The 121,636-nt window shown below is 41.9% G+C and overlaps 3 protein-coding genes, 13 non-coding genes and 1 pseudogene across 16 annotated transcripts; 2 read left to right on the top strand and 15 right to left on the bottom strand.

The window, feature by feature from the left end:
* The first annotated feature begins 904 nt into the window (after positions 1–904).
* Positions 905–9,027, top strand: LOC120020722 (ras-related protein Rab-18-B). The gene is made up of 7 exons (XM_038964449.1): positions 905–1,060; positions 1,587–1,642; positions 1,846–1,907; positions 5,504–5,576; positions 5,937–6,058; positions 6,304–6,370; positions 7,311–9,027. Exons 1-7 carry the CDS (start codon positions 993–995, stop codon positions 7,481–7,483), a joined length of 621 nt encoding a protein of 206 aa, XP_038820377.1. The 5' UTR covers positions 905–992; the 3' UTR covers positions 7,484–9,027.
* A 4,573-nt stretch (positions 9,028–13,600) lies between these two features.
* Positions 13,601–28,029, bottom strand: LOC120019941 (homeobox protein Mohawk-like). Its single transcript, XM_038963351.1, has 7 exons — positions 27,863–28,029; positions 26,906–27,065; positions 25,428–25,581; positions 23,168–23,485; positions 19,373–19,412; positions 13,752–13,847; positions 13,601–13,667 (listed from the first exon to the last, which is right to left on the bottom strand). The coding sequence occupies exons 1-7, from the start codon at positions 28,027–28,029 to the stop codon at positions 13,601–13,603; spliced, it is 1,002 nt and encodes a 333-aa protein (XP_038819279.1).
* Positions 28,030–54,519: 26,490 nt separating this feature from the next.
* Positions 54,520–54,592, bottom strand: trnak-uuu. Its single transcript has one exon. It is a non-coding gene; the product is annotated as a tRNA-Lys (tRNA).
* A 1,650-nt stretch (positions 54,593–56,242) lies between these two features.
* trnak-uuu lies at positions 56,243–56,315 on the bottom strand. Its single transcript has one exon. It is a non-coding gene; the product is annotated as a tRNA-Lys (tRNA).
* A 1,650-nt stretch (positions 56,316–57,965) lies between these two features.
* trnak-uuu lies at positions 57,966–58,038 on the bottom strand. The gene has a single exon. It is a non-coding gene; the product is annotated as a tRNA-Lys (tRNA).
* A 1,651-nt stretch (positions 58,039–59,689) lies between these two features.
* Positions 59,690–59,762, bottom strand: trnak-uuu. Its single transcript has one exon. It is a non-coding gene; the product is annotated as a tRNA-Lys (tRNA).
* A 1,650-nt stretch (positions 59,763–61,412) lies between these two features.
* On the bottom strand, positions 61,413–61,485 carry trnak-uuu. The gene has a single exon. It is a non-coding gene; the product is annotated as a tRNA-Lys (tRNA).
* A 1,650-nt stretch (positions 61,486–63,135) lies between these two features.
* On the bottom strand, positions 63,136–63,208 carry trnak-uuu. The gene has a single exon. It is a non-coding gene; the product is annotated as a tRNA-Lys (tRNA).
* A 1,650-nt stretch (positions 63,209–64,858) lies between these two features.
* On the bottom strand, positions 64,859–64,931 carry trnak-uuu. Its single transcript has one exon. It is a non-coding gene; the product is annotated as a tRNA-Lys (tRNA).
* A 1,650-nt stretch (positions 64,932–66,581) lies between these two features.
* On the bottom strand, positions 66,582–66,654 carry trnak-uuu. The gene has a single exon. It is a non-coding gene; the product is annotated as a tRNA-Lys (tRNA).
* Positions 66,655–68,304: 1,650 nt separating this feature from the next.
* trnak-uuu lies at positions 68,305–68,377 on the bottom strand. Its single transcript has one exon. It is a non-coding gene; the product is annotated as a tRNA-Lys (tRNA).
* Positions 68,378–70,027: 1,650 nt separating this feature from the next.
* Positions 70,028–70,100, bottom strand: trnak-uuu. The gene has a single exon. It is a non-coding gene; the product is annotated as a tRNA-Lys (tRNA).
* Positions 70,101–71,750: 1,650 nt separating this feature from the next.
* trnak-uuu lies at positions 71,751–71,823 on the bottom strand. The gene has a single exon. It is a non-coding gene; the product is annotated as a tRNA-Lys (tRNA).
* Positions 71,824–73,406: 1,583 nt separating this feature from the next.
* On the bottom strand, positions 73,407–73,479 carry trnak-uuu. The gene has a single exon. It is a non-coding gene; the product is annotated as a tRNA-Lys (tRNA).
* A 1,650-nt stretch (positions 73,480–75,129) lies between these two features.
* Positions 75,130–75,202, bottom strand: trnak-uuu. The gene has a single exon. It is a non-coding gene; the product is annotated as a tRNA-Lys (tRNA).
* A 5,837-nt stretch (positions 75,203–81,039) lies between these two features.
* On the top strand, positions 81,040–96,650 carry LOC120020720 (WW domain-containing adapter protein with coiled-coil-like). Its single transcript, XM_038964448.1, has 13 exons — positions 81,040–81,291; positions 81,542–81,575; positions 82,317–82,503; positions 83,271–83,350; positions 85,024–85,139; positions 85,453–85,547; positions 85,927–86,187; positions 89,093–89,215; positions 90,233–90,384; positions 90,602–90,687; positions 91,346–91,514; positions 94,743–94,870; positions 94,957–96,650. The coding sequence occupies exons 1-13, from the start codon at positions 81,251–81,253 to the stop codon at positions 95,024–95,026; spliced, it is 1,542 nt and encodes a 513-aa protein (XP_038820376.1). The 5' UTR covers positions 81,040–81,250; the 3' UTR covers positions 95,027–96,650.
* A 5,634-nt stretch (positions 96,651–102,284) lies between these two features.
* LOC120019818 lies at positions 102,285–103,290 on the bottom strand (annotated as a pseudogene).
* Positions 103,291–121,636: the final 18,346 nt, after the last annotated feature.

Here is a 121,636-nt window from a genome sequence, read left to right as displayed (position 1 = left end):
CCCTAGACAGGACGCTAGTCTATCTCCTGTTTCTGTGGTGTGAGGCAGCTTGATGTACAAGTACACCCCCTAGACAGGACGCTAGTCTATCTCCTGTTTCTGTGGTGTGAGGCAGCTTGATGTACAAGTACACCCCCTAGACAGGACGCTAGTCTATCTCTTGTTTCCGTAGTGTGAGGCAGCTTGATGTACAAGTACACCCCCTAGACAGGACGCTAGTCTATCTCTTGTTTCCGTAGTGTGAGGCAGCTTGATGTACAAGTACACCCCCTAGACAGGACGCTAGTCTATCTCTTATTTCTGTAGTGTGAGGCAGCTTGATGTACACCCCTTAGACAGAAGTTAGTCTATCACAGGGCCATAACCCCCCCCCCCCCTTCTATCTCCTAAATGCTGAGTACCAAGCAACAGCAAGAGGAGTTTAGACTAAACTATAGACTTGTATATGGGCATTTATAATGATAATAGGGTTAAATATTAGGGTCTGCTGCCTAAACAGCTGCCCAGTTTTCTGAATTTACTCTGAGAATGTTTCATATGCATATCAGTGAGACTTTGACTGATAAGCACATGTGATTTAGCTTCACCCTTTTACTGGCAATACTGAACATATTCATCAGACTGGTTAAACAGGTGGGTCCCCTGGTAAATATGGACCTAAACTATGGTTCCTACACTGTTATAGCAATATGTATTTTCCATAAGAAAAATCCAGGGGCGTATTCACTAGGAACCAAGGTGTGAGACAAGTTAATATACTATAACATATGTTGAAACTTTTCCATATTTTCGATCATGTTTGCCTTCACAATTAATGAACAGTGTTCATTTTACAGGATAGTACTCTTATTTTGAAGGAAGAAAAAAACACGAGCCGGAAGTGCTTCCTTACTGTTGTAGCGGTCATAGCACCAAGCCGAAAATCGCACTGTCAACGTCAGACAAACACCCCAAAAACGGATTAAAAAACAGTTCAGAAAAACGTAAGAAATATGGACGACGACGTGTTGACAACTTTGAAAATATTGATAATTGGGGAGAGTGGTGTCGGAAAGTCAAGGTAAGATAGTCTTTGTTTTGAAGTTTTGTTCATTACAGGAAGGCTATTTTGCCTTTTCGTTAGCTACAGTATGTAACTTTTCTTAGCTAACACACTAGCTAACGTTAGCTGTATAACCAGCTGCATTCGTTTGTCCTTTGAATTGGGAATAAAAATCACATTCCTACACTTGCTTTTTATCATCTTACTTGATGATTATTTAAATATTTCCTGGTAAATTGCTAGCTACGTGTTAGTTATTTATCATTGTCTAGCAGAACCAGTATCTGGGCAAACGAGATGACGAGTAACGTTAGCTTTCTGGGCACAGGGGAGATCTTGTCACATCCGTCTCGTTTGCCCAGATACTGGTTGATCTACTAGCTAGCTATGTGGAACTGGTGGTGTGTGGCAAACCCACTCCAGCCCTTGTTAGTTAGCTAACTAAATAGTTTTCCTAGGTTGTGGGCTAGGTAGGCTATATCTGGTGTGTCAGTGTTAAAATGCCTGCTCTCAGACATGGTGTTGCCCTTCTGTCCCCAAACAGTCTTCTCCTGAGGTTCACAGACGATACTTTTGACCCAGAGCTAGCAGCAACCATAGGTAAGTCATAAAGGAGCTCCACCATCAAAGGAGTGTGCCCCAGTGCACTGTTAATGGGAAGGGGGAAACACAGAATTCCCACTCTAACAGCAGCTTTGACACCGTTGCTAGGCCTATGTGTCAATGGAATATTGTTATGTCACACATTAGGCTATTCATATTTATGGGTTGAGTCTGCTCCTGCCTCCCTCTTTTTGATGCAGGTGTGGATTTCAAAGTAAAAACAATTGCAGTGGATGGGAATAGTGCCAAGCTTGCTATTTGGGTAAGTGTATGAAAATGTCATGTATTATCATTCAAATCTAAGCTCTTTCACTGTAATTAGGTTGATTTTCTAAGGTGTGGCCAACGTACTCTGTGAAGTGAACATCAGGAAATTCACATTCTTAAAAGGACAATCTGCAGTGCAAACAAAAACAAAGTTGCCACTGTTTTGGTAAATAACTGATGGTGAGCCAGTATGAACCAGTATCTGTGTGTTTTAGACCTCTAATGCCCAGAAAGCTGACTCAAACTCTTATTCACTGGCTCTGCAAGCATTATAATGTAAAAATAAGTTTCACTGAGCAGTGAGGAGTTTCACTGAGCAGCGATTTTCATTTACGCCGTTACAGCTGGTATGTACTTCCAACAAAGGTCAAAATAAAAATGTACAAGCAACTGAAAAATGCCTGTTGTAGACTTCCGACCTGTGTGTGGCAGTAATGAGTGATTTACATTGGAGGTGCTAAAGAGGCTTATTTATTTATTTGTCCGGGTGCAAGTATGTTTTTTATATAGACCTTTTGTTGGAAGTACATACCAGTCGTAACGGGAGTAAATGTAGATAGTTGCTCAACGAAACTCCATATTTGGTGATAAACAAACATATATTTTGAAGTTTGTTGAATCAGAGCTTTCTGGGTGTTTTATAACGCACAGATACTTGTTCAGGCATGGAGAAATGTAACCACTCTCAACATCATAGACATAGCTATGGACTGACCATCTATGATATCAAAATTAGTTTTGAGGCTAAACAGTGTTTTTAGTTTACAATTACATTGTTTAACAACATCCACTTTGTACAGGTGTTTTAAAAGACACTGAAAAACATATGTTTGTTTGGCTCCAACATTAGGGTTGTTTTCAGCAGGCACAAAAAACGTTTTGGAAATGAGTCGATACGCGCATTTTGATTTAGTCTGTCCAAACCAGACGCAAACAGTACATGCTGGTTAAAATATGATACTGAACCGATTCTTTTGGGTGCAGGTTCGAAATACATATGAAACATTAATGGACATTTGGCTAACTACATGTTGCTAGCTAGTTTGACCTGGGGGTTGGACATTGGGTTGTTATTTTACCTGAAATGCAAATGGTCATTTTCAGATTATTTTATGCAAACGCGACTGTCCTTGGGTCCATGTTATTGTGCATTCAGATAGGTTACCTCCTAGGTTTCAGAACGTTTGTTCCTTTCCTGCCTCCTGAACACATCCCAAGATGTTCTATTTCAGAAGAACTACATACAGGGCCTTCAGAAAGTATTCACACCCCTTGACTTTTTACACATTTTGTGTTACAGCCTGAGTTTTAAATTGAGACTTTGTGTCACTGGCCTACAAAAAATTACCCAATAATGTCAAAGTGGAATTATGTGAGTCATTAAGTATTCAACCCATTTGTTAATGCAAGCCTAAATAAGCTCAGGAATAAACATTTGCTTAACAAGTCCCATAATAAGTTGCATGGACTCACTCTGTGTGAAATAATAGTGTTTAAAATGATTTTTGAGTGAATCCCTCATCTCTGTACCCCACACATACAATTATTTGTAAGGTCCTTCATTCGAGCAGTGAATTTCACAGATTCAACCCCAAAGTCCAGGGAGGTTTTCCGATGCCTCGCAAAGAAGGGCACCTATTGGTAAAAAATAAATAAAAAGCAGACATTGAATATCCTATTGAACATGGTGAAGTTATTAATTACTCTTTGGATGGTGTATCAATACACCCAGTCACTTCAAGGATACAGGTGTCCTCCTTAACTCAGTTGCCGGAGAGGAAAGAAACAGCTCAGGGTTCATTACCATGAGGCCAATGGTGATTTTTAAAACTGTTAGAGTTTAATGGCTGTGATAGGAGAGAACTGAGGATGGATCAACAACATTGTAGTTATTCCACAATTCTTACCTAATTGACAGGGTGAAAAGAAAGCCTGTACAGAATACAAATATTCCAAAACATGCATCCTGTTTGCAACAAGGCAATAAAGAAATCTACTTTATGTCCTGAATAGAAAGTCTTATGTTTGGTACTCAGTGATGTATTTGCCCCAATCTTCATATTTCAAGAATGGTGGTGGCTGCATCATGTTATGGGTATGCTTGTCATCGCAAAGACTATGGAGTTTTAAAATTATTTTTATTAAAGGAAACGGAATCGAGCGACGCACAAAGCAAAATCCTAGAGGAAAACCTGGTTGTCTGCTTTCCAGCAGACACTGGAAAACATTCACCTTTCAGCAGGACAATAACCTAAAATCAAAGGTCAAAGATACACTGGAGTTGCTCCCGAGTGGCGCAGAGGTCTAAGGCACTGCATCTCGGTGCAAGAGGCGTCACCACAGTCCCTGGTTCGAATCCAGGCTGTGTCACATCCGGCCGTGATTGGGAGTCCCATAGGGCGGCGCACAATTGGCAAAGCGTCGTCTGGGTTTGGCCGGAGTAGGCCGTCATTTGTTCTTAACCTTTATTTAACTAGGCAAGTCAGTTAACTTTTTATTTTATTTTTTACATTTTTTAAAACCAAGACGACATTGAATGTTGCCGAGTGGCCTAGTTACACTTTTTGGCTTAAATCTATGGCAAGACTTGAAAATTGCTGTCTAGCAATCATCAACAAACTTGACAGAGCAAAGAAGTCTAATTTTTTTAAATAATGTGCAAATATTGTACAATCCAGGTGTGGAAAGCTCTTAGAGATTTACCCAGAAAGACTCACAGCAGTAATCACAGCCAAAGGTGATTCTAACATGTATTTACATTTACATTTTAGTCATTTAGCAGACGCTCTTATCCAGAGCGACTTACAGTAGAGTGCATACATTTTATTACATTTTTTACATACTGAGACAAGGATATCCCTACCGGCCAAACCCTCCCTAACCCGGACGACGCTATGCCAATTGTGCGTCGCCCCACGGACCTCCCGGTTGCGGCCGGCTGCGACAGAGCCTGGGCGCGAACCCAGCCCAGCCTGTTCGCGAACCCAGAGACTCTGGTGGCGCAGCTAGCACTGCGATGCAGTGCCCTAGACCACTGCGCCACCCGGGAGTATTGACTCAGGGGGTTGAATACTTATCTCACCAAAATAGTGTATGTGTAGATATTTGACCACACCATTTCTCACCTTGTAACACAACAAAATGTGGAAGAAGTCAAAGGGTGTGACTCCTCCTTTCTGAAGGCACTGTAGAACAGCTTGTTCAAGGATAGAGTTGCACGCACCATGGGATTGCACCATGTGATGGCGCTATTGTGTAATGTGTCGCATAGAGAAGCTATGACAGTGGAAGGTTGGCCTCCCAAAGTGAAATCCACGACTCTAGCAGGACCTGGGAAGATTGACTTGTTTTAGTATTTACTAAATGTGAAGCTCTTCAAAGTCTCATCAAAATGTGATAATTGTGAGTCATCCAAAAAATAAATGGTTGTGGTTATAACTCCTATCCATAATGCAGCGTGTTGATACTTTCTACCAAGTGAATTCCTCTCGACGCTGGCATGGCACGGGTAACAGTTTCTGTGTTCAGTGCTGAAGAATGACACACTGCTTTCTCTCATTGACGCCTGGTTGTTGTTGTTGGGCCTGTTAGGACACAGCAGGACAGGAGAGGTTCCGGACCCTGACGCCCAGCTACTACCGTGGTGCACAGGGAGTCATACTGGGTGAGTGTTTGTCTCATGACCCAACAGTGGTGAACATATATTATCACGTCTGGAACCATATGTACCAAGTATGCTGATCTAGGATCAGGTTCCTTCTGTCCATACGATCTTATACATGATGAGGTAAAATGACAAAAGCAGTCATACTCTGAGAAGTCCCTGGTCTCCCAAATTTGAGGTGCCTATTTCAAATACTCCATTCAACCCACATTCTCAATTCTGAACCTCTAGTCCTATGGACCTCCACAGAATGATTTCAGTACCCCCCCCCCCCCCCCCCCCCTGCGCTTGTATAACACATTTTAATTGTAGATATTGATGAGGTACAGACACTGTTAATCTCCTCTCTTTTGCTGTTAGTGTACGATGTCACTAAACGGGACACGTTCACGAGGCTGGAGAACTGGCTGAACGAACTGGAGACGTACTGCACACGGAACGACCTCGTCAAAATGCTGGTTGGGAACAAGATTGATAAGGAGGTGGGTGTCCCAGTGCATCGTGGGTCACTACCTGTCTGGCATGAATCTGTCTTTTCAGCTGTGCTTCTATTATATTGTCACCTAGCTGCCATTGTCTCCAGTGTTGGATGCAACAAATAAAGTCGTATCACTTAGCAATGTTTTGTGTCGCTGGTATTGTACCTGATGCTGTTACACATTCCACAGGCGAACACCTGTTATGTGAACCCATTGTTGAATTTGACAGTTCAGTTTTTTTGTTTCAGGAAAACCGTGTAGTTGACCGAAACGAAGGCCTTAAGTTCGCAAGGAAACACTCCATGCTTTTTATTGGTAAGTTCTTTGGTCTTTGTAAAATAGCTGGGCGTCTGAGTAAAATAACCCGGATACTCAAGTTAATGGGGTCTACTACATAAAGATCTCTTTTACCGTTTGGTGAGTAAATATCCAGTTGGAGACTAGCTTTTACAACAGTGTGCAGACTCTTGAATTCGAGCACAGATGTCATCCTGTAACTCTCCTTTTGACATTCCTAATCTCCACTGTCAGCACAACACTGAAGGATGCAGCCCCTTCCAGGAGAATTGCATTACGATCGCAAATCTGCAGTCAATCATCTATCAAAACCTCATGTCTACACATGTTTCTATTTCCCAGCTCCAATCGCCTCCTGAAATTAGGTTATAGCATTTCTGAAGACTTTCCATTTTAGAATGACTAAATTAAAGGTTTTGAAAAAGGTTTATGGAAAAGGGTAATGTTTTTGTTTCTATGTGCCGTGTAGGCTACACAGTGCCCAGTGTGTGTGTGTGTGTGTGTGTGTGTGTGTGTGTGTGTGTGTATGTATGTATATATATATATATATATATATATATATATATATACTTCTTGATACGAACATTCATATTTTATGAACGCTGAATGTGTATGTCTACACATGATGATCTTGATTTGGGTAATTTAGATTGACATCATATGTCAGAAAATCAACAGAGTAAAGATATCTCCTTAGAAAATGACCTTAATGTATGGACTAGGTGAATCAGACATCACTCTGGGGGTGAAGAAATCCAGCCCAGTCTGGCACTTGTCATGCACATATTTTGTCGCGTTAAAAATCAGCTACTGGGACTTAAACTGAAATAGTCTGAAAACCCGCTGTCACTTTTCCTCCCATTTTATTCGAAACGGACCTAAAATAGTTTTGAAGTGAGTTTGTTGTTGCATCCCTCTAACACTAATATCTCACTAATGTGCCCTTCCATTTTGGCAGAGGCCAGTGCTAAAACGCGGGATGGTGTCCAGTGTGCCTTCGAGGAGCTGGTGGAGAAGATTCTCCAGACTCCAGGGCTTTGGGAAAGCAACGCCCAGCCCCGGGGCGTCCAGCTGGGGGACCAGGAGCAGCGCGGGGCTGGAGGCTGTGGAGGATATTGCTCCGTACTGTAAACCTGGAACCAACCCAAACGGCATACTGGAAACCAGAACCTGAGAAGGATATTAAGAGTCCGTTAATATACTGTGTGTGTTATATACTGAGTCACGGCAAGGGTTCATCTGCACCTTCCGAGGTCTCGGTACAAAGGGACTTTGCGGTTTGCACTCTTCCTGTACCGCCAGTCAGTTGTAACAGTGCATTACATCGTGTTGAAAACACAGTTGATATTCATCATGTATAAAATATCACGCTAAAGGAGGTACATTTGTTTTATCAAGTTTGTTGTTAACTACACCAAGTCACATATACGTCTTGTCGAACACGTCATGGTGAAACGGGGAATGTCTTCTGTACAAAATAATATTTAATACCTTCTGCTACACGTTTATGCAATACATTATGAATATGATCATTACATCATGTCAAATACCTACCAAGTTATACCGCAAATACCTTCGCTATTTATGTCAAATTTTCTACTTGAAGAGTAGATCTGCATGCCTTAACTATGGTTACCGTAGGACCAATAGAAGAAGGGTGAGTCCTTTGACGCGCCTTCACTTTGTCCTAGCTAGTGTTTGTAGGCCTATAACCCCCCCCCCATAAGCACTTTGTAACAGCTGACATAGGCATTCATCACCACACATTGTGCACCTAGTCATAGACAGACATCCATTTAACATGGAAGTAGTGTGTATGCTTCACAGTTGGTTTTACCAACGTATCCCACTGGTTGACAACAATTATATATATATATATATATATTTTTTATCCCCTTCCATTTTATTTACTTGGTAATTTCTCTATTCCAAGCTGTTAAATATTTATATTTTCTTCCACTTTATATTTCCTGATGTGGGAACATCCATGCAATGTTTTACGTCTTGGCAAGCACAGTCCATGTGGCGTTGATATAGCCTAGTGATGTGCCTATCCATAGCTGTTACTGGCTCAAATGTTGAAAGGAAAGAAAAGGTGCATGTTTATTATTAATGCTATTGCAAAATAAAGATTTTTTTTTTCTCTCAAAAAAAAATCAAGGCTTGGTTTCATTCTGACCTAGCTGGCCCTTCAATCAAGCAAGCCTTCTTATTACATAATGGTCGTTAGTTCAAGCATGCTTATGGATGTTCAGTGGATCCTGTGGTCTGGAAAAGGGATGAATTTACATGGATCAGCCCAACAGGTTTCTCATGCCTGTCTAGTTAAATGGTCCACTCCATAACATATTACACACAGTCATGTCACACCACACGTACATGCAAAAACTCATTGTCAAGACAGATATGAGTCTGTATATCTGTAGCAAGATATACAGTATGTTGGTTGCATGTTTTGCTATTTGAATTTTAAATAATTATCCTGTTTATTTGTTGTATCTTCAGTTTTTGTCTGACCTTTTTTAAAGTGGGCTTGTTTTCCATCCATGAATCACCTTATGAATATCTATACCATAACATTCAAATGACACTTGTAAGTGGTGTTGTGCTCGGTCATGACAAGGACATTTTGTATTATTTCAAACTGAAATAAAAGACAATGGGAAGAAGAGGAATGTTCTGGTTTTGAGTTTGTTGTTCGAGTAGCCTCGAGAGCACTATTTCTTTACTGCAATAGGCTATTTTTACGAGCTGAATGTTTGTTGTGGGGAATGCGCATACCGGTATTCTTTAACTATTTGTTTTCTTATGGCAATCATATCTTTAATACAGTTCAAAGGTCCTTATTTGTTGAACTGTATTGAATGTCAATGTTAGCTATACCTAACCAAACTATCTACAGTATCTATATTGAGTACAATAAAATTAAGAACACCTTCCTGATATTGAGTTGCAACCCCCCCCCCCCCTTTTACCCTCAGAACAGCCTGAATTCATCAGGGCATGGACTCTACAAGGTGTCAAAAGTGTTCCACAGGGATGCTGGCCCATGTTGACTCCAATACTTCCCACAGTTGTGTCAAGTTGGCTGGATGTCCTTTGGGTGGTGGACCATTCTTGATACACACAGGAAAATTAAGAATGTTATTTGATTTGAAACTGTTGAGCAAGAAACCCAGCAGCATTGCAGTTCTTGGCACAAACCGGTGCACCTGGCACCTACTTCCATACCCTGTTCAAAGGCACTTAAATATTTTGTCTTGCCCATTCACACCCTGAATGGCACACATACACAATCCATGTCTCCAGGCTTAAAAATCCTTCTTTAACATGTCTCATCTTCATCTACACGGATTTAACAAGTGACACCAATAAGGGATCATAGCTTTCACCTGGTCAGTCTATGTCATGGAAAGAGCAGTGTTCATAATGTTTTGTCCACTCATTGGATAGATGTGAGAACCTTTCCTGATAAACTTCTACTGATCTAGCTCAACATGCAAGACTTTGAACACACTACTCACGATGTCACCAAAGCATGAGAAAGGGACCAGTGGAAAATGCTACTAAGCTATGTTTTAGGGTATTGTCTCAGAGCCCAATGTATGATTATGTGCGTATGTTCAGTGTCAGGAGAATGTCCCCAAAATGCATCATGATAAGTCCACTCTGTCAGATGGCCAATACAGTGATTTTTTAAACCAGTTTGACTAGCAGATGTATGGTTGTGCAGCCTTAAAACTCATTCTATAAGACCAAGGCACAAGTGGTTTCTGAGCAAAAAAACAAAATGCATCAGTTTTAGTAAGGTATAGCCTAGTGGGATAGGATTAGCAAGAGAAGTTGAACATGTTTCACATTTATTTATTCAAAAGTATTTCCACTGCTATGTTGTGATAATATTTGTACCTAGGCTCCAAATCCAGTCTGTTAATGTCATTGAGAATTTTTCTTAAATAGTCATAGTCAAAAACACAGTTCTCATGTAATCAAATATATCTCACGGTTCCAATAAAAAAATACACACATTGACCCCCCCCCCAATTTTATTTTTTATCGCTCAAACATTACAATCCGATAGAAATACTATAAGGCAGGAAGTGGTGAATGAATGAGACTTGTTAACCATGTAGTGTACAGCTCCCTCAGAAAGGATTCATACCCCTTTGACTTATTCCACATGTTGTCGTGTTACAGCCTGAATTCAAAATATATTAAATAAAAAAAAATCTCTCTCACCCATCTACACACAATAGCCAATAATGACAAAGTGAAAACATGTTTTTAGAAATGTTTGAAAATGTAAATAAAGATATTACATTTACATAAGTATTCACACCCCTGAGTCAATACTTTTTAGAAGCACCTTTGGCTATGATTACTGCTTTGAGTCATCTGGGGTATGTCTGTATCAACTTTGAGTCGTCTGGGGTATGTCTGTATCAACTTTGCACATCTGAATTTGGGGATTTTCTCCCATTCTTCCTTGGAGATTTTTCTCAAGCTCTGTTAAGTTAGATGGGAAGTGTCAGTGAACAGTAATCTTAAAATCTTTCCACAGATTTTCAATGGGATTGAAGTCTGGGCTTTGGCTGGGTCACTCAAGGACTTTCACATTCTTGTTCTGAAGCCATTCCAGCATTGCTTCATTGCTTTGGCTGTATGTTTGATGTCATTGTCCTGTTGGAACGTACATTTTCACCCCAGTCTAAGGTCATTTGCAGTCTGAAGCAGGTTCTCATCAAGGATTTGCCTGTATTTGGCACTATTCATTTATATATATTTTTATTCTTACCAGTCTCCCAAGTCCCTGCCACTGAAAAGCATCCCCATAGCATAATGCTACCACCACCATGCTTCACAGTAGGGATGGGGTTAGACGGGGTGATGAGCTGTGCCTCTTCTTTTCCAGACACAGCACTTTGCTTTCAGGCCAGAGAATCTTTTGTCTTATGATCTCAGTCTTTCACATGCCTTTTTTGCAAACTCCAGGCGTGCTGTCATGTGCCTTTTTCTCAATAATGGCTTCCATCTGGCCACTCTCCCATAAAGCCTAGATTGTTGAAGTGTTGTAGAGAGACTGGTGTCCTTCTGGCAGGTTCTCCCATCTCAGGCAAGGAACTCTGTAGTTCTGTCAGAGTGGTCATTGGGTTCTTGGTCACCTCCCTGACCAAGGTCCTTCTTGCTTGGTTGTTCAGCCAGCTCTAAGCAGATTCTGGGTTGTTTCATATTTTTTAAATTTCCCAATGATAGACACCACTGTGCTCTTGGAAACTTTCGACATTCTAGAAATTGTTTTATACCCTTCCCCAGATACAGTATATGCCTCATCACAATTCTATCTTGGAGATTTATGGACAGTTCCTTGGACTTCATGATATAGTTTCTGCTTTGACATGCACTGTCAACTGTGAGACCTTATATATACAGGTGTGTTTCTTTCTAAATCATGTCTAACCAGTTAAATTGGCCACAGGTAGACTCCCAAGTTGTAATGAGATCTCAAGGATGATCAAAGGAAATTGGATGCACCTGAGCTCAATTTGAAGTGTCATAGCAAAGGGTGTGAATACTTATGTAAATTAGATTTCTGTGTTTCATTTGTAGACATTTCAAAACAATTATTTTATCTTTGTCATTATGGGGTATTGTGTGTAGATGGGTGAGAGAGAAAAAAATATTTAATCCGTTTTGAATTCAGGCTGTAACACAACAAAATGTAGAATAAGTCAATGGGTATGAATACTTTCTGAAGGAACTGTAGGTTATCTGGTAGGTGGAACTGTCCGTCTTGGAAGAAGAAGCCAGCAGCATTCCAAAGAAGCAAGAATCAGGATGGCACAACATTGTCTCTGCTCCACGTTTAAGCATATTTAAAGTAATGTGGTTACTTGGACATGTTTCAGTTCGACTGGCGGCTAGCCAAAGTCGGTTAGGCTGACCAAACAAGTGTGCTCGTAAACTCACTTAAGACCTTCGCTTGAAAAATTAGAAAAAGGCGACAATAGTACTGTTTGGCCATTTTGAGAAGCTGTAGCCAATATACACTTCCTAAAAAGAGTCAGAATGAATCTAAGATACAGTAACTCAAGAAATCTGTCATTGATTTTGCCGTTTTTGCCGTGGAGATCGTAGTCACGCAATTACTAAGATGTTTGGTGCGGTATTTCTCAATGAAAACAAGTCGTCTCTCTCGTTGAATGACAACAAAGACTTTATTAAAGAATCCCTACAGTTGACCAATCATGGAAGAAGGTGTGAAAACTTTGGGTCCCAAACTTCGGTTGGCCTCTATAATAAAAAATGTGCCCGAAAATCTGAAAAAACCCTTACTGGAGGCCAACACAAACAAAAACGTCACAAAATGGCGTATAATATATGCATAAACTCTTTCGAAATGTTTAGTCTGGGAAGCATGCGGACGCCTTTACTCCATACCCAGATCATGAGGTGAGATTACCAAAGGGGGGGTTCACCTCATGGTGAAAACTGATGAAAACTGGTCTTTAGTATTGTAAAATCCTCAGTTCTATTTTTGCTCTGAAATGTGCTGCTATATTCTATCATGACTTCGATGCCACATTATTTTACAATACTGCTACGACGCTATTTATCTAATATTTGGGGCGTCAGGTAGCCTAGTGGTTAAAACGTTTGGGCCAGGAACCAAAAGGTTGCTAGATTGGATCTCCGAGTTGAAAAGGTAAAAGAAATCTGTCATTCGACCCTTGAACAAGGCAGTTTACCCACTGTTTCCTGGTAGGCCGTCATTGTTCTTAACTGACATGCCAAGTAAAATAAAGGTTAAATAAAAAATATTTACATTTACATCAAGGAAGCAATTTGTCCTTTCAGATTTCTCTCACATCAAAATCAAAAATGTTAAAATACTTTGACAGAGTATGTAACTTTGCAAAGTTGGTCAACACTGTTTTTTACTGCATTCCCTCTACACTTGTGTTGAAGTCTTGAAAATCGCATTTAAAAAAAATTGTACCACAATTTAACATTGTAGGTTGTAAAAACGTATACTATAAATTACAGGTTGCCTTTTGTAATTCAAATTGATTCAAGTGACCAGTTTGGCCCTGGTCCAGACGGTGTAGGTTGAAGTTACCTCTAGACGCTGATCTTGGTTCAGTTTTGCATTTTCCCCGCTAATTATTAAGGATAGGATTGGAGGAGGGGAAGCTGATCCTAGATCTGCACCTAGAGGGAAATAGTGTCTAGACATTGAGTGATCAGTGTCTAGACCACGTTGACAGTCTTTATCTCGGAGATGTGGGAAGACTTCTGGATGATGCAACTGGTGGTGGGCCCTGTGGCGCAGCTGGTGGTGGAGGGCCCTGTGGCGCAGCTGGTGGTGGTGGGCCCTGTGGCGCAGCTGGTGGTGGTGGGCCCTGTGGCGCAGCTCTGTCCCTGGGCCAAGTTAGACAGAGCCATGGCAGCGTGGATCTCCCTCCACTCTGTCACCTCCCTCCGCTGGCCTCTTTCACTCTTCCCATCACTGCAAACGACATAAAGGAGAGCCCAGGCGGAGATTTAAAGACTGTATGGTACAGTCCCCAAAATGAAATCGTCATACACAACAGGGAGACTTTCAACCTACAGACAACAGAAATGCATCTGCCTAGACTGCCATTTTTTGCTCCTCCCAATGTGTGTGTGCCAGAAGAGAAAGCCACATTATTACATGTTAATGAATGATATGAAAAGTGAATATGTCCGCCCCCCCTTGGGTTGTGCCGTGGCGGAGATCTTTGTGGGCTATACTCGGCCTTGTCTCAGGATGGTAAGTTGGTGGTTGAAGATATCCCTCTAGTGGTGTGGGGGCTGTGCTTTGGCAAAGTGGGTGGGGTTATATCCTGCCTGTTTGGCCCTGTCCGGGGGTATCATCGGATGGGGCCACAGTGTCTCCTGACCCCTCCTGTCTCAGCCTCCAGTATTTATGCTGCAGTAGTTTATGTGTCGGGGGGCTAGGATCAGTTTGTTATATCTGGAGTACTTCTCCTGTTTTATCCGGTGTCCTGTGTGAATTTAAGTATGCTCTCTCTAATTCTCTCTTTCTCTCTTTCTTTCTCTCTCTCGGAGGACCTGAGCCCTAGGACCATGCCTCAGGACTACCTGGCATGATGACTCCTTGCTGTCCCCAGTCCACCTGGCCGTGCTGCTGCTCCAGTTTCAACTGTTCTGCCTGCGGCTATGGAACCCTGACCTGTTCACCGGATGTGCTACCTGTCCCAGACCTGCTGTTTTCAACTCTCTAGAGACAGCAGGAGCGGTAGAGATACTCTTAATGATCGGCTATGAAAAGCCAACTGATATTTACTCCTGAGGTGCTGACTTGCTGCACCCTCGACAACTACTGTGATTATTATTATTTGACCATGCTGGTCATTTATGAACATTTGAACATCTTGGCAATGTTCTGTTATAATCTCCACCCGGCACAGCCAGAAGAGGACTGGCCACCCCTCATAGCCTGGTTCCTCTCTAGGTTTCTTCCTAGGTTTTGGCCTTTCTAGGGAGTGTTTACTAGCCACCGTGCTTCTAACCCCGCATTGCTTGCTGTTTGGGGTTTTAGGCTGGGTTTCTGTACAGCACTTTGAGATATCAGCTGATGTAAGAAGGGCTATATAAATACATTTGATTTGAATTTGATTTGATTCTTGTGCAGCTAGAAGTCTTTTACTCACTTTAAAGACATGCAGAAGTAGAAGGGTTCCATAAACAAACAAACATACCTGTCACATGTAGTTGATGCATAGTCCATCATGTCTGAAAAACATAGAGAGACAAAAAAATACAAAATTAAATGTATTGTGCAGAAAAGTATGGAAACTGGAGATGGGACTTTTCCATAACCTGTACTTCACATATATGTATTTTCATATCTGTGTGACTGTTTACGTTATGTTTTCCAATATTTACGTGTGTGTGTTTTTTGTATGCATTAGAGTATTTGCGTGTGTGCGTGCGTGTGTGTGCTTGTGTGTGCATTACATTATTTGCATGTGTGTGTGTGTGTGTGTGTGTGTGTGTGTGTGTGTGTGTGTGTGTGTGTGTGTGTGTGTGTGTGTGTGTGTGTTTGCTTTACAGTATTTGCATGTGTGTGTGTGTGTGTGTGTGTGTGTGTGTGTGTGTGTGTGTGTGTGTGTGTGTGTGTGTGTGTGTGTGTGTGTGTGTGTGTGTGTGTGTGTGTGTGTTTGCTTTACAGTATTTGCATGTGTGTGTGTGTGTGTGTGTATGTGTGTGTGTGTGTGTGTGTGTGTGTGTGTGTGTGTGTGTGTGTGTGTGTGTGTGTGTGTGTGTGTGTTTGCTTTACAGTATTTGCATGTGTGTGTGTTTGTGCACTTTAACTGCCCCAGAGGGCCTTAACTCACTGAAGTACTCTAGTCTAGCTGCTCTTAGGCACTCCGGCCAAAACAAATGCAATTATGTTTCTCCTGTGCCTTTGAGACGGAAAAATACGATATCTGTGCGGTGTGATGAACACAGACGCTCTGTTTCCAGGTCTCCAGAGTTCGTTTGACTGTTATTTGGCTGTTTTTTTTATTCCTTCCTCTGCCTTTATGTTTGAGCTGCAGTACATCCAAGATCATAGAAATGTGCATTAGAGTATTGTGTGAATAAGTGACATGTACTGTAATACTCCCTCTAGGCTCTTTAGTGGCAGTATATCTCCTTCTGGGTGTGTTTGGTTCCTGTCATGCCCAAAACTGATTGAATCACTTTAAGTCAGTATATTGATGGCTATCTCACCTTGGGTTCTTTGGATTTTAAGTGCTTTTGGAACGGTGTCGTTGAACAGATAGAACGGTGTCGTTGAACACATAGAACGGTGTCGTTGCCAGCGGTGTATTCATTACAAAACTTTAAGATTACAGTTTAAGAACCAAACGGAAGCAAACAGAGCAAAACAAGAGTTTCTATTGGACAAATTCAGGTACATAGATCACTCCCCGTTCCATTTGTTTCCGTTTTGCAACAGAATTGGTGTAATGAATACGTCCCAGGTTGAAACTTAAATCTTATGGAAAATATGAGCTCAAATGTTGGATTTCCAATCTACCAAACACACTTTGTGTACTGTTTGGGTGTTATCATACATTTTGATGATTTAGTTTATAAATGCGTACGAAATAGTGTGTAATTTGCATGTTTGCCCACACATTTTTCATGTGAACACAGCAGAACGGGCTCTCTGTTATGTTGAGTCGAGTCAGGCGGGTCAAGAGCTATGTTTCTTCAGTGAGCTATGAGCAAGAAAATTAGAGGCCAATTGCGAACACACAAAATGCCGCTTTCAAAATTCACTGCCTGAAACATCTCAGACTCCGATTTCTATAGCAAGGTCCGGGCCAAGAGCAACTACAGCTAGACAATAAATCGTTTGGCCTCTTGATGACATTTTGCTACTGAATGTCTCTAATCTTTTTTGGTGGTTCTGACATTTTCATTTTACCAAGGAAAATAGTAATTATTCTGGAAAACTCAGCACTAAATCAAAATGTACATGTACAGTTGAAGTCGGAAATTTACATACACATAGGTTGGAGTCATTAAAACTAGTTTTTCAACCACTCCACAAATGTCTTGTTAACAAACTATAGTTTTGGCAAGTCGGTTAGGACATCTACTTTGTGCATGACACAAGTAATTTATCCAACAATTGTTTACAGACAGATTATTTCACTTATAATTCACTGTATCACAATTCCAGTGGGTCAGAAGTTTACATACACTAAGTTGACTGTGCCTTTAAACAGCTTGGAAAATTCCAGAAAATGATGTCATGGCTTTAGAAGCTTCTGATAGGCTAATTGACATAATTTGAGTCAATTGGAGGTGTACCTGTGGATGTATTTCAAGTCCTACCTTAAAACTCAGTGCCTCTTTTCTTGACATCAAGGGAAAATCAAAAGAAATCAGCCAAGACCTCAGAAAAAAATTGTGGACCTCCACAAGTCTGGTTCATCCTTGGGAGCAATTTCCAAATGCCTGAAGGTACCACGTTCATCTGTACAAACAATAGTACGCAAGTATAAACACCATGGGACCACGCAGCCATCATACCGTTCAGGAAGGAGACGTGTTCTGTCTCCTAGAGATGAACGTACTTCGGTGCAAAAAGTGCAAATCAATCCCAGAACAACAGCAAAGGACCTTGTGAAGATGCTGGAGGAAACAGGTACAAAAGTATCTATATCTACAGTAAAACGAGTCCTATATCGACATAACCTGAAAGGCCGCTCAGCAAGGAAGAAGCCACTGCTCCAAAACCGCCATAAAAAAGCCAGACTACGGTTTGTAACTGCACATGGGGACAAAGATCGTACTTTTTGGAGAAATGCCCTCTGGTCTGATGAAACATAAATAGAACTGTTTGGCCAAAATGACCATTGTAATGTTTGGAGGAAAAAGGGGGAGGCTTGCAAGCCGAAGAACACCATCCCAACAGTGGCAGCATCATGTTGTGGGGGTGCTTTGGTGCTTTGCTGCAGTTGGGACTGGTGCACTTCACAAAATAGATTGCATCATGAGGGTGGAAAATTATGTGGATATATTGAAGCAACATCTCAAGACATCAGTCAGGAAGTTAAAGCTTGGTCGCAAACGGGTCTTCCAAATGGACAATGACCCCAAGCATACTTCCAAAATGGTGGCAAAATGGCTTAAGGACAACAAAAGTCAAGGTATTGGAGTGGCCATCACAAAGCCCTCAATCCTATAGAAAATTTGTGGGCAGAACTGAAAAGGCATGTGCGAGCAAGAAGGCCTACAAACCTGACTCAGTTACACCGGCTCTGTCAGGAGGAATGGGCCAAAATTCCCCCAACTTATTGTGGGAAGCTTGTGGAATGCTACCCGAAACGTTTGACCGAAGTTAAACAATTTAAAGGCAATGCTACCAAATACTAATTGAGTGTATATAAACTTCTGACCCACTCGGTATGTGATGAAATAAATAAAAGCTGAAATAAATCATTCTCTCTACTATTATTCTGACATTTAACATTCTTAAAATAAAGTGGTGATCCTAACTGACCTAAGCCAGGGAATTTTTACTGGGATTAAATGTCAGGAATTGTGAAAAACTGAGTTTAAATGTATTTGGCTAAGGTGTATGTTAACTTCCGACTTCAACTGTAAATCATTATGGGCAAATTGAACTGTGCTTTGTTTGTCTCTGCGTCCTTTATATTTTACAATAATTCTTGATTTGTTTTCCTGAAATTGTGTGTTTAAAAAAAAAGACCTGTAAAAAGCATGTTAGCGTCTCACAGACCAATTCTGATCTGGGAAACTGACTACAACAAATACAAAATACCTTGGCTGACTGAAAATAAAATGTCACTTCTGATCATGGAAGTCCACTTAGTTCATGAACTCGTAAAGTCGTTTTGCACAATCCTGGGCTTCAAGGGGATGCAGGAGCTGCTAGTTTTCACATCCCCTCAAAAGTTAGTCAGACAGTGATTGGCACTGGAGATAGAAAAATCACCTGGTTCTAAAAATCTAAATCAGTGGCTGATTGAGAGACAGATGGAAACCAAGCCACCAAGATTTAGAACTTTTTGAACAAAAGTTACTTTCCTGCAATTCTGCCTATTTTGACATGGAGCGTAGAGAAAATGTTTATCTTTTAAAGAAAGTTTGCTGCAATTCTACTCATTTTGCCATGTGGCAGAGAGAAAGATTTGCAGTTTTACAGCTAATTTCCTACAACTCTACACATTTTGCCATAGAGTGGACGCAACTGTTTGCAGTTTTTAATATGATAACTGACGATCAATGGGCCCCACCCTGGTCGGTAATTCGACCATGTTTACTACAAGTTTAGATAACTTGCTCATCTAAAATGTTTTTGCTGACATGGGCTAATTGAGTGACTGCTGATGCACAACCACATTTCTAAATTGCACCTTATGTATTCTATTATTCTAACACCTCAACAGTAAGTTGAGACGCCGACAATATTGTATTTACAGTACCAGTCAAAAGTTTGGACACACCTACTCATTCCAGGATTTTCCTTTATTTTGACTATTTTGTAGTGCAAATAAAGCGTGTTTGATGACCTGATGTCATATTGGACAACCCAGAAACAGCACTAATTAGCATAGGCATATTGACTAGTTTACTCGTTCCACTCCCACGCCAAGCAGCCCCTAAATACTCCAGGGACACAAACAGTTACAGTGTGCCTGTGACATCTGAAATCTTTCTTGTTATCTGTATTTTATATTTTCTGTTGGAAGCCTAACCTAAAACTAAAGTATTTTGTGACTTAATTAAGTAAAAACTTCCTGTGATATTGTTACGTCCGTCGTTAGATAAATGAGACCAAAGCGCAGCGTGGAAAGTGTTCATGATTTTTAATACTGAACTCCGACAAAACAACAAAATACAAAACCGAACGTAACGTTCTGCAGGGCTAGACAGCAACTATGCAAAAACAAGATCCCACAAACTAAGGTGGGAAAAACAGGCTGCCCAAGTATGATCCCCAATCAGAGACAACGATAGACAGCTGCCTCTGATTGGGAACCATACCCGGCCAACATAGAAATAGAACACATAGATTTCCCACCCAAATCACACCCAGACCTAACCAAATAGAGAAATAAAAAGTCTCTCTAAGGTCAGGGCGTGACAGATATAAACTGTTATGTTTTTATTGAACAATTTAAAGTGACAATTCTGAGATAAGCAATTAGAAACTATACTGTCAACTCTGAGTGTGAATACAGTGGTTCCAACTTCCATGGAGAAGTCTGTGGTGATTTAGTGACAGGGACCTCTGAAACGGCATCTGTACCAGAAACTTATGCAAAGGTCCTCACGTCTCACCTTGGGGACAATAAAATCTCAGACATTCTGTAATTGACCGTGAGACTTGACATTTCCACCATGGCAAGGAAACTACGCATTCTAGAATATGGATAATGGAATTCACTGACAAAATAGTCTACTACTCTGTCTTTTGCAAAACAAGTCCGGGATTTTTTAAGTAAGGGATTTAAATGTCAGCATAAGTTCCTATTAGCTGTTGCTTTGGCTACAGGACCTTTTGTGGAGTTTAGAGTTGTCAACCTGATTAAGGACAGTTCTCATAACTTCAGGTCAACCTGATTAAGGGCAGTTCTCATAACTTCAGGTCAACCTGATTAAGGACAGTTCTCTTAACTTCAGGTCAACCTGATTAAAGGCAGTTCTCTTAACTTCAGGTCAACCTGATTAAGGGCAGTTCTCATAACTTCAGGTCAACCTGATTAAGGACAGTTCTCATAACTTCAGGTCAACCTGATTAAAGGCAGTTCTCTTAACTTCAGGTCAACCTGATTAAGGGCAGTTCTCATAACTTCAGGTCAACCTGATTAAGGACAGTTCTCATAACTTCAGGTCAACCTGATTAAGGACAGTTCTCATAACTTCAGGTCAACCTGATTAAGGGCAGTTCTCATAACTTCAGGTCAACCTGATTAAGGGCAGTTCTCATAACTTCAGGTCAACCTGATTAAGGACAGTTCTCTTAACTTCAGGTCAACCTGATTAAGGACAGTTCTCTTAACTTCAGGTCAACCTGATTAAGGGCAGTTCTCATAACTTCAGGTCAACCTGATTAAGGACAGTTCTCATAACTTCAGGTCAACCTGATTAAGGGCAGTTCTCATAACTTCAGGTCAACCTGATTAAGGGCAGTTCTCATAACTTCAGGTCAACCTGATTAAGGGCAGTTCTCATAACTTCAGGTCAACCTGATTAAGGACAGTTCTCATAACTTCAGGTCAACCTGATTAAGGGCAGTTCTCATAACTTCAGGTCAACCTGATTAAAGGCAGTTCTCTTAACTTCAGGTCAACCTGATTAAGGACAGTTCTCATAACTTCAGGTCAACCTGATTAAGGACAGTTCTCATAACTTCAGGTCAACCTGATTAAGGACAGTTCTCATAACTTCAGGTCAACCTGATTAAGGGCAGTTCTCATAACTTCAGGTCAACCTGATTAAGGACAGTTCTCTTAACTTCAGGTCAACCTGATTAAGGACAGTTCTCTTAACTTCAGGTCAACCTGATTAAGGACAGTTCTCATAACTTCAGGTCAACCTGATTAAGGACAGTTCTCATAACTTCAGGTCAACCTGATTAAGGGCAGTTCTCTTAACTTCAGGTCAACCTGATTAAGGACAGTTCTCTTAACTTCAGGTCAACCTGATTAAGGGCAGTGCTCATAACTTCAGGTCAACCTGATTAAGGACAGTTCTCATAACTTCAGGTCAACCTGATTAAGGACAGTTCTCATAACTTCAGGTCAACCTGATTAAGGACAGTTCTCATAACTTCAGGTCAACCTGATTAAGGGCAGTTCTCATAACTTCAGGTCAACCTGATTAAGGACAGTTCTCTTAACTTCAGGTCAACCTGATTAAAGGCAGTTCTCTTAACTTCAGGTCAACCTGATTAAAGGCAGTTCTCATAACTTCAGGTCAACCTGATTAAGGGCAGTTCTCATAACTTCAGGTCAACCTGATTAAGGACAGTTCTCATAACTTCAGGTCAACCTGATTAAAGGCAGTTCTCATAACTTCAGGTCAACCTGATTAAGGACAGTTCTCATAACTTCAGGTCAACCTGATTAAGGACAGTTCTCATAACTTCAGGTCAACCTGATTAAGGACAGTTCTCATAACTTCAGGTCAACCTGATTAAGGGCAGTTCTCATAACTTCAGGTCAACCTGATTAAGGGCAGTTCTCATAACTTCAGGTCAACCTGATTAAGGACAGTTCTCATAACTTCAGGTCAACCTGATTAAGGGCAGTTCTCATAACTTCAGGTCAACCTGATTAAGGGCAGTTCTCATAACTTCAGGTCAACCTGATTAAGGACAGTTCTCTTAACTTCAGGTCAACCTGATTAAGGGCAGTTCTCATAACTTCAGGTCAACCTGATTAAGGGCAGTTCTCATAACTTCAGGTCAACCTGATTAAGGACAGTTCTCATAACTTCAGGTCAACCTGATTAAGGGCAGTTCTCTTAACTTCAGGTCCTGAAGGGCAAACAGGTGTTAAAACAGGTGCCTATTTGTGTCGTGTTAAAGCTTTCGACATTGACAGATAAGACCAACTCAAGGAACAGAAGTTTGGCCAACCTAAATTGGCAAACGCTAACCCGACAAGCATTTTCGCTCTGCAAATCTGTGCACCCAACCAATAAACTTTGACTAGAAATAAACTAGTTGGTTAGCGTTATGCCAAGCAAGTGAACTCACGACCGTGTCCAGTCGATATAAACATACCAGTGGCAAGAAAATATATGTGAACCCTTTGGAATTACCTGGATTTCTGCATAAATTGGTCATACAATTTGATCTGATCTTAATCTAAGTCACAACAATAGACAAACACAGTGTGCTTAAACTAATAACATACAAATGATTGTATTTTTCTTGTCTATACTGAATACGTAATTTAAACATTAACAGTGTAGGTTGGAAAAAGTATGTGAACCCCTATGCTAATGACTTCTCCAAAAGCTAATTGGAGTCAGGAGTCAGCTAACCTGGAGTCCAATCAATGAGACGAGATTGGAGATGCTGGTTAGAGTTGCCCTGCCCTCAAATTTTATGACCAATTTATGCAGAAATCCAGGTATTTCCAAAGGGTTCACATGCTTTTTCTTGCCACTGTACATTAGCTGGTATGTCTGCATATGCCATGTCTTAGGTCGTGCTTATGGCAGTATTTTGTAGACTTTATGGTCAGAGTTTCAAGTAAAGTGTCACAATATAATGAGGAATGTTTGATCTCTTACACATAGGGTAGACAAAGCGCGTCTCTGCCTCGGAGGAAGAGGGCGAGACAAGGTCATCGTCACACTCGTTGGAGCTGAACGACCCTGAGTGGTTCCTGCGGCGGGACTTTGTGACGTCATCAGTTGTCGCCATTACGTGTCGTAGGGTGTCGTTAAGGTACCGTTTCAGCAAGCTGCTCTTGTACTTGGGCGGTGGAGAGATGTAGTCGTCACTGTAGGCGGGATCAGTCCTTTTCTCCAGTTTGATGACACTCTTGAGGGAGGGCCTGGAGAGCTCTGATTGACTTGCTGGAGTTTGTAAGGGACATTCGTCATCTGCAACATGGGGGTAAACAAAAAAAACATTGGCCTCCATCAACTGGTCTCCAAAAGAGCCTGAATATCTTTTTCTTTTTGGGGGGGTAAATCAGGTTTAATATTGTAGATAGATTGTAGATTCCATCAATGTAATTGTCTGCATAATTTCCAATTCTCTCATCAATTTTTTTGTAAATATATACACACATACACATATATATATACACGCACGTCAATTTCCTCGGCGTACACATCACTGACAAACTGAAATATTCCACCCACACAGACAGTGTGGTGAAGATGGCACATTTTGACTTGGCACCTAAAACCCTCACAAGCTTTTACAGATGCACAATTGAGAGCATCCTGACGGGCTGTATCACTGCCTGGTACGACAACTGCAGCGCCCAGAACCGCAGGGCTCTCCAGAGGGTGGTGTGGTCTGCCCAACGCATCACCGGGTGCAATCTACCTGCCCTCCAGGACACCTACAGCACCCGAAAAGATCATCAAGGACAACAACCACCAGAGCCGCTGCCTGTTCACCCTGCTATCATCCAGAAGGCGAGGTCAGTACAGGTACATCAAAGCTGGGACCGAGAGACTGAAAAGCAGCTTCTATCTCAAGGCCATCAGACTGCACATTCGAGGCTGCTGCCCTATATACATAGACTTGAAATCACTGGCCACTTTAATAATGGAACACTAGTCACTTTAATAATGTTTACATATCTTGCATTCCTCATCTCATATGTATATACTGTATTCTATCCTATTCAACTGTATCTTAGTCTATGCTGCTCTGACTGCTTGCCCAATATTTATATATTCTTAATTCCATTCCTTTAGATTTGTGTGTATTGTTGTAAAATTGTTAGATATTACTGCACTGTTAGAGCTAGAAACACAAGCATTTCACTACACCTGCAATAACATCTGCTAAACACGTGTATGTGACAAATACGATTTGATTTGATCTTTTGTTTCTTCATATTTTCCTTTATTATTTCACCTAATCCTACCTATATACATTTTACGGACACAGCGTATTTTACATGAGTTATCTTGTTGTATTTAATCCCACGCTTCAGCTCAACTCAGCCCCTCCCATCCCCCAACAACATCCATGTTTATTTCTATTTGCCATATATTTTTCAACTGTGCTGTGAAAGTTCTGAACCTTTCTATTCTCATAGTTTCTACAGATTGTAAATTACAGATAATTATTTTTATTAAAAGTATTATTATATGATTAAACGACTGACTATGACTTTTCAATCGGTACATTGAAAAATCTCTTCCCAACTGTTTTGCAATCTATATGGTACAGCTGTCAATTTTTTGGTCCTTAAATTAACCTGGTATACTTTTTTATTTATCACAATTTTCTTTAACCAATTTCGGGCTTTAAAACCAGGGCCAATAAGCAGGTTCCTTACTTTTTCCCCCTTCCACTTGCCTCTTCCATTTTTGCAGTCTCACATAACTTTTTAAGTTTACTCTCTGCAGACACAAAGAAACTGGTCTTTATTTATTTTAGTTTGTATATTTTCTCTAACTCTGCATTGTTGGAAAAGGACCCGTACGTAAGCATTTCACTGTTAGCCTACAGCTGTTGTCTACGAAGCATGTGACAAATAACATTTGATTTGTTAAAAGGTAATCAACTCTATTACTTAAAAAAATTACTCAGAGACAGTTGTTTTTGTATAACAGTATTGGCCAGTGTTAATTTTCAACTTTTTACAGAGTTACAGAAACTCTTTAAAAGTGTCAAAACCCTAACACTTTCTAAAGTAAAACATTAACTCTGTGTGGTACGGGACATTTGTTTATGAGTATTACAACGAACACTTTTAGAGTTGATTTCACACTTGCAGTGTTGATATGTGTAATGCATATTTGTTGGAATTACATCCCCAGCTCTAATTTCGCTTAGTCTACCCGCAGCCCCTCTTACCCTCAGAGTTGGTGTCATCACTGCTGATACTAAGTCTCTCAGCGTTGCCCTGAATGTATTTGTTGTAGAGTTTGATACGTAGAGCCCAACTCAGGTCTGGCTGCCTCACTGTGTTCTTCAGCCTCCGCCGGGCATTGGCAAACCAGTTTGAGACCTGCAACATAAAGAGAAAAAGGAATTCATGAATTCAGGATCTTCAACTTGTCAGCAAATGTTTTTTCACGGACTGGTTTCTACTTCTACTTCCATGGTTCATCCACATGATCCATGAATGACTAACATACCTCAGTTCCGCTGTACTAAAGTCCTGTCTCAGTTCCCCTGTACTAAAGTCACGTCTCAGTTCCACTGTACTAAAGTCCCATCTCAGTTCCCCTGTACTAAAGTCCCATCTCAGTTCCCCTGTACTAAAGTCCCGTCTCAGCTCCCCTGTACTAAAGTCACGTCTCAGTTCCCCTGTACTAAAGTCACGTCTCAGCTCCCCTGTACTAAAGTCACGTCTCAGTTCCCCTGTACTAAAGTCACGTCTCAGTTCCCCTGTACTAAAGTCACGTCTCAGTTCCCCTGTACTAAAGTCACGTCTCAGTTCCCCTGTCCTAAAGTCACGTCTCAGTTCCCCTGTACTAAAGTCACGTCTCAGTTCCCCTGTACTAAAGTCACGTCTCAGTTCCCCTGTACTAAAGTCACGTCTCAGTTCCCCTGTCCTAAAGTCACGTCTCAGTTCCCCTGTACTAAAGTCCCATCTCAGTTCCCCTATACTAAAGTCCCATCTCAGTTCCCCTGTACTAAAGTCCCGTCTCAGCTCCCCTGTCCTAAAGTCACGTCTCAGTTCCTGTACTAAAGTCCCGTCTCAGTTCCCCTGTACTAAAATCACGTCTCAGTTCCCCTGTACTAAAGTCACGTCTCAGTTCCCCTGTACTAAAGTCACGTCTCAGTTCCCCTGTACTAAAGTCCCGTCTCAGTTCCCCTGTACTAAAGTCCCGTCTCAGTTCCCCTGTACTAAAGTCCCGTTTCAGTTCCCCTGTACTAAAGTCACGTCTCAGTTCCCCTGTACTAAAGTCCCATCTCAGTTCCCCTGTACTAAAGTCCCGTCTCAGTTCCCCTGTACTAAAGTCCCGTCTCAGTTCCCCTGTACTAAAGTCACGTCTCAGTTCCCCTGTACTAAAGTCCCATCTCAGTTCCCCTGTACTAAAGTCCCATCTCAGTTCCCCTGTACTAAAGTCCCGTCTCAGCTCCCCTGTACTAAAGTCACGTCTCAGTTCCTGTACTAAAGTCCCGTCTCAGTTCCCCTGTACTAAAATCACGTCTCAGTTCCCCTGTACTAAAGTCACGTCTCAGTTCCCCTGTACTAAAGTCCCGTCTCAGTTCCCCTGTACTAAAGTCCCGTCTCAGTTCCCCTGTACTAAAGTCCCGTCTCAGTTCCCCTGTACTAAAGTCACGTCTCAGTTCCCCTGTACTAAAGTCACGTCTCTGCTCACCTGTACTAAAGTCATCTGGGACCCCAGGGCGAGCAGGGCCTTCTCTGTCTTGGTGGGGTAGGGGTTGTCCCTGTGTTGGTACAGCCACTGCTTCAGCGGCCTCGCCATGTCCTGAAGTGCCTGCCGCTTGTAGCGAACTTTGACCCCACCCAGACTAGACCTGTTTTGAGGTGATATATGATATAAAAATGTATAATTCTCTGATGGGAGATGAGTTGTCATATTGCAAGGATAGGGTTGCTATACCTGATAGTTCAGGAACGGACTAGGACCAGAATACAACCTGGGCATTTTTAACACAGGCAACAAACCAAAAAATCTCCATACAGGTCTCCACACCGGCCGTTTCTTTTCTTGAGGTCCACATTATTAGCCAAATAATGAACCCCAATGTTCTGTAGACAGGCAAACTGGGCAAAACATTGACCAGCCCATCTGGCATCAAAATGATAGAAATCCTAATTAGTCTTTTATACCAATAAAACCATGAGCAACTTTTACTGTAATACAGTCATCGTTAATGTTTTCACTTTCAGTAATAAATCATGCACGAGTATGTATAGTTGGTAACATGATCCGTAGGTGTCACTGTTGGGCTGTGGAAGCTACCGAAAGTTGGCTCTCAGTGATGGGAATATGTGGGTCAGGTTTATTAATAATTAAAGAAGTGTTCTTGTCCTGCAGATATAACCTGGTTCTCCCAATCAATTCAATCGTTTGATCATGATATCTATTTCCCCTCCATCTGAATAAGTCATGTTATTACATATCTTAGTTCGTTTTTACATATGACTATTTTTGCAGCATTACATATTTAATAAAATATCAACACTGTCTTTTGTATAAAAAAAAATACATTTATAGAACCGCATTGAAGATGTTTGAAAATGCATCTCATCAATGTGGGTTTTACTTTTACCTTTAGTATTTGACAACAATAAGAGAAAAGGTGCTTACCCGTAGCTCCTGTCTACAACAGCGTCGTCTTCTATTGCATCTTGGCACAGTAAGTCTGTATGCTGTTCATCTGTTACCAGACAGTCCACACTGCATCTCTCCTCCTCACTCCTGTGTTCCTCCAGAATCTTGTATTGATTTGACCTCTTGACAACAATCTTGTTCATCTTTCGAATTGCTCGTTTTATCCAAACAACATCAGGCGCAACTGCAGAAGTTCAAATGCGAATAGATGCAGTAACTTCCCATCCACACTGTGATGTATATGAGCAGAGGAAGTAACCCAAAGTCTCGGTGCGCTCAGAACTTAAGCCATCGAGCCAAACGACAGCCCATCTGGAGGAGCCCATTGGAACCAGCCCTTTAGGAACCAGTCACTGATGCCAGTCTTGACTTTACCAATGAGAGGGTGTTGTCTGTAGAGTGGAGGATGGATGAACATGTGAAGCTGCTTAGGCTTCTTTGAGGAGTTCAAGTAACCTGCTTTCTTGCGTCTAACTGGCTGTCTCTCGCTCTTTTCAGCATCCAGTTACAAGTCAAGAGATCTCGGTGGAGGGAGCTGTTCATTTTATTCCAGTAGTACCAAGACTAGTGATGAATACCATGTAACAAGAGCTGTATTCCAGTAGTACCAAGACTAGTGATGAATACCATGTAACAAGAGCTGTATTCCAGTAGTACCAAGACTAGTGATGAATACCATGTAACAAGAGCTGTATTCCAGTAGTACCAAGACTAGTGATGAATACCATGTAACAAGAGCTGTATTCCAGTAGTACCAAGACTAGAGATAATAATATAATAATACCATGTAACAAGAGCTGTATTCCAGTAGTACCAAGACTAGAGATAATAATATAATAATACCATGTAACAAGAGCTGTATTGTGATGGGGACCGTGACGGGGATCAGCACATTTTAGGCACTTTACTCTTGAGCTTTTTCTTTACGTTTGTAAGAGTTAATGTAGGCTATTCGATATCCCAATGTTCTGATGCTTTAGTTGTGACACATGCACCCAATATATATTTATATATATTTATATATATTTATATATTCATGTATTGATATATATTTATATATATATTTTGCTGCATTCAAATATGGCCGTACTGTACCTATAGATGCACGTTAGAGCTAATGCTAAAAATACATTCTCATGAACCATAAGTCCGATTGACTCCGGATTTGGTATATGGAGTTAATGAATTAGCTTCTAATGAATTAGCCTCTAATGAATTAGCCTCTAATGAATTTAAGAATGCCTCTGGTTGTCTGACACATGCACCCGATATTTACTTCGTGAGGACCATGAAACCGTGTGGTTTCCACAACTGCCATGTCAGCAGATAATATAGGGGTGTTTTACGAAGGGATTCTGGAAATGTATAGGTTTAATGACATGGTTTCTAACGCCCGCTGAAACCGCTGTGTTTTATATGACCTCTTACTGGGTCTGTAACTAGAGGTCAACGTAGATCATTCTAAGAGTGAGTTAGTTAGGTTAGGGATTCAAAAGGAAGACAGTAGAAAACAAACAAAAATTGCACTCGAAACAACTTAACAGTAACATGTAACATGTGACATAGTCCCACAGTAATTACATAGCAACAGAGATGAGCGGTTGTTGTAAGACTAATAGGCAATTGTTCCTAATTCCAACTTGTAACTAAAGTACTATTTAACAGTGGTGCTACTACACAGGAAAGAGTAACTTCAAATGTAAAGTGTTACCAGACATTTGAAAAATAATATTTACTTTTACAATATCAGTGCACCCCAACCTCTCTCTCTCTCCCCAAGAGAGAGAGAGAGAGAGAGAGAGAGAGAGAGAGAGAGAGAGAGAGAGAGAGAGAGAGAGAGAGAGAGAGAGAGAGAGAGAGAGAGAGAGAGAGAGAGAGAGAGAGAGAGAGATATATATATATATACACTTCACTCCCCTATCTGATTCATTGTAAAATGATCTTGTCTGTTCTGGAAAATTATAGCACCAAGAATTTACTTTGGAAGAGAGAGTGAGAGAAAAGAGTGTGCGTGTGTGTCTGTATCCGCTAATAAATATCTTGAGTCTATATTGCAGACAGTGCATACCTTCCACTGCAGTTTTACTTCGATAATATACACTGAAAAAAATATAAACGCAACATGTAAAGTGTTGATCCCATGTTCGGTTGTGGCATATCAAGAAGCTGATTAAACAGCATGATCATTACACAGGTGCACCTTGTGCTGGAGACAATAAAAGGCCACTCTGAAATGTGCAGTTTTGTCACACAACACGATGCAACAATGTCTCAGGTTTTGAGGGAGCGTGCAATTGGCATGCTGACTACAGGAATGTCCACAAGAGCTGTTGCCAGAGAATTGAATGTTAATTTCTCTACCATAAGTCACCTCCAATGTTGTTTTAGAGAATTTGGCAGTACACTCAACCGGCCTGACAACCGCAGACGTATGGTGTCGTGTGGGCGAGTGGTTTGCTGATGTCAACGTTGTGAACAGAGTGCCCCATTGTGGTGGTGGGGTTATGGTATGGGCAGGCATAAGCTACAAACAACGAACACAATTGCATTTTATCGATGGCAATTTGAATGCACAGCAATACCGTGATGAGATCCCGAGGCCCATTGCGAGGCCCATTTTTTTTTTTTTTTAAGTATCTGTATTCTGAGCCATGTGAAATCCATAGATTAGGGCCTAATGAATTCATTTCAATTGACTGATTTCCTTATGTGAACTGTAACTCAGTCAAATCTTATTACCAAAACACTACAACGTCACTGTCTCTGTACTACTTGTCCTACACACCTGACATGATACGGCAGCTTGGTAACACACATCATAATATAGGTACACTAATGTACTCTTCCCGTGACGCTCAACCACACACAACATTCAGCAGCAACAGAGGAGGTTTGGTTTAAACGTCAAAGCTGAAAAACACATGCAGCTTCTCCCAACAGGTACCATGAATTCCACAAATGCATTCCTTAGCGGTGGTGCGAGAATATTACAGCACATGGTATCACAGCTCATAAAGTTATGTGTCTCAGTGACGCATTAGACTGCTCTTTCTTCCTTCAGTAGCTTGGGGGACCTGTAGAATAAAAAACAGTGGGAACTGACTTTGTCTCATTTAGCTAGCTTGGAGATGTTATCTTCCACAATAAAAAAACGGATCAGGTTGGTTCCTCTACTTTCTCGACCCGCCGTTCTGAGTGCGTTTCAGACGTATCCTGTTCCATTGTTGTGTCAACAGGGTCAGAGTGCGTTGAATGGGAATTCTAAAAATTAATTGAGATGTAACATGTCCAATTGCCCTCTTTTCTTGCTGTGAAATCTATTGCTTTAGTATGTGTATATTAGATTCCCAGGGGTCCAAACAGGGTTAAAAAAATTACATCACAATGAAACACATCAGAGACTACATCATAAACAACACAATGCATCAAACAAGACATAATTACATTATTACTCTCTTATTACAAATGAACAACATAAAATCCACAATAACACAATACCACATCATTTAGTGTGTGTGTTAAGAGTGTATGTGTGTGTGTGTGTGTGTGTGTGTGTGTGTGTGTGTGTGTGTGTGTGTGTGTGTGTGTGTGTGTGTGTAGAGTGCATGTGTTAGTGTGTGTGTGTATATGTGTGTAGAGTGCATGTGTTAGTGTGTGTGTAGAGTGTATGTGTTAGTGTGTGTGTGTATATATGTGTGTGTGTGTATGTGTGTGTAAAGTGCATGTGTTAGTGTGTGTGTATATGTGTGTGTGTGTGTGTGTGTGTTAATGTGTGTGTGTGTGTGTGTGTGTATGTGTGTTTGTGTGTGTGTGTGTGTGTGTGTGTGTGTGTGTGTGTGTGTGTGTGTGTGTGTGTGTGTGTGTGTGTGTGTGTGTGTGTGTGTGTGTGTATGTGTGTGTGTGTCCCATCACAGTCCAGACCATGAGGTGTTGTCAGATTTTACAGCTTGCTGTTCTTAGAATTTTTTTTCCTCGACATGGTCAAATAACTCAAGCATAGATTAACTTTTTTTCTAATTTGGCACACTTGGTAACGTGGTAAAAAGAAATGGCACCAATTGGCCTATAGGTGGCGCTGTTATAAACAGTCTCACTTAAACCCTCATATCCGCCGCCATGTTTGACCTAGAGACTTGAAACATTGTATGTAGGTGTCTCAGGTCCGTCAGGATAGATTTTCCTCCATCTTGGAAATTTTGGAAAATCTTTGAAAAACATCTCATGAACCATATGGCCAAAGGATACCAAATTTGGGATGTAGGCCCATGTTACCTCTTAACTTAGTTTGAGAAATTGTTTAAGAAATGGCTGAGTTATTATAAACCAGGAAATCAGATTTTACTTGTCCATTTAAATCCTTTGTAAATACACTTCACAATTGTCTATCAACTTGAAACTTTTTAGGGTCATCACAGACATTACTATGATGAAAGATGTTAAGTTTGGCATTGATATCTTAAAAAAGAAGTAAACTACTAATAATTCACTTGTTTGACTACGTAATGTTAATGCTTAAAATGATCATAAAAAATCTTTCACTCCCAAACTTTTGAGTCAGATTCACTCCAAATTTGGTCTTTGGACTCATCACAATAGTCCCTAATGAGTTTGAGAAAATAACCTAGATGCATTCAAAGAAAGTCACACTATACCAGTAGATGCATATTAGCACACATGCTAATATGCTAAAATTTGCTACAAATACTTATCTAATCTTCTCAAGAACCATAGGTCCAAATTTAAATGTCTATTTACATGTAAATCCACTCCAACATTAATGCTGTGTTAGAATATGGCCGCACTATACCTATAAATACACGTTAGCACATGTGCTAGTGCTAAAAATACTTACAAAAATCTTCTGCTCATGAACCATGAATCAGATTGACTCCAGATTTGGTATATACAGAGCATTCGGAAAGTATTCTTACCCCTTGACTTTTCCACATTTTGTTACGTTACAGCCTCACTTTAAAATTGATGAGAAAAAAAACATATTTAATCAATCTACACACAATACCCCACAATGACAAAGCAAAAACAGGAGTTTTGACATTTCTGCACATTAAATAAACATAAAAACATAAATTCCTTATTTACATAAGAATTCAGACCCTTTGCTATGAGACTCGAAATTGAGCTCAGCTTCCATTGATCATCCTTGAGATGTTTCTACAACTTGATTGGAGTCCATCTTTGGTAAATTAAATTGATTGCACATAATTTGGAAAGGCACACCCCTGTCTATATAAGGTCCCACAGTTGACAGTGCTTGCCAGAGCAAAAACCAAGCCATGAGGTCAAAGGAATTGTCCGTAGAGCTCTGAGACAAGATTGTGTCGAAGGCACAGATCTGGGGAAGGATACCAAAACATTTCTGCAGCATTGAAGGTCCCCAAGAACTCAGTGGACTCCATCATTCTTAAATGGAAGAAGTTTGGAACTACCAAGACTCTTCCTAGAGCTGGCCGCCTGGCCAAACTGAGCAATTGGAGGAGAAGGCCCTTGGTCAGGGAGGTGACCAAGTACCCAAATGGTCACTCTGACAGAGCTCTAGTGTTCCTCTGTGGAGATGGGAGAACCTTCCAGAAGGACAACCATCTCTACAGTACTCCACCAATCAGGCCATTATGGTAAAGTGGCCAGACGGAAGTCACTCCTCAGTAAAAGGCACATGACAGCCCGCTTGGAGTTTGCCAAAAGGCACCTAAAGACTCTTAGACCATGAGAAACAAGATTTTCTGGTCTGATGAAACCAAGATTGAACTCTTTGGCCTGAAAGCCAAGCGTCACATCTGGAGGAAACCTGGCACCATCCCTACGGTGAAACATGGTGGTGGCAGGATCATGCTGTGGGGATGTTTATCATTGGCAGGGACTGGGAGACTAGTCAGGATCGAGGGAAAAATGAACGGAGCAATGTACAGAGTGATCCTTGATGAAAACCTGCTCCAGAGCACTAAGGACCTCAGACTGGGGCAAAGGTTCACCTTCCAACAGGAAAATCACACTAAGTACACAGCCAAGACAACGCAGGTGTGGCTTTGGGACAAGTCTTTGAACGTCCTTGATTGGCCCAGCCAGAACCCGGACTTGAACCCGATCGAACATCTCTGGAGAGACCTGAAAATAGTTGTGCAGCGACGCTCCCCATCCAACCTGACAGAGCTTGAGAGGATCTGCAGAAAAGAATGCGAGAAACTCCCCAAATACAGGTGTGCCAAGCTTGTAGCATCATACCCAAGAAGACTCGAGGCTGTAATCGCTGCCAAAGGTGCTTCAACAAAGTACTGAGGAAAGGGGTTGAATATTTCTGTAAATGTGATTTTTCCAGGGGGAGTTTTGTATACATTTACAAAAATTTCTAAAAACCTCATTTGAGAATGATTAGTTGCTGCATTCAAAGTCGGCATAGCATAGTGAAAAATGTATATTTTATTTGGGAAAATTAAAAAACGGAAGTCTTGCACAGTCAGCGTATTACAGCTGTGAGAGTGTATTGACATATTTTGGAACTCGAATGTGGAGGTTACCAACTGTGATTTATTTAAACAAACAGATTTAGACAAAATAAAGTCTAATACACTAATCCTGATTTTTTTTTTTTTACAAGTCTTACCATAAACCATTGGTCAAATTGACCCCAGAATTGGTATATAAACTCAATACATTAAGTAATGACTTTAAGAATGATTACCTGCTGCATTCAAACATAATCAATTTACAGCACTAGACTAAACCTCACTTGCGTCATCCTTGTGGTATTGAGAGATAAACATGGTCATGTTTTCGCTGATTGAACATAAAGGATGATAGTTCCTACATGATGGAGTTCTTACTTTGTTATCCAACTGATCTTGTGTCCTTTCTGTCATCCTGTGTACCCCGTTCATGGCTGCTCAAAGCTATTTTTAGGATTTGTATCCTCAAATAAAATTTTTACATTTGACTTTACAGTAATTTAGCAGACACTCTTATCCAGAGCTACTTACAGTTAGTGTATTCATCTTAAGATAGTTAGTTGGGACAACCACATGACATCGTATACTTTTAGCTTGGGAAATATTGTTAGTTTACAAATTAGGAATCAATCATGTCAGTGTATATTTCATTGTATATTTAACTTAAGTTGTGAATCGATTTTATTGTGCAAATCGATGGTCATTATAATCAGTGTACTTTACAAGGCTCATACATGCTTATAACAAGTTATAAAGCATTATACCTGGATGCTTTAAATAAAGTTTTACCCTGGACATTCCTTCATCGTACTTCTTTAAAATGGACCATACGTGAACTGCGAGCCACTGTAAACACAGAATAGAAGGATTTTCATTGAATCGTTGCACTCTTTTTAATAGGATTGTTATGATGTCAGAGGGTGCCTGTGGATGCTCAGTGCGATTATAAAATGATATTGCCACGCTGAATGGATCCACGGCTGGTGTTGTGCAGCAAGGCTGCCACAGACAGTGTCCTAAAGTCTACATCAATCGGACGGTCGGCAAGAATATGAACAATAAACCATAATCAAATCAGTTAGCCGTTGAAAACGTCCAACAGTAAGCCTGTAACAACTTTCCCTAGTTTACGCTAACACATCATTGCCCATGGAAATAGTTGCCATGTTTCCCTCCTAAAGCTCCAAGATTGATATAACCTTTGAATGAAGCCTTCCTCTTCTAATTTCTCTTTGAAAATTATACTCCAAATTCTCCCCGTTGTGTGACTATACCTACACAGAGGCACTCCCCTCATGCACCCTTAGACCTTACCTGTCATCTCCAAAATGAACCCACCCATACTGTTGAACAACTTGGACCATGCTATTTTGCATAAATGCTTATTAACTGTGATTGTTACTGAAAGTGCTGAAAACAGACTCAATGTTTTATAATATTTTTTATTTTAATGCTTTTGGACAATTCAGACATATTTTCATCAAACAATCAAATACTAAATGACTAAATGACTAACTCCCAAGTGAGTATGACCAATGATAGCCTTGCTTGTAAAGTAACGTCCGTGATTTTGGTCTTCTCAGACTAATGCCATCTCGTCTCTTAGTGTGTTCTCTAATAACTCTCTAGAGCCTGAATCCCCGGGAAACACATAACTACTTTTCATCACGCCCGGTTTCCTCTTGAAGACATGATGGACGCATTTACGCTCTTTCACACCCAATTGACAGTGTGATCCAGAAGAGGAAGGAAATTCCCCCTGTAAAAGGAATGCATCCATTAATAAATCGATTTACAGAAAGATTTACTGGGCGTGTTGTGTGCTGTATGTCATTCTTCTCATTAGCTGTGAAATCCTGTAATTGTTACTGTAGATGGGGATGTTTGTCAATGATGTGTCACCGATGGCCATTTTTCAAGGCATTATTTCACATCCTCTGTAATCGTGGACCTTTTTAATCCACACTTTTGCAACGTTTACATCATATGGTTGCTTCACTTTACACATGAACAGACACCTTCTAATTACAGCAATCTTACAATGTAATCCTTTCACACTCAACCACTCCTACCACAACGTCCTTACAATTCAATTGCTATTACAACATGTGACACTAACCAGATGCAAATAATTTGCTTCATGCATATCCGTCCATGTTTCCTTGCTAACGTTTCCCTGTCGAAATAATGTCTTCAATTCATTTAGTTTCACCTACATTTTCTTCATGTATTTTTTGCTAAGTGTTGACTACACTTCTGTGCACTGTTTTCTCGTTTTATATGTGGTGAGGGTCTGTGTAATATTTGCTCTGGGATACATTGCGAGTTTAATTGAGGTAGTGCAGCTGTCAAAGTAATTACACGCTCATGTTTGTAACTTGGCAGGGAGAAGGTCTGTGTGGCCACAAGCTTTTTGGAGATGTGTAATGTTTCGACCCTTGTTGCCAATGTAGAAATGCCAACTTCAAGAAAAGAACATCTGGCACACAGGCGATAGCGACGCGATAGCACTGTTTATGGCTATGTAAGTACTATGTTCAGACAGGAGGCGTAGGGATCTGCATTCCTATAGTTCATTAAGAGCCGTGCTCTGTGACTAACCTGAAGCTGGACTAGTTATTTCACACTGCACATATACAGTACATAACCATACTATTATTTTACATTTTAGCCTAATGAATCAGAGAATGTACTGCATTATTTGTTCTGCTTTGACTGTTTCCATTTACAGTTCTGTACTCCTTCCACGGGTGTGACCGTGTTCCATGACATGTCCTTCGTTTTGGCAGGAGAGTCTTAGTCCAGTTTAAAGGTGCAATCTACGATTCAAACAGCAACAAAGTGGTCACCCAGCCACTTTTTGGGGGGTAAACAGCTGAGGAATGGGGCTGGATAAATGTAACCACTCTCAATGTTGACAACAGTTGGAGGCCATCTACAATTTATCAGTCGTATTTATGAATGTTTTATTATTTTTTACTTATGAAGGATAGAATGGATTGCACTCTCCCTGTATTTCATCAGTCTCTGTTGGCTGATTCCCACTATAGGGCCAAGCCAAGCCTAGTAGCTGTACTGACCTGGCCTGGCTAGGCATCCATCAAAGTAGCTGGAACCGTGCTGGAAAGAAAATAAAAATATCAGAGCCAGCTGCAGTACGGTTCAGGTCCATCCTAGATTGTGAATCAGGCATGTATGTCCAGGTTCAGCACAAGCTCTCTGTGTTCTGTCCAGACTGACTGGTCCATTCCACAGGAGTCCACTGAGGCTCCTCAGTTGCAAGCTTATCCAGCTCCTCCCTCAGCTCTTTGAATTGCCATGGCGTCCTCGCCGTTGACAACCTTCTCCAATAGGTGGCCTTACTGGCTGTCCATGGCTTCTGCTGAGCCAATCATCTGGTTTCTTCTTCTGCCGAGCCTATCATATCTTCAAATTATTAACCCTTATTTTACCAGGTATGTTGACTGAGAACACATTCTCATTTACATTAACGACCTGGGGAATAGTTACAGGGGAGTGGAGGGGGGATGAATGAGCCAATTGGAAGGTGGGGATGATTAGTTGGCCATGATGGTATTTGCCGGGACACCAGGGTTAACACCCCTACTCTTACGATAAGTGCCATGGGATCTATGGTGACCACAAAGAGTCAGGACACCCGTTTAACATCCCATCCAAAGACAGCACCCTACACAAGGCAATGTCCCCAATCACTGCCCTGGGGCATTGGGATATGTTTTTAGACCAGAGGAAAGAGTGCCTCTTACTGGCCCTCCAACACCACTTCCAGCAGCATCTGGTCTCCCATCCAGGGACCAACCCTGCTTGGCTTCAGAGGAAAGCCAGCAGTGGGATGCAGGGTGGTATGCTGCAGGCAAAGTCCTCTTTCTATGAGAAACAGAATTCACACAAGTACATGTGTGAATTCTGAATTCATAAATTATACACTCAGAAAAAAAGGTGCTACCTAGAACCAATAAGGTTTCTTTGGCTGTCCCCATAGGATAACCCTTTGAATAACCCTTTTTGATTCCAAGTAGAGCCCTTTCTACAGAGGGTTCTACATGGAACCCGAAATAGTTCTACCTGGAACCAAAAAGGGTTGGCCCCTAACCCCTTTGGAACCCTTTTTTTCTATGTGTACAGCTGAATTCTCACCTGTGGAACAGTTGTAGCTCATGCTTTGGAGAATGGTAGTATGGTTCTTTCCAACCAAAAACGGTACTTTTATCACTGTCAGGTGAGCCTTCCGTTTGCTGCAAAGGGGTTTATGTGAAATAAACCCGCCACTGTTGAAACATCACACTTCAGTGGCCAATAAATACCGGAATCACATAAGTGTTAAGGATGGAGGCATATAATATGTAGTTAAAGGTTGTTCGGCCCTGATGCTTGACATTGGGCAACCTCAGACCCCGGTCCAACCCAGATGTGACCCTATGTTTTAATAGGGGCAGTTTGGTTACAAACTGAATGAGAATGCAGATGAGAGTTATGAGAGTGACCTGGCAACACACACACACACACACACACACACACACACACAGGGATTTTCTTCTGGAACATACATGCAGCACACCCAGCAGCCATTTTACTTGAAGTCAGAGGGTCAACCATGTATAAACCAAGGTGTGAGTGACCTCACCACCTCATGCTGCAATGTTACAAGACCTGGGACACAAACATGTTTGATTGTGTGTGTGTGTGTGTGTGTGTGTGTGTGTGTGTGTGTGTGTGTGTGTGTGTGTGTGCGCCCTACAAGTGAGAACAGGTAACTTTTTTCAGTGTTCCCCTCCACCTCAATGATGAAATGTACGGTAACTACATTGCAGCAAAAACATAAAGAAAGTAGTCCAGTCAAAACACAGGTTACAATGTTTTAACACTTTCTAATTACGTTCACTAATACAACATTTCTAAGGGATTTACAAATGGTTTGCTCACCATGTATTAATCATTACTCCCACATTGTTCCTGATCTAGTCTCTTTAGATCAGGGACCGCAAAAATACTTTACTTAGTATAATAGTTTATTACTGCACGTTATTATAAAGTGTTACCCCAAAAATGTACTAATTAAAACTGTTTCACTCAGCCTCTGGATGAAACTGTCAATTTTGTCTCCTCTTCGGTGGAGAAGAATGTAGCTTTCCTTTGGCTAAAACATAGCTCCACGATCGATGGTGGCGTCACAAAAACCACATACGGTTTGAATGCTGTCTGTGGTATAGAAAACTATGAGAGAGGGATCAAGATAGAGAGATCTGAAATAAAGCCCCAGAAGCACACAAATTAGGCCCGATGTCACAATGTAGAAGACCAATAAATCTCTATCAAATGAATTAGCTCCTTGACCTGTCATTTACTGGTCTCGGATTGTGATTGGCCTGCTGGCCTGTCACTCACATGACGCTGCACATCCGGAAGCACACCTTGCCCACCACAAGCTTGTGCACCGACTCCAGACTTGTCTAGTAGTAGTTCCCTCTGTGCTCCCCACACTCTAGAAACATGAGATATAGGTATTTTATTAGAATCCCCATTAGCTGTTGCAAAAGCCAAAAGCAGCAGCTACTCTTCCTGGGGTCCACACAAAACATGAACCATAATACAGAACGACATAACATCATTAGACAAGAACAGCTCAAGGACAGAACTACATACATTAAATATGGGACACTATATCACGCTGTTTGTAATAATGGTGGTCGGACCAAGGCGCAGCGTACTTCGAGTTCCACATACTTTTAATGAATAAAGTGAAACTTAAGCAAATACAAAACAAATAAAGAACAAACGAACCGTGACGACAATGCAGTGCGAACAGGCAACTAAACATTAACAATATCCCATAACCCACAGGTGGAAAGATTTCAACTTAAGTATGATCCCCAATTAGAGACAACGATTACCAGCTGCCTCTAATTGGGAATCATACACAAACCCCAACGTAGAAAATTAAACCTAGAACCACACATAGAAATAATAAACTAGACTAAAACCCCTAGTTACGCCCTGACCTACTCTACCATAGAAAATACAGGTTTTCTATGGTCAGGACGTGACACACTGTTTCAAATTGAGACAAACAAATATCAACTTAGAAGGGATACTTTTATGCTAAATGGGTGAGATTGACTTGATTGACAAAAAAGATAATGTTGCAAAAGAGGCTAGTTTGAAGGAACCAAAGTGTGGATTGCAGTCTCTCCTCGTCCATAGACTGCTTCCCGAGATAAAGAAACAAAATATGTCAAATCGCTGAACTATTCCTTTAACTTCCTAATGTACCTTTTAAGGTTTTAATAACATGTCATTCCTGATTAGGAAAACCTCTTGCTTCCTGACGCTTGCTACCAGTTTTGGTTTTAATGAACTATCAACCCTTATACTTGCGTGCTACAGTGCCAGTTGTAACTAAAAGAGGATGGGAAAACGGGAATCCTTCCCAGGGAACACCACATTCCCCCTCCTTTGTTGATTTCCTGTCCTGGTTCAGGATTAGGGATAGTAATGCCATGAAAACATTGGAATATCAGGATCACTGGTCCTCTTTGACTAACACACAGCAGAGGCCTGACTGTTCCAAACATATTGGAATGGTAGCGTTTCGTCTAATCTCCCATGTTGCACTTTAAATGGGAACCACCTGCGTGTTTTAATTTTAAATAACTGGAGGCCCGAATGTGTCTTATCCAAGGATTTTGTGAAATGGAACAAATAATATTTCCCTTCACGTGGTAGCATTGCACCTAGCATACAATTATGCATTGTTGGTTAAACCAGTTAAATGTAATTGAAAATGTAATATATGTAATCCCAGGAAGTAATTATTTATCATGAGAGGGCCATAAACAATAACTAGTAATGCTGCATACTCTAAGAAAGGTTAAAATCCCACCTTTCTGGTAGTTAGTTATAAATTGCTGAAACAAAACTGTATGAATAAGGCTTGAAGTTACTTATATGCTTTCTAAATATAGTATAATCACATTTTAAAACGATTAACTCTAAGATTGCACCTACATATTTGTATGTTTGCTAAAGGTCTCTCTTGATCAAAATGTTTGCCCCCATCGCTGTGAACGTCTCACAGAGCTCTAGCTTGGCTTCCTGACTTCGTTAGGAACTCACCTTTCATCTCATATTAATCTGTGAACGTCTCACAGAGCTCTAGCTTGGCTTCCTGAACTCGTTAGGAGCTCGCATTTGTCTATGACAAACATAAAGGAGAGAGCGAGAGCGAGAGAGAGATACACTTCACTCCCCTATCTGATTCATAGTAAAATGATATTGTCTGTTCTGGAAAATTATAGCACCAAGAATTTACTTTGGAAGAGAGAGTGAGAGAAAAGAGTGTGCGTGTGTGTCTGTATCCGCTAATAAATATCTAAATGAAACTCTTAGCAGATAAACATGGCTCATACATCTCCCTCCCCACTGACGACTTCTGGCTATGGATGGAGTCTACATGACATGACTTCAAACAGAAACCATCGGATAGAGTGGAGTCCAACTCAATTACAGGGTGAAGTCTGGATTCAAACTTTTTTCTTTTTTCATCCCTTATGTCTGGATGAATAGCTCGCCTGTCATTATCTGTAATCTTATTCACAGTCCAGCCCAGACCTGGGTTCAAATAGTAATTGTTTTCTTACAGAAACTGCACTTGATTGAGCTTGCCTGGCACAATGGAACCAACGGGATAGTCCCAAAAGTGCAAACACCGCCCATCTAGCGTCCCCCCAGACAGGCTCAGAAGTAAATTATTCTGTCTGTATGTGACACAAAAGACCGCCTGTCCTCTATCCAGTTACGACCGGGCGTGGCCAATGAAGATGACATAGCAAAGCCATTGCCTGAACCGCATAAGGAGAGACATAGTAAAAGATACATCGACCAGAATAGCTTCTGGCCGTAGGAAAACTCTGAAGGTGGTCTCCTCAGTACAGTATGTCATCTGTCTGAGAATATTTACATTAGTATGAAAGGAGAGAAAGCGAGTGCTTTCTGCATTTGGATTTTATTGACTGAATCGTTAATTAACTAGACGACTGGATCTGACCAGAGCTAAAACTATACACCTAGTGTGCAAAACATTAGGAACACCTTCCTAGTATTGAGTTGCATGCCCTTTTGACCTCAGGACAGCCTGAATTCTTTGTGGCATGCATGGACTTTACAAGGTGTCGAAAGCGTTCCACAGGGATGCTGGCCCATGATGACTCCAATGCTTCCCACAGTTGTGTCAAGTTTGCTGGATGTCTTTTGGGTGGTAGACCATTGTCGATGCACACGGGAAACTGTTGAGCGTGAAAAACCCAGCAGCGTTGCAGTTCTTGACACACTTAAACCGGTGCGCCTGGCACCTACTACCATACCCTGTTCAAAGGCACTAAAATCTTGTCTTGCCCATTCACCCTCTGAATTGCACACATACCCAATCCATATCTAAATTGTTTCTAGGCTTAAAAATACTTATTTAACCTGTATCCACCCCTTTATCTACACTGATTGAAGTACATTTATTAAGTGACATCAATAAGGGATAATAGCTTTCACCTGGATTCACCTGGTCAGTCCGTATCATGGAAATAGCAGGTTGTCCTTAATGCTTTGTCCACTCAGTGTATTTACATGTTTTTTTAAATATTTATTTAAACTTTATTTAACTAGGCAAGTCAGTTAAGAACAAATTCTTATTTACAATGACGGCTGGGGCAATTGTGTGCCACCCTATGGGACTCCCAATCACGGCCGGATGTGATTCAGCCTGGATTCAAACCAGGAACTATAGTGACACCTCTTGCACTGAGATGCAGTGCCTTAGAACGCTGCGCCACTCGGGAGCAAGAAGTTGGTCAGAATATGTCATGGAAAGAGCAGGTGTTCTTAATGTTTTGTCCACTCAGTGTACGTCAGAGTGTAATGTAAGAACGATGGCAGCCATGGATCGGACAGGAAAAGGTGATCAACATCTAAAGTATGACAAGACCAATGAGATAAGATTTAACACCAAAGATGACCGTAGAAGCATTCTAAATAAGTTAAAACATCAAGTAACGTTCCTAAACATTTATTTGCACAACCATACAGTTTTACATGTACTGGATCACTACACCATCACATTTGGAGGGTTCAATTGTTTGTTTGTTTTCACAGATTCAGCAACCCATTATTTAGAAATAAAGTACTTTGGACTGAGCACGTTGCAATTTCATTCATTTTGTAAACATTTGTGCCTGCGATGCCCAAGCATGAACATGCTACACCTACTAAACTTACCCAAGCTTCAATATGGCTGTCTTGGTTGTTTTCTTGGTATATGGTTGTTTCCTACATAGCAAATTCTCCAGTGTTGAATCGACACTATGAGTGTTAAATTTAACACTGTTCCAGTGTCTATACGGGTCCACACTTTTCAGAGTTAAATTAACACTTTGCTTAGTATAAAACCTTATTTACATACACTACATGACCAAAAGCATGTGGACACCTGCCCATCGAACATCTCATTCCAAAATCATGGGCATTAATATGGAGTTGGTTGAGCCTCCCGGGTGGCGCAGTGGTCTAAGGCTCTGCATCGCAGCGCTAGCTGTGCCACCAAAGATTCTGGGTTTGAGCCCAGGATCTGTCGCAGCCGGCCGCGACCGGGAGGTCCGTGGGGTGACGCACAATTGGCCCAGCATCGTCCGGGTTAGGGAGGGTTTGGGCGGCAGGGATATCCTTGTCTCATCGCGCACTAGTGACTCCTGTGGTGGTCCGGGTGCAGTGCACGCTGACCAGGTCACCAGGTGTACGGTGTTTCCTCCGACACATTTGTGCGGCTGACTTCCGGGTTGGATGTGCATTGTGTCAAGGAGCAGTGTGGCTTGGTTGGGTTGTGTTTCGGAGGACGCATGGCTCTCGACCTTCGCCTCTCCCGAGTCCGTATGGGAATTGCAGCAATGAGACAAGACTGTAACTACTACAGGATACCACGAAATTGGAGAGAAAAAAGGGCAAAAAATAAAATATGGAGTTTGTCCCCCCCTTTGCTGATATAACAGCCTTCACTCTTCTAGGAAGGCTTTCCACTAGATGTTGGGTGATTAGGCCTGGCTCGCAGTTGGCGTTCCAATTCATCCCAAAGGTGTTAGATGGGGTTGAGGCCAGAGCTCTGTGCAGGCCAGTCAAGTTCTTCCACACTGATCTCGACAAAACCATTTCTGTATGGACCTCGCTTTGTGCATGGCGGCATTGTCATGCTGAAACAGGAAAGGGCCTTCTCAAAACTGTTGCCACAAAGTTGGAAGCACAGAATTGTCTAGAATGTCATTGTATGCAGTAGCTAGGGCTGGGCGATATGGCCAAAATATCGTATTTTATGTTTTTGATTAATAAAAGTTCTACATTTGCTTAATGAGTAGTGACCTTAGGGTGGCAACACATACATTAAAAATTATTTCAATGGGTCTTTCTCCATTCGTATTGTTTTATACTGTTCAATTCAACTTCAACCTAAAATAATTTCCTGCATTTCCATCAATTTCTGCATTTCCTGCACTCATTTGAGATAATTTCCACACTGCCACGATATGGGCAAAAATACTAGGCCTTATTTTTAACCAAATCAAAAACCTTGGGTGAACTTTTGGAGTCATGGAAATAGAATGTTTATTACAATTCTATAGTTAGAATTTATATAATAGTGGGCACTTTGATTACAGTGTTGTTTGACATGACAACGAATGAAGATGCCATGGACGAGTTATTGTGACAGGGTAGGAACCAGAGTGATGTTCAGTGTTTCTTAGGGGACCCTATAATCTTTGGCTACATTAAATCTTTATTCATATAGCCAACATATTGTCACGTTCGTTTGTAGAAACGGACCAAGGCGCAGCGGATGTTGAGTTCCACATAATTTAATAAAGTGAAACTATAAAACAAAACAAGAAACGAACCGTGACTACAGAGGTGCTACATACACTAACTCAAAATACAAAATTCAATATCCCACAAAAAACTGGTGGAAAAAAGGCTACCTAAATATGATCCCCAATTAGAGACAACGATTACCAGCTGCCTCTAATTGGGAACCATATCAAGCACAAACTAGAACACCACATAGAAATAATAGACTAGAACACCCCAGTCACGCCCTGACCTACTATACCATAGAGAAACAATGGCTCTCTATGGTCAGGGCGTGACACATATTCATGCTTCGCCTATTCCTCTTTGATTTAGAAGATACTGTTGCACAAACAACATGCTGATTTAAGCCTCCACCAGTATTGGTATAAGGCTATATTAGTTAGCTACGTTTACTCAGTTCTTGTATTTTAGCTAGCTAACTAGCGATTAGCATTAGTGGCTAACACGATTTAGCTTAACGTGCTACGAAAATACAAACTAGCTGTTTGCAGATGTAAGAAACACAAACTAATATTGTACTTATAGAACGCTTGTGGATTTATATTAAGATCAAAGTGGAAACAACATCGTTGTCATCAACATTGTCGCATGTGCTGCATTGACCATGCAGACTGAACGCAAGTGTCTCGTGGTCAAGCAACAACAACATGCGCTCCTTGAGTGACAGGGGGCGGGACTAGGTCTGTGTGGAAAGCGGCATGGAGAGAGAGAACGGAGAGAGAGAACGGAGAGAGAGAACGGAGAGAGAGAACGGAGAGAGAGAACGGAGAGAGAGAACGGAGAGAGAGAACGGAGAGAGAGAACGGAGAGGGATGACTCAAGTAGCGGAGTAAACTATAAAAATGGACGTTACACACGGAGTATCACATTTAACAAACCAAACATTAAAATAGCATTATAGAAGGTAAAGTAAAAAAACAAACCGGTCCATGCATAAATACCGGTATATCGTCAAATACTGTATACCACCCAGCCCTAGCTGTAGTGTTAAGATTTCCCTTCACTGAAACGAAGGGGCCTAGCCCGAGCCATGAAAAACAGCCCCAGACCATTATTCCTACTTCACCAAACTTTACAGTTGGCACTATGCATTCGGGCAAGTAAAGTTCTCCTGGTATCTGGCATATGGTAGAGCGTGATTCATCACTCCAGAGAATGCAATTCCACTGCTCCAGAGTCCAATGGGGGGGCTTTACATGATTTTAGGCTTATGTGCGGCTGTTCAGCCATGGGAACCCATTTCATGAAGCTCCCAACGAACAGTTATTGTGCTGATGTTGCTTCCACAGGCAGATTGGAACTCGGTAGTGAGTGTTGCAACCAAGGACAGATGATTTTTACGGGCTAAGCGCTTCAGTACTCGGCGGTCCCGTTCTGTGTGGCCCACCACTTTGCGGCTGAGCCGTTGTTGCTCTTAGACGTAGCAAAATCCACAAATTTGAAGGGGTGTCCACATACTTTTGTATATATAGTGTATTTCCCAGGGTGCATTGCCTTTCGAGTGAATTGTAGAGTTACCACCCATGCCTGTATTTGTTAGTGACCGAGAAAGGGTTGAAAGGGTTGTTGCATTCAAAAATGTTCAGTCCTGTGGCCTTCACTAAGTGACATCATAAGTGAATATGTTATCATAAAAAATGTGTTATTTCAGACAACAGAATACATATTTCAAAAGGCCTTATTTTTAAGGGTCTAGTTTTACCCTAAAACACTGGCCTGAAACTCATGGTTTGCAGGCAACATCAGGTCTGCATGGCACAGGTCTGCAAGCCAGAAGTGATGTATAATTAATATTGGAATCCAGCCAGAGTGGGAATATCCAACATTATACATTTTTATTCACCCACAATCTGCATTCAGAATGACTGCCAGTTTTGGAAAGAATAATATATGAGATTAACTAAAGCATTTAAACTGGAACATCGCAGTAACAGGTGCAATAAGTCCAACTAACAGTTTGGATTAGTTTAGAAACATGTCTGCTATTTATATTTGAGTAGTTTAAGATTAATCAATCAATTTACATACAAAAACATAGATATGGAAACAAACCATTCAGAAAATCAACCTGCATTAGAGCATGCTGGGAAATATGATAATGATGGGCGTGGTTTTGGTCCAACTCTGGTTATTAACACCAACACTGGGGTTATTTTACACCACTGAGTGTTAATTTGCCACTTACAGAGTTAATTTAACACTGAAAAAAAACAATACTAGTTAACACTGGCCAATTGTCTGTGTACTCCTCAACCAGCAGGAATAGCGATGGCCCTCTTTGGGGTCCCTGCGGTATGGAGCTACCTCCAGGTAAGTCGGGGTCTGGTTGGCTCCTCCAGTCTACTGGCTCGTCCTCTTTAGACTCAAAGGTCATACGCCCAAGATATGCTAACGTTCCCTGTTATTGGTAATGGTGAGAGGTTAGGTCATACCCCCAAGACATGCTAACGTTCCCTGTTATTGGTAATGGTGAGAGGTTAGCATGTCTTGGGCGTATAATCTTTAACCCTCTGTAACTTTCTCACTCGTCATTATTCACGATTCATTCAGGATTATTCGTAGTCATGGTAGCATCCACATTAGAAGTGTTTTGAAACATATTATATTGTTATTTACAATAAAAGTGACTCCAAAAATCTATTCAAATATGTGGGTATCTATTCAAATATGTGGGTATCTATTCAAATATGTGGGTATCTATTCTTCTCGTGATCTTGCTGCTTGAAACCTAATAATGCACCTGTGACCCTGAACAATGATCAGACACCCATGGTTTCTACTAGTCCTTCTGGGAAATGCATTTTAAGTTTGGATTAACTATCTCTGTCACACACACACACACACACACACACACACACACACACACACACACACACACACACACACACACACACACACACACACACACACACACACACACACACACACACACACACACACACACACACACACACACACACACACACACCGATCTTGAGAAATGGGATAAACGATATCTGGCTGTTCAAACCTTGTTGGCTTTCCTCAGCTTCCTCTATAGCTCTTTGGGCCACATACTGATTGAATAATCTGATTTGTAAATAGAGCTGCCATATGGAAGTTCGGGCAAATGCCAGACGGGCTGGTACATATTTGGGCCTGTCTAAAAATGGGCCGATGTGTTAGAAATGTCCGGGTCGATTTCTGGTTCCAGTTCGTTTCTGGTTCAGACCCTGCACGGTCTTTTCATTCCGTGTCTGGATCTTATTGAGAGTAAGGAGTTGATACCTTTTCCAGGGTTAGGGATGGGGAAAACGTAACATCTCACCGATGTGGATTCCTGTATTAGCTCCATAGTCTGCACCGCTGGAGAGAGAGAGAGAGAGCATGACACTAGAGAGAGAGAGAGAGAGAGAGAGAGAGAGAGAGAGAGAGAGAGAGAGAGAGAGAGAGAGAGAGAGAGAGAGAGAGAGAGAGAGAGAGAGAGAGAGAGAGAGAGAGAGAGAAGGACACTGAAGAGAGAGAGAGAGCAGGAAACGGGAGAGAGAGAGAGAAAGAGAGAGCAGGAAACGGGAGCGAGAGAGAGCGAGAGCATGACACGAGAGAGAGAGCGAGAGCATGACACAGGAGAGAGAGAGAGCGAGAGCATGACACGGGAGAGAGAGAGAGCGAGAGCATGACACGGGAGAGAGAGAGAGCGAGAGCAGGACACGGGAGAGAGAGAGCAGGAAACTGGAGAGCGAGAGAGAGAGAGAGCAGGAAACTGGAGAGCGAGAGAGAGAGAGAGCAGGACACAGGAGAGAGAGAAAGAGAGAACAGGAAACGGGAGAGAGAGAGAACGAGAGAGCATAAAACTGGAGAGAAAGAGAGAGAGAGAAAGAGAGAGAGAGAAGGAAGGAAACTGGAGAGAGAGCAGGAAACTGGAGAGAGAGAGAGAGAGAGAGAGAGAGAGAGAGAGAGAGAGAGAGAGAGAGAGAGAGAGAGAGAGAGCAGGAGACTGGTTTCACTGTAATACTGAAGGTGTAAACTTGGCAGAAGAAAACCTAAACAGTATATATGACCTCTCAGATTCCCTATCAAATCTAAAAATGTCAAGCAGACAACCTAAGAAAATTAATAACAATGACAAATGGTTTGATGAAGAATGCAAAAACCTAAGAAAGAAATTGAGAAACCTATCCAACCAAAAATATAGAGACCCAGAAAACCTGAGCCTACGCCTTCACTATGGTGAATCACTAAAACAATACAGAAATACACTATGGAAAAAGAAGGAACAGCACATCAGAAATCAGCTCAATGTAATTGAAGAATCCATAGAATCTAACCACTTCTGGGAAAATTGGAAAACTCTAAACAAACAACAACACGAAGAGTTATCTATCCAAAACAGAGATGTATGGATAAACCACTGAGGGTCTGCTATACAAACGGATGGAAAGTGGTGTTGGGGGGAAAAACATAATACATTATAAAATCCATGTACACAAACAACAAGTGTGTGGTTAAAATTGGCAAAAAACACACACATTTCTTTCCACATGGTCGTGGGGTGAGACAGGGATGCAGCTTAAGCCCCACCCTCTTCAACATATATATCAACGAATTGGTGAGGGCGCTAGAACAGTTTGCAGCACCCGGCCTCACCCTACTAGAATCTGAAGTAAAATGTCTACTGTTTGCTGATGATCTGGTGCTTCTGTCCCCAACCAAGGAGGGCCTACAGCAGCACCTAGATCTTCTGCACATATTCGGTCAGACCTGGGCCCTGACAGTAAGTCTCAGTAAAACAAAAATAATGGACCAGGACCACGAATACAAATTCCATCTAGACACTGTTGCCCTAGTACACACAAAAAACAATACATACCTTGGCCTGAAAATCAGCACCACAGGTAACAACCACAAAGCTGTGAACAATCTGAGAGACAAGACAAGAAGGGCCTTCTATGCCATCAGGAACATAAAATGTGACATACCAATTCGGATCTGGCTTAAAATACTTGAATCAGTTATAGAACCCATTGCCCTTTATGGTTGTGAGGTCTGGGGTCCACTCACCAACCAATAATTCACAAAATGGGACAAACACCAAATTGAGAATCTGCATGCAGAATTCCTCAAAAATATCCTCTGTGTACAACGTAAAACACCAAATAATGCATGCAGAGCAGAATTAGTCCGATACCCGCTAATTATCAAAATCTAGAAAAGAGCAGTTAAATTCTACAACCACCAAAAAAGGAAGCGATTCCCAAACCTTCCATAACAAAAGCATCACCTACAGAGAAATGAACCTGGAGATAAGTTCCCTAAGCAAGCTGGTGCTGGGGCTCTGTTCACAAACACAAATAGACCCCACAGAGCCCCAGGACAGTAACCCAATTAGAAGCAAACAAATCATGAGAAAACAAAACATAATTACTTGACACAATTAAAGAATTTACAAAAAAACATACCAAACTAGAATGCTATTTGTCCCTAAACAGAGAGTACACAGTGGCAGAATACCTGACCACTGTGACTGACCCAAACTTAAGGAAAGCTTTGACTATGTACAGACTCAGTGAGCATAGTCTTGCTATTGAGAAAGGCATCGGTAGGCAGACCTGGCTATCAAGAGAAGACAGGCTTGGTGCACACTGCCCACAAAATGAGGTGGAAACTGAGCTGCACAATCTGCACATCTTAATCTTCTGCCAAATGTATGACCACAAAGAATTCGAAAACAAATCAAATTTTTGATAAACTCCCATATCTAACAGGTGAAATACCACAGTGTGCCATCACAGCAGCAAGATTTCACTTGCTTTGGCAATGTAAACATATGTTTCCCATGCCAAGAAAGCCCTTAAATGGAATTGAATTGAGCTACAGAGAGAGAACTACAGAGAGAGAGAGAGAGGGAGAGAGAGAGCTACAGAGAGAGAGAGATATAGAGAGTGATACAGAGAGAGAGCTACAGAGAGATACAGAGTGAGAGAGAGAGCTACAGAGAGCGATACAGAGAGCGAGCTACAGAGAGCGAGCTACAGAGAGAGAGCTACAGAGAGAGAGAGAGCTACAGAGAGAGAGAGCTACAGAGAGAGCTACAGAGAGAGAGAGCTACAGAGAGATAGCTATAGAGAGTGATGCAGAGAGAGAGCTACAGAGAGAGCTACAGAGAGAGAGAGCTACAGAGAGAGCTACAGAGGGAGAGAGCTACAGAGAGATAGCTATAGAGAGTGATACAGAGAGAGAGCTACAGAGAGAGATATACAGAGAGTGATACAGAGAGAGAGCTACAGAGAGAGATAGAGAGAGATATAGAGAGTGATACAGAGAGAGAGCGACAGAGAGTGATACAGAGAGAGAGCTACAGAGAGAGCTACAGAGAGTGATACAGAGAGAGAGAGCTACAGAGAGAGAGATAGAGAGAGAGAGAGAGCTACAGAGAGAGAGAGCTACAGAAAGAGAGAGAGAGCTACAGAGAGAGAGCTACAGAGAGAGAGAGAGAGCTACAGAGAGAGAGATATAGAGAGTGATACAGAAAGAGAGAGCTATAGAGAGAGATACAGAGAGAGAGAGCTACAGAGAGTGATACAGAGAGTGAGCAACATAGAGAGATACAGAAAGCGATACAGAGAGAGCTACAGAGAGAGAGAGAGACAGAGAGAGAGCTACAGAGAGAGAGCTACAGAGAGAGAGAGAGAGAGAGAGAGAGAGAGAGAGAGAGAGAGAGAGAGAGAAAGAAAGAGAGCTACAGAGAGAGAGATACAGAGAGAGAGCTACAGAGAGAGAGACAGAGAGTGATACAGAGAGAGAGCTACAGAGAGCGATACAGAGCGAGAGAGAGATACAGAGCAAGAGAGCGATACAGAGAGAGAGAGAGAGAGAGAGAGAGAGAGAGAGAGAGAGAGAGAGAGAGAGAGAGCGAGAGAGAAGAAAGAGAGAGAGAGAGAGAGAGAGTGAGAGAGAGAGCGAGAGAGAAGAAAGAGAGAGAGAGAGAGAGAGAGAGAAGAAAGAGAGGGGGAATGAGAGGGTGAGGGCCAGAAAGATAGAGATGCAAGTCTGCTCACCATTTGCTGCTCCCAATAAGCGATCTTCTAATAAACCCATGAATATTGATGCTATTACCCTGGCCCATGAATATTGATGCTATTACCCTGGCCCATGAATATTGATGGTACTACCCTGGCCCATGAATATTGATGGTACTACCCTGGCCCATGAATATTGATGCTATTGCCCTGGCCAATGAATATTAATGCTATTGCCCTGGCCAATGAATATTAATGCTATTGCCCTGGCCAATGAATATTGATACTATTACCCTGGCCGTAAATGTCACTTATTAATTCCAGCCAATTTGTTTGAGACAGAACCATTTTGGCAGTGTGCGACAGACAGAATTACACAGCTGGAGAGGTTATTCCACAGTGTTTTCACCAGATGTTATCAATGGAAACACAGCATCTCATGTCGTTACCTACAATCAGGTCACGCTAGGATGGAGCACTTTGCATTACGGCTCGGAAAAATGGCGGCATATTGCATCAATAGAAACAGACCCGGTCAAAAAAGGTCAGTCCTAAACATCCATATAAGGTTGGTTATACCAATCAGCCTGTATAAAGCTATGTTTCCAATTGTTGTCTGAAAACACCATCCAACCTCGATCGTTCACACACACACACGCACGCACACACACACACACACACACACACACACACACACACACACACACACACACACACACACACACACACACACACACACACACACACACACACACACACACACACACACACACACACACACACACACACACACACACACACACACACACACACACACACACACACAAGAATGTTGTAACTCTGCAATGTGTCACTGTAGATATATGGCAGCAAAGATATGGAAGAATTGACTCTCCAAAGCCGGAGATTGGAGACTGCAGCCCCAAAGGTGATCCAGGGTTTTCGAGAACCCTGTTCCGTATGTTGTCTTTCCATCTTGGAGCTTTTGTCCTGGCTACACCTTCACTTGTGTGGCTTCCATGGAATACAGTAGGTTGTGTGACTACAATCTCAGCACCAAGAACTAAACCAGCTACTAAGGCTGTAACGAGACTAGACTACAATAATTGACAATAGGACTGTTCTTAAAAGCTATTCTCCGTGACTTTAACCTTCAGCATGTCCCATATTGTTGCACTGCTGATCAGACAAGTATCAGACCTATCACTGTGGCAGTCAAGTATCGGCTATAAAATGTCATTCTAATTTTTATCTGATATTATCAATGTGTTCAGAGAATTTTTCACAATGGACAATGCCAAATATAGCATGAGCACAATCCTAACTTGAAATCTCAATCTAGTACTTAGCAATATGCCCATGATGGACCAGTTTTATAATCCTCACATAATCCTTTTAATTAGTCTTCTTAATCTTCACAGAGTCCTTTTGACTAGTCTTCTAATCCTCACAGAGTCCTTTTGACCAGAATTCTAATCTTCACAGAGTCCTTTTGACTAGTCTTCTAATCCTCACAGAGTCCTTTTGACTAGTCTTCTAATCCTCACAGAGTCCTTTTGACCAGAATTCTAATCTTCACAGAGTCCTTTTGACTAGTCTTCTAATCCTCACAGAGTCCTTTTGACTAGTCTTCTAATCCTCACAGAGTCCTTTTGACCAGAATTCTAATCTTCACAGAGTCCTTTTGAAGCATGCAGTGCTGGTTTGAGAGCGTGACAGAGGGACTTTATCGAACAAAACAAACATTTATTGTATAACTGGGACTCTTGTGACTGCAACCAGATGAAGATCTTTAAAGGTAAGTGATTAATTTTATCGCTATTTCTGACTTTCGTGACTCCTCTACTTGGTTGGAATATGTTTGTATGCTTTTGTAAGCGGGGCGCTGTCCTCAGATAATCGTATGGTATGCTTTCGCAGAAAAGCCTTTTTGAAATCTGACAAAGCGGCTGGATAACAAGAAGTTCATCTTTAAGCCAATGTATAACACTTGTATTTTTGTGAATGTTTATTATGACTATTTCTGTCTTTTGACGTTGGCACTCTGCAATTTCACCGGATGTTGTCGAGGTGGGTTGCTAGCAGAACACCTGCGCCGAGAGGTTAAACCTGGAGGGTTCAGATTAAAAATCCTAAAGTCTTCAGACTAAGATGTTTTGACTCCGGGAGTGTATTGTCCACATGTGAACATGTCATGGAAAATTAAAGTATAGAAAGACTGCCTGCTGAAGGAAGGTGAACATTAAAGCAACACCTGAACAGGGACTTGAACCCTGGACCCTCATATTAAAAGTCTGATGCTCTACCAACTGAGCTAACCGGGCTCTGAACTCTCTTATTTTCATACACCTAACCTGCTGGGCAGAGGCACGTGCTGACGAGGGGGCATTGTCAGATGGTACATTTTCCCAGAGAACCAGGCCTCCATTCCAAAGGATACAGTCAACAAAATCTGAACTAGGCATCCCCTCCAAAGATACAATTTGTCCAAGACTTCGTGATGCAATGGTAGCGCGTCTGACTCCAGATCAGAAGGTTGTGTGTTCAAATCACGTTGTGGTCAGGATTTTTATGTGTGCAATCTCTGCCTTCTTTACTCAATGAATCAGCACAAGTACCAATGTGGCTTTACAGTACTAATCTCGCACAAAAACTAACAAACCAATGCTGCTTTAGATGACAATTGTCTCTCACAAAAACCTGGCACACTGCAAATTCCAAAATCAGATGATGCTGTGTGATTGACAGACTTAAATCAGTCTTCGAACAGGGAGTTTACCTTCTTATGGCTAGGGGCAGTATTTTGACATCTGGATGAGAAGCGTGCCCAAAGTAAACTGCCTGTTACTCAGGTACAGAAGCTAGGATATGCATATAATTGGTAGATTTGGATAGAACACACTCTAAAGTTTCCAAAACTGTTCAAATAAGGTCTGCGAGTATAACAGAACTGATATGGCAGGCGAAAAGAAAACTGGGGAATATCCATCCAGGAAGTGGCATTTTTTTGATGTGGGTAGTTGTCAATTGAATGCCTATTGAGTTTCTAATGGGTTAGGACCCAGATTGCAGTTCCTATGGCTTCCACTAGATGTCAACAGTCTTTAGACGTTGTTTCAGGCTTGTTTTCTGAAAAATGAAGAAGAATGAGAACTTTCTGTCAGTGGACTGAGGAAGCATGCAGTGCTGGTTTGAGAGCGTGACAGAGTGCGCGCCCTTCGTTGTTTTTACTTTCTATTGAATAAGCTATTGTCACGTTGAAATATTATCGATTATTTCGACAATTGACAACATGAGGATTAATTATAAAAATCGTTTGACGTGTTTCGACAAACTTTACTGGTACTTTTAGGATGGATTCGTCTGCATGTTTTGACCTCCTTTGAGCCAGTGTATTACTGAACACAACACGCCAACAAAACTAAGTTTTGGGGAAATAAAGAGGGACTTTATCGAACAAAAGAAACATTTATTGTGTAGCTGGGACTCTTGTGACTGCAACCAGATGAAGATCTTCAAAGGAAACTGATTAATTTTATCGCTATTTCTGACTTTCGTGACTCCTCTACTTGGTTGGAATATGTTTGTATGCTTTTGTAAGCAGGGCGCTGTCCTCAGATAATCGCATGGTATGCTTTCGCAGTAAAGCCTTTTTGAAATCTGACAAAGCGGCTGGATTAACAAGAAGTTAGTCTTTAAACCGATGTATAACACTTGTATTTTTGTGAATATTTATTATGACTATTTCTGTCTTTTGACTTTGGCACTCTGCAATTTCACCGGATGTTGTCAAGGTGGCTTGCTAGCAGAACACCTGCACCAGAGAGGTTAAACCTGGAGGTACAGACCAAAAACCTAAAATCTTCAGACTAAGATGTTTTGGCTCTGGGAGTATATTGTCCACATGTGAACATGTCATGGAAAATTAAAGTATAGAAAGACTGCCTGCTGAAGGAAGGTGAACATTAAAGCAACACCTGAACAGGGACTTGAACCCTGGACCCTCAGATTAAAAGTCTGATGCTCTACCAACTGAGCTAACCGGGCTCTGAACTCTCTTATTTTCATACACCTAACCTGCTGGGCAGAGGCACGTGCTGACGAGGGGGCATTGTCAGATGGTACATTTTCCCAGAGAACCAGGCCTCCATTCCAAAGGATACAGTCAACAAAATCTGAACTAGGCATCCCCTCCAAAGATACAATTTGTCCAAGACTTCGTGATGCAATGGTAGCGCGTCTGACTCCAGATCAGAAGGTTGTGTGTTCAAATCACGTTGTGGTCAGGATTTTTATGTGTGCAATCTCTGCCTTCTTTACTCAATGAATCAGCACAAGTACCAATGTGGCTTTACAGTACTAATCTCGCACAAAAACTAACAAACCAATGCTGCTTTAGATGACAATTGTCTCTCACAAAAACCTGGCACACTGCAAATTCCAAAATCAGATGATGCTGTGTGATTGACAGACTTAAATCAGTCTTCGAACAGGGAGTTTACCTTCTTATGGCTAGGGGCAGTATTTTGACATCTGGATGAGAAGCGTGCCCAAAGTAAACTGCCTGTTACTCAGGTACAGAAGCTAGGATATGCATATAATTGGTAGATTTGGATAGAACACACTCTAAAGTTTCCAAAACTGTTCAAATAAGGTCTGCGAGTATAACAGAACTGATATGGCAGGCGAAAAGAAAACTGGGGAATATCCATCCAGGAAGTGGCATTTTTTTGATGTGGGTAGTTGTCAATTGAATGCCTATTGAGTTTCTAATGGGTTAGGACCCAGATTGCAGTTCCTATGGCTTCCACTAGATGTCAACAGTCTTTAGACGTTGTTTCAGGCTTGTTTTCTGAAAAATGAAGAAGAATGAGAACTTTCTGTCAGTGGACTGAGGAAGCATGCAGTGCTGGTTTGAGAGCGTGACAGAGTGCGCGCCCTTCGTTGTTTTTACTTTCTATTGAATAAGCTATTGTCACGTTGAAATATTATCGATTATTTCGACAATTGACAACATGAGGATTAATTATAAAAATCGTTTGACGTGTTTCGACAAACTTTACTGGTACTTTTAGGATGGATTCGTCTGCATGTTTTGACCTCCTTTGAGCCAGTGTATTACTGAACACAACACGCCAACAAAACTAAGTTTTGGGGAAATAAAGAGGGACTTTATCGAACAAAAGAAACATTTATTGTGTAGCTGGGACTCTTGTGACTGCAACCAGATGAAGATCTTCAAAGGAAAGTGATTAATTTTATCTCTATTTCTGACTTTCGTGACTCCTCTACTTGGTTGGAATATGTTTGTATGCTTTTGTAAGCGGGGCGCTGTCCTCAGATAATCGCATGGTATGCTTTCGCAGTAAAGCCTTTTTGAAATCTGACAAAGCGGCTGGATTAACAAGAAGTTAGTCTTTAAACCGATGTATAACACTTGTATTTTTGTGAATATTTATTATGACTATTTCTGTCTTTTGACTTTGGCACTCTGCAATTTCACCGGATGTTGTCAAGGTGGCTTGCTAGCAGAACACCTGCGCCAGAGAGGTTAAACCTGGAGGTACAGATCAAAATCCTAAAATCTTCAGACTAAGATGTTTTGGCTCTGGGAGTGTATTGTCCACATGTGAACATGTCATGGAAAATGAAAGTATAGAAAGACTACCTGCTGAAGGAAGGTGAACATTAAAGCAACACCTGAACAGGGACTTGAACCCTGGACCCTCAGATTAAAAGTCTGATGCTCTACCGACTGAGCTAACCGGGCTCTGAACTCTCGTATTTTCATACACCTAACCTGCTGGGCAGAGGCACGTGCTGACGAGGGGGCATTGTCAGATGGTACATTTTCCCAGAGAACCAGGCCTCCATTCCAAAGGATACAGTCAACAAAATCTGAACTAGGCATCCCCTCCAAAGATAAAATTTGTCCAAGACTTCGTGCTGCAATGGTAGCGCGTCTGACTCCAGATCAGAAGGTTGTGTGTTCAAATCACGTTGTGGTCAGGATTTTTATGTGTGCAATCTCTGCCTTCTTTACTCAATGAATCAGCACAAGTACCAATGTGGCTTTACAGTACTAATCTCGCACAAATACTAACAAACCAATGCTGCTTTAGATGACAATTGTCTCTCACAAAAACCTGGCACACTGCAAATTCCAAAATCAGATGATGCTGTGTGATTGACAGACTTAAATCAGTCTTCGAACAGGGAGTTTACCTTCTTATGGCTTGGGGGCAGTATTTTGACATCTGGATGAGAAGCGTGCCTAAAGTAAACTGCCTGTTACTCACGCACAGAAGCTAGGATATGCATATAATGGGCAGATTTGGATAGAACACACTCTAAAGTTTCCAAAACTGTTCAAATAAGGTCTGCGAGTATAACAGAACTGATATGGCAGGCGAAAAGAAAACTGGGGAATATCCATCCAGGAAGTGGCATTTTTTTGATGTGGGTAGTTTTCAATTGAATGCCTATTGAGTTTCTAATGGGTTAGGACCCAGATTGCAGTTCCTATGGCTTCCACTAGATGTCAACAGTCTTTAGACTTTGTTTCAGGCTTGTTTTCTGAAAAATGAAGAAGAATGAGAACTTTCTGTCAGTGGACTGAGGAAGCATGCAGTGCTGGTTTGAGAGCGTGACAGAGTGCGCGCCCTTCGTTGTTTTTACTTTCTATTGAATAAGCTATTGTCACGTTGAAATATTATCAATTATTTCGACAATTGACAACATGAGGATTAATTTAAAAAATTGTTTGACGTGTTTCGACAAACTTTACTGGTACTTTTAGGATGGATTCGTCTGCATGTTTTGACCTCCTTTGAGCCAGTGTATTACTGAACACAACACGCCAACAAAACTAAGTTTTGGGGAAATAAAGAGGGACTTTATCGAACAAAAGAAACATTTATTGTGTAGCTGGGACTCTTGTGACTGCAACCAGATGAAGATCTTCAAAGGAAAGTGATTAATTTTATTGCTATTTCTGACTTTTGTGATTCCTCTACTTGGTTGGAATATGTTTGTATGCTTTTGTAAGCGGGGCGCTGTCCTCAGATAATTGCATGGTATGCTTTCGCAGTAAAGCCTTTTTGAAATCTGACAAAGCGGCTGGATTAACAAGAAGTTAGTCTTTAAACCGATGTATAACACTTGTATTTTTGTGAATATTTATTATGACTATTTCTGTCTTTTGACTTTGGCACTCTGCAATTTCACCGGATGTTGTCAAGGTGGCTTGCTAGCAGAACACCTGCACCAGAGAGGTTAAACCTGGAGGTACAGACCAAAATCCTAAAATCTTCAGACTAAGATGTTTTGGCTCTGGGAGTGTATTGTCCACATGTGAACATGTCATGGAAAATTAAAGTATAGAAAGACTGCCTGCTGAAGGAAGGTGAACATTAAAGCAACACCTGAACAGGGACTTGAACCCTGGACCCTCAGATTAAAAGTCTGATGCTCTACCGACTGAGCTAACCGGACTCTGAACTCTCTTATTTTCATACACCTAACCTGCTGGGCAGAGGCACGTGCTGACGAGGGGGCATTGTCAGATGGTACATTTTCCCAGAGAACCAGGCCTCCATTCCAAAGGATACAGTCAACAAAATCTGAACTAGGCATCCCCTCCAAAGATACAATTTGTCCAAGACTTCGTGATGCAATGGTAGCGCGTCTGACTCCAGATCAGAAGGTTGTGTGTTCAAATCACGTTGTGGTCAGGATTTTTATGTGTGCAATCTCTGCCTTCTTTACTCAATGAATCAGCACAAGTACCAATGTGGCTTTACAGTACTAATCTCGCACAAAAACTAACAAACCAATGCTGCTTTAGATGACAATTGTCTCTCACAAAAACCTGGCACACTGCAAATTCCAAAATCAGATGATGCTGTGTGATTGACAGACTTAAATCAGTCTTCGAACAGGGAGTTTACCTTCTTATGGCTAGGGGCAGTATTTTGACATCTGGATGAGAAGCGTGCCCAAAGTAAACTGCCTGTTACTCAGGTACAGAAGCTAGGATATGCATATAATTGGTAGATTTGGATAGAACACACTCTAAAGTTTCCAAAACTGTTCAAATAAGGTCTGCGAGTATAACAGAACTGATATGGCAGGCGAAAAGAAAACTGGGGAATATCCATCCAGGAAGTGGCATTTTTTTGATGTGGGTAGTTGTCAATTGAATGCCTATTGAGTTTCTAATGGGTTAGGACCCAGATTGCAGTTCCTATGGCTTCCACTAGATGTCAACAGTCTTTAGACGTTGTTTCAGGCTTGTTTTCTGAAAAATGAAGAAGAATGAGAACTTTCTGTCAGTGGACTGAGGAAGCATGCAGTGCTGGTTTGAGAGCGTGACAGAGTGCGCGCCCTTCGTTGTTTTTACTTTCTATTGAATAAGCTATTGTCACGTTGAAATATTATCGATTATTTCGACAATTGACAACATGAGGATTAATTATAAAAATCGTTTGACGTGTTTCGACAAACTTTACTGGTACTTTTAGGATGGATTTGTCTGCATGTTTTGACCTCCTTTGAGCCAGTGTATTACTGAACACAACACGCCAACAAAACTAAGTTTTGGGGAAATAAAGAGGGACTTTATCGAACAAAATAAACATTTATTGTGTAGCTGGGACTCTTGTGACTGCAACCAGATGAAGATCTTCAAAGGAAACTGATTAATTTTATCGCTATTTCTGACTTTCGTGACTCCTCTACTTGGTTGGAATATGTTTGTATGCTTTTGTAAGCGGGGCGCTGTCCTCAGATAATTGCATGGTATGCTTTCGCAGTAAAGCCTTTTTGAAATCTGACAAAGCGGCTGGATTAACAAGAAGTTAGTCTTTAAACCGATGTATAACACTTGTATTTTTGTGAATATTTATTATGACTATTTCTGTCTTTTGACTTTGGCACTCTGCAATTTCACCGGATGTTGTCAAGGTGGCTTGCTAGCAGAACACCTGCACCAGAGAGGTTAAACCTGGAGGTACAGACCAAAATCCTAAAATCTTCAGACTAAGATGTTTTGGCTCTGGGAGTATATTGTCCACATGTGAACATGTCATGGAAAATTAAAGTATAGAAAGACTGCCTGCTGAAGGAAGGTGAACATTAAAGCAACACCTGAACAGGGACTTGAACCCTGGACCCTCAGATTAAAAGTCTGATGCTCTACCGACTGAGCTAACCGGGCTCTGAACTCTCTTATTTTCATACACCTAACCTGCTGGGCAGAGGCACGTGCTGACGAGGGGGCATTGTCAGATGGTACATTTTCCCAGAGAACCAGGCCTCCATTCCAAAGGATACAGTCAACAAAATCTGAACTAGGCATCCCCTCCAAAGATACAAATTGTCCAAGACTTCGTGATGCAATGGTAGCGCGTCTGACTCCAGATCAGAAGGTTGTGTGTTCAAATCACGTTGTGGTCAGGATTTTTATGTGTGCAATCTCTGCCTTCTTTACTCAATGAATCAGCACAAGTACCAATGTGGCTTTACAGTACTAATCTCGCACAAAAACTAACAAACCAATGCTGCTTTAGATGACAATTGTCTCTCACAAAAACCTGGCACACTGCAAATTCCAAAATCAGATGACGCTGTGTGATTGACAGACTTAAATCAGTCTTCAAACAGGGAGTTTACCTTCTTATGGCTAGGGGCAGTATTTTGACATCTGGATGAGAAGCGTGCCCAAAGTAAACTGCCTGTTACTCAGGTACAGAAGCTAGGATATGCATATAATTGGTAGATTTGGATAGAACACACTCTAAAGTTTCCAAAACTGTTCAAATAAGGTCTGCGAGTATAACAGAACTGATATGGCAGGCGAAAAGAAAACTGGGGAATATCCATCCAGGAAGTGGCATTTTTTTGATGTGGGTAGTTGTCAATTGAATGCCTATTGAGTTTCTAATGGGTTAGGACCCAGATTGCAGTTCCTATGGCTTCCACTAGATGTCAACAGTCTTTAGACGTTGTTTCAGGCTTGTTTTCTGAAAAATGAAGAAGAATGAGAACTTTCTGTCAGTGGACTGAGGAAGCATGCAGTGCTGGTTTGAGAGCGTGACAGAGTGCGCGCCCTTCGTTGTTTTTACTTTCTATTGAATAAGCTATTGTTACGTTGAAATATTATCGATTATTTCGACAATTGACAACATGAGGATTAATTATAAAAATCGTTTGACGTGTTTCGACAAACTTTACTGGTACTTTTAGGATGGATTCGTCTGCATGTTTTGACCTCCTTTGAGCCAGTGTATTACTGAACACAACACGCCAACAAAACTAAGTTTTGGGGAAATAAAGAGGGACTTTATCGAACAAAAGAAACATTTATTGTGTAGCTGGGACTCTTGTGACTGCAACCAGATGAAGATCTTCAAAGGAAAGTGATTAATTTTATCTCTATTTCTGACTTTCGTGACTCCTCTACTTCGTTGGAATATGTTTGTATGCTTTTGTAAGCGGGGCGCTGTCCTCAGATAATCGCATGGTATGCTTTCGCAGTAAAGCCTTTTTGAAATCTGACAAAGCGGCTGGATTAACAAGAAGTTAGTCTTTAAACCGATGTATAACACTTGTATTTTTGTGAATATTTATTATGACTATTTCTGTCTTTTGACTTTGGCACTCTGCAATTTCACCGGATGTTGTCAAGGTGGCTTGCTAGCAGAACACCTGCACCAGAGAGGTTAAACCTGGAGGTACAGACCAAAATCCTAAAATCTTCAGACTAAGATGTTTTGGCTCTGGGAGTATATTGTCCACATGTGAACATGTCATGGAAAATTAAAGTATAGAAAGACTGCCTGCTGAAGGAAGGTGAACATTAAAGCAACACCTGAACAGGGACTTGAACCCTGGACCCTCAGATTAAAAGTCTGATGCTCTACCGACTGAGCTAACCGGGCTCTGAACTCTCTTATTTTCATACACCTAACCTGCTGGGCAGAGGCACGTGCTGACGAGGGGGCATTGTCAGATGGTACATTTTCCCAGAGAACCAGGCCTCCATTCCAAAGGATACAGTCAACAAAATCTGAACTAGGCATCCCCTCCAAAGATACAAATTGTCCAAGACTTCGTGATGCAATGGTAGCGCGTCTGACTCCAGATCAGAAGGTTGTGTGTTCAAATCACGTTGTGGTCAGGATTTTTATGTGTGCAATCTCTGCCTTCTTTACTCAATGAATCAGCACAAGTACCAATGTGGCTTTACAGTACTAATCTCGCACAAAAACTAACAAACCAATGCTGCTTTAGATGACAATTGTCTCTCACAAAAACCTGGCACACTGCAAATTCCAAAATCAGATGATGCTGTGTGATTGACAGACTTAAATCAGTCTTCGAACAGGGAGTTTACCTTCTTATGGCTAGGGGCAGTATTTTGACATCTGGATGAGAAGCGTGCCCAAAGTAAACTGCCTGTTACTCAGGTACAGAAGCTAGGATATGCATATAATTGGTAGATTTGGATAGAACACACTCTAAAGTTTCCAAAACTGTTCAAATAAGGTCTGCGAGTATAACAGAACTGATATGGCAGGCGAAAAGAAAACTGGGGAATATCCATCCAGGAAGTGGCATTTTTTTGATGTGGGTAGTTGTCAATTGAATGCCTATTGAGTTTCTAATGGGTTAGGACCCAGATTGCAGTTCCTATGGCTTCCACTAGATGTCAACAGTCTTTAGACGTTGTTTCAGGCTTGTTTTCTGAAAAATGAAGAAGAATGAGAACTTTCTGTCAGTGGACTGAGGAAGCATGCAGTGCTGGTTTGAGAGCGTGACAGAGTGCGCGCCCTTCGTTGTTTTTACTTTCTATTGAATAAGCTATTGTCACGTTGAAATATTATCGATTATTTCGACAATTGACAACATGAGGATTAATTATAAAAATCGTTTGACGTGTTTCGACAAACTTTACTGGTACTTTTAGGATGGATTCGTCTGCATGTTTTGACCTCCTTTGAGCCAGTGTATTACTGAACACAACACGCCAACAAAACTAAGTTTTGGGGAAATAAAGAGGGACTTTATCGAACAAAAGAAACATTTATTGTGTAGCTGGGACTCTTGTGACTGCAACCAGATGAAGATCTTCAAAGGAAAGTGATTAATTTTATCTCTATTTCTGACTTTCGTGACTCCTCTACTTCGTTGGAATATGTTTGTATGCTTTTGTAAGCGGGGCGCTGTCCTCAGATAATCACATGGTATGCTTTCGCAGTAAAGCCTTTTTGAAATCTGACAAAGCGGCTGGATTAACAAGAAGTTAGTCTTTAAACCGATGTATAACACTTGTATTTTTGTGAATATTTATTATGACTATTTCTGTCTTTTGACTTTGGCACTCTGCAATTTCACCGGATGTTGTCAAGGTGGCTTGCTAGCAGAACACCTGCGCCAGAGAGGTTAAACCTGGAGGTACAGATCAAAATCCTAAAATCTTCAGACTAAGATGTTTTGGCTCTGGGAGTGTATTGTCCACATGTGAACATGTCATGGAAAATGAAAGTATAGAAAGACTACCTGCTGAAGGAAGGTGAACATTAAAGCAACACCTGAACAGGGACTTGAACCCTGGACCCTCAGATTAAAAGTCTGATGCTCTACCGACTGAGCTAACCGGGCTCTGAACTCTCTTATTTTCATACACCTAACCTGCTGGGCAGAGGCACGTGCTGACGAGGGGGCATTGTCAGATGGTACATTTTCCCAGAGAACCAGGCCTCCATTCCAAAGGATACAGTCAACAAAATCTGAACTAGGCATCCCCTCCAAAGATAAAATTTGTCCAAGACTTTGTGACGCAATGGTAGCGCGTCTGACTCCAGATCAGAAGGTTGTGTGTTCAAATCACGTTGTGGTCAGGATTTTTATGTGTGCAATCTCTGCCTTCTTTACTCAATGAATCAGCACAAGTACCAATGTGGCTTTACAGTACTAATCTCGCACAAAAACGAACAAACCAATGCTGCTTTAGATGACAATTGTCTCTCACAAAAACCTGGCACACTGCAAATTCCAAAATCAGATGATGCTGTGTGATTGACAGACTTAAATCAGTCTTCGAACAGGGAGTTTACCTTCTTATGGCTAGGGGCAGTATTTTGACATCTGGATGAGAAGCGTGCCCAAAGTAAACTGCCTGTTACTCAGGTACAGAAGCTAGGATATGCATATAATTGGTAGATTTGGATAGAACACACTCTAAAGTTTCCAAAACTGTTCAAATAAGGTCTGCGAGTATAACAGAACTGATATGGCAGGCGAAAAGAAAACTGGGGAATATCCATCCAGGAAGTGGCATTTTTTTGATGTGGGTAGTTTTCAATTGAATGCCTATTGAGTTTCTAGTGGGTTAGGACCCAGATTGCAGTTCCTATGGCTTCCACTAGATGTCAACAGTCTTTAGACTTTGTTTCAGGCTTGTTTTCTGAAAAATGAAGAAGAATGAGAACTTTCTGTCAGTGGACTGAGGAAGCATGCAGTGCTGGTTTGAGAGCGTGACAGAGTGCGCGCCCTTCGTTGTTTTTACTTTCTATTGAATAAGCTATTGTCACGTTGAAATATTATCGATTATTTCGACAATTGACAACATGAGGATTAATTAAAAAAATTGTTTGACGTGTTTCGACAAACTTTACTGGTACTTTTAGGATGGATTCGTCTGCATGTTTTGACCTCCTTTGAGCCAGTGTATTACTGAACACAACACGCCAACAAAACTAAGTTTTGGGGAAATAAAGAGGGACTTTATCGAACAAAAGAAACATTTATTGTGTAGCTGGGACTCTTGTGACTGCAACCAGATGAAGATCTTCAAAGGAAACTGATTAATTTTATCGCTATTTCTGACTTTCGTGACTCCTCTACTTGGTTGGAATATGTTTGTATGCTTTTGTAAGCGGGGCGCTGTCCTCAGATAATTGCATGGTATGCTTTCGCAGTAAAGCCTTTTTGAAATCTGACAAAGCGGCTGGATTAACAAGAAGTTAGTCTTTAAACCGATGTATAACACTTGTATTTTTGTGAATATTTATTATGACTATTTCTGTCTTTTGACTTTGGCACTCTGCAATTTCACCGGATGTTGTCAAGGTGGCTTGCTAGCAGAACACCTGCACCAGAGAGGTTAAACCTGGAGGTACAGACCAAAATCCTAAAATCTTCAGACTAAGATGTTTTGGCTCTGGGAGTATATTGTCCACATGTGAACATGTCATGGAAAATTAAAGTATAGAAAGACTGCCTGCTGAAGGAAGGTGAACATTAAAGCAACACCTGAACAGGGACTTGAACCCTGGACCCTCAGATTAAAAGTCTGATGCTCTACCGACTGAGCTAACCGGGCTCTGAACTCTCTTATTTTCATACACCTAACCTGCTGGGCAGAGGCACGTGCTGACGAGGGGGCATTGTCAGATGGTACATTTTCCCAGAGAACCAGGCCTCCATTCCAAAGGATACAGTCAACAAAATCTGAACTAGGCATCCCCTCCAAAGATACAAATTGTCCAAGACTTCGTGATGCAATGGTAGCGCGTCTGACTCCAGATCAGAAGGTTGTGTGTTCAAATCACGTTGTGGTCAGGATTTTTATGTGTGCAATCTCTGCCTTCTTTACTCAATGAATCAGCACAAGTACCAATGTGGCTTTACAGTACTAATCTCGCACAAAAACTAACAAACCAATGCTGCTTTAGATGACAATTGTCTCTCACAAAAACCTGGCACACTGCAAATTCCAAAATCAGATGATGCTGTGTGATTGACAGACTTAAATCAGTCTTCGAACAGGGAGTTTACCTTCTTATGGCTAGGGGCAGTATTTTGACATCTGGATGAGAAGCGTGCCCAAAGTAAACTGCCTGTTACTCAGGTACAGAAGCTAGGATATGCATATAATTGGTAGATTTGGATAGAACACACTCTAAAGTTTCCAAAACTGTTCAAATAAGGTCTGCGAGTATAACAGAACTGATATGGCAGGCGAAAAGAAAACTGGGGAATATCCATCCAGGAAGTGGCATTTTTTTGATGTGGGTAGTTGTCAATTGAATGCCTATTGAGTTTCTAATGGGTTAGGACCCAGATTGCAGTTCCTATGGCTTCCACTAGATGTCAACAGTCTTTAGACGTTGTTTCAGGCTTGTTTTCTGAAAAATGAAGAAGAATGAGAACTTTCTGTCAGTGGACTGAGGAAGCATGCAGTGCTGGTTTGAGAGCGTGACAGAGTGCGCGCCCTTCGTTGTTTTTACTTTCTATTGAATAAGCTATTGTTACGTTGAAATATTATCGATTATTTCGACAATTGACAACATGAGGATTAATTATAAAAATCGTTTGACGTGTTTCGACAAACTTTACTGGTACTTTTAGGATGGATTCGTCTGCATGTTTTGACCTCCTTTGAGCCAGTGTATTACTGAACACAACACGCCAACAAAACTAAGTTTTGGGGAAATAAAGAGGGACTTTATCGAACAAAAGAAACATTTATTGTGTAGCTGGGACTCTTGTGACTGCAACCAGATGAAGATCTTCAAAGGAAAGTGATTAATTTTATCTCTATTTCTGACTTTCGTGACTCCTCTACTTCGTTGGAATATGTTTGTATGCTTTTGTAAGCGGGGCGCTGTCCTCAGATAATCGCATGGTATGCTTTCGCAGTAAAGCCTTTTTGAAATCTGACAAAGCGGCTGGATTAACAAGAAGTTAGTCTTTAAACCGATGTATAACACTTGTATTTTTGTGAATATTTATTATGACTATTTCTGTCTTTTGACTTTGGCACTCTGCAATTTCACCGGATGTTGTCAAGGTGGCTTGCTAGCAGAACACCTGCACCAGAGAGGTTAAACCTGGAGGTACAGACCAAAATCCTAAAATCTTCAGACTAAGATGTTTTGGCTCTGGGAGTATATTGTCCACATGTGAACATGTCATGGAAAATTAAAGTATAGAAAGACTGCCTGCTGAAGGAAGGTGAACATTAAAGCAACACCTGAACAGGGACTTGAACCCTGGACCCTCAGATTAAAAGTCTGATGCTCTACCGACTGAGCTAACCGGGCTCTGAACTCTCTTATTTTCATACACCTAACCTGCTGGGCAGAGGCACGTGCTGACGAGGGGGCATTGTCAGATGGTACATTTTCCCAGAGAACCAGGCCTCCATTCCAAAGGATACAGTCAACAAAATCTGAACTAGGCATCCCCTCCAAAGATACAAATTGTCCAAGACTTCGTGATGCAATGGTAGCGCGTCTGACTCCAGATCAGAAGGTTGTGTGTTCAAATCACGTTGTGGTCAGGATTTTTATGTGTGCAATCTCTGCCTTCTTTACTCAATGAATCAGCACAAGTACCAATGTGGCTTTACAGTACTAATCTCGCACAAAAACTAACAAACCAATGCTGCTTTAGATGACAATTGTCTCTCACAAAAACCTGGCACACTGCAAATTCCAAAATCAGATGATGCTGTGTGATTGACAGACTTAAATCAGTCTTCGAACAGGGAGTTTACCTTCTTATGGCTAGGGGCAGTATTTTGACATCTGGATGAGAAGCGTGCCCAAAGTAAACTGCCTGTTACTCAGGTACAGAAGCTAGGATATGCATATAATTGGTAGATTTGGATAGAACACACTCTAAAGTTTCCAAAACTGTTCAAATAAGGTCTGCGAGTATAACAGAACTGATATGGCAGGCGAAAAGAAAACTGGGGAATATCCATCCAGGAAGTGGCATTTTTTTGATGTGGGTAGTTGTCAATTGAATGCCTATTGAGTTTCTAATGGGTTAGGACCCAGATTGCAGTTCCTATGGCTTCCACTAGATGTCAACAGTCTTTAGACGTTGTTTCAGGCTTGTTTTCTGAAAAATGAAGAAGAATGAGAACTTTCTGTCAGTGGACTGAGGAAGCATGCAGTGCTGGTTTGAGAGCGTGACAGAGTGCGCGCCCTTCGTTGTTTTTACTTTCTATTGAATAAGCTATTGTCACGTTGAAATATTATCGATTATTTCGACAATTGACAACATGAGGATTAATTATAAAAATCGTTTGACGTGTTTCGACAAACTTTACTGGTACTTTTAGGATGGATTCGTCTGCATGTTTTGACCTCCTTTGAGCCAGTGTATTACTGAACACAACACGCCAACAAAACTAAGTTTTGGGGAAATAAAGAGGGACTTTATCGAACAAAAGAAACATTTATTGTGTAGCTGGGACTCTTGTGACTGCAACCAGATGAAGATCTTCAAAGGAAAGTGATTAATTTTATCTCTATTTCTGACTTTCGTGACTCCTCTACTTCGTTGGAATATGTTTGTATGCTTTTGTAAGCGGGGCGCTGTCCTCAGATAATCACATGGTATGCTTTCGCAGTAAAGCCTTTTTGAAATCTGACAAAGCGGCTGGATTAACAAGAAGTTAGTCTTTAAACCGATGTATAACACTTGTATTTTTGTGAATATTTATTATGACTATTTCTGTCTTTTGACTTTGGCACTCTGCAATTTCACCGGATGTTGTCAAGGTGGCTTGCTAGCAGAACACCTGCGCCAGAGAGGTTAAACCTGGAGGTACAGATCAAAATCCTAAAATCTTCAGACTAAGATGTTTTGGCTCTGGGAGTGTATTGTCCACATGTGAACATGTCATGGAAAATGAAAGTATAGAAAGACTACCTGCTGAAGGAAGGTGAACATTAAAGCAACACCTGAACAGGGACTTGAACCCTGGACCCTCAGATTAAAAGTCTGATGCTCTACCGACTGAGCTAACCGGGCTCTGAACTCTCTTATTTTCATACACCTAACCTGCTGGGCAGAGGCACGTGCTGACGAGGGGGCATTGTCAGATGGTACATTTTCCCAGAGAACCAGGCCTCCATTCCAAAGGATACAGTCAACAAAATCTGAACTAGGCATCCCCTCCAAAGATAAAATTTGTCCAAGACTTCGTGACGCAATGGTAGCGTGTCTGACTCCAGATCAGAAGGTTGTGTGTTCAAATCACGTTGTGGTCAGGATTTTTATGTGTGCAATCTCTGCCTTCTTTACTCAATGAATCAGCACAAGTACCAATGTGGCTTTACAGTACTAATCTCGCACAAAAACGAACAAACCAATGCTGCTTTAGATGACAATTGTCTCTCACAAAAACCTGGCACACTGCAAATTCCAAAATCAGATGATGCTGTGTGATTGACAGACTTAAATCAGTCTTCGAACAGGGAGTTTACCTTCTTATGGCTAGGGGCAGTATTTTGACATCTGGATGAGAAGCGTGCCCAAAGTAAACTGCCTGTTACTCAGGTACAGAAGCTAGGATATGCATATAATTGGTAGATTTGGATAGAACACACTCTAAAGTTTCCAAAACTGTTCAAATAAGGTCTGCGAGTATAACAGAACTGATATGGCAGGCGAAAAGAAAACTGGGGAATATCCATCCAGGAAGTGGCATTTTTTTGATGTGGGTAGTTTTCAATTGAATGCCTATTGAGTTTCTAGTGGGTTAGGACCCAGATTGCAGTTCCTATGGCTTCCACTAGATGTCAACAGTCTTTAGACTTTGTTTCAGGCTTGTTTTCTGAAAAATGAAGAAGAATGAGAACTTTCTGTCAGTGGACTGAGGAAGCATGCAGTGCTGGTTTGAGAGCGTGACAGAGTGCGCGCCCTTCGTTGTTTTTACTTTCTATTGAATAAGCTATTGTCACGTTGAAATATTATCGATTATTTCGACAATTGACAACATGAGGATTAATTAAAAAAATTGTTTGACGTGTTTCGACAAACTTTACTGGTACTTTTAGGATGGATTCGTCTGCATGTTTTGACCTCCTTTGAGCCAGTGTATTACTGAACACAACACGCCAACAAAACTAAGTTTTGGGGAAATAAAGAGGGACTTTATCGAACAAAAGAAACATTTATTGTGTAGCTGGGACTCTTGTGACTGCAACCAGATGAAGATCTTCAAAGGAAACTGATTAATTTTATCGCTATTTCTGACTTTCGTGACTCCTCTACTTGGTTGGAATATGTTTGTATGCTTTTGTAAGCGGGGCGCTGTCCTCAGATAATTGCATGGTATGCTTTCGCAGTAAAGCCTTTTTGAAATCTGACAAAGCGGCTGGATTAACAAGAAGTTAGTCTTTAAACCGATGTATAACACTTGTATTTTTGTGAATATTTATTATGACTATTTCTGTCTTTTGACTTTGGCACTCTGCAATTTCACCGGATGTTGTCAAGGTGGCTTGCTAGCAGAACACCTGCACCAGAGAGGTTAAACCTGGAGGTACAGACCAAAATCCTAAAATCTTCAGACTAAGATGTTTTGGCTCTGGGAGTGTATTGTCCACATGTGAACATGTCATGGAAAATGAAAGTATAGAAAGACTACCTGCTGAAGGAAGGTGAACATTAAAGCAACACCTGAACAGGGACTTGAACCCTGGACCCTCAGATTAAAAGTCTGATGCTCTACCGACTGAGCTAACCGGGCTCTGAACTCTCTTATTTTCATACACCTAACCTGCTGGGCAGAGGCACGTGCTGACGAGGGGGCATTGTCAGATGGTACATTTTCCCAGAGAACCAGGCCTCCATTCCAAAGGATACAGTCAACAAAATCTGAACTAGGCATCCCCTCCAAAGATAAAATTTGTCCAAGACTTCGTGAAGCAATGGTAGCGCGTCTGACTCCAGATCAGAAGGTTGTGTGTTCAAATCACGTTGTGGTCAGGATTTTTATGTGTGCAATCTCTGCCTTCTTTACTCAATGAATCAGCACAAGTACCAATGTGGCTTTACGGTACTAATCTCGCACAAAAACGAACAAACCAATGCTGCTTTAGATGACAATTGTCTCTCACAAAAACCTGGCACACTGCAAATTCCAAAATCAGATGATGCTGTGTGATTGACAGACTTAAATCAGTCTTCGAACAGGGAGTTTACCTTCTTATGGCTAGGGGCAGTATTTTGACATCTGGATGAGAAGCGTGCCCAAAGTAAACTGCCTGTTACTCAGGTACAGAAGCTAGGATATGCATATAATTGGTAGATTTGGATAGGCGAAAAGAAAACTGGGGAATATCCATCCAGGAAGTGGCATTTTTTTGATGTGGGTAGTTGTCAATTGAATGCCTATTGAGTTTCTAATGGGTTAGGACCCAGATTGCAGTTCCTATGGCTTCCACTAGATGTCAACAGTCTTTAGACGTTGTTTCAGGCTTGTTTTCTGAAAAATGAAGAAGAATGAGAACTTTCTGTCAGTGGACTGAGGAAGCATGCAGTGCTGGTTTGAGAGCGTGACAGAGTGCGCGCCCTTCGTTGTTTTTACTTTCTATTGAATAAGCTATTGTCACGTTGAAATATTATCGATTATTTCGACAATTGACAACATGAGGATTAATTATAAAAATCGTTTGACGTGTTTCGACAAACTTTACTGGTACTTTTAGGATGGATTCGTCTGCATGTTTTGACCTCCTTTGAGCCAGTGTATTACTGAACACAACACGCCAACAAAACTAAGTTTTGGGGAAATAAAGAGGGACTTTATCGAACAAAAGAAACATTTATTGTGTAGCTGGGACTCTTGTGACTGCAACCAGATGAAGATCTTCAAAGGAAAGTGATTAATTTTATCTCTATTTCTGACTTTCGTGACTCCTCTACTTGGTTGGAATATGTTTGTATGCTTTTGTAAGCGGGGCGCTGTCCTCAGATAATCGCATGGTATGCTTTCGCAGTAAAGCCTTTTTGAAATCTGACAAAGCGGCTGGATTAACAAGAAGTTAGTCTTTAAACCGATGTATAACACTTGTATTTTTGTGAATATTTATTATGACTATTTCTGTCTTTTGACTTTGGCACTCTGCAATTTCACCGGATGTTGTCATGGTGGCTTGCTAGCAGAACACCTGCGTCAGGGAGGTTAAACCTGGAGGTACAGATCAAAATCCTAAAATCTTCAGACTAAGATGTTTTGGCTCTGGGAGTGTATTGTCCACATGTGAACATGTCATGGAAAATGAAAGTATAGAAAGACTACCTGCTGAAGGAAGGTGAACATTAAAGCAACACCTGAACAGGGACTTGAACCCTGGACCCTCAGATTAAAAGTCTGATGCTCTACCGACTGAGCTAACCGGGCTCTGAACTCTCTTATTTTCATACACCTAACCTGCTGGGCAGAGGCACGTGCTGACGAGGGGGCATTGTCAGATGGTACATTTTCCCAGAGAACCAGGCCTCCATTCCAAAGGATACAGTCAACAAAATCTGAACTAGGCATCCCCTCCAAAGATAAAATTTGTCCAAGACTTCGTGACGCAATGGTAGCGCGTCTGACTCCAGATCAGAAGGTTGTGTGTTCAAATCACGTTGTGGTCAGGATTTTTATGTGTGCAATCTCTGCCTTCTTTACTCAATGAATCAGCACAAGTACCAATGTGGCTTTACGGTACTAATCTCGCACAAAAACGAACAAACCAATGCTGCTTTAGATGACAATTGTCTCTCACAAAAACCTGGCACACTGCAAATTCCAAAATCAGATGATGCTGTGTGATTGACAGACTTAAATCAGTCTTCGAACAGGGAGTTTACCTTCTTATGGCTAGGGGCAGTATTTTGACATCTGGATGAGAAGCGTGCCCAAAGTAAACTGCCTGTTACTCAGGTACAGAAGCTAGGATATGCATATAATTGGTAGATTTGGATAGAACACACTCTAAAGTTTCCAAAACTGTTCAAATAAGGTCTGCGAGTATAACAGAACTGATATGGCAGGCGAAAAGAAAACTGTGGAATATCCATCCAGGAAGTGGCATTTTTTTGATGTGGGTAGTTTTCAATTGAATGCCTATTGAGTTTCTAATGGGTTAGGACCCAGATTGCAGTTCCTATGGCTTCCACTAGATGTCAACAGTCTTTAGACTTTGTTTCAGGCTTGTTTTCTGAAAAATGAAGAAGAATGAGAACTTTCTGTCAGTGGACTGAGGAAGCATGCAGTGCTGGTTTGAGAGCGTGACAGAGTGCGCGCCCTTCGTTGTTTTTACTTTCTATTGAATAAGCTATTGTCACGTTGAAATATTATCGATTATTTCGACAATTGACAACATGAGGATTAATTAAAAAAATTGTTTGACGTGTTTCGACAAACTTTACTGGTACTTTTAGGATGGATTCGTCTGCATGTTTTGACCTCCTTTGAGCCAGTGTATTACTGAACACAACACGCCAACAAAACTAAGTTTTGGGGAAATAAAGAGGGACTTTATCGAACAAAAGAAACATTTATTGTGTAGCTGGGACTCTTGTGACTGCAACCAGATGAAGATCTTCAAAGGAAACTGATTAATTTTATCGCTATTTCTGACTTTCGTGACTCCTCTACTTGGTTGGAATATGTTTGTATGCTTTTGTAAGCGGGGCGCTGTCCTCAGATAATTGCATGGTATGCTTTCGCAGTAAAGCCTTTTTGAAATCTGACAAAGCGGCTGGATTAACAAGAAGTTAGTCTTTAAACCGATGTATAACACTTGTATTTTTGTGAATATTTATTATGACTATTTCTGTCTTTTGACTTTGGCACTCTGCAATTTCACCGGATGTTGTCATGGTGGCTTGCTAGCAGAACACCTGCGTCAGGGAGGTTAAACCTGGAGGTACAGATCAAAATCCTAAAATCTTCAGACTAAGATGTTTTGGCTCTGGGAGTGTATTGTCCACATGTGAACATGTCATGGAAAATGAAAGTATAGAAAGACTGCCTGCTGAAGGAAGGTGAACATTAAAGCAACACCTGAACAGGGACTTGAACCCTGGACCCTCAGGTTAAAAGTCTGATGCTCTACCGACTGAGCTAACCGGGCTCTGAACTCTCTTATTTTCATACACCTAACCTGCTAGGCAGAGGCATGTGCTGACGAGGGGGCATTGTCAGATGGTACATTTTCCCAGAGAACCAGGCCTCCATTCCAAAGGATACAGTCAACAAAATCTGAACTATGCATCCCCTCCAAAGATGTAATTTGTCCAAGACTTCGTGGTGCAATGGTAGCGCGTCTGACTCCAGATCAGAAGGTTGTGTGTTCAAATCACGTTGTGGTCAGGATTTTTATGTGTGCAATCTCTGCCTTCTTCACTCAATGAATCAGCATAAGTACCAATGTGGCTTTACAGTACTAATCTCGCACAAAAACTAACAAACCAATGCTGCTTTAGATGACAATTGTCTCTCACAAAAACCTGGCACACTGCAAATTCCAAAATCAGATGATGCTGTGTGATTGACAGACTTAAATCAGTCTTCGAACAGGGAGTTTACCTTCTTATGGCTTGGGGGCAGTATTTTGACATCTGGATGAGAAGCGTGCCCAAAGTAAACTGCCTGTTACTCAGGCACAGAAGCTAGGATATGCATATAATGGGCAGATTTGGATAGAACACACTCTAAAGTTTCCAAAACTGTTCAAATAAGGTCTGCGAGTATAAGAGAACTGATATGGCAGGCGAAAAGAAAACTGGGGAATATCCATCCAGGAAGTGGCATTTTTTTGATTTGGGTAGTTTTCAATTGAATGCCTATTGAGTTTCTAATGGGTTAGGACCCAGATTGCAGTTCCTATGGCTTCCACTAGATGTCAACAGTCTTTAGACGTTGTTTCAGGCTTGTTTTTTGAAAAATGAAGAAGAATGAGAACTTTCTGTCAGTGGACTGAGGAAGCATGCAGTGCTGGTTTGAGAGCGTGACAGAGTGCGCGCCCTTCGTTGTTTTTACTTTCTATTGAATAAGCTATTGTCAGGTTGAAATATTATCGATTATTTCGACAATTGACAACATGAGGATTAATTATAAAAATCGTTTGACATTTTTCGACAAACTTTACTGGTACTTTTAGGATGGATTCGTCTGCATGTTTTGACCTCCTTTGAGCCAGTGTATTACTGAACACAATGCGCCAACAAAACTGAGTTTTGGGGAAATAAAGAGGGACTTTATCGAACAAAAGAAACATTTATTGTGTAGCTGGGACTCTTGTGACTGCAACCAGATGAAGATCTTCAAAGGAAAGTGATTAATTTCATCGCTATTTCTGACTTTCGTGACTCCTCTACTTGGTTGGAATATGTTTGTATGCTTTTGTAAGCGGGGCGCTGTCCTCAGATAATCGCATGGTATGCTTTCGCAGTAAAGCCTTTTTGAAATCTGACAAAGCGGCTGGATTAACAAGAAGTTAGTCTTTAAACCAATGTATAATGCTTGTATTTTTGTGAATGTTTATTATGACTATTTTTGTCTTTTGAACTCTGCAATTTCACCGGATGTTGTTGAGGTGGCTTGCTAGCAGAACACCTGCACCAGAGAGGTTAAACCTGGAGTGTCAGATTAAAAATCCTAAAGTCTTCAGACTAAGCTGTTTTGGCTCTGGGAGTGTATTGTCCACAGGTGAACATGTCATGGAAAGTCATGGAAAAGGCCTCCATTAACAGCAACATCAACAGCAACACTAACAGCAACATTAACAGCAAAAGTAACGGTAACAGCAACATTAACAGCAAAAGTAACAGTAACAGCAACATTAACCTCTCTTGGGTACGTGAGACTGTAGCGTCCCACCTCTTCAACAGCCAGTGAAACTGCCGGGCGCCAATTTCAAATACAGAAATACTCATTATAAAAATTCAGAAAACAAAACATATTTTACATAGGTTTAAAGATGAACTGCTTGTGAATCCAACCACGGTGTCAGATTTAAAAAATGCTTTACGGCGAAAGCATACCTTACGATTATTTGAGAACATAGCCCACTAGACAAATCATTACAAACAGTAGCCAGCCAGGTAGAACAGTTACACAATTTAGAAATAGAGATCAAATTAATCCCTTACCTTTGATGATCTTCATATGGTTGCACTCAGCAGACATTCATTTACTCAATAAATGTTATTTTTGTTCGATAAAGTCTCTTTATACCCCAAAACCTCCGTTTTGTTCGCGTGTTTTCTTCAGTAATCCACAGGCTCAAACGCAGTCAAAACAGGAAGACAAAAAAATCAAAATTGTATCCGTAAAGTTCATAGAAACATGTCAAACGATGTTTATATTCAAACCTCAGGTTGTTTTTAGCCTAAATAATCTATAATATTTCAACCGGACAATAACGTTGTCAATTTAAAAGGTAAACAAGAAACGCACTCTCTCGGTCTAGCGCAGGAAAAAGCTCTGTGACACCGCAGGGTCCACTCATTCAGACTGCTCTTACTTCTTCATTTTTCAGAATACAAGCCTGAAACAATTTCTGAAGACTGTTGACATCTAGTGGAAGGCATAGAAACTGCAATTTGAGTCCTAAGTCAATGGACACTGAATTGGCATTGAATAGAAAACTACAAAACTAAAAGAAAAAAGAGGATTATGGGAGAGTGGGAATATTCAGTGTCACTTTATGTTAGAGTTGACATTAATTGTAGCCAAACTGAAACATTACCCATTGGTGTGAAATTAATTATCTTAATGCTGAAAACGGTCCGCCATGATTTCACTCTGTATAGAATAAATAATATCTCTTTAAAACGAAGCTTTGCCTCAGATAGGTAATAGTGACATAGTCAATGGATATACAGTATGGGGACACTTGTACTCCTCTACAAAATCTTTCTGTCTCTATATCCATTCCTTCTTCCAAACCGGATTCAGAACTGTGACGGTGGGGGTACTATTACAGTACATCACAGACGATGTACATCTGTCCTATTCATTATTATAGTAGTAGGTCATAGCGTGTAGTTGTGGAAATGCAAGAGGGATGTACACTGTGCACACCGTAGCAAAAAGCGTTTTGCAAGGGAAAACGAAGAGACGAGGCAAAGGTTCAGGCAGTCCCTCCTCGTTTCAGCCTGAGTTGGTTCCTAGTGAATACTACCCAGTGCATCCCTCTTGCGTTTCCATTGCTACACACTATGACATATTGTAATTGTACGTGATAAATGTTCTCAGATATCATTAGTATATCATAACTGTAGCATTGCCGTGACATCACAGTAGATAAAGCCAGTTTCACCTTGACCAGTTGGTGGAATCTCCTTTCCATGATCACCCTTTTTAGAAACGCAATGTCCTCATTTCTGTACATTATAGGTTTCATCCCAGAGATCACACTCCTCTCCCTCCATTTACAAGAGGGTCAGTGGGAGGGTCATAAATAACCCATCATTGCAGAGGACAAGGTCAGGGATCATGAGGGAGGAGTCAAAAGGTCAAACCAAGGGTGTGGTGAAAACATCAGCTAGGGGAGCCCATGTAAAGTATTCCCAAACATACCATCTTATGACATCTACATGTCAGTTTGCCCAAATAGTCAAAGTCTTCCTTTACACACACTGGTCTAGTCTGACTTTCAGGGTAAATATGAATGCTGTGCAGGTCACAGGTCACTCAATCACACAAACACACTCCTCCAAACGTACCTCCTGGTCCAGTGGAAAGACTCAGGAATACACCTTGTCTGTGGAAAGATAACATTCTGAGAATGTTGATATCTGCATGCAGTAGTGACATTTGGCTGTATTCACTCATCCCTTTATTTTCTATCAAGGCAAGTATTTTTTTTTTCATTATCAATCGGTATTAGAAATGTACTGGTTGACCAACTTGGATAGTTGCATTGGCTGGCACGTCATTCCTAAACAAAAGACTACAGAATTATGATCTGACCTATTATCAGAGATGACATTTACTGGAGCATACGGTGAACCTGTCCTGTTCTGTGGAGTTTCAGCCTCAGATGTTTAATGAAGATCTTAAAGGAGTAGAAAAATGAAAGGAAACAGCTGTGGTCCGAAGCCGTGTTTCTTTGTATGGTATTGCTGCCACCAAGTGGATAAGATAGGCTATGATATGTCCTTTTTGAAAACATTTTTATTTATTTAACCTTTATTTAACTAGGCAAGTCAGTTAAGAACAAATTATTATTTACAATGACGGCCTACCTCGGCCAAACCCGGACGACGCTGGGCCAATTGTGCCCCGCCCTATGGGACATGTCCTGTTTTGAAGGTCTATTATTTTGTTTTGTGTGGTACCCGACGGATTTCAGATAGAACTCTCTGTGACTCTAAGGCTGCGTTCACACAGGCAGCCCAATTCTGATATTTTTTTCCCACTAATTGGTATTTCGACCAATCACATCAGATCTGTTTTACATACGGATCTTCTTCAGAGCTGATCTGATCGGTCAAAAGACCAATTAGTGAAAAAAAAAAATAATAATTACGCTGTCTGTGTAAACATAGCCTCATTGAACGCAAGTCTTTCAATAGTCCACAATCTTTCTACAGTCCACATGGCGCCATGTCATTGAAGTGTAAGTTCACTCTCACCCAATTATATAAGTCTATTCTCTCACCACGGAATCACAGCTTTTCAGTCCTTCATATGGCATCATTGATTGATTGTACACTGAGACAGATCAATCAGCCTCTGTGGAATACATGAAAGCAAGTATACAGGTTGAAGACCTATATTCCTAAACAGCTGACCAACATGCAACTTAGTCCGTTTGTGACTTAAAGTTAACAATTAAAAGATAACTATTGTATTGTGTGCCCCCCCCCCCCCCCCCCCAAAAAAAAGACTAATTCATTTAAAGAGAATGGGAAAAACTAAGAAATGGTGCTTAATAAATCAGACTAGCTGTGGTGAAATAAAAAAAAGTTTGCATCCTGTTCGTGTCTAAAGTGCTGCATTTATTCTTCATTATTATTCATTTATTTGTTTGTTTTTCAATTCTCTAGAGCTATAGGATTAAAAAAAGTGTCAATAAAGTTGCTGTCAATATGCAATTCAGCAAGCTCAGTACAGTCCAAATAGGGTAACACTCACCAGAGAGAAGGTGGGGGTCCATTTGAACATCCACATGCAAACAGAACAGGAGACAAAAATACAGTACAAGCAATGAGAGCCAGTCTGAACCAGACAGTATTAGCCCAATGCGACTTTCACCAGTTTCCTTCCCCTTAAAAGTGTACCAATCAGTTGTATATCGTTGGTTCCTTCAGACCTGAGTGGACTAGACTGGGCATTGGTAATCAAGGCCAGATAAAGGGATGGTCTGATGTCACCTCATCATTAGGCCTATACAGACAGACAAGGATACAGAAAGACAGCATCGGTCCTGATCAGTAGGTTATACAGAACAGGGTCAATCAAAGAAAAGGCTATCCGGGCTGTGTTCTTACTGGTACCGAAGGGCCAGTGTATGTGGGCTTTTGTCTCAGCCTAGTGCTATGAAATTCAATTAACTTTTAATACTTTGATTAGTTATAATGGGTTGTACTGTGCACAGCCCATGGACGAATGAAAAACACTAGGGTAGAGACTAGAGGTTGGTTTATAATTCTGTCATGTTGCATTGTGCCCTTTGAGTTGTTTAACTTTAGATTATCAGACATACTGGGCTGGGGCAGGGAAAGTGCAAAGACCTACCTACCCCTTGTATCAATACTTTTTTAGCATCAAATGTTATTGGCCATGTGTATTCTCAGAGGTGGGCTTTGTTGTTATTTCAAACACTGCAATTCGTCTGACTGCATTGCAAATCATTGATTAGCTGAAGGGTTTGCGAACCTTTTTCGACAAGGGAGTATCCCGGAAATAGCTAAGTGTGGAGGCGGGGCTGATTTCATTGCTACGCCTGTTTCCTTTCACTGGCACTGCACAGAAGAGATTGTGCAGTTTAGGCGAGCAAATAATGGACCAAAGGCCAACATAGCTATCCACTGTGCAAATCTAGTTGGTGGCTTCCCAGCTGGCTAACTAATTACCGAGATATCACCAAGATAAATTAACTGAAGACGATAATAATATTTTGTTGTCAATAGTTCACCCCCTCGCGCACACACACATCAACACGGCATTGATGGTAATGCATACAAGGAAACAACCGAGACTCAGCGATGGGTAAACGACAATACATTTTGTCACTTCTCTTTGACAGCTCTACCCTTCCCTTGACATAATAATGTTAGCTCTGTAGCTAAGGTTTTCATTTATCTAGCTAGTTAGTTACAACTAGCTAACTACGTTGTCGCTAGGTAACTAACGTCAGTAGCTACAGTGGCTAACTAGTTAGCTAGTGTCATATTTTTGCAGCATCAACATTTCAAATGTGTGCCTATAGCTAGCTAACTTTCTTTTGTCTATATTTCAGGTGTAACGACCGAAGGGATTCACAACCCTATCAGGTAAAGCAAGTGAATATAGCACGCTAGCTAGCTACGTAATTAGCAAGTGTGTTAGCTAGCTAACGTACGTTAACTCGTAAGGCAGGCAGGCCTTTAGCTGGCTTTAGTTTTGCAACTCAAAAGCCTTGGCTCAGGATTTGGCAAAATAGCGTTAACGTCAGTAAACACAAGTTGAGCTACAAATAGTTAGTTAAATTACCTAGCTAACTAATGTTGAACAATAACTAATAGTTAACCAACAACCTAGCTGCCGACTGTATTTCCCTTGACGTAACATTAGCCAGCTAGTCGTTAGCCAACTAACGTTAGCTAGCTATGTTTATCTTTACGCAATAGCTAGCTAACTTAAATACAGTCCTTGATAGCCAGTTAGATAGCAAATGGAGCATAACTATCAAGATAGATAGCTAATATATTAGATGGTCTGAATACTGCACAAAGGGTGGATTTAGTAACCATTGTAGTAACTTAGAATACGTAAAATGGCTCAAATTGCAGTACAAGAAATTTACAAATGTAGACAAAAATAAGTGGGTTAAGGAAGCTAGTTAGCTAGCTGTGCAAGAAACAACGTTACTAAAGGTTGTGCATACATAGCTAGGCAGGAATGAAAAGTACAACACAATCAATGTCAAGAGTAGGAAGTAGGCCTACAGTATCATATGTCAGTGGGTGGAAAGGTGTTCATCCATAAAGAGGAAACGTTGTATGTTGACTGACACCAGCCTATATGTATTGCAGACCCACAAATCCCAGCCCAAGAGTCAATCTACCACCCTTCACCGTCACGATAAAATGCGAGATGGGTTGTCAGATCCTACACCACCCTACAAAATGCTCCGACACTCTGATGAAAGTCCAGTCAATAAGCACAGTGACGGACACAGCAAAACAAAAACATTTCACACACTCCGAGGCCAAGATGGTGGTAAGCCCAAAGAGAAAGAACCTAGCTAAAGAACCTTTTCTCTGTATTGTGGTAATATTACTTAAATGTTTTTGCTTGTGTGCAGAGAAGCTTACTTTTGATTAGCCAGTTCAGATATCTTAGCCTGGTCCTAGATATGTTTATGCTGTTTAGCCAATTCCTGTGGGCCTTGTTATGCCAAACAACCCTAGGAGTTGGCTATACAGCACCATCATATCTGGGACCAGGCTTGAAATGGCCTACATCAAACTGTTGATTTACACTGTAAATTGGGCTATTGAAAGCTCTTGGACTACTTCCGCATACATGACACCTGCTCAAAACATGCATAGCTACTTGTACACAACAAGACGTTGAGTCTGTAAGGCCCAATTCATGACTGACGATATCCACACAAAACTGTTGTTCAAGTCTATACACAGACATCAATGCAAGATTAACATGAGAAGTTATGTTGCTGAAGTTCCACAGGGGCTTTTTTAACTAGTAAACTCAACGTTGTCTTGTCAAATGAGAGAGTATTGTAGATTGAAGAAACTGCAGTGCACCTAGGCTAGCTACATTACTATGATTCTCTTGCGCACTAAAGTATACATTTTTGACATACTGTACCTTGGTACTTCATGAAATGGAAAGGTGCTGTAAATTCCATGGTACTGCAAACATCTTTGTTCAATGGATAGGGGGTAGCCTAACCTGTCATGTCTATGGTTGCTAATAGTGTGGTCTCCTTTGTAAATGTTCTCATCATATCGTTTCTTTTAAAGGGACCAGCTGCTCTCCGCAAGAGAATTCTCACAACCACAGCTCCAACTCGCACTCAAATCAAAGCAAGGCGTCAGACACAGTAAGATACCTTGTTGTACTTAAACCAATGATTTCTGAAAGTAGGCATCCACCAGGCTGGGGTTCTAAAGCATCATGGGTCTCTGAGCCACAGGACAAGCTCAACGACTGCTGCTTGTTTACAGTTCAGTTTTGTGTGACAAATTATGTCAATCAGCTCTGTCAGGATGTTGTGTAAAGGATGATCGTTCTCTGGTGTTTGTCTCCATCCATCCTCATGATAATCTGTCCATTAAGAGACTTTTTTTTTTTCAGCTCACAAGAGTTTTTGTTTTATTGCCTTGTCATGAGAATTTTCAATCCCAATGATAATAACTAACAATTAATAGCTTTGACCAATCCCCGAGGTTTGTAAGACCATGGGTTTAATAATAATTAGGCAGAGACTCAGTTTATGCAAAAGGTTAGTACAGTTTATTCAGAGAACGTTCTAAAGTCAAGAATACAAAGACATCCATTTTATGCCATGCTCCTTAATTACGCACATACTTTCACACAAACAGTAGATATCCTACGCACATTCATACACACGAACAGTAGGTGAGTTGTATCCTTCTCCAGAGTTCTCAGCACTGTGTATCACTACCCAACCGACAGTTCCATTCCCCCGAGATTAGAGAAACCTTGAAGTACACCCTGTCCTATCATGCGTTTCTCAGAGTTCTAGCCAGGTCGGTTCAAACACAGTTTAATTGTTCTCGGTATTTTCTTAGGCACACACACACACATTTCTCTCTTTCCCAGTCCAACCTAATTGGACTTGTGTTTAATACTTTAATTATTCCTTATACATGCTACATAACCTATAATCCCTAATGGTTAAGTTTCAGGGTAGAATTATTTAATCATTATCTTTAAGCATATAAATTATTTTATCAAGCTTACATTCACAACCAGAAACAAACCCCTCATCTGCAGAGAAACAATGGACTAGAGTTACTTTCTCATTGAGTTATCAGCCCCTGGAACTGAAGGGTTAGCTCAGCATACACTTTTGTCAAGAAATTACCTGATGAATGGCCCTGAGCCTGGCCAAGTATCACTGCTAGCCTTGTTGGGCACATCCTCATAGCCCCAGCTGTAAATCTTTCCTCTATATAGGCAGGGTAACACATATATGCAGAGTTTCTGCATGTAGACATACACCCTGACAACCACATTTGATTGAGGCAGACTAGCCTAAATAGTGTGCAGGATCAGCTTGCTTTTATTAATAGGGCTAGGTCTATAGATATACATCTGGATGTGAGAAAGGGCTTGGGGACTGACAATGGCCATACAGAGACTTGATGTCTTATAACATTGCTTTATTCTATTCAAAATATTTGTATCTAACTCCAAATAAGGTTAAAGTGTTATCCCCCCCCCCCATATAAACTGTAAAATGGTTATAAGCATGAGAGGCCCAACATTAGACCTAATACGTTATTGAGCAAGTCAAATCAAATTTTATTAGACACAGGTGCCAAATACAACAGGTGTACAGTGAAATGCTTCCTTTACAAGCCCCTGTATCTCCCACACTGGATTTCACACTAGAATCTGATTACTAGCCGCTAGCCTTTTAACCTGATTTTCCAAATGTAGTCCTACTTGAACCCAATGTTTGTGCACTCTGCTAAACCTACGCTAGTGTTAGTTAGTTGACCTTTATGTTGTGCCTTCTTCCCTCAGCCTCACGAGCCTGCAGATGACTGGTCGGAGCACATCAGCTCCTCGGGCAAGAAGTACTACTACAACTGCAGGACTGAGGTCTCCCAATGGGAGAAGCCCAAAGACTGGCTGGAGAGGTAAGGTCTCGACCAATGGAAAAACAATGTCTCACTCATAAACGTCATACTCTTCTTCTCTTTAGCCTCAACTCTTCCGTTTCTACCTTAAAACGCAATACAGTCCAATATGGCCGCCCGGGGGCCCAATATTCCATATTTCTGAACCTCATCGATTGAACTATAGCATGCTGAAAGGTCCCATAACTTAGATTGGTAGAGTACACGTTCTGACATTAACACTCCCATACTGTATTCAACCAGCAGTTTAACACTGTTTAATTAAATGTAACCCTGACAATGACCTTCAGTTTCTGTATTTCGTTGTGTCCAGAGAGCAAAGGCAAAAAGACCCGTCTAAGAGAGAGTCCAACACGTTCCCTAAAGACCGGGACTACAGACGAGAGTCTGTAGACACAGCCACCACAAGTAAGTATGAAATCTACAGAGGAGGTCGATTATGGGAGTTGCTGTCTAAGATTCAGATACACTAACCACATCTGGATTTTGATGTCTGATTCTTTAAATAAAACTTTGTTGTTATAGTATGACTATACCTTTGAAATGTGAAATCATCTACAGTCTTAGAATTTGGCCGCGTGTCGATGGTATGAAGTTACTTATTTCCTCGTCCTCTCCTTCCTCTGCACTGATCTGAAAAGACTTGACAACTGTATGCGTTATGGCTATCACCTTTTCAATGAACAAAATGGAGACGAGGACAGCAAGTCTGTCTGAACCACAGAGAGGTGCATCCTATCTATCAAGCCAGAGTCTCTTCAGTCTTGTTCTTCCTTTCCCTCCACAGAGAGTACTTCAGGGGACAAGTCGTCCTCCAACACTGCTCCTTCCCAGTCATCTTCCTCCACCAATCCGGGCCTGAACCAAGCCTCTGGCTCTAACCCCACCCCCTCCTCTTCCTCCTCCATGGTCCCTGTGTCCCCCTCTGTCCAATCCCAGGCCTCGGGCCTTCTCCAAGACCCCGCCCTGCTGCGGCAGCTCCTCCCAGCGCTGCAGGCCACCCTGCAGATGAGCAATGGCAGCATGGACATGGCCAAGATCAACGAGGGTGAGTTGCCCAACACCACATTTCTCCTTCTTGAGCTTTAGCAGACCTGGGTCCAAATAGCTCTGCCTGAAAATATGACTTGGGGTTCAAAGGGCAACTCTGGAGTATGATGTAATCATTGTAACTAGATGCAGCATAGGTATTGAAAAAAAGCCTTTGCTATACTGAAATGTGAAACACAAATTTGGATTCTCTGATGTCTGAAGTGATCATATGACAACAAAGCCAGTGGTTTTGGCTTCAGAAGGGTCTTTTCATAGCAGGTTAGGAGAAACTAAAAGACTACAGTTGTCCGTGACTCGTACATGCATCTGTTGGTCCCTAGCTGTACACTATCTAGTTGAACATGCATCTGTTGGTCCCTAGCTGTACACTATCTAGCCGAACATGCATCTGTTGGTCCCTAGCTGTACACTATCTAGTTGAACATGCATCTGTTGGTCCCTAGCTGTACACTATCTAGCCGGACATGCATGTGTTGGTCCCTAGCTGTACACTATCTAGCCGAACATGCATCTGTTGGTCCCTAGCTGTACACTATCTAGCTGAACATGCATCTGTTGGTCCCTAGCTCTACACTATCTAGCCGAACATGCATCTGTTGGTCCCTAGCTGTACACTATCTAGCCGAACATGCATCTGTTGGTCCCTAGCTGTACACTATCTAGTTGAACATGCATCTGTTGGTCCCTAGCTGTACACTATCTAGCCGAACATGCATCTGTTGGTCCCTAGCTGTACACTATCTAGCCGAACATGCATCTGTTGGTCCCTAGCTGTACACTATCTAGCCGAACATGCATCTGTTGGTCCCTAGCTTTACACTATCTAGCCGAACATGCATCTGTTGGTCCCTAGCTGTACACTATCTAGCCGAACATGCATCTGTTGGTCCCTAGCTGTACACTATCTAGCCGAACATGCATCTGTTGGTCCCTAGCTCTACACTATCTAGCCGAACATGCATCTGTTGGTCCCTAGCTCTACACTATCTAGCCGAACATGCATTTGTTGGCCCCTAGCTGTACACTATCTAGCCGAACATGCATTTGTTGGCCCCTAGCTGTACACTATCTAGCCGAACATGCATCTGTTGGTCCCTAGCTCTACACTATCTAGCCGAACATGCATCTGTTGGTCCCTAGCTGTACACTATCTAGCCGAACATGCATCTGTTGGTCCCTAGCTGTACACTATCTAGCCGAACATGCATCTGTTGGTCCCTAGCTCTACACTATCTAGCCGAACATGCATCTGTTGGTCCCTAGCTGTACACTATCTAGCCGAACATGCATCTGTTGGTCCCTAGCTGTACACTATCTAGCCGAACATGCATTTGTTGGCCCCTAGCTGTACACTATCTAGCCGAACATGCATTTGTTGGTCCCTAGCTGTACACTATCTAGCCGAACATGCATTTGTTGGTCCCTAGCTGTACACTATCTAGCCGAACATGCATCTGTTGGTCCCTAGCTGTACACTATCTAGCCGAACATGCATCTGTTGGTCCCTAGCTGTACACTATCTAGCCGAACATGCATTTGTTGGCCCCTAGCTGTACACTATCTAGCCGAACATGCATCTGTTGGTCCCTAGCTCTACACTATCTAGCTGAACATGCATCTGTTGGTCCCTAGCTCTACACTATCTAGCCGAACATGCATTTGTTGGTCCCTAGCTGTACACTATCTAGCCGAACATGCATCTGTTGGTCCCTAGCTGTACACTATCTAGTTGAACATGCATCTGTTGGTCCCTAGCTGTACACTATCTAGCCGAACATGCATCTGTTGGTCCCTAGCTGTACACTATCTAGCCGAACATGCATCTGTTGGTCCCTAGCTGTACACTATCTAGCCGAACATGCATCTGTTGGCCCCTAGCTGTACACTATCTAGCCGAACATGCATCTGTTGGTCCCTAGCTCTACACTATCTAGCCGAACATGCATCTGTTGGTCCCTAGCTCTACACTATCTAGCCGAACATGCATTTGTTGGTCCCTAGCTGTACACTATCTAGCCGAACATGCATCTGTTGGTCCCTAGCTGTACACTATCTAGTTGAACATGCATCTGTTGGTCCCTAGCTGTACACTATCTAGCCGAACATGCATCTGTTGGTCCCTAGCTGTACACTATCTAGCCGAACATGCATCTGTTGGTCCCTAGCTCTACACTATCTAGCCGAACATGCATCTGTTGGTCCCTAGCTGTACACTATCTAGCCGAACATGCATCTGTTGGTCCCTAGCTGTTCTCCATCTAGCCACAATCGTTTTGATCCTCAGTCTGATATTTCAGAAGACATCCCATTGGGTTTGATTTCTAAAGTTTCTCTTACTCAGACAGGAGCAGATATTGAATAGGCTTAATTCACCATATCGAGATAAAAGGGGTAACTCAATTGAGGGAAGGGGTTGGTGGGTCCTATTCTTGTGAATGGGCGATCCTGAGAAAATCACTTCTCGTCGACCACATGGGTTGTAAATGTAAAATCATCTCATTAAACTACCCATTCAATGACAGTTTTGTGTAGCCTATAACCCTCAAACTCAACTCTGGACCTCAAAGCCAGTTCCACTGCTTTGTCTCATTGTTCCCCTCTAATCGGGGACTGCTTTAGACCTGGGACACCAGGTGTGTGTGCAATTAATTATCAGGTAGAACAGAAAATAAGTAGGGTAAGAGTTCAATATCATGTCTGCTCATCTCTTTTCTACAATTGCTTATTGTATAATGCTGCCTTTTGAAAATTATTGTCACTCAACAACACGTCTCTCTTGATATTCATGTATGGACTGGTCTGTGTGTGTTGCATACATAGCACGCATATGGGTGCCTGTATCTGTGTTTTTGGTTGTTTGTGTATGTTTCTCATTGTCCTGTTTTTCTCCTCTCTTCTAGTCCTCGCGGCTGCTGTTACCCAAGCTTCCTTGCAGTCTATGCTTCATAAACTCCTCACTGCTGGACCATCTGCTTTCAACATCACTGCTCTTCTTTCCCAAGCTGCTCAACACTCCAACCAAGGTATGGCTGCTGTCACACGTCATCACCTTTTTTGATGCCTCTCTCTCTCTCTCTCTCTGTTAGAATGGTTTTTCATTCCAGTGTCTCCTGGTTGATGTATAGAACTAGGATATATAGAATTACATTTCAATTCAGATAGAAATACATTGGGAGGATTCTCCTATTGGATATTTTCAGGGTAGCTGTTATTGTTGGGAGGATTTTCCTATTGGATATTTTCAGGGTAGCTGTTATTGTTGGGAGGATTCTCCTATTGGATATTTTCAGGGTAGCTGTTATTGTTGGGAGGATTTTCCTATTGGATATTTTCAGGGTAGCTGTTATTGTTGGGAGGATTTTCCTATTGGATATTTTCAGGGTAGCTGTTATTGTTGGGAGGATTTTCCTATTGGATATTTTCAGGGTAGCTGTTATTGTTGGGAGGATTCTCCTATTGGATATTTTCAGGGTAGCTGTTATTGTTGGGAGGATTCTCCCATTGGATATTTTCAGGGTAGCTGTTATTGTTGGGAGGATTCTCCTATTGGATATTTTCAGGGTAGCTGTTATTGTTGGGAGGATTCTCCTATTGGATATTTTCAGGGTAGCTGTTATTGTTGGGAGGATTTTCCTATTGGATATTTTCAGGGTAGCTGTTATTGTTGGGAGGATTTTCCTATTGGATATTTTCAGGGTAGCTGTTATTGTTGAAAGCTTTAACTGAAGATTTGACCAATGTCTTTCAAGAAGATGTATGGGCATCGTTCAGTTCAGGGCAACGTCTGCTAGTTTTTGTTGTTGAATAATCTATCGAACTTTGCTATTGATGTATTTAACCAGGGTATTCCTCTAAGCAACGATAGCCATGGCTTTTCATTAACGTTTTGGATGCATAAGAAAAAAGCAACCTTTACAATGACTCATGTCTTTATAGGTATATTTATAATGTAGTTATACCCTTTGTGCATGTGAGATTAAGGCTGTGCTTATTACAAATAGTACCTTTGTCTTATTCGCCTCCTGGACACAAACCAATAGCGGCCCTGCAGGCAAGTCAGTCGCCCATATCGCTAACGTCGGACGCCTCCTCGCCACGCTCATACGTGTCGCCCAGGAATGGCACTCCCCAGACCAACCTCCTTACCCAGAAACCCCTGCTCAGCATGCCACCTGCCGCCTCCCAACCAAAGGTCAGCACCTCCACGGAAACTCTAAACTTGTCCAATGATATTGTGTTATGATCGAGGTGTATGGTTTTGTCATTTTAACCCTGTGATCTCGGTTTGTCTCCCCCCCCCCCCCCCCCCCCCCCCCACCTCACCATTCTTTTATCTCTGTCCTCCTCTGCTCTTTTCTCCTTCCCTCTTTCTTGCTTTTAATTTTCTTTCTTATTTTGTCCCTCTGCAGGTTACCCCAGTGAAACCAGGACCAGTTTCTCAGCAGGCTTCAGCAGAGAAACGTCCAGAGGACCCCCGAACTCTCCAACAGCGGAGGTACATAACACATTAGAGGCTGCTGCCCTATATACATAGACTTGCAATCACTTGACTCTTAAATAATGTTTACGTATTCTGCATTACTCATCTCATATGTATATACTGTATTCTATTCTACTGTATCTTAGTCTATGCTGCTCTGACATTGCTCATCCATATATTTATATATATTTTTAATTGCATTCATTTACTTAGATTTGTGTGTATTGTTGTGAAATTGTTAGATATTACTGCACTGTTAGAGCTAGAAACACCAGCATTTCTCTACACTGCAATAACATCTGGTAAAAACGTGTAGGTGACCAATAAAATGTAATTTGTTGAATGGTTCTTAGTAGACACGGAGCATTACTTGTATGCCTCCACAATATACACAGCCTTATGAAATGGAAGTACAGCAGTCCTGTTTGTACCCTTGTCAGAAGAATAGTATCACTGGATGAGTGTGGACAAATGTCCTTATTCCTAATGTCACCTACCTCTGTGTCCCTGACCTAGTTGAGATGTACTTGTCTATGTCTGGAAGGGTTGTGTATATAGAAGCCCTATGATAGTAGCATCTTATCCAATCAACACAAATGTCTAGGTGTTACAATAGAGGTAGTTTCTGTCCCCCCCACGGTCCTTATACTTCTCTGCTGTCTCTCTCGTCCAGCGGTCAGGGGAGTCCGCCACCAGGACCTAACGGCAGCCACTCTGTTCCCAACGCTGCCTCAGGCCTCACCAGCGCTCCCGGCTCCTTCACTCCCTCGCTGGCCTCTCACTTTGACGAGAACCTCGTCAGGCACATCCAGAACTGGCCCGCAGAGCACATCGAGAAGCAGGTAGGACCTCCACTGTGAAGTGGGGACAATGGGTTGCTCATTCAATGTGGAGTTAGTTGTTTAGAAAGGAATTGGTGCGCTCAACTCAAAACAGTTTCTAGTAGATGGTAGAATAAGGTATTTGGGTGCACAATGGGATGCTCGTCATGAGTGAATGTCGAGTTAGTCGTTTTTATGTCTGAATGTCTGTCAACTATATGACTAATGGGTATTTAATTAATGTATTTAATACAGTCATTATCAAAATAACACCACACTGTGTGGATATAACCGTGATACACACACACACTGCTACTGTTGAATCACGACTTGGACTAGTCATGCTTTGATGTTAGTAGGATATATGCATTTAATTGAGTTGTGTGCATATTATTATGAAACAGCAGTTTTATATTGCATTTAGTGTAGATGGCACTACCATACAATCAAATGTTGTACCCTTAGATGGCAGTAGCAACACTTCCAAGGCCACTCAGGCCATTTCCTGTTTGGAGTTGATAAAAGAGAGGGCGTGGCTAAGCTCACTGTTTGGGATGCCATGTGGTGGTTGGATACTGTTGTTTGGGATGCCATGTGGTGGTTGGATACTGTTTGGTTTGGGATGCCATGTGGTGGTTGGATACTGTTTGGTTTGGGATGCCATGTGGTGGTTGGATACTGTTTGGTTTGGGATGCCATGTGGTGGTTGGATACTGTTTGGTTTGGGATGCCATGTGGTGGTTGGATACTGTTTGGTTTGGGATGCCATGTGGTGGTTGGATACTGTTGTTTGGTTTGGGATGCCATGTGGTGGTTGGATACTGTTGTTTGGTTTGGGATGCCATGTGGTGGTTGGATACTGTTGTTTGGTTTGGGATGCCATGTGGTGGTTGAATACTGTTGTTTGGTTTGGGATGCCATGTGGTGGTTGAATACTGTTGTTTGGTTTGGGATGCCATGTGGTGGTTGAATACTGTTGTTTGGTTTGGGATGCCATGTGGTGGTTGAATACTGTTGTTTGGTTTGGGATGCCATGTGGTGGTTGAATACTGTTGTTTGGTTTGGGATGCCATGTGGTGGTTGAATACTGTTGTTTGGTTTGGGATGCCATGTGGTGGTTGAATACTGTTTGGTTTGGGATGCCATGTGGTGGTTGAATACTGTTGTTTGGGATGCCATGTGGTGGTTGGATACTGTTGTTTGGGATGCCATGTGGTGGTTGGATACTGTTTGGGATGCCATGTGGTGGTTGGATACTGTTTGGGATGCCATGTGGTGGTTGGATACTGTTTGGGATGCCATGTGGTGGTTGGATACTGTTTGGTTTGGGATGCCATGTGGTGGTTGGATACTGTTTGGTTTGGGATGCCATGTGGTGGTTGGATACTGTTGTTTGGTTTGGGATGCCATGTGGTGGTTGGATACTGTTGTTTGGTTTGGGATGCCATGTGGTGGTTGGATACTGTTTGGGATGCCATGTGGTGGTTGGATACTGTTTGGGATGCCATGTGGTGGTTGGATACTGTTTGGTTTGGGATGCCATGTGGTGGTTGGATACTGTTGTTTGGTTTGGGATGCCATGTGGTGGTTGAATACTGTTGTTTGGTTTGGGATGCCATGTGGTGGTTGAATACTGTTGTTTGGTTTGGGATGCCATGTGGTGGTTGAATACTGTTGTTTGGTTTGGGATGCCATGTGGTGGTTGAATACTGTTGTTTGGTTTGGGATGCCATGTGGTGGTTGAATACTGTTGTTTGGTTTGGGATGCCATGTGGTGGTTGAATACTGTTGTTTGGGATGCCATGTGGTGGTTGAATACTGTTGTTTGGTTTGGGATGCCATGTGGTGGTTGAATACTGTTGTTTGGTTTGGGATGCCATGTGGTGGTTGAATACTGTTGTTTGGTTTGGGATGCCATGTGGTGGTTGGATACTGTTGTTTGGGATGCCATGTGGTGGTTGGATACTGTTGTTTGGGATGCCATGTGGTGGTTGGATACTGTTGTTTGGGATGCCATGTGGTGGTTGGATACTGCCATGTGGTGGTTGGATACTGTTTGGTTTGGGATGCCATGTGGTGGTTGGATACTGTTTGGTTTGGGATGCCATGTGGTGGTTGGATACTGTTTGGTTTGGGATGCCATGTGGTGGTTGGATACTGTTGTTTGGTTTGGGATGCCATGTGGTGGTTGGATACTGTTGTTTGGTTTGGGATGCCATGTGGTGGTTGAATACTGTTGTTTGGTTTGGGATGCCATGTGGTGGTTGAATACTGTTGTTTGGTTTGGGATGCCATGTGGTGGTTGGATACTGTTTGGTTTGGGATGCCATGTGGTGGTTGGATACTGTTTGGTTTGGGATGCCATGTGGTGGTTGGATACTGTTGTTTGGTTTGGGATGCCATGTGGTGGTTGGATACTGTTGTTTGGTTTGGGATGCCATGTGGTGGTTGGATACTGTTGTTTGGTTTGGGATGCCATGTGGTGGTTGGATACTGTTTGGTTTGGGATGCCATGTGGTGGTTGGATACTGTTGTTTGGTTTGGGATGCCATGTGGTGGTTGGATACTGTTGTTTGGTTTGGGATGCCATGTGGTGGTTGGATACTGTTGTTTGGTTTGGGATGCCATGTGGTGGTTGGATACTGTTTGGTTTGGGATGCCATGTGGTGGTTGGATACTGTTGTTTGGTTTGGGATGCCATGTGGTGGTTGGATACTGTTGTTTGGGATGCCATGTGGTGGTTGGATACTGTTGTTTGGTTTGGGATGCCATGTGGTGGTTGGATACTGTTTGGTTTGGGATGCCATGTGGTGGTTGGATACTGTTGTTTGCTGCTGCTAATGGAGACCTGGTAGACAGATGAGGGACCCCAATCCTTTTTCATGAACCATTTTAGTTCTAGTCAATGAGCTGAACTACCAAACAACGCTGCAGTTGGCTGGTCAGAAAGCGGGAGAGAGAGTAAGCTGCCCGGGCACACAGACGAGACATGCCCACTTAAACTATTGTACACATTTATAGCCATTTATGGAACCATTAGGTAGGCCTAGGACTCTAGGCAGGAGGCTTCTTGGTAGTCTGACTAACCGGTACTAAAATACATTTCTGATGGGTATTTCCTTCTGAAGATGGCTTATTTAAACTTTTTTTTTTTTTAATGTTTTTCTCTGAAATTTGACCTCAATGCTTGAAGGTTCATGATGTGTATTTTGGTGCAACCCCTCACCCGGTTCTGCCTTTCTCTTTCAGGCAGCACGGTTACGGGAGGATGCCCACAACATGGGCAGTCTCTACATGTCTGAGATCTGCACCGAACTCAAAAACCTCCGATCTTTAGTCAGAGTGTGTGAGATCCAGGCCACGCTGCGGGAACAGAGGTGAGAACAGGACACAAACACACACATTAGAAATGCGTCTTCACGATAAATGGTTTATTTTCTTAAAACTGTTCATTTTCTCCCAGAATACTGTTCCTGAGACAGCAGAGCAAAGAACTGGACAAGCTGAAGAACCAGAACTCTTACATGGTCTGAGAACCTGTGTGGGAGACGAAAGACGGTGAACCGCTTTAGGCTGCGGGCGAAGCCTGCAACGCGGTCCTCTATGTCCCATGTGCCCCAGTCTGAACACGTCCGTACCGTCATGAACCAGAGGGCGTCTGAGGATACGGACAAGAGACTGGGCCTGTTGAAGACGTCATGGGTCACGCAATGAAGCGTACCACTGCCCAAGCCCCCGAAAAAGTGTAGATTTCATCTAGGCATCCAAGATGTAAATTGTTCTATGAAACCGCAGGCTAAAATAATACAGAAGCCTTGTTGAGCTTTTCATGGACACCCAAACCAGTGGATTCTGAGAAACCTACATGTCATACCTTTTTGTTACCTGATAAACTCGGCTGGCGTCCTTTGGATTTGAGAAACTGTTGGACTGTGTTTGTTGCGGTTGATAGCCAGTTTTGGTTGGGAATGCATCTTTTTCTCCTCAGACTTGTGGCTTAACTGAAGTCTAGTGAACTGAATGGACTCCGATTGACTTGAGATGTATGAATCACCAACTGATTCCAGGAAGACTCAAACGCCAACACTTCTTCAGCATAGACTTGAAGTGGTGCATCACATTGCAGATAAGATATCGAACAGCCCACAGGTTATTCACAGCATCTTCTTAAAAGCCAACTTTGATTCCTTCCAGACTCATACAGTTGCTTCTATTCAGTGAGGAATCCTGAATTTAACAGTCCCAGTTCGCTGAGTACTTTTTAAAATGTGAGCTGACAAAGATTCTTAGCTGCTTGACAAGAGTTGTCTGTCGGTCCACGCTCCCGCCCCCCTGGATGGGAATAGTCTGTAGACTTAGTTACCTGTGACCCCTCCAACGTTGGGCCAGGAGACTTCTCAGAACATACTGTCCCATGGCGTAACCTTTAGGTCACCTCCCAGTCCCTATCACGAACCCCCAATGGGATCATGTGATAAAGGGCAACGTTCTCGTCGTCCATGACCTCTGCATCAGAATCCCTCCTTTGATCTGTACTTGATCATTTTTCCCCTCTTCTGCTGAATTTATGTTTTTTTTTGTTTTGTAAGCTTGTCTGTTTTGTCTTCATCTTGAGTAATTAATTCCTTATGTGCAGTTTCTCTCGAGATTGTGAAAAGGGGTCTTTAGTTTCACGTGGTTATGTAAACCTAAATTATTGTTGCACATTATTAATTGCGTTCTTGTGAAGATGATGTAAGGAGAGGGTGGAGATGATCTTATGTTCATGGGACTCACCTTTCTCTTGGCTATACCAGCTAATCCAGTACAGCACTAGTTAAATGGAGTCCGTAGTTAACGTTTGCTACATTTGTCTTACTGAAGTTAAACTTTTTTTGGGGGGCGTCAGTAATTTAACGTAACTATTTTACACAACAATGCTGTCTCACACTTTCATATCCACAGACTTAGCTACTCCCTCCTCATCCTCAGACTTCTCCGATCAATCAGTGACATACTGTAATTGGGAAGGCACTGGCCAAAACTTTGGTCTTCAGAACTGGAGAACTCACTTTTCCGATAGTTGGGGATTAGAGGTTTTTGTGAGGATGGTGTGACCATAGCTTTGTATATTATTTCTTAAAAGTATATGAGAATAAAATACATTATTCTACCACATCTTTTGATATTCTCATTTTTGCCTGTTGGCTTTTACTGTTATCACTTTTATACTGACGTTTGCAGTTAAGCTGTTGCATTATTCCAGAGATGGTGACTGAAAAACAACACTGCCTTGCCTCTCAACTGACAATGCAGAATGTCACTTTTATTACTGTATGGTGTAAACATGTTATTAAAATGTGATTGCTGCATTAATTCAGCATATTGGAAATGCTGCACAGTGCATAAGAAGCACAGTTGTGCTAGTTTAAAATGACATGACGCTCATTGATCCCTTCATTGGACACAAGATGGCGATATTCAGCTAGCAATTACCTTGTCTTTCATATTTGTCTCCTAGATTCCCTTGGAGGCTTTTAATTTACACTGAACAAAAAATATAAATGCAACATGTAGTGTTGGTCCAATGTTTCATGAGCTGAAAAACACAAAAAGCATATTTTATTCAGATGTTGTGCACAAATTTGTTTACATCCCTGTTAGTGAGCATTTCTCCTTTGCCAAGATAATTAAATCCACCTGACAAGTGTGGCATATCAAGAAGCATGATCATTACACAGGTACTCCTTATGCTGGGGACAATAAAAGGCCACTCTAAAATGTGTGGTTCTGTCACACAACACTGCCACAGATGTCTCAAATTGACGGAACGTACAATTGGCATGCTGACTGCAGGAATGTCGTTTTAGAGAATTTGGCAGTAAGTCCAACTGGCCTCACAACCGCAGACCACGTGTAACCACGCCATCCCAGGACCTCCATCTGTCTTCTTCCCCTGCGGGATTGTCTGAAACCAACCACCCGGACAGCTGATGAAACTGGGTTTGCACAACCTGAAGAATATCTGTACCGACTGTCAGAAACCGTCTCAGTGAAGCTCATCTGCGTGCTCGTCATCCTCAACAGGGTCTTGACCTGACTGCAGTTTGGCGTTGTAGCCACTGGCATGCTGGAGAAGTGCTCTTCACGGATGAATCCTGGTTACAACTGTACCGGGCAGATGGGAGACTGTGTTTATGGCGTTGTGTGGGAGAGCGGTTTGCTGATGTCAATGTTGTGAACAGAGTGCCCCATGGTGGGGTAATGGTATGGGCAGGCATTAGCTAAGGACAACGAACACAATTGTATTTTATCAATGGCAAGTTGAATGCACAGAGATACCGTGGCGAGTTCCTGAGGCCCCTTGACGTGCCATTCATCCACCGCCATAACCGCCATACAACTGGCGACCGAAGTCCGTATCCATGCGCCCGGGCCGCCACAAGGACGTCCCGGACAAGGACGTCCCGGCCGGCCAAACCTTCCCCTAACGCTGGGCCAATTGTGCCCCAAGTCATGGGTCTCCCGGTCACGGCCGGCTGCGACAGAGCATGGGATCAACCCGGGTCTGTAGGGACACCTCTAGCACTATGATGTTGTGCCTTAGACCGCTGCGCCACTCGGGAGGCCCACATTTTGCATAGTTACAGAATAGACTTGATTCCTGCTCTTTCACTGCTGATTGCCATCTGATTAAACTGTGAGCTCATCACGTGGTTTGCATTGTGATGTTCCTCAGAATTTAGATTTGTGGTTTTATTCAGGAAATACAGTATAAATCTGTTAGCAGTTGTTACTCTTCAATAACACAGACCCCAAAGAAAATCAGGGGGAGGAAAAAAGGTTTATTCTTATTCAAAGAGGGCGAATCATGCAGAGAGGTAGATGGTAGATGTTCACGCTCCCCTGTCCCCAGTGATTCTCTCCAGTGAACAAAGGGACAGGCTGTAGTTTATAACTCAGCCCTAGCCTGTGGTTGACCAATTAGAATTCCTTGCAATAAAACTGGGACAATAGCCAAATAACAAATATCCTATTTCAGGCTCACTGTATAGACAAATTCCTCCCATGGCTCTGACCCATTAATCAATAATTCCCCATTACAGAAAAAACACTTTCCGTTGATCGTTAGTACTCTATTGACTTCTCGTCCTCTTAACCTTTAGTACTGTATTGTCCTCTTTCTCTGCGTTGTGTATTTATCTTCCAAATATTCTTATAAATCCAATCAGTGGACACATGCATGAATAGTTCCCCTTATTAATGATGTGATGGTGGCTAAAGCAATGAATGTGAGATTATTTCATAAGCATTTAACAGTGCCTTCAGAAAGTAGTCATACTCCTAGACTTACTCCACATTCTGTTGTGATATATTTAAGCTTGCCATAATAAAAGGGTTGAATACTTAATGACTCAAGACATTTAAGCTTTTCATTTTTTATACATAAGAATAAAACATATTTTTAAACATAATTCCACGTTGGCTTTATGGGGTGTTGTGTGTAAGCCAGTGATAAAACATTTCAAGTTAATCCTTTTTAAATTCAGGCTGTAACACAACAAAATGTGAAAAAAAGTCAAGGGGTGTGAATACTTCACCAGCAATTCTGTATTTTCTACCATTTGTTATTGTAAGGAGCTATGGCATTTTAAGAGAACCGTGGTGAGGCATAAAATACTCATGTTCACATTTCTACCGTCTTTGATCGTCACAATTGCATTAGCAACATTACGATGACGTGGGTAGAGACGTAGAACATCAAACAGGAGATGGGGCATTCATTTACCAGTGGGGCCTTGATAGGCAGGTGTTAAGAACAACATGGGGGAGGCAGGTAGCCTAGCAATTAATAGCGTTGGCCCAGTAAACGAAAGGTCACTGGTTCGAATCTCTGAGCCGACTGGAATAGAAATCTGTTGATGTGCCCTTCAGCTAGGCGCTTAATCCTAACTGCTCCTGTAAATTGCTCTGGATGAGAACGTCTGCTAAATGACCTAAATGTAACTTCTGTCATTGGTCTGGTTTCTTATCAATCAATAAGTGTCTGTCAACTAGAAAACCAACACATAGGAAACCCTGTCATATACAGTTGAAGTTGGAAGTTTACATACACTTAGGTTGGAGTCAATAAAACTTGTTTTTCAACCACTCCACACATTTCTTGTTAACAAACTATAGTTTTGCATTACACAAGTCATTTTTCCAAACAATTGTTTACAAAACAGATTATTTCACTTATAATTCACTGTATCACAATTCCAGTGGGTCAGAAGTTAACATACACTAAGTTGACTGTGCCTTTAAACAGCTTGTAAGATTCCAGAAAATGATGTCATGGCTTTAGAAGCTTCTGATAGGCTAATTGACATAATTTGAGTCGATTGGAGGTGTACCTGTGGATGTATTTCAAGGCCTACCTTCAAACTCAGTGCCTCTTTGCTTGACATCATGGGAAAATCAAAAGAAATCAGCCAAGACCTCAGAAAAAAAATTGTAGACCTCCACAAGTATGGTTCATCCTTGGGAGCAATTTCCAAACACCTGAAGGTACCACGTTCATCTGTACAAACAATGGTACGCAAGTATAAACACCAAGGCCGTCATACCGCTCAGGAAGGAGACGCGTTCTGTCTCCTAGAGATGACCGTACTTTGGTGCGAATAGTGCAAATCAATCCCAGAACAACAGAAAAGGACCTTGTGAAGATGCTGGAGGAAACGGGTACAAAAGTATCTATATCCACAGCAAAACGAGTCCTATATCGACATAACCTGAAAGGCCGCTCAGCAAGGAAGAAGCCACTGCTCCAAAATGGAGCCATAATGGCCATAATTATGTTTGGAGGAAAAAGGGGGAGGCGTGCAAGCCAAAGAACACCATCCCAACCGTGAAGCACAGGGGTGGCAGCATCATGTTGTGGGGGTGCTTTGCTGCAGGAGGGACTGGTGCCCTTCACAGAATAGATGGCATCATGAGGATGGAAAATTATGTGGATATATTGAAACAACATCTCAAGACGTCAGTCAGGAAGTTAAAGTTTTGTCACAAATGGGTCTTCCAAATGGACAATGACCCCAAGCATAATTCCAAAGTTGTGGCAAAATGGCTTAAGGACCACAAATTCAAGGTATTGGAGTGGCCATCACAAAGCCCTGACCTCCATCCTATAGAAAACTTGAGGGCAGAACTGAAAAAGCGTGTACAAGCAAGGAGGCCTACAAACCTGACTCAGTTACACCAGCTCTGTCAGGAGGAACGGGCCAAAATTAACCCAACTTATTGTGGGAAGCTTGTGGAAGGCTACCCGAAACATTTGACCCAAGTTAAACAATTTAAAGGCAATGCTACCAAATACTAATTGAGTGTATGTAAACTTCTGACCCACTGGGAATGTGATGAAAGAAATAAAAGCTGAAATAAATAATTCTCTCTACCATTATTTTGACATGTCACACTCTTAAAATAAAGTGGTGATCCTATCTGACCTAAGACAGGGACTTTTTACTAGGATTAAATGTCAGGAATTGTGAGAAACTGAGTTTAGATGTATTTGGCTAAGGTGTATGTAAACTTCCGACTTCAACTGTATATCAGTATTTGATATCACGTCCCTGAACAAGGCAGTTGTCTCCACACATCTCCATAAGACAGTTATTTCTTAGCACACATCTATTGCTACTGTGTGCCTGACTAGTCTGACCGTTTAAGTGGCCAAGAGCATCATGATGTCTCATTAAAATGTAGTCTTAGCATGATAGATCCTCCAGAACGAACATAGCTTAGTTCTAATTGGTCCACGAGCAAGTGATGCAATGTACATGGTCACCCATTGGCTCTAGACCTGGAGGTAGAATACCTAGGTCACTGCTAGAAGCCACTGCACACAGTACAGTAGTTTACACCGATCTCCAGTTTCTATTTCAGCCTCAGTGTTGGCATAGAGACAGGCACAGCTAAACGTCTGAGCAGGGTTTTATTAGAATGAAGATGTTGTCAGTTTGGGAATTGCGTCTGCCAATTAACTATATCCAATGAGAAAGATAACTGAATGTTGATATTGTACATTACAACTTTTAGATTCTGTCTCTTTTCTCCGTAGAGTCGGTTTCCAAATAAATATTCTCATGATGCTTTTCAGCCAGGCTAGGCGTAAGGGGAAGGGAGGGATGTAATTCCCCTTAGCCCAGTTGTATGGCCATGGTCATCAAACCAGAAATAGGATATACTACTGACAAACCGTAACCGACTGGTTGGCTGAATGGGATCCAGCAAATGTCTCAAGGGTGACTGGCCTGCCACACTCTCCCGAAGTGTTGGGGATACTTGCTCAAACCTGCCAACGTCCCTATTTTTTCAGCAAAGCAAAACTCCGTTGCTAATCTTGTTTACAAACCACTACGATGCAAAATGGCTATCTGACAAAGAAAGCATAGCTGACTTCATTTTTACTATAACACATTTTTTCACAGACACTGCCCCCGTATGATGTGACACAGTCATAAAGCCATCTAGGTCATAAGCTGTTTCTGTGCACAACTTTGTTATTCAATTGTATATTAAATATAGTATTGCATTAATGTTTCTTAAATGCTAGAATCCAATAGATATAAAACCAACATTTTAAAACCCACATTTGAGAAGTTTAAAATATTCAGTGCATCTTTTTGAAAATGCAATAATGTAAGAAACAACTTATTACCCCTCCCCTCTCAGACCAGCCAGTGGGCAACGGAGGCCTATAGAGCAGTCAGGAAAAAGATGATACAGCCTACCCTTGTCTCAATATCTCCCTTCAAGACCTGCATAACCTCAGTATCTACCAAGTTCAACAGAGCGAAGTCTCCTCCTAGCCTCCAACACTCCCATGTCGGGATGCAAAATAAACCCGGAGAAGATGGAATCGTTGGTGTTGTCTGCATACACCCCCCCTCCAAACTCCTCCGTAGATCTGCAGCCACACCTCGTCCCCAGACTCCAGCCTCAGTATGCTAGCCCCAGAGGCATGGTCTACATTGCCTTTGTAGTACTGGTTATAGGTGAACATGATGGACTTATTGTTCTTGAACAGGCTCACCTGAGGATCTTTGGTGTCGACGGTGAGGTGGTAGGTGAAGAAGTAGACCCAGAGGAGGGAGCAGGGGAACTTCCCGCTCACGTCATCGTAGTGGCACTGCTCGTTGTGGAAGAATTTGTTGAAGTGGATGGGCACGTTGGTGGCGGGGACGGGATCTGTCAGGCCCACGCTGAAAGAAGAGTGATACAACAGGATGCTCTCGCCCTACGCCCCCTTCAGACCGGGAAACCACAAGGACCGGAGGGCCGTTGTCGCCAGGCTCTCCATTCTCACCTGGTTCACCTGTACACACAAAGACCGGAGTCAGGGAGGATTTAGATGTCTGTATTGATGTTAAGTGACTGTGCCTCATGGATAAAAATGACAAGTAAGTCATTGTGGGTTACTGTGATTAGATTTACTGTGAACTTTAGAAGATGTACCTGGCAGCAGCACAGTTTTACCTGTATCTCCTTTCTCTCCTCGTGGGCCATCATGCCCATCTCTCCCGTCTCTCCCTTGTTTCTCACTGTGCCCTGAAGTGCCTGGCACTCCTCCCATCCACATGGCACAAGGCTGCCGGTTGTCAGGTGGTCCAACTTCTGCCCCAGGACTCTCGGGCTCTGCCACCTCCTCCGCTGCCGCTTCGTCATCTTCTGCAGCCGCCTCCTCGGCTGGTTCCTCCTCTCCATCTTCCTCCTGAGCCAGGCTCAAGTCCCCAGCCAGCAGCAGGCCCAGAAGCAGGCTCCCCAGCAGCTTCATGGCTCTTTCTATATAACCGCTCAACATAAAATCTTTGACACCAATGGAACATTAAACAAACACACACTGTGATCTCTCACATTGGGACAAGGCAGCACCCCCCCTCATCCCAAAGACAAGGATTCGTAAATACACTGAACAGAAATATAAACGCAAAATGTGTTGGTGAAATGTTTCATGAGCTGAAATAACAGATCTGACCTGAGGGTTGCGGTCTCTTACCTTGTCTATGTTTGTCCCCCTCGGAGAGACGAGTGTTCAGTGGCGTCCCCTCAGACAACGAACCTCACTCAGCACGGCAGTGTGTCACGGTCCAGTTGTCTTGTGGCTAGTGTCCTTGGATGACATGTGTAACTGATTGCCTGTCATACTATATTTATCTCTGTCCCACATTATTTATGAACCCGCTGATCCAAAACGGCAGTATGACTTACAGAGCCCCTCCCCCCTTAACCCCTGGCAGTCCACTCTCCGACTTGGTCACACTGTCAATGGTAGGGGGATTTAAGGTGACCGATTTCTCCCCTTAAACAGCATGTTGTGTTTTTAGTTTTTTTTTTACCTGGTGAAACTTTTAATGAACGAGTGCCGATGTTTGTTTCTTGATGCATTTTCATTGTCTTTTCAAATGTGTGCAGCGCAAAACGCCATGATGTGAATAATCTTGTTCCAAGACAAACGACACACAAAGCTCTCTTTGTTTGTTTGCCTTTATCATGTAGACTTGGTGTTGGAAGACCAATTTGACACATTTGTGGTGGCAAAATGTCCTCTGAAAAAGATTTTGCAGTAGCAGTGTTCATTATTTAGTTTTCTAAATTATTGCTGTCAACTATCTAGAATTTTAATCCCAATTAAATTGAAAACCTTACATTTCACTTTTATTTGTTCTCGGTGAAATCAATCCATTAGTTACTAAAAACGGTGTGTGAGGCTTTATAAAAATGTGGATTAAAATCTCCAAATTACAACAAAGTGCTACCAGAATCTTCATCATGACATGATCTCAGAACCGATTAGTCAGTCATCTAATTCTGGAATTTTCCTTTGTCCCTTAGGACCACCGTATCAGATAGACCTATGAAGCACTGCCATAAACCTTATCTGCCAATATTATCAGAGATAACTCTCCTATTTGATATTCAGCAAACCCAACTACCTCATACCCCATTCAAATCACAGCCTCCTCTCTGTGGGTAAGGAGCCGCTCCAAATTAAAATAAATGCACCCTCATTGTCTGAATCGTTCATTTATTGTTCATTTTTTTCTATTCGTTTCTCAAACCAATCTTAGTCTCGCGGCTTTGGGAGTAGCAAAGTCGGTCTATGAACACGTTGATTGCTCATTTTCTGACTGTTGATTAAGTAGGAAAACTTTTAGTTTCCTCTCAAAATCTGTTTCTCACAGAAAATAATAGGTCAGCACAAGAATTGGCCAAAAACAAGTTTCTCTCATACAACTTTATCTCAATCATAAATCGTATTTTTTGTAAAACCAATTGTCAAATCCCTGTGTACAGAGATGGGATTGATGCCTACTTGATTTTAATAGCCCCCAAAGTAGGCAATGTTATTTCAATTTAGCTAATTATGCAATTTACATACTGATGTAGATCATACAGTGGGTATCAAGTATTCACCCACCTTGGATTATTCACATTTTATTCTTACAAAGTGGGATTAAAATGGATTTAATTGTAATTATTTTGTCAATGATCTACACAAAATACTCTGTCAAAGTGAAAGATAGGCCGTCGTTGTAAATGAGAACTGACTTGACTTAACTGACTTGACTTAACTGACTTGACTTAACTGACTTGACTTAACTGACTTGACTTAACTGACTTGACTTAACTGACTTGCCTAGTTAAATAAAGGTTAAATAAATATTGGCAACTACTTTAATGATTTTTCATTGGCAAGATTAGTAAATTTAGGCATGACATGTCAGCATCAAACGCTGACACTACACATCCAAGTATAACTTTCCAAATTATGAAAGACAAGCGTTGTAATTTTGTATTATGTAAAGTGAGTGTGGAAGAGGTGAAAAAAGTATTGTTATCTGTCAACAATGACAAGCCACCAGGGTCTGACAACTTGAATGGAAAATTACTGAGGATAATAGCGGATGATATTGCCACTCCTATTTGCCATATCTTCAATCTAAGCCTACTAGAAAGTGTGTGCCTTCAGGTCTGGAGGGAAGCAAAAGTAATTCCGCTATCCAAGAATAGTAAAGGCCCCTTAACTGGCTCAAATAGCCGACCAATCAGCCTGTGTAAACTGTTGGAAAAAATTGTGTTTGACCAGATACAATGCTATTTTACAGTACAAAAATTGACAACAGACTTTCGACACGCTTATAAGGAAGGATATTCAACAAGCACAGCACTTATACAAATGATTGGTGATTGGCTGAGAGAAATTTATGATAAAAAGATTGTGGGGGCTGTTTTTTAAAAAACTTTTGACATTATCGATCATAGTCTACTGCTGGAAAAAATATATGTGTTATGGTTTTACACCCCCTGCTATAATGTGGATAAAGAGTTACTTGTCTAACAGAACACAGAGGGTGTTCTTTAATGGAAGCCTCTCCAAGGCAGCTGTTTGGCCCCTTACTTTTTTACGGTCTTTACTAACGACATGCCACTAGCTTTAAGTAAAGTGTCTATGCATGTGGATGACTCAACACTATACATGTCAGCTACTACAGCGACTGAAATGATTGCAACACTTAATAACAAAGAGCTGCAGTTAGTTTCAGAATGAGTGGCAAGAAATATGTTAGTCCTAAATATTTCAAAAACAAAAAGCATTGTATTTGGGACAAATCATTCACTAAACCCTGAACCTCAGCTAAATATTGTAATAAATAATGTGGAAATTGAGCAAGTTGAGGAGACTAAGCTGCTTGGAGTAACCCTGGATTGTAAACTGTCATGTTGATACAACAGTAGCTAAGATGAGAAGTTTGCCTATAATAAAGCATTGCTCTGCCTTCTTAACAACACCATCAACATTGTCACACCTGGACTACTGTTCAGTCGTGTGGTCAGGTGCCACAAAGAGGGACTTAGGAAAATTACAATTAAAATTAAATAAAATTGTATTTGTTATGCGCCGAATACAACAGGTGTAGACCTTACAGTGAAATGCTTACTTCCAAGCCCTTGACCAACAATGCAGTTTTAAGAAAATACCTTAAAAAAGTAAGAGATAAAAGTAACAAATAATAAAAGAGCAGCAGTAAAATAACAATATATATGTATACCGGTACAGAGTGAATGTGCGGGGGCACCGGTGTCGAGGTAATTGAGGTAATATGTACATGTAGGTAGAGTTATTAAAGTGACTATGCATAGATAATAACAGAGGGTAGCAGTAGTGTAGAAGGTGGGGAGGGGAGCAATGCAAATAGTCTGGGTAGCCATTTGATTAGATTATCAGGAGTCTTATGGCTTGGGGGGTAGAAGCTGTATAGAAGCCTCTTGGACCTAGACTTGGCGCTCCGGTACCGCTTGCCGTGCAGTAGCAGAGAGAACAGTCTATGACTAGGGTGGCTGGAGTCTTTGACAATTTTTAGGGCCTTCCTCTGACACCGCCTGTTATAGAGGTCCTGGATGGCAGGAAGCTTGGCCCCGGTGATGTACTGGGCGGTACGCACCACCCTCTGTAGTGCCTTGCGGTCGGAGGCCGAGCAGTTTTACCAGGTAAAACCTTTTGAGGATCTGAGGACCCATGCCAAATCTTTTCAGTCTCCTGAGGGGGAATAGGTTTTGTTTTGCCCTCTTCACGACTGTCTTGGTGTGCTTGAACCATGTTCGTTTGTTGGTGATGTGGACACCAAGGAACTTGAAGCTCTCAACCTGCTCCACTTTCAAAGCATGTCATGGCTACAGACGTACTCCCTGTTCACCCACGACTGCGTGGCCATGCACGCCTCCAACTCAATCATCAAGTTTGCGGACGACACTACAGTGGTAGGCTTGATTACCAACAATGACGAGACGGCCTACAGGGAGGAGGTGAGGGCCCTCGGAGTGTGGTGTCTGGAAAATAACCTCACACTCAACGTCAACAAAACAAAGGAGATGATCGTAGACTTCAGGAAACAGCAGAGGGAGCACCCCCCTATCCACATCGACGGGACAGTAGTGGAGAGGGTAGTAAGCCTTAAGTTCCTCGTTGTACACATCACGGACAAACTGAATTGGTCCACCCACACAGACAGCGTTGTGAAGAAGGCGCAGCAGCGCCTCTTCAACCTCAGGAGGCTGAAGAAATTTGGCTTGTCACCAAAAGCACTCACAAACTTCTACAGATGCACAATCGAGAGCATCCTGTCGGGCTGTATCACCGCCTGGTACGGCAACTGCTCCGCCCACAACAGTAAGGCTCTCCAGAGGGTAGTAAGGTCTGCACAACGCATCACTGGGGGCAAACTACCTGCCCTCCAGGACACCTACACCACCCGATGTCACAGGAAGGCCATAAAGATCATCAAGGACAACAACCACCCGAGCCACTGCCTGTTCACCCCGCTATCATCCAGAAGGCGAGGTCAGTACAGGTGCATCAAAGCAGGGACCGAGAGACTGAAAAACAGCTTCTATCTCAAGGCCATCAGACTGTTAAACAGCCACCACTAACATCGAGTGGCTGCTGCCAACATACTGACTCAACTCCAGCTCACTTTAATAATGGAAATTGATCAAAAATGTATCACTAGCCACTTTAAACAATGCCACTTAATATAATGTATATGTATATATTGTACTCTATATCATCTACTGCATCTTGCCATCTTTATGTAATACATGTATCACTAGCCACTTTAAACTATGCACTTTTATGTTTATATACCCTACACTACTCATCTCATATGTATATACTGTACTCGATACCATCTACTGCATCTTGCCTATGCCGTTCTGTGCCATCACTCATTCATATATCTTTATGTACATATTCTTTATCCCTTTACACTTGTGTGTATAAGGTAGTAGTTGTGGAATTGTTAGGTTAGATTACTCGTTGGTTATTACTGCATTGTCGGAACTAGAAGCACAAGCATTTCGCTACACTCGCATTAACATTTGCTAACCATGTGTATGTGACAAATAACATTTTATTTTATTTGATTTAGGTAGATAGTGTGGTCTACAGCTTATCATGAGACTTCCTTAGATATCGTGCACCAGCAATTTTTTACAAATATGCATAGGCCGCCGCCCCGTGTCTTACCAGTGGCTGCTGTTCTATCCTGCCTATAGAGTGTATATCCCACCAGCTGTATGTTATTAATGTCGTCGTTCAGCCACGACTTGGTGAAGCATAAGATATTACAGTTTTTAATGTCCCGTTGGTAGGATATACGTGCTTTCAGTTCGTCCCATTTATTTTCCAGCGATTGAACGTTAGCAAAGGCAGATTAGCCACTCGTCGCCTGATCCTCACAAGGCACCCCAATCTCTTTCCACAAAATCTCAGTTTCTTTCTCCTGCAAATGATGGGGATGAGGGCCTGTACAGGTGTTTGGAGTATATCCTACCCATCCGACTCCTTAAAGAAAAATTATTCATCCAATTCAAGGTGAGTAATCGCTGTTCTGATTTCCAGAATCTCTTTTCAGGTCATAAGAGACGGTAGCAGCAACATTATGTACAAAATACAAACAATGCGAAAAAACAAACAAAATAGCACAGTTGGTTAGGAGCCAATATAACTGCAGCCATCATAATACATCTTCCACAGCATAATTATTAACTTGACCTTAATGAGCAATTCAATGACTGATTTATTATTGGTACCCATCGACCAATCACGACCCTTCTTTATGAGGATTTCGAAGAGCTCCCTGGTCTTTGTAGTTTAATCTATGTTTGAAATGCAATACTTTACTGAGGGACCTTGCAGATGTTGTATGTATGAGGGACAGAGGAAAGGGAAGTCATTAAACAAGATGTGTCAACCCCTGTTATTTGGACTCTGGACTAAAACCTAATTATGATAAGTGTACAATATTACGTATTGGATCTTTAAAAAATACAACTTTTACATTACCTTGCAGTTTACCTATAAAATTGGCTGACGGTGAAGTAGACATACTTGGTATTCATATCACAAAGATAGAAATGAGCTCTCCACAATAAATTTCAATAGAAAACTTGTAAAAATAGACAAGATCCTGCAACCATGGAGAGGTAAATACCTGTCTATTTATGGAAAAATTGCCCTGATTAACTCCTTAGTCATATCTCAGTTTACTCACTTACTTATGGTGCTGCCTACTCCTTTGTTTTTCAAATTAACGAGTAAAAAATATTTAGCTTTATCTGGGACACTAAACCAGACAAAATTAAGCGTGCCTATCTACATAATGAATATGAATTAGGTGGGTTGATATTATTAAATCTAAAAGCTTCACTTATTTCAAAAGTTTTACTTGAACCCTAAATGGTTCTCAAGTAGATTACTAAGAAAAGCTATGATGGGTCATGATTCCTTTACACGAAAAAATAGGTAATGCCCCTTATTCCAAAACCCTTCCTTCCATTACTCTGCAATTACAAAACAATATAGAGAGCTTTGTATCAACAATGTCGCTACTATAGTAAGTACAACAGTATTTCACAGGTGGAAGTGCAATTTAATGTAAATTGTTACCGCAATTTGCTACTAACAACAAACAATAGCTAAGTCCTCATCTTATATGACTCCAAATACACTTGAACTATTATGGTGATCTTAAATCCCAAGAGATGAAATATCTTAGCTGGGATTTGCAAATAGATGTGGACATAACATTAGGAACGGTGAAGCCACATCTGTTTTCATTAACTGTTGGTGTAAAACCATGGAAGAATTATGCTTCTTGCCTTGGGCAAGAGCATGGGTGAAAGTAATTTAGAAAACCCTTAGCCGACAACATCCGACAGAGGTGATATGTAAAATGTCATGACATTGTGTCCTACAGTCAGAACTTAAAACTAAATGGCCAACAACTAATGAGGGAAAATATTCAGACATCTTAGCTCACAAACAAAACAATATATGGTGTGTGAGTCCAATTAGGTTGGACTAGATTCTTATTATTATGAATTATGTAATTATTATTAATTATTAAATTTGTATTATTATTACGTATTACATTTGCATTATTATTAATAATTATGATTTAATAAATATGATTATTTAATTATTATTAATATGTCATTATAATTATTAATAATAATTCTTACATTGTTATTGGGCAATGAACCTTTCCATGTACAGTAGTTGCAGCCAGGGTCACCTCTGATTCCGAACCCGGAGAGCTACTTGTTCCACCCAAGCACTAATATTCCTGATTAATTTGATCAACTAATTATGGTCTCAGCCTGGACCTAGATACTGTAGCTTTAATCTGGTTTGTTAATGCTGGCATTGAACCTCAACACAAACATAGAGCTATGAGGAAATATTTGGGATTTCTCCTATGGATTGAAGATGCTTGAGGTTTGACTGTGTTACTGTATCATTTTTTATTACATACATTGTAATTAATTACATGGAAATAAGACTACCCAAGCCTGAAATCACAACAGAAGTGCAAGGATGTTGGTTGGGGGTGGCAGAGTGCGTAACTTGTATATAACTGCCTTAATGTTGCTGGACCCCAAGAAGAGTAGCTGCTGCCTTGGCAGAAACTAAGAGGGATTCTTGATAAATACAAATACAAATACACACTGGACTGGTATGGTCACGTGTGGCGGTGTTTTGAATCCAGGTGTGTTTTCCATTTGGCACGTTTATGATTTTTTACCTTACTCTGACTGATAACCCTATCTGCAAACCCCACTCGCTAGCACATCTGAACTTCACTTTACCCTAACCGCTCGCCATTACTTTAGCACCCCTTTAAGACTACTATTGTTGTACTCAGGGGATACACAAAACAGAAACACAGATGAATGAAACCAATGAGAGTAACTGAATTTAATTGTTTTTAAATTAAATTGTTACCAATACAACATGCACAAATGCATTATAAGATTCACACCATCACTCTCTGGTTAAAAGTTTGTTCTCCTTCATTGTTTGCATAGTGTCAGGCTAAGCGTTTGCACATACACTCTTAGAAATAACGGTTCCAAAAAGGGTTCTTCAGCTGTCCCCATAGAATAATCCTCTTTGGTTCCAGATAGAACCCTTTTGGGTTCCATGTGGAACCCTCTGTGGAATGGGTTCTACATGGAACCCACAAGGGTTTTACCTGGAACCAAAAAGGGTTTTTCAAAGGGTTCTCCTATGAGAACAGCCAATTAACCATTTTACGTCTACATCTAGATAGCACATTTTTTTCTAAGAGTGTAGTTGTCACGTTTAATAATGATAGGAGACAGATGCAGGAATACGATTTTTATTTTTTTATTTCACTACCCAAAATAGAGTACGTCATGCAATAAAATGCAAATTAATTACTTAAAAATCATACAATGTGATTTTCTGGATTTTTTTTTAGATTCCGTCTCTCACAGTTGAAGTGTACCTATGATAAAAATTACAGACCTCTACATGCTTTGTAAGTAGGAATACCTGCAAAATCGGCAGTGTTTCAAATACTTGTTCTCCCCTCTGTATATAACACAGGGCTGTAAACCAAACAAAGAGTGAGTTGTAAACCTCTAATAAATACACGGGACGAGAACCGTAATAACAATACACGGGACGAGACCCGTAATAACAATACACGGGACGAGACCCGTAATAACAATACACGGGACGAGACCCGTAATAACAATACACGGGACGAGACCCGTAATAACAATACACAGGACGAGACCCGTAATAACAATACACGGGATTAGACCCGTAATAACAATACACGGGACGAGACCCGTAATAACAATACACGGGACGAGACCCGTAATAACAATACACGGGACGAGGCCCGTAATAACAATACATGGGATTAGACCCGTAATAACAATACACGGGATTAGACCCGTAATAACAATACACGGGATTAGACCCGTAATAACAATACACGGGACGAGACCCGTAATAACAATACACGGGACGAGACCCGTAATAACAATACACGGGACGAGGCCCGTAATAACAATACACGGGATTAGACCCGTAATAACAATACACGGGACGAGACCCGTAATAACAATACACGGGATTAGACCCGTAATAACAATACACGGGACGAGACCCGTAATAACAATACACGGGATTAGACCCGTAATAACAATACACGGGACGAGACCCGTAATGACAATACACGGGATTAGACCCGTAATAACAAGTGCACACTAACACGGTAACACACAAGCCGATACAACAGAGCACAGGTACTCACAAGACCAACAGACATGGAACAATAATCAACAAGGACAATGGGGAACAGGCGGCACATATATACACTTACTAATCAAGGGGAATGGTTACCAGGTGTGCGTAATGAGACAAGACAGTCGTAGACCTCCTGAGCTGGTGAACGGAATGAGCAGCAGTACCGGGGGGATCCGTGACAGTAGTTCCTGCAATATATACTCCAGGTGAACTGTTTACATAGATCTGGTATTAAGGAAAAATCTTCTACGCAGCAGGCAAAACTATTTATATGTATACAGAATATCTTTGATATTGTTAGCATGGGAAATGTATTTTCGTTACATTCTGAATTTGACATTTGAATTTCATTACATAGATAAATGTTGATGACCTACTCAGCGTCCTGCAAAGTTGACACACTCACAACTTGGCAGTTTGATGATGGTGAACCCTTGATGATTGAAAGGTTGCGGTCGGCCTAAGTGCACCACATCTCTTGGCCAAGGAGTTCCATGCTGTAAAACATGATATAAAGCCCCACGCATAAAAACCTGCCAGGCATAATATACTAATTTTAAGCACCTTATCAATACTCTTTTTAGACCGATCATTTAGGAACTTTTAGGATGTAAAACGAGTCGACTACCTGTTCTTAAAAAACGTTTGCCAGAATATTTAATTTCCTGTAGAAAACAAAGTGGTGTAACACGAGGATATGAGAGTAAAATGATCCCACAACCGCTGGGCTTAGCAAACAGACTGGGTATCTTCTACCCATGATGCACGGGTAGAAATATCAGAGCCTCTGAAAACAAGATGTACCTCTAGATCTGTGCCGCTGTGACATTGAGGATAGTGTATGAGTGATGACAGGATGGCTTTTTCAGCAGGAAATCATTTTTACCTCTCTGTGCACTTTGGGATATTTCAGTGACAGTAGATGCTGAATCATTGTGTTGTGTCATTTTACCCCCCCAACTCCAATTTGCACGTCTAGGCCGAAATGGTCTGATTAACCGTTTTTTTCTTCTGTTCAACCATTAGATGAACAGCGAAAATGCAGTCTGTGGAAAGGTACTTTGATAAAGGGAAGAGCCTCTTTTCCTTCTAAAAGAGAACCCTAGCTGACCACAGCCTCTGATTGGCTTGCTGCTGATTGTTCCCCTTCTGTGATGCCAGGAAGTTTGCTGAGGAGCTCTGTATGTTTACAATATGTTGTGGAGACTTGAGACTCATTCTAACTCCCAAAGCAATCAGATAAAAAAGAATACGACAGTGGGTTCACTCAAAATGCTTGTTCTATATCGAGGTCGAAGGCCAAGTTAAAACCCAACACACCTTGCAAGCTCTGCCTTTCACAGACATTGTCATTAAATATTGACGCGAAACCAAATCTTTAAATACTGAAGTTTCTTTAGGTGTTGGGTCTGGGTTCCAATGAAGTTACACTGCTGTAGTGACTCAGGGTGGATACTGTAGTGACTCCGAGTGTATTCTGTAGTGACTCAGTGGATACTGTAGTGACTCCGAGTGTATTCTGTAGTGACTCAGGGTGGATACTGTAGTGACTCAGGCTGGATGTTGTAGTGACTCAGGATGGATGTTGTAGTGACTCAGGGTGGATAGTGTAGTGACTCAGTGGATACTGTAGTGACTCAGGGTGGATACTGTAGTGACTCAGGGTGGATACTGTAGTGACTCAGGGTGGATACTGTAGTGACTCAGAGTGGATTCTGTAGTGACTCAGGGTGGATACTGTCGTGACTCAGGGTGGATACTGTAGTGACTCAGGGTGGATACTGTAGTGACTCAGGGTGGATACTGTAGTGACTCAGGGTGGATACTATTGTGACTCCGAGTGGATTCTGTAGTGACCCAGTGGATATTATAGTGACTCAGAGTATATTCTGTAGTGACTCAGAGTATATTCTGTAGTGACTCAGAGTATATTCTGTAGTGACTCAGTGGATACTATAGTGACTCCGAATATATTCTGTAGTGACTCAGAGTATATTCTGTAGTGACTCGGTGGATACTATAGTGACTCAGAGTATATTCTGTAATGACTCAGAGTATATTCTGTTTCTTTAGGTGTTGGGTCTGGGTTCCAATGAAGTTACACTGCTGTAGTGACTCAGGGTGGATACTGTAGTGACTCCGAGTGTATTCTGTGGTGACTCAGTGGATACTGTAGTGACTCCGAGTGTATTCTGTAGTGACTCAGTGGATACTGTAGTGACTCAGAGTGTATTCTGTAGTGACTCAGGGTGGATACTGTAGTGACTCCGAGTGTATTCTGTAGTGACTCAGTGGATACTGTAGTGACTCCGAGCGTATTCTGTAGTGACTCAGTGGATATTGTAGTGACAGGGTGGATTCTGTAGTGCCTCAGGGTGGATAGTGTAGTGACTCAGGGTGGATACTGTAGTGACTCAGGGTGGATACTGTAGTGACTCAGAGTGGATTCTGTAGTGACTCAGGGTGGATACTGTAGTGACTCAGAGTGGATACTGTAGTGACTCAGGCTGGATGTTGTAGTGACTCAGGTGTATTCTGTAGTGACTCAGTGGATACTGTAGTGACTCAGAGTGTATTCTGTAGTGGCTCAGGGTGGATACTGTAGTGACTCAGGGTGGATACTGTAGTGACTCAGAGTGTATTCTGTAGTGACTCAGTGGATACTGTAGTAACTCAAAGTGTATTCTGTAGTGACTCAGGGTGGATACTGTAGTGACTCAGGGTGGATACTGTAGTGACTCCGAGTGGATTCTGTAGTGACTCGGTGGATATTATAGTGACTCAGAGTATATTCTGTAGTGACTCAGAATATATTCTGTAGTGACTCAGTGGATACTATAGTGACTCAGAGTATATTCTGTAGTGACTCAGAGTATATTCTGTAGTGACTCAGTGGATACTATAGTGACTCAGAGTATATTCTGTAGTGACTCAGTGGATACTATAGCGACTCAGAGTAGATCCTGAAGTGACTCAGGGTGGATTCTGTAGTGACTCAGTGGATACTATAGTGACTCAGAGTATATTCTGTAGTGACTCCGGGTGGATTCTGTAGTGACTCAGTGGATACTATAGTGACTCAGAGTATATTCTGTAGTGACTCAGTGGATACTATAGTGACTCAGAGTATTTTCTGTAGTGACTCAGAGTATATTCTGTAGTGACTCAGGGTGGATACTGTAGTGGAGGATGAAGGTGGTTCGCCGAGCTAATTTCTAACCCTGAAATATCAAATGCAACATTTACTCAAACAAAAAAGTTTGTTGCCATCAATAACACTATTTAAAAGTAAGACATTTACTAATGAAGCCCACTAATTTGGTTGCATTAAAGAGATCATGCAGCATTTCTGCACACAGTCTGCTGCAGGCACCTGTACTGTGGTGACTTAATATAGAGACGAATCAACCAACTTATAAACTCATTAAAATGATGGTTTGCAAAAAACACGTCCTCATATTGCACTTCTGGCCCCTGAAATAGAAAGAGGAGCTAAAGAGCCCAGCATCAGACATCTGGTAATGTGGAGAGGTAATCAAGCTACATAGAACCACACAAACCAAAGCCTTTGCAAATTAGGCCCATGTTACTTAAGGAATTTAAATTAAGTTTGTACTCTTAAAAAAGGTGTCTCAACGCTAGACTAAATTAAGTATGATCGCCCTCTGACTCAGAGAGTCGAAGGAGCGCAAGTGTGAGAGGTAGGAGAGTGAGATGATTTGTCTGTCCCTGGTGCTCTCACTTCTCCCATTTTCCCTCGTTTCCCTGGTTCATCACCGTTGACCTGGTTCATACGATATCCTCTTCTATCCACTTCATCACCGTCCCGACAGAAACGTCCTGACAGAAACGGAGCAGAAGGGCAGAAGGAACCACGCTTGGCAGCTTGAATAGGAATTTATTTCCGGTGTCATTTTCTCCATAATCTATTTTGATGACATGGCCAAACATCAATGTTCCTGTCATTTGGAGAAGAAAAGTTTAGCGTAAATGACGTCGGAAATCTGACCCCGGGCCACCAGCTGTGAAATTTTATTTTGTATTTATTCCAAGGGGGAAAATGCATTTGGAGGTCAAGGTAAACCGTATGCATTTCCAGGTAAATCAACACGGCCCAGTGTATGTGTATGAAAAAATTAACTCTGTATTGAGTATTATCTCAAATCCTCATTCCCATCTTAGAGCTAAGTCCTTCAGCCCCCACCACTCAACAAAGACGCAGGAATTAAGTGTCAATTCTTGAGAGAAACGTGCTTCCTGTCCTTTGCTGTGGGGCATATTTGAGTTTGAAGGGCAACGAGTCTAGAATCAGGCCTAGCTTTGCCACAGCATCTCTCCCGGTAGGACCTCATTAAAAGTAATCCTGTCATTCTTTCTTTACCTGAGGATTTGGGAGACAATCTTGGTTTTGTTACACTTTATTGTAATGAGACTTCCCGGGTGTCTTAAAGCTGAGTCGACATCAATATCGTGGAAATACATACCTGTACCACCAGGAATATTACCCTTTCATAAACGAGTGGGCTTGGCTTGGGACCGACCGAATTTCAATATACAAATGTATCTAAAGCCGTTACTGTGGTATTCAGTACACCAAGGCATCAGCCCTTCTCCATACAAAGACCATTGGAGCCCCCCCCCAGGAAATTTAGAGCCAAACAAAGTGATTCAAAGTTTATTATAATGAATGAGTGTCACTTTGGATCACTGTTAGTTGTTCCTGGTTGATATGATTCGTTGAATGACCATCTTTAATTTTAGTTATTGTATGCCATGCACTTGTTTCGCTGTCACAACTTTATACCCACAGGGCACACAATTTACGCAGTTACTTAAAATGGCTATCTTTTGTTTTAATCACATACTTATGATGTTCATTTTGTCTCTGGTGGACGCCAGTGGATTTCAAGGGATCATGGCTCAATTCTCCCCCTTCCTGTCCTAGAGCTGAGTTCTATATAGCTTGTGTCTCTGGTGACAACACAGCACCATTTGTAACAGAATATTGACAGACCTCTAGTCTGTACTGAGGTGGATATAGAAGAGTCATGACGATAGGAAGATATAAAGAGACAAAGTAGACTCCTGGTCTGGTTGGTATCTAATTCCCCAGGGATCAGGTGACCCTCGCCTGTAGTATGTGCTGATCCAAGGTCAGATCAGCTCCTTGTGTTTAAAGCCAAGAATGCGCTATATAAATCCAATCAATTATTATTTGTTATTAAGAATAGATATTAGAGAGGCTGATTGTAGATCTGAGCATACGGGCAACTTCTGCCTAAGAGATTGTTGTCTGTACAAGGATGGTTTTCACCAGTCAGTCCTATGTAATGTTGTCTCCCTAGGCAGACGGTTACCTCCTACAACGTATCCTAAGTTACTGCTGTTGCTAGGGTTGGATTTACAAGACTATATGTAATGGGGTTTGTGTTGGTTACAGCTGACAAGACTGAGGAAATCTAAGACCTTAGTGATGCGAGAGAAAACCACCACAATATCAGACACTTTACCAGTGACCACACATGAGGACGTTTTCTGCCCTATTTACTAGAGTTAATTAACTATGGGGAAAAAAGAAAATCCATGGATGTCAAACAAAATAAGGGTGGGGAAGGTCTCTTGGTTTCCACGGTTGTTTCAGCACCAGCTGAGCCAAGTTGAAAAAGCCAGACTTACACCTCATTTAATGATTTGTATAATTACAAAAAGTCACCTATGAACCCTTTATTTAAATGGCATCAAACTGGGAGGATGGCAACAACAAAAATGTCACCATTCCTGCTTTTATTTTCATTGGACAATAGAGAGAAAAGCTGAGTGAAATAACTGTCTTATTTGCTCGGCTTGCTGAATGGGACTAAAGACAAAAGCCGAGCTTAAGGAGAGGATTTATTCATTCAAGTTGATTAATCCAACCTGCTACTCAACTGATTGTATTAAAGTTTTAGTTACAGCTGAATACACACACGTTCGGTCAACAATTGTTATTTGACGGCGCCATGAATGCGACCTCAACAACAATACACTGCTGTGCTGGAGAATGATTCATTTATCTGTTGATGATCTCAATACACTAGGAGAGAGGGAGTAGAGAGGAGAGGGGGGGGGTAGAGAGGAGAGAGGTGGTAGATCAGAGAGAGATAGTAGAGAGGAGAGAGGGGGGTAGAGAGGAGAGAGGAGGGTAGAGAGGAGAGAGGGGGTAGAGAGGAGAGAGGGGGGTAGAAAGGAGAGAGGGGGTAGAGAGGAGACAGGGTGGTAGAGAGGAGAGAGGGGGGTAGAGCAGAGAGAAGGGGTAGAGAGGGGGTAGAATGGAGAGAGGGGGTAGAGAGGAGAGAGGGTGTAGAGAGGAGAGAGGGGGGTAGAGAGGAGAGAGGTGGGTAGAGGGGAGAGAGGGGGTAGAGAGGAGAGAGGGGTAGAGAGGAGAGAGGAGGGTAGAGAGGAGAGAGGGGGTAGAGAGGAGAGAGGGGGGTAGAAAGGAGAGAGGGGGTAGAGAGGAGACAGGGTGGTAGAGAGGAGAGAGGGGGGTAGAGCAGAGAGAAGGGGTAGAGAGGGGGTAGAATGGAGAGAGGGGGTAGAGAGGAGAGAGGGGGTAGAGAGGAGAGAGGGGGGTAGAGAGGAGAGAGGTGGGTAGAGTGGAGAGAGGGGGTAGAGAGGAGAGAGGGGTAGAGAGGGGAGAGAGGGGTAGGGAGGAGAGGGGGGGTAGAATGGAGAGAGGGGGTAGAATGGAGAGAGGGGGGTAGAGCGGAGAGAAGGGGTAGAGAGGGGGTAGAATGAAGAGAGGGGGTAGAGAGGAGAGAGGGGGGTAGAGAGGGGAGAGAGGGGTAGAGAGGAGAGAGGGGGGTAGAGAGGAGAGAGGGGTAGAGAGGGGAGAGAGGGGTAGGGAGGAGAGAAAGGGTAGAATGGAGAGAGGGGGTAGAGAGGAGAGAGGGGTAGAGAGGGGAGAGAGGGGTAGGGAGGAGAGGGGGGTAGGGAGGAGAGGGGGGGTAGAATGGAGAGAGAGGGTAGAGAGGAGAGAGGGGGGTAGAGCGGAGTGAAGGGGTAGAGAGGGAGAATGGAGAGACGGGGGTAGAGCGGAGAGAAGGGGTAGAGAGGGGGTAGAATGAAGAGAGGGGGTAGAGAGGAGAGAGGGGGGTAGAATGGAGAGAGGGGGTAGAGAGGAGAGAGGGGGGTAGAGAGGAGAGAGGGGGGTAGAATGGAGAGAGGTGGGTAGAGAGGAGAGATAAGGGTATTCAACTTTTACCCTACGAGGTCCGGAGCCTGCGGGTTTTCTGTCCTACCTAATAATGAATTGTACACACATGGTGTCCCAGGTCTAAATCACTCCCTGATTAGAGTGGAACAATGAACTAATGCGGTGAAACAGGCTTCAAGGTCCAGAGGTTGATGGTCCTAGACTATGTACAGTTTCAACTTTTGACCATCTTCCTTTTTTCGAAGATACATTTTCAACCTCTAGCAAACTATCCGCTCTGTATTGTTCCCCACCCCGGCAATCCCCCGGCCGTCCCATCAGCCGCCCTTCCCTCCAGTTAAATTGTTCTCAGTGGTGAGAATCGGTACGGAGGGCAGAGTGTATTCTAACTAATGGGATGTGACTTACCGTGTGGCACTGATGAATGGTGTTGACCGCAGCAGTGGTTCCCAGAATGCCACAGTGTGGTCGGAAGGGCTTGCTACTCTCTTCAAACATGCACTCGGCAACAGTCCACTCTCCACTATCTACCTCTCAGGCCTGCATGCGCACTACTGTGATTTGTGGACTGACACAAGACGTGTCGACAAGCCAGCTCTCATGCCTCATGTAAAGTAACATTGCAGCGGCCAGGCTGTGTGCTGCAATGTGGACAAAGCAACACCCGACAGTGAAGGAGAAAGGGGTGTTAAGACACTGCTCGCTGTAGAGGAGTCATCAACACATCGCCTGCAGTATGGTGAGAAAAACAATACACCATAGAAATAGAATTACTAGAACAGCAATGTCTGATTCTAATCAATGTTCTGTGGTAGGTGTAATGCTTTTTCTATGGGAAAGAATCAAAGTGAATGAGAAAGTGGTGGTGGTAATGGACTCAAGTAATAGAATAGGTACCATCATATTCATAAAATAAATATAAACGCAAAATGAAGCAATTTCAAAGATTTTACTGAGTTACAGCTCATAATAAGGAATTCAGTCAATTTAAATAAATAAATTAGGCCCTACTCTATGAATTTCACATGACTTGGAATACAGATATGCATCTGTTCGTGACAGATACCTTAATAAAAAGTAGGGTCGTGGACCAAAAGAACAGTCCGTATCTGGTGGGACCATTTGCCTCATGCAGCGCGACACATCTCTTTCGCATAGAGTTGATCGGGATGTTGATTGTGGCCTGGGGAATGTTGTTCCACTCCTCTTCAATGGCTGTGTGAAGTTGCTGAAGATTGGCGGGAACTGGAACACGCTGTCGTACACATCAAGGGTAGAATGGAGAGAGGGGTTAGAAGGTAGAGAGGAGGGTAGAAGGGAAAGAGGGGGGTAGAATGGAGAGAGGGGGTAGAATGGAGAGAGGGGTTAGAAGGTAGAGAGGGGGGTTAGAAGGTAGAGAGGGGGGTTAGAAGGTAGAGAGGAGGGTAGAATGGAGAGAGGAGGGTAGAATGGAGAGAGGGGTTAGAAGGTAGAGAGGGGGGTTAGAAGGTAGAGAGAGGGTAGAATGGAGAGAGGGGGGTAGAATGGAGAGAGGGGTTAGAAGGTAGAGAGGAGGGTAGAAGGGAAAGAGGGGGGTAGAATGGAGAGAGGGGGTAGAATGGAGAGAGGGGGTAGAAGGTAGAGCGGGGGGTTAGAAGGTAGAGAGAGGGTAGAATGGAGAGAGGGGGGTAGAATGGAGAGAGGGGTTAGAAGGTAGAGAGGAGGGTAGAAGGGAAAGAGGGGGGTAGAATGGAGAGAGGGGGTAGAATGGAGAGAGGGGGGTAGAATGGAGAGAGGGGGTAGAATGGAGAGAGGAGGGTAGAATGG

Source organism: Salvelinus namaycush, chromosome 25, assembly GCF_016432855.1.
Source record: "Salvelinus namaycush isolate Seneca chromosome 25, SaNama_1.0, whole genome shotgun sequence".
Lineage (NCBI taxonomy): Eukaryota > Metazoa > Chordata > Actinopteri > Salmoniformes > Salmonidae > Salvelinus > Salvelinus namaycush.
Note: the sequence above shows the minus strand (reverse complement) of the source record. Positions and strands in the feature narration are given on the sequence as shown.

Bases quoted from the DNA above. Each gene is read 5' to 3' on its own strand.
- LOC120020722 (XM_038964449.1), top strand. From the start codon at position 993: ATGGACGACGACGTGTTGACAACTTTGAAAATATTGATAATTGGGGAG. The intron at 1,643-1,845 runs GTAAGTCATAAA...TTTTTGATGCAG, and splicing joins AGAGCTAGCAGCAACCATAG to GTGTGGATTTCAAAGTAAAA. The intron at 5,577-5,936 runs GTGAGTGTTTGT...TTTTGCTGTTAG, and splicing joins TGCACAGGGAGTCATACTGG to TGTACGATGTCACTAAACGG.
- LOC120019941 (XM_038963351.1), bottom strand. From the start codon at position 28,029: ATGAACAAGATTGTTGTCAAGAGGTCAAATCAATACAAGATTCTGGAG. The intron at 27,066-27,862 runs GTAAGCACCTTT...ACCTCAAAACAG, and splicing joins GTTGTAGACAGGAGCTACGG to GTCTAGTCTGGGTGGGGTCA. The intron at 23,486-25,427 runs GTAAGAGGGGCT...CCCATGTTGCAG, and splicing joins TGATGACACCAACTCTGAGG to ATGACGAATGTCCCTTACAA.
- LOC120020720 (XM_038964448.1), top strand. From the start codon at position 81,251: ATGGTAATGCATACAAGGAAACAACCGAGACTCAGCGATGG. The intron at 83,351-85,023 runs GTAAGATACCTT...TTCTTCCCTCAG, and splicing joins AAAGCAAGGCGTCAGACACA to CCTCACGAGCCTGCAGATGA. The intron at 90,385-90,601 runs GTCAGCACCTCC...GTCCCTCTGCAG, and splicing joins CTGCCGCCTCCCAACCAAAG to GTTACCCCAGTGAAACCAGG.